The sequence below is a fragment of the Thunnus albacares genome, chromosome 4, assembly GCF_914725855.1.
Source record: "Thunnus albacares chromosome 4, fThuAlb1.1, whole genome shotgun sequence".
NCBI classification, from domain to species: Eukaryota; Metazoa; Chordata; class Actinopteri; order Scombriformes; family Scombridae; genus Thunnus; species Thunnus albacares.
Genome location: NC_058109.1, coordinates 33734588 through 33876803, shown reverse-complemented (window position 1 = coordinate 33876803; position 142216 = coordinate 33734588). Strand labels below are relative to the sequence as shown.

The 142216-nt window shown below is 39.7% G+C and overlaps 5 protein-coding genes and 2 long non-coding RNA genes across 11 annotated transcripts; 4 read left to right on the top strand and 3 right to left on the bottom strand.

The window, feature by feature from the left end:
• Nucleotides 1–23592: 23592 nt before the first annotated feature.
• On the bottom strand, nucleotides 23593–36021 carry znf831 (zinc finger protein 831). 2 transcript variants are annotated; one of them, XM_044349082.1, is made up of 4 exons: nucleotides 35538–36019; nucleotides 29486–33869; nucleotides 26602–26888; nucleotides 23593–25490 (listed from the first exon to the last, which is right to left on the bottom strand). In XM_044349082.1, exons 2-4 carry the CDS (start codon nucleotides 33819–33821, stop codon nucleotides 24603–24605), a joined length of 5511 nt encoding a protein of 1836 aa, XP_044205017.1. In that variant the 5' UTR covers nucleotides 33822–33869; nucleotides 35538–36019; the 3' UTR covers nucleotides 23593–24602. The 2 variants fall into 2 exon arrangements, with proteins under 2 accessions (XP_044205017.1, XP_044205018.1); XM_044349083.1 differs by lacking the exon at nucleotides 23593–25490 and having other exon boundaries at nucleotides 26688–26904; nucleotides 35538–36021.
• A 4914-nt stretch (nucleotides 36022–40935) lies between these two features.
• Nucleotides 40936–50219, top strand: cstf1 (cleavage stimulation factor, 3' pre-RNA, subunit 1). Its single transcript, XM_044349091.1, has 6 exons — nucleotides 40936–41000; nucleotides 41315–41535; nucleotides 41769–42046; nucleotides 42128–42325; nucleotides 42538–42928; nucleotides 49752–50219. The coding sequence occupies exons 2-6, from the start codon at nucleotides 41367–41369 to the stop codon at nucleotides 50009–50011; spliced, it is 1296 nt and encodes a 431-aa protein (XP_044205026.1). The 5' UTR covers nucleotides 40936–41000; nucleotides 41315–41366; the 3' UTR covers nucleotides 50012–50219.
• A 1182-nt stretch (nucleotides 50220–51401) lies between these two features.
• On the top strand, nucleotides 51402–64830 carry cass4 (Cas scaffold protein family member 4). Its single transcript, XM_044349090.1, has 7 exons — nucleotides 51402–51544; nucleotides 60541–60963; nucleotides 61630–61713; nucleotides 61846–61962; nucleotides 62629–63948; nucleotides 64084–64167; nucleotides 64386–64830. The coding sequence occupies exons 1-7, from the start codon at nucleotides 51542–51544 to the stop codon at nucleotides 64800–64802; spliced, it is 2448 nt and encodes an 815-aa protein (XP_044205025.1). The 5' UTR covers nucleotides 51402–51541; the 3' UTR covers nucleotides 64803–64830.
• On the bottom strand, nucleotides 60605–61623 carry LOC122980768. The gene is made up of 3 exons (XR_006403082.1): nucleotides 61354–61623; nucleotides 61018–61218; nucleotides 60605–60694 (listed from the first exon to the last, which is right to left on the bottom strand). It is a non-coding gene; the product is annotated as an uncharacterized LOC122980768 (long non-coding RNA).
• Nucleotides 64831–68727: 3897 nt separating the features above from the next.
• LOC122980764 (constitutive coactivator of PPAR-gamma-like protein 1) lies at nucleotides 68728–90906 on the top strand. Of its 3 annotated transcripts, none has more exons than XM_044349086.1 (17): nucleotides 68729–69492; nucleotides 71008–71254; nucleotides 71349–71431; nucleotides 74905–75033; nucleotides 76771–76861; nucleotides 77868–77965; nucleotides 78076–78323; nucleotides 78574–78664; nucleotides 78748–78969; nucleotides 79188–79359; nucleotides 80622–80871; nucleotides 81071–81185; nucleotides 81936–82145; nucleotides 86785–86986; nucleotides 87937–88075; nucleotides 88171–88267; nucleotides 89234–90906. In XM_044349086.1, the coding sequence occupies exons 1-17, from the start codon at nucleotides 69019–69021 to the stop codon at nucleotides 89546–89548; spliced, it is 3183 nt and encodes a 1060-aa protein (XP_044205021.1). In that variant the 5' UTR covers nucleotides 68729–69018; the 3' UTR covers nucleotides 89549–90906. The 3 variants fall into 3 exon arrangements, with proteins under 3 accessions (XP_044205023.1, XP_044205021.1, XP_044205022.1); XM_044349087.1 differs by lacking the exon at nucleotides 68729–69492 and adding an exon at nucleotides 69502–69685; XM_044349088.1 differs by lacking the exons at nucleotides 81071–81185; nucleotides 86785–86986; nucleotides 87937–88075; nucleotides 88171–88267; nucleotides 89234–90906 and having other exon boundaries at nucleotides 68728–69492; nucleotides 81936–82074.
• Nucleotides 88132–94840, bottom strand: LOC122980767. The gene is made up of 2 exons (XR_006403081.1): nucleotides 93345–94840; nucleotides 88132–88288 (listed from the first exon to the last, which is right to left on the bottom strand). It is a non-coding gene; the product is annotated as an uncharacterized LOC122980767 (long non-coding RNA).
• On the top strand, nucleotides 93042–136316 carry phf2 (PHD finger protein 2). 2 transcript variants are annotated; one of them, XM_044349085.1, is made up of 22 exons: nucleotides 93042–93405; nucleotides 109060–109145; nucleotides 109382–109496; nucleotides 109961–110121; nucleotides 112281–112422; nucleotides 112553–112739; nucleotides 112988–113150; nucleotides 114384–114471; nucleotides 114810–114916; nucleotides 120684–120775; nucleotides 120865–120954; nucleotides 121665–122018; nucleotides 122227–122343; nucleotides 125821–125936; nucleotides 126143–126321; nucleotides 127019–127086; nucleotides 129926–130092; nucleotides 131065–131357; nucleotides 132227–132322; nucleotides 132407–132516; nucleotides 132596–132911; nucleotides 133879–136316. In XM_044349085.1, the coding sequence occupies exons 1-22, from the start codon at nucleotides 93308–93310 to the stop codon at nucleotides 133965–133967; spliced, it is 3234 nt and encodes a 1077-aa protein (XP_044205020.1). In that variant the 5' UTR covers nucleotides 93042–93307; the 3' UTR covers nucleotides 133968–136316. The 2 variants fall into 2 exon arrangements, with proteins under 2 accessions (XP_044205020.1, XP_044205019.1); XM_044349084.1 differs by having other exon boundaries at nucleotides 93043–93405; nucleotides 131044–131357.
• The last annotated feature ends 5900 nt before the right edge of the window (nucleotides 136317–142216 follow it).

The following is a 142216-nucleotide window of genomic DNA, read 5'->3' as shown; positions in this document are numbered from 1 at the left end:
TAATATTCCACATTTCCAGCACTGCCTCGTGTGTTTTTTCTGTAAAGTTTAGAAAGGTCTACTGTTATTCAAATGAACCATGTCAGCATCAAATGTAGTAAAGTAAATCCAGAACTGTGTTTGTCTTTGTTTTAAGCCTCAAATCACAGAGGGGGAAACTCAGCTGCTTTATGTTCCAAGCCTGGAGTGAAAATCTGTCGGTGTGTGTGTCTGTCATGGACAATGATGTCCCAGAGAAACTGTGAGTAATAGGAACCAGAATTGCAATTTTTGTGATTTTTTTTTTTTCTGAAGAAGCCAGAAAAACATTTCCTCCTTTTGGCATTCATGTGGTGTTTTCTAACAATAAGAGTAATTATATTTTTCACCAGGGAGTGCTCAGCTATACTCTCTTTGCTGTGGATGCTTTGATTTCAGTCTTGGAGCCTGAATGTGTGTTCGAACTGGGAGAGTGTAAATATCATTGTATGAAGACAGGTCAAGAGATGTTCAATTCTAACCTCAACTGAATATGCAACACGTGACAGCTGCACTTCCAAGGTCAGTCATCAGTTAAGAGCTGCATTTTCACTAATGGAGGATTTGTAGATCTTATCTTAGGTGGTATTTTGATAGAAAACACATGGGCATATGGATGTCTTGAGTGCAGTGCTGGTTGGGTGGTAGAGGAATGCCTTTCACAAGTTACCTTGACAAGTATGGGAATGCGTGGATGGGAATGCATGGCCTGCAATTAAAGCCCTCATTCCACATAGATCCATAGGGAAAATAATCTTAACAAAACACTCAATATGGGGCCCACCAGACCACCAGACCTTCCCAGCACTTGTCCATTGTTTGACTCAGTGGTCAGTAGCTAGAAGCTGTGTGGTCTTGACCACAGTGATCATTCCTTGACTTGTTCAGACTATACTGTAAGGTCAGTTATAATAGATATAAGGGCAAATAGTATATTTAGAAATAATAAGTAGTCATACTAACATCCACACAGACACACTAATAGATTACTGAGTGTCAATATATTTATCACAAGAATGGTCTTGTTGATGCATGAGAAGCAACTAAAACGATGTCCTGAAATGTTTTGAAATGATGGCTGCTTAAAGCTGAGATCCATCAACTTTTCAAAATGAGTCATATTAGTCACCAGGGAATGAATCCTACCTTTATGAAGCTCACAATGCTCTGTGTCAAAGAATTGTCATTCAACTCTATAGAATTGTGATATGTAAGGTGTTAAGTGTGTTGATATACAATGTGAAATGACATTAACAGGTGGTACTAGAGCATAAAATATTCACCTGCAAAAACTCTGTTTCTGTAGCACATAGAGTAGATCAGCTATACTCAAGTCAGTACTGTTTGAGTCTAAATTTAGCTCTTGCTGTGTTCTTAACAGTGGATCAAATGACTGTGTGTAATGTGACATGGGTCGCTCTCGCTCATGCTGACGAGCCCACAGAGCATTTACCAACAACTTTATAGAAAGCCAAAGCCCTGACACCACTTCCTGTCTAGCTGCCGTTCCACTAGCTTCTGCAACTCAATGCAATCTCTCACTGAGGGTTTCTTTCATCTGCTTTTCTGAAAAAGTGAAATTTATTTATGGGGTTTAATTTCCATATTCAATAGATAGATTAGTATCTATAATGACACTTGCTATTTATTGGTGAAATCAAACTTAAATCACAAAACCCTTTAGAAAGCCAGTCAGGTAATATGTTTTGACTCGTATTCCAAAATTCAGCAATACTCCTGTTCTGTAACTAATAACTCATAGATCCAAAGAAGAGTGGAGATCTGGGACTGTATTTTTTTAAGCTTCTCAGGGTAGGAAATCACTCCTAATGCATTTTTGGTCCTACTTTTTAGGACTAGGAGTAAACACATTTTATCAACTTACTCAACTTAGGAAATCACTCCTATCTCTGCCAATACCTAGGAGCTGCAGAGGTGTCCTAACCTGTTGAGAGTTTCCAGGAGATGGCATTCAGGTAGAGATATTCCGTGAGAGGAATGAATTATGAAAGATAGATGAGATAAGCGTATTGAAAGATTGTTTTTACCAGAAAAGTTATAAAAAAAAGTGTTGTATTTCATATTTGTTGGTTTTGGACATCCATATCCAATCAAGTTTTTTTTAATTTTCATCTGCACAGTTAATCCCACCAATCTTTTCTCCAAAAAGGATCATTTGTATTTATATGTTATGATATAAGTTACACCTTTAAAAAGCTGTTTTCACATTTCATTTGTTAGCATACTCAAACCTACAGCTTGTAAGTTCCATATCCATGATATCCACCAGTGTTAAAGTAATTTTTTCAACTTGTAGCTGTAATATCTGCAATCTAAAATTTCTACACCATTCAACCCCCTGTGTCTGGCTGTTAAAGCCATGTCTGGACTAAACATGGCCATCCGACTCTTTTAAGTTAGTGGTATTGATGCTGTGAGGTCCAGCAAGACCACTTAAATGACCAGTAGGATTTAGTGGCATCTAGCAGTGGGTTTGCAGATTGCAACCAATTGAATACCCCTCCCCTCCCCTTTCCAACTGTAGAAACATGGCGGTTCAACATGGAAGTTCAGTGGAAGGAGACTCGCTCCCTATGTAGATATAAAGGGCTCATTCTAAGGTATTGAAAACACAATGATTGTTATTTTCAGATGATTGTACACTGATTCAAACCTACTTATGAATCTGCTAGATGCCACTTAATTCCACACACTGCACCTTTAAAACAGGAAAATTTACAAATCAACACTATTTTATTTTTTAAAAGATCACCAGTGCTGTCTAGACAAATGGAGTAAACTGCCCAATACGGTCTTGAGTAAGTTTATGTTGTAGGTCTGAATTTTTTTTGCAATCTGCATTGTTACAAATGTCAGTGTGATTTTGAAGGAGGTTTTCTTACTTGTGGTAAAGGACCTGGAAGTTCACTTTGGCTCTCTACAGGGACACATTATGTCAATGTGGTGTTTTCAGCTTGTTCCGTCCAAGAGACCCATGAAAAAAACAAACTCTGCAGCTTTACACTGTATTCTGCTTCCATCACCTCATTTTATATACTTTTGATGTACTTTAAAAAATAAATGATTTACTGTACCGAGAGGCCCTGAGCATGACTGCTTTTTCTAGCAACACCTCACATTCATATCTCACCTGTCCAATACACCCACTCATCAGGCATTATCATGGGGTCATCCCACCCAAATTTTTCCTACTGTTCCTGGGGTTAGAACCAGCAACATTCAATATACTGTAACCTGACTCTTCTCACACATGTGTCCTAATCTTTCCTCAAAGGAAATTTTGAAAATGAATGACTTTAAAAGTTCAAAAAGTCTGTGAATTTCCCATCTCAAGATGGTTAAACTTAGGTGAAACATTTGATTCTGTTGCTTGGAGTCTCAGATTTGGACTTCACATTTTTATCTTTATCTCATAATTTCAAGCTAAATTACAAGGTTGGATCTCATAATTACAAAATGTTTATCTTGTCCTTCTGAGATTTTCTTCATAATTACAAGATGCAAAGGTAAAATTACAAGATACAGAGGTAATTACTAGAAAATCTCTCAATTTTTTTCTGTGGTAAAGGAATGCCTTTCATGTGTCATTAGACAGTAACAAGCAAGCAGAAACTAAGTAATCTTCTTGAGTAAATAATGTCACTGATCCCATCTCAGTATGGCATCTACAGTATAGTAATAGGTTTTGGTATTTTATCCAGACTCTTGCACTGTGATTCTTCCTGAGTCAGATCCTGCCTACAGACACCTCACTGTGCGATGAATAACATAAGAGTTATTTTAACCTTTTTGACTTTGCTGAGCAGCAGTTAGTGCTTACTCACTATGAGGAATGAAGTGATTGCAGCAGAGGCATTCATCACACTCTGACCTCAAGCCACAGTCAACAACTATTCAACAAATGATCAGAACATGTATCACGTGGACTTTTATAGTGTTGTCTTTTTAGCGTGTTGTCTCTTGGCTTTTGTCACCTTGTGATCTTGTCAAGTTGTTTTGCACAAATAAAAAAAAAAAAAAAAAGGTGTGATTAAGTAACTAACTTTTATGGTAACACTACAATAATGTGCACACATTTGGGAGTGCTAAATCAGTAAGGTAGAAATCAGAAGCTATTCTCTGTCTCCTAGTTCCCAATGACTCATTTTGAGAGCTTGGGAACAGACTGCTAGACACTGTTCAGTATCTAATGAATATTTCCTGTGAATCAGCACACTGAACACTTATGAAACGTTCCTGATGGCACAAACCCAAAAAACAATCCTATTTTTGTGTCCCTTTAAGAGTTGCATCATACTGAGCTGTTATGTGACTTCTCATTTACCTCACCCAGTGGTTCTCAAACTGGGGGGTGGGCCCCTCGTGAAAACTGTAGGGACAGTGAAGGGGAGTTGCGCCCATGGGTTCAAGGTAGCAGGGTTAAAACTTGTAACATAAGTCAATGGAGAATATATCATAATCTCAATATAAACTGATTTGTTTTAAAGAGGTCCATCTATAGTTAAAGCTGGTGGCCATCTAGAAACGTGTGCCATTAGTAGAACATTATTTACGTGCCACCTGTGTCCCAAATTAAGAGTGATAGTAAGAGTAGTAAAAGTAGAATAGATGCAAAAAAATGGAAGCACACATGAAATTTCACATCGACTGCATTGCATTTTAAAGGTATGTAAATGAGAAATGTCATTAAAGATTAAAGTTGAGGGTGAATTTAAACTGTTGTGTACCTATACCATAAAAAATGTCTTTCTGTCTCTTCAAATGATAATCGTTTAATATTTAGGGCCTTCTATAAACAGCAGTGACCATTTGCTTCTATTTCTTTGGCTACCTGTGATGTGAAGATGCACACTGTTTTGATTTAACTACTGTGACTTTAAATAAGTATGTGAACAATTAAGTTTGTAGTCTAGGTCTGTTCAGACCACAGGAGGCTCATCCATAGAGGCAGAGGAGGTTGCACCTCCTCAATTTTTGAGAGGCAAGAAGGAGATGATCAAAATATAAAAAAGGGTAGTTGGTTGAAATAAACCATTACCAAGTCTTAGTATCATTTATAAAATAATTTTCTCTCTTCTTTGGAAAAAATCCATTGATGAAATTCTGAATAGAATGCTTCAACAGTGACACCCGCAGGTCAGGCAAGAGGGGAAAGAGCAGTCTGTGTGAAGGAGAGCAGAGGAGAGGCCTCAAAATCTGACCCTCCCCACTCCAACTTTGTTAGAGTGCATTCTGTAGTCACACTCACAGCTGAATGAAGTTCCCTTCATTAAGGTGTGGGGTATAAATACAGCTGCAAGCTTTGGGACAAACTTCCCTCTCTCCAGTGGAAACAGGAAATTACGTAACTTTCGTAACCAAGAGCGGCAACTGTTGCCATGATCCACCAGCTGTTGGAAGATGAGAGGAAGAGAGCATCCAGAAGGCGTAGATGTTTAAAGCGCCTTTTAGCGTTGATGCACCAGAGAAAGGTACTTGCGTCTTTTTTGTTGCTAATGCATTTTGTAACAGTTGTATATTCATACCTAATCTTTATGTATATTCTTATTCTTTAGTAAATTATATTATTTATTGTAGACTAATAATGAAATTGTGTAGATGTAGCCTGGTGCATTCTTTATTGTAATTTGACCATAACATGATAAAACAGTTTGTCCCCAATTAATGCAAAGACAAGGAGAATATTGTTGAAGAATGTCAGAGCAGCAACATGATTTCTAAAGGCCTATACATATGCTATCACCTAAGTGTCCAAAGGACAATGAATGTGTCAGAGGTATTAAAGTAACATTTTGTCTGTTATTCTTTTTTTCCCAGGACAGAGGGCTGTACAAACAGTTAAATGCTGCCACCCCTATCATGCTGTTGTTGAGGTGTGCCTCAAGAAGGACTTTCGTCTAACAAGAACAACTGTGGCATACTTGATGTGGTTAATTACCTCACCAAGAGGCCATGGTTGGGGCCAGGAGATGGAGGTTCTTGTTTTTTTGTATAGCTTGGCCCATGGACTTTCACTCTCTGTGGTCAGCTCTGCCTTTGGAATTCCAATAACCACAATATGAGGTGCACAGTATGATCCACAGAGTTAGCAGGGAGATAAAGGCCAAGCTCTCTACTGTAATTCCACTGCCATCGCCACAGGAGTTTCCTATGATTGTCCAAGGCTTCAATGAACTTGCACAGAGTCCTGCTTTGGCCCATGCTGCTGGTGCCATATGGATGGATGCCACATTCGGATTAGAGCTCCAGGGAACCTGCACCATGCTGAATACATCAACTCCAAGCTTTTTCCATCTATGCAAATGCAGGCCATCTGTGATGCAAGAGGCAGATTCCTAGATGTGTTTGTGGGGTATCCAGGCTCTGTACATGATGCCAGGGTTCTGCGCAACAGTCCTATCTTCTTCCAGGCCCTATACCCTCCAGCTGGCTATTATATCCTGGGGGATGGTGTCTATCCTTGCCTGGAAAAGCCAAGTGGCTTTTTTTCCGCTGTTGGCTCTTGAACCTTGAATCTTGAATCTCTCCCTCTTGAACACCATGCACCCTCTGCAAGGCTGGATCCAGTAGAGGTATGATGTGCATCACTGCAATGCTTGTTCTGTTGTTGAACAAGCTTTTGGAATGATGAAAACATGCTGGCGAGCCACGCTCTCAAAGGCCCTTGCGGTCCATCCAAATTTTGCACCGGGCATCATTGCTTGCTGTGCATTCTTACACAATCTTTGCATTAACATGAACGATGTTCTGGAAGAGATGGAGGCCTCACTGCCTCAGCTGTCTGGGCTGGACCCATGGTGGGTTAACCAGACTGGTTAACCAGCACAGACAAAGTTCTATTAACAGACAAGATGACCAACAGCAACGAATGCTTTGGGACGTTATGGCATGGATACTTCATCTCAAAGAAATAAAGAAGAAGACATAAGATAACATGAGTCAGATACAGCTCCTCTCTCTCTGTCTCTTTGGTCACTAATTTCTTCTCTGATGGTTAAATGTCTCTCTGTGTCTGTTTTATCTCCTTAACAAGAATGCAGTGATCATATAATGTGCTGTGAGTAGTTTGCCTGTTGAAAAGTTACAGTGAGCTGTCTGGACTCACATGGAAAGAACTTGATTCATTTGGAATTTATCCAGTTTTTAATTGAGTGGTTGTTCAGTCACCTGTTGATTTGTGATTTGTGAATGAGTGTGCAGGAGGTCTGGCTGCTTGCTTGTGACAATTTCTTCATTGTTCATTTATAAACTGAGCGGTATATTGTGTAATAAGCTTAAAGTAATTAGAATTAAGATTTTTTAAATACTAAAAGTAATTAGAATAACAACAGTGTTAACACTGTCAGCTTTGTAGGCCATTTTTTGTATGTTGTGCATACAGATAAGAGTGTGTAAGTCATGTATTTGATACATGCATTAATACTTTTTGATGTGTGGTATTTATATATATATATATATATATATATATATATATATATATATATATATATATATATATATATATATATATATATATATATATTTCTGTATACTAAGAAAATACATAGGAAACACATGTAAATCATGTGATATGTTGTTTGTTTTTGATGAGAGCATAAATCTGTTGTCACAAAAGAACAATACTATAAATTTGAAGTTAACTTTGTGCAACTTTGTTGGTAAAATGACACATCTGAATCACTCCATGGCTAAAATGAGCACTTCTTTGTTTAGAAACAATATGTATATGCTAAATGTCTTTAAATAAGCAGCCTTTGATGCAGTTTGTTGTAAGATTCCATGTTACATTCTGTTTGAATATGGGTTGCTATAATTCAACAGGTTATGCTATAAATTATGTTGGTGTATGGTGTTTAATTTTGAGCACCTGCCCCTCTAAAGGTCTCTGCACAGCCCTGCATTTGAACATAGGTAGAGATAAGTAGCCCAACTAGTATAAAATAACATGACACCATGGGTTGGTTTTCCTCCTGTCCTCCCCAATTTATTCAGTTACCAGCTGCCACTGGCTTAGACAGAACGTGAAACGAATTTTTCACATGACACGATTACATACAAAGTCAATGCAAAGACACAAGTAGGCACAAATTTGCCCCGGGCAACGTGAATAGATGTCAATACGTCTGCTTGAGCTTAGAATGTTTCAACTTGAGCAAAAAAATCATGCGAAAGCCTATCAGTATTGAGATTCTCCTGATGTTACTGGAAATCAGAAATGGAGGACAAACTCATTGGTGCCATCTGTGGGCACCTGGAGCTCTATGATTCAACACTGATCCATTACAGTGACAGAACAATAAAGGAGAGGGCTTAGAGAAAAGTGAGCGAGACCACAGGACTTGATATGTTACTAATGGTAAGTTCTGAAAATATGTATCTGTTATTTGATTCTAGCTATCAGTTGTAACTTTTCTATGAACAAAGTTAACACTAGCATTACCTGGCTTCCCCAGTTAGGTAACACACCCGTTTGCCCAGCTGGCTTTCCCGGCAGGCTTGTCTGGCTTACTATCGATCTAGATTCAACAGTTCATGTTTACCTGTGTTTCTTGTCAGAGGCTGCCCAATCTACTATGAATCCTCAATTCAATGGAAAGAAAAATAAATAAAAAAATATAAAATTATTAAAGCTAGTTAGCTTCTACCATAGGATAGCATGCACCATTAAAGGTGAACTTATCAATATTTTACATTAACACTAGTTTATATTACTTGTATAATGTGAAAGGGTCAAAATACCTCCAATCTTTGTAGTTGCCTCCAGTTTATAAGGGTCTTTCAGCTTCTTGTTTTGCTTTTACAGCCGCATACCGCATAGAGACTGGGGGACTGGTCAGGGTTGAAGGAAAGCTGAATGGGGAAAAGTACAGAGAGATCCTTAATGAAAACCTGGTCCAGAAAGGGTCTGACTGACCTCAGACTGGGCCAAAGGTTCACCTTCCAACAGGGCAATGACCCTATAAGCACACAGCCAAGACAACGCAGGAGTGGCTTAGGGGCAACTCTATGAATGTCCTTGACTGAACCCAGTCAAACGTCTCAGGAGAGACCTGAAAATGGCTGTTCACTGATGGTCCACATCCAACCTGATGGAGACTGAGAGGACCAGCAGAGAAAATTCCCAAATCCAGGTGTGCAAAGCTTGTCGCATAGTACCCAAGAAGACTCAAGGCTGTAATCGCTGCCAAAGGTGCTACAACTGAGTACTGAGTAAAGGGTCTTAATACTTATATCAGTGTGATATTTCAGTTTTTCCTTTTTAATACATTTGCAAAAATTTCTAAAATCCTGTTTTTGCTTTGTCATTATGGGGTATTGAGTGTAGATTGATCAGGGAAAAAATGAATTCAAACAATTTTGGCATAAAGCTGTAACATTACAAAATGTGAAAAAAGTGAAGGGCTCTGAATATTTTCTGAATGCAAGGTTTTGCAGAGGTTTTGACTTATAAATGATCCATTAGCAGGCTGGAGTATATCCCAGCATGCAGTGGGCAAGAGGCCTGCACAGGTTGTCTATCACAGGCTAACACATACAGGGCAACAAACAACTTCACACTCACACCTCTACAGGCAATGTTGAATTTCCAGTTCAAGTAACTTGCATGTCTTTAAGCTGTGGGAGAAAACTACAGCACCCACACATGGAACAAATCCCAGACTGTTCTTGCTGTAAGGCAACAGTGCTAACCACTGAGCCACCCATTTACAAATCAGATAGCTGTAGGTAGTTGTTGCAAAATTTCCCAATCTCACTGGCTTTATTGTACATTGATGACACACTAAAGGTTGAGTTATGACTGTTTTCCATGGCATTGATCATCAGTGTGCTGTCTAACTTGTTTGTCTCTCCTCTCATGTGCCACATGAAAAGTAAACACTTTTCAAAGGTGCAGTGACTATGGTAACATATCACTTTGAGAGTCTGCGAATATCATTAATGTTTGGTGTCACCATTAGTTTGCACACAAGCCGGTTCACCTCGCTTAATGGAATATATTTTATGATCCACCTGCTGCTGGAAAACAGGAAGCAAACACACCTGTAGTTGTAAAGAGTTTATATGAGATGATGAATGATCTTATAAATGCTGTTTGTCTGTTTTTGTTGAGAGATGATTCAGTTCAGTCTGCCTCTCATGTCTGGACATGAAACTGTTTTGCTTTTGTCCCAACATTTAGTGAACTTTTTTAAAGGATCCATACAAAGAAATGCAAAGGTCCATAAAAATGTCAGGACTGCAACTGTAATTTAAGAATCTAATGTTAATCTGTATAATCTATAAATTTACAATGTGCCCAAAGGTTGGATTACCTACCAGGAAAAGTGGGCAGCTGTCTAGAGCCTCAGTCTCCCTGGGGGCCCAAAACCTTCAGATTCCCTTTCTGTCAGCTGGTTTGTGGAAATTTCATTAACAGGAAATTTGTTTGGAAATATGCACTAATATCCACAACATGTTTACACAGCAAGCCTGAGGCCAGATATGGGTGACAGGATACACCCATGATTGTAATCAGGAACTTACACTCTTTTTTTCCAATTCATTTTTATTTATATAGCACCAAATCACAATAGAAGTCATCTCAGGTCACTGTTCACTTCCAGAGCAGGTCTAGACTGTACTCTTTATACACCCTCTGTGTATACTGCTTATAAAGGCCTCACAACTCGTTTTTGCCCTTAGGTCCCCTAGTGGGATAATGCGGCCATGATGTGCCTGTGTGAAAGTGCAAGTATTTCTGCAATACAATAATGGTAAGCTGAACCACATGTGCTGCTTAAGTATAGGAATTTACATAACCAATATATTATATATATATATATATATATATATATATATATATATATATATATATATATATATATATATATATATACACACACACACACACACACACACACATAACCACATAATGCACACTCTGTGTGCTTTAGAAATCAACTTATATGCTCTGAAGTAGTGCTGATATAAAGTCACATGTAGAGCTGGCAAGCTGGCCCTTTCAGCGGTTGCCGACACACAGAGACGTTTCTTTGTATTCTTTAAGAGGAAGTGTACAGAAAGACTGAGCTTTCCAGCTCAGTGGAGGACTGACAGGCAGAGACATATATGCATGTTTAGGTTGAAACAAATGCCATAATGGCGATTACATAACACTGCAACACATATTTTTCTGCCAACTTTTTAACTCTATATACTGCTTATAAATATTAAATAAACAGTTTATATAACACTATAATGTAGCTGTTAGCAGATATGAGTGTTTATTAATGTACACCAGCAACTTAAAAATTCCATATATCTGCTTATAACTACATTAGCATGTTATTAACCATGTATTAACTGTTATAATATATACAGCTTATAAATGATAAATAGGCGGACTTAAAGGAAGTTTTACTGTTTGTCTAGTTTTTGTCATGTTTCCTTAGTGTGAATGTACACATTATGGTACATGTTTGTAAGCCTTGTCTGTGTATTTCTGCGTATGCTATGTCTGTGTCTATGTACTGTCACTTTGCAGCAATACAAACTAAACAATATAGCACTAACATAAACATCAATTTTATAAAGTCATGAGGTTATATGGACTGACAACTCATTGATCAGCTTCACATGCAACCCTAGAGAAAACAAACCAAAACAAATTTTATTCTGGCGACTTCACTACGCCTTACATGTACGGCTTGGATTATCCTGTCTAGTGTCAGAAAAACAAATTATGAACATTAATAGTCAGAACTCCATCTGTAAACCAAAGCTTATTGTATAGTGATAACAACTACCCCCTTATGATGAGGTTTTACTCACTTTTTAAAGAGGAAATGCCAAACACAGAGGTCATTGGTGGTGAGGGTAGATGCTGCAAGTATAAAGTGCAGGACAGAGCAGGATTCACAGCCATATTTCCAGTGTGTGGTTAGGTTTAGGCAACTAAAACATTATGGTTAAGTTGAAGGAAAAATCATGGTTTGGTAAAATAATGAAAAAATGAACACGTCCTCTCTTGTGCTTCAAGTCAGCGATCACTTTTTCAGTATTCAACCAAGACCTGCGTCTCGCCCTACCATCACACCGTCGGCATTACTTTTCTTTCAAAATGTTTTCACTGTTCCAGATTAGTAGTATATAAACATCATTTTTAGGAGCCAGGGTTTGACCTGCAGCTGTCACAGAGGCTGCTGTGACTCCTAGTGAGCCAGGCTGAACGAGAACAAGTGGCAATTCAGCTGTCCAATTAAATGCTCATATCTGAAGCAGTTCAAGGGTGGTCTTTAAAGCAATTATCAACTTAGAGGGCAATGTGAGTGATGCAGCGTCCAAGAAAGAGACATTTTAAGGGGCTTGATTGTGTGCACTACCATGATTAAATGATGATGAAAAATGGTCTTTTAAGTTAAGCATGCACATATTTTAGAGCACATCAGATGCTACAACTGCTGTATGTGTTGCACCACATTTTCTTTAATACACTGGGATAACTTAATGTGGATAGATAGTGACTCCAGGTGAACTGCTTTTTAAAAGGAGGCCACATCTTGTGCACCTTGTGGCCATTATTCTTTATTTTGGTGTAGAAAGATGATTAGTCATATCACATCATTTCCATCAGTAGCTGGGTTTTGCCCAGTTGTGACCTTGTAGATGTTCAATTTTTCTGAACACTTAAAAAATTTTCATCCATGTAAGCTTAAAAGCTGAGGTTCATAGTTAATTCTTGACTTTGTAAACACTGTTGAAGCACTAAAGATTTTGTCTTTTTCTTGTGTTCCATCCATGTAGCAACACAAAGAGTCTACAGCCATGCTAGCAGCTCTGTGAAGTTGTACTTATAGGCACAGTGGTGCTTGGAGCAAAATGCTACTGTCAACATGCTAACATGCTCATAATGACAATGCTAACATTTTGATGCAGATATGTTTACTATGTTCACCATCTTTAGCATGTTAGCCAAGCAGCGACCTCCAGGGCTGAAAAATGAAACCAAGGCAGAAGTGCCAAAAACTGCAGTTCTTCAAATGGCCACTTGAGGCTGGCTCCAAAAGCGAGTCAATCCCCATAGACCCCCATGTTAAAATCCCTTACTTTATAGTAGAAATAAACATGTTTACAGCCTAGTACAAAAAATAGTTGTGGTCTCTATAGCTAATTTCCCCTTTCATGACAACTGTACGGGGGTGATTTTTTTTTTTAATAACTCACCCATTTAAATTTTATTCAGCTGTAGATTTATGCATAATTAAGGATGGCTGCCTTGAGTGACAGGTGCTAGCCACTAGATGGCTTGTTTCAGCAACCAGGCTTCATTCAGCCCGCCTCAGCTCACCTCTTTGCCATTTTGGATTAGCCAGGGGTGAGGCAGAGTCAGGCATTTCCAAGATGGCGACAGCCAGAGCTGCCCACTTTGAGCTTCAAAACGGCTCTTCAGAAAAAAAAACGCTTGGTATTGTCACGGCTACGTCCATATTTTTTAGTCTATGGTGTTAGCCTGCTAACATTTTCCATTAGCACTAAACACAGCTGAGGCTGATGGGACTGTCATTAGTTTTGCAGGTATTTGATCATAAACCAAAGTATTGAAAGAATTTTTTGACCTGATGATGGTGCTAGATGTAAAATAAACAATCACCAGAGCTATTACAATTCATCCTGATGGGAATATCAATAGTTGTTGAGATATTTAGTCTGTATTAAAGAAATGGACCTAAAGCCAAAACTCAATGCACTTGGTGTTTACAATATCCTCTGTCGTAACATTACCAAGGACCTTGGGCCAGTGATTGACTGATTGTTACTTGCCATTGTGAGCTGTCCAGAGATTCAAGATCAAATAACATAAGTACATTGCCCATTACATAAAGTCAAGAGAGAGTTTAAATGTCATCCAGCTCTACACTACATTGATCATATATAGAAGAAACAAGCAACAGTTTGTTGTATTTGGTTGTTCATGCAACAAGGTCTGAGTCATTTAAGATGAGAGTTTATGTGGCCACCCACTAGGGATACAGAGAACTCTACAGGAGTTTTCTGTCAAAACAACTGTTAATGAATGAGGCAGACACTACAGAAGTATACCTCTCTTTGTCCAGTATTCCATCGACGATATAAAGTGATTCACTCATGTAGAGTGGGCTGCATGTAGCTCCTCTGGGGCCCCGGTCAGATTTAAAAAAAAAAAAAAAAAAAACTCTTCTCAAAGTAACACAAAGGTTAAGAAAACAGCTGTAAGAAGTTACACTTTCCGTGTAGAGTACTATTATCATCTGTCAAATCTATGTAATACTTAACTACACAGGATCTGGATCTGGGACTTTGTTTTCAACCTATTCATAGATTCATGAAAGACAGAGGCAATAGTCATCTCTCATACAGCTCTCACACATTCTTACAATAATATGTTTCCTAGTGTATTACTGTAATACTATACATGTCCTTTTGGAAACATTCCAGCGGCGTCATGTGTAGACCTACAGCAGATGTCCTTACAAATGAACCATGCATCAGTTTAAGTAGGAGGTCTAACACACAATGTGCTGACCTCATAAGTGAAAGATGCTACAATTCCAACAGTGAGTCACAGCATCAGTTTCTGGCTGTGTTGTTTACAGTTTACAAGAGACCATGTATGGTCAATGTGTGAAGACTGGTCAATTTGTTACAGAGATAGTCAGTGGTAGTGTCTAGAATGAGAATTCCAGGATATTTAATGTTGTTCTGCAATTTTCTGGTGTGGTCCCAGCAATATTCGTTGTTAAAGTGTACTGAAGTAACATATCACATGACATGGCTAAGCTATGTTTGAGTCAAAAAAAATAAAGTTAGAAATGCTTTTGCAACAATACTTTCCACTAATATGTTTGGATGTTTGATTTGAAAGAGAACTTATTTTAATTCATATTATAACTATTCTAATTATCTATCTGTAAACTTCCCCTGCTCTTCCATCTGTTTCACTCTGCAGATGTCTCTCAATTTTCACTCTGCATTGAGTGTTTTGTCAGAGTGATGGTTATTTGGGGTGTTTTAACTGTAAGCTTTTCCTCATGCCTCTATGCACCTTTTTTATGCCTCAGTCCCTGTCCATGATCATGCAGGCTATGGTGGAAATTGTAAATGAAAGTTTTGACAGCATTTTTGGTGCAAATTCAGGAGGGAGTTATCACAGTTACAGTCAAATCAAGTGCACCTGCAGAGCAGCCGCCCCACACTAAACTAATATAACAGCCTACATGAGTAGGCTAGGTATAAATACACCAGAAAACTCGTTGGAACCAAAATACAATGTGTGTGATGTATGCATGACAATATCAAATGTGTGTCTGAGGTAGAGTAACTTATTACTCATCCTTTTGAAATAACCACACAGAACTCACATTTTTAGGTATGTGGAGTTTCCTCCATGTCAGACACAAAAGGTGCTGCACTTTCAGAGGAATGTAATATAAGCCAGTATTCAAAGTAGACTCGGTGGTGGAGGGCTTTATAACCCACTCAAACATAACACTAATTGGTTCAGAATGGCACTTATTGTGGCAGACCCTCCGCATGAATGCACAAATGGAGTCATGCGGGACCCATTGCAAATTTTTGCTGGAGCAGGCAGTTTTAACTTTGCTGCAGGTGGGAGCAGGCGGCCAAAAAATATATTGCGGAGCCCAGGATTTAGCCAGCACTGCAGGCTGACTCTCACAGAGCCGGGCTGAGTGCTCAGTCAGCGCTCCTCCTGATGCTCCCTGACACTGCTACCTGCTGCTGCTGCTCCTCCTCACACACACACACACACACACACACACACACTCATGAGTGCGCACCACCTCCTGCAGCAACCTGCCAACTTCACCTGAACGAGCAAAGAACAGAAACACCAAACAATGCGTAGATGTTGTCTTAACTTGTCTTACCACAAGTTATTACTACTGAGGAATTGTAAGCTTGCATCAAGTTGCATGCCATCATCATTAGGAGCGCTACCCCTGATCAGTGTGTTAAGAATCAGAGAAATGAAACAAAATAAAACAACCTCAGCAAAACAAACAACCACAGCCAACACCACATGTTCTAAAATAACAAGTAGGCTAAAATAAATAAATACAACGTAATTTGCCCCAGAACAGGTGTACTTATTGCACTAGAATAACTGTAGTTATTGCACTAGTATTAATGTATATGCATGAGAAAATAATTTTACTACGTTATTACCGTCTTCCCTGCAGAATGAGAGAAAACACAAAATCAATGCAGCTCTATCTAGAATGTTTGCGGGTGCGGGTGGGAGTGTAACACACACATTGCGGGAGCCGGTGGTAAAGGTCAGAAATCCATCAGGAGCAGAGGGGAATTAAGAAAACAGGGCTGTAGTAGGGGAAGGGTGTGTGTATGTGTGTGTTGGGCGGGGGGAAGGGGTGTCATGTTACTCACAGTTTGAGCACTTCTACGGCTCGGATTGGCACGAACCTCTCCTGGTTAAATCATCAGTACAAAGGATGAGCAACTGTGTTACAAAATATCTGTTCTTTGGTAAAAAAGTTGAGGGTACAAGAATGTGTACATATAAATTTTGGGGTAGAAGTTAACTACAACTCCCATGGGCCATTTCAGCAAGAAACAGCCAATCACCGAGTTTAAAATTCAGTCATGTGCATCACTAATGGCAGGCAGAAGCTAAAGATTATGGTGTTGAGAAAACTGATTTACAATCTTCAGCGACAAAGCATTTTGAGTTTGTCACGCTCTGATTCACACCCATTGCTTCTTCTCCACAGCAACAATGGCCGAGGCTCATGGGTTTTATAGTATGTAGTTTTTATAGTATTCTTAGCCATCTGCCATGCCAAAATCATGGATTGATTTCTGATTTCTCAGACATGAAGTTGAAAGATAACGTGAACCTATAGAATTGTTACATTATCAAAGTCCTGAGTTTCTATGTCCAGTAACATTGAGGAGGTCGTTTAAAGAACATTTTAAATGGGAATCCAGAAAGGGAAAAAACACTTCTGGAACCAGTGGCCCCTCCTGCTTCACAACTCAATATGGCAGTGCCACAACTGGCCACAAAAGTTTAATTAATACAGGTGAAAGAACTATGTAGTGCTCATCAAATAATTTTTAAAAATTTACATAAATTAATATAATCTTGTTGTTAAGGCAGGAAGCAGTGAATAAAGTAAAAGACATTTTATTGTAGGGCTGGTAATGTGAACTTGGGAGATGGACTGGGCTGGGGGAAGAAGGCTGGAGAGGAGCTAGTCTGGCAGCTGGGAAACTGGGGCTAGGGTTTGGCCAGGGAGTTGGACCAAGCAGAGCAGGGGGAATGCTGAGGAAAGCTGGGCAGAGCGGGTTCCAAGGAACGGAGAGCTAAACTGAGCCAATGTAGGAGACAGACAAGGTAGGAGGTCTGGAGACAGAGGCTGGAGTCAGGCTGAGGTTAATGCATGAACAGAGCGTATGATCTGGCAACATGGTGGTCTGAAGTGAATATTTATGGCAGGGCTAATCATGATGCATGGCAGCTGGTTGCTTGACACCCGCACACCTGTCTCCACTCCTGCAATTAGACACACACGCACTCACACAGGGTACCGTTGAAGTCTCTTAATTGCATCCACATTTCCATCACTTGTGTCTCTTCCTTGCATCTTCCACCAAGGATGCATGGAGACACGCAAGGAAACCATGTGAGGAGAGAGAAAATGAGGAAACATGTTTTTAGAGACATGAGACGTCCTTTCCTCTGAACCGTCATGTGAAGCGATGTCCGTTTCTGATGACAGCAGCCGCTGATGACAGCTGGATCAGCTGTTTGTATTATTTATTCAGTATTTGTGTCTGTATTTATTGATATTCTAATTGTGAATTCATTATTTAATAACCCAGGATATGATTAGGATGTCTTTTGAACACTGAAAATGATTTATTAGGCTAAATGTTTCAGGGAAAAAGGAAATTACGTAGTTCATAACAAATGCGACACTCAGGAATTTTCAGCTTCACAGGTGACTGAATGGAAATGGTGATGTGAAATGATGTGAAATATAAAGGTGTTTAAAATGTGTTTCTTGATGACAAACTCCCCCTGACTTTTTTACCCATAAGAAAAGTTACTGGAGGAAATAACAGATCATCTTTCTAATAAATGAAGTTGTTTATGGTCTTTTGTTGATCAGACCTACAGTTAACACAGGTTTTTAACTAGAGTTAATCAGAAAACAAATAAAAACTTGAGATGTATCAGATCAGCTGCAGCGTCCAATCAATAACTGCTTTCCAATCCAAGGAAGCATGTCAGCTGGTAAAAGACTTCTGTGAAGGCTGCTCTCATGTATCCTCACTCACGGGCACCTCAGAGATCCTCCTCGCTCCTCAGAGCAAAAACAAGAAACTTGAGACGGTATTCGTGATGGTGGACTTGAACAACTTCCGGTTCAAGTGAAGAGCGAGGAAATATCAAGTAAGAGACTGGAGATGTACCCACAGACACAGGAGGGGGAGAGGGAGAGAGTGGAGGCAGGCTAGGTGGAGGAGGAGGCGGAAGGGGAGGGTGTGACAGTTGTAAAATAGTTCATATAATCTGGAAGACTTCCTTCATTCAATTCCATCTTGTAAATAAATTATCATAAATTACAAGAAGTAAGAATAAGCGTTTGAATGAGTCATAATTGTAAAATGTTTTTGCTTTACGTAAATGTAAAGGTGTGGCTCATATACAGTATATGTTTTAATATTTTGTGGAAAACTACTGTTCAGTGGTACAGAAGCATAAACTATATCAGGCTTTCATGAGCAGTCGAGTTGAAAAACTCATGTTGACACAAAATGTTGATAACAAGATAAATTCAAAGCCAAATTATTGTTTTTTCTCTTCGGGGGAATTGTTGATGATAACAAAGAGATAAAACACAGCCAACTTTATCCTTTAACAGAGCAGTGACAAATCCATCAGTGCGGTGAGATTCCACAGATTATCCAAAGATTGAAACCAGACTCGTCGAGCAAACAGCAGCAGCAGGAAGCAGGAAATGGCCATGACAGAATAATATTGTGCTGCAGAGCAACCAATCTGAGCACCTCTCTGCTGACATATCTGCTCAACATTTCAACTCAGTCAACATTGGTAGCTTTGGCATGTCCACCTGTTTTTTTCCACTATGAACAATCTTAAAAGGCTCAAATAACTTTCAGGTGATACGTTGGGATTTGTTTGTGTAGCCTTCATGTGCTGGTTTTATCAGATTTAGAGATGGTAACAAGATTGGAGAAAAAGTTTCAAAAAACATAGTGACATAAATCACTGCCTGATTTGCAGTCTCTTTTCTTTCTTTCGTTGACATATGTCTTCAGTTAGGTTATTTGCTTTCCACAATTCACAGAAATCTCTGGACCTTCATCTGTCTTGCAGGACAGGGTTAGAGCCTAAACAGTGTAACCAAATTCAGATCATAGAGGGGTTGAAAACTTTCTAACTTAAGGCAAAGTCCTATTTTTGGTGTCCGTGATAGTGAAGTGTTGGTGACCTGGGGTTTAAAAAGTGATGGGTTTATCATGTAATTATGATTATATCTGATCAGTGTTTGCAGATACAAGTGTAGATGATGAATAAATCATGATGAAGTGTATGTCTTCATATGGAGGCTGTGTACAACTGGACTACAGAAAACTTTGTCTATAAAACTTAAAGCCCCACTAATCAATAGTTTTTATATTAAAAAGAAATCAAATGACTATGTAATGTGAAAACGAGTGACAAACTGAACTCTGCAGATCTATGAAGCTTTATAACCTTTTTTAGCTCAGTTTTGGTTTTACAGCACATTAGCTGTATGGTTCAGTCTTAGTGCTCTCATTAACCTTGTTTCCTTGTTTCTAGCTGCAGCTTTTTTAATCCAATACACTTCCAGTAAACCCACTGTACACTACCTGTCCAGCACCAAACAGCACAGAGATAGTTTAGTGCTCGGGTGGTGAGGAGAGTATAACTATTTGTTTTTGGAGTTGGATGAGATCAAAACTAAACTAAAAGGAGAATGGATATGGTTGCAAAGTGAGAAGAGCTTTTTCCAGTGTCCCACGCTCTGGAAGTAAAAATTCCATTAATTTTTCCAACAGATGTGACTCACACCTAAAAAATCCAATTACCAAGCTTAAAATTCAGTTACATGCACTGTTAATGTTGGGTTAAAGATTAATGTGTTGAGGAAACTGAAATTACAATCTGTAGTTTATATCAATTAACTTTTGAATTCTGGGTCAATGTTGGATTGTTGGAAGTACTGTAAGTAATATGGTTAGCTACCTCTCTATTTAGAGCTCTCTGCCATGCCATACTTTGGGAATAAACATGATTTCTCAGAAACAGTTGAAATACTTTTTTGGGATTTTATTTATTTATTGTCATGATGTCAGATATCTATATTAAACATCATCACAGTTCCAAAACTTGAGGTTATTGTGTGTAGAAATGCTCCCTGTAAGTCAAAAGCCAGGGCTTCAACCTGCCCTGAACGCTTTGTGACGGTTATTTCTGTCTTGCTGATGACTTGACACTGGTTCGTCAATTCTCATATTTTGGATCTGATTCTGACTCAAACAAACAAAAGTAGTGAAATCCTAATGTTTGTTTCATGGTTTGTTGACCAGCCTGAGGGGCAGCTTCCAAGAGACAAAGAGACACAAGCTAAAACAGCTGGTTTCAGACAAAGGCTGAATTGAGGGGCAGTGTAAAGGGTCAGTATGAGTTTAATAAGGAGTTTTTTGAACTGTAAATCATGCAAAGATATTCCAGTAGAGCCCCAGATTAAATATATAGCTCTGTAAATGTGCAGAATAAACTTGTGGTCATAACATAAATCTGTATGATAATTACATTATCCAAGAGAGTCCTATATTTCTATGTTAAAGGCCCAATATATAACTTTTCTGGATTAAAATGTCTAAAATTGAATAGACCCATGTTATGTATTTTTGTGAGTTGTGTACGTACATTATCCCAAATGTTTCCAACAATGTTCAAACCCAGAGAAATCCATAATTTTAATCAGGTAACAGTCCATGTCAGTGGTGTCATATCCTCTTTGTGCATGCATCAACGTTGTGGTTGTCCACCAGTCATAAATGGACTTTTATCTAGTTTTAAGCCACATGTTTACAATACACTTTTTATATCTTGGTCATTTTTGGCTATATCTTTTACTGGATGGAGGATTTTAGTCATCAGATGTCTGGATCTTAAGAGAAACAGAGAAACAAGCTGAGCAAACATTAGCGGCAGCTCGGTTCACAGCCCCTCTGGACGTCCTATGTCCACTGAACAGCGTCAGAGAAACACGGATTTTTAATGTGAAACTGCTTCATTCAGTGTTTTTCCCAGTTTTAATCACCAGGTCCGTTTGTTTTGGAGAGGAGACCTCTGTGGATATTTCTGCTTTAGTAAAAACCTCCTGAATGATGAACACTGAAGGAATCCTAACCAGGAGAAGCTGACTTCAATGACGGCAATGATGGTTGTTAAACAATGAAGACAGCGACTCCCATAATCCCATGGTACGTCACGATGTCATCAAACTCTGTCTTTTGTTATTGTTTTAATTGAGAGACCCCTAGCAGAGCAAAATGTATAGGTTTAACTGAATAGACCCACACAATCAGCAGGGGAAAACATTTTTGGTACAGTTTAATTTACTTCTTCTTTTGACAAAATGGCTGAAGACACAAAATGATGTGCATTAAATTTGTAACAAGAATATAAAATTAGAAAATGAAAACAAAACAAATATTAATATTTGTATCACAATAATAAATCTGCTTTTAACTTGACCAAGTAAACTCTGTTGCACATTTTTGCACACTTGCATTTCCTGTGTCTCAAACAGCTCTATAAACTCACCTAACACATCAAACCAAACAGGCCTGAACAGAGATAAAGCTGAGATTAAGCTCATTCAGCACTATTTTCACACATACAACTGTCAAGTCCAAAATGTTTTATGAAGACTAATAGGCTGAGGATTGGCAAGCAAGTCAGCATGAGCTATAGCTGTGGATTTATGTACAGAAATGTTCACATCCAACCATTTCCAGTTCCCCTGAGCTCCAGTGCTTTGTCATAGCTCCTGACTCATTGCAAAACCCAGACTGAGAAAAGGGTCATACCCCTCCAGCCAAAGCCTGCTTCACCAGGTTGATCTGATTTGCAGCAGTGATTGACTTAATGGTGATCTGGCAGCATATGAGTAACACACAGGTGTTGCCTATAAAGGTTACAGAGTGCAATTATGAGAGAGAGTGAGTGTGGGAAGGTAAACACAAATTATGAACAATTATGTGTGTGTGTAAGCGTGTGTAAGAGGATCGGAAGCTGCACATTTCTTTGAGGCAGAGGTAATCTCATTGCTTAGATTAAAAAAGCAGAAGTAGTAACAATTGTTCTGTCAACAGTCAACTGAAGCCAAAAAAGGCAAGGAGTGAGAGAGGATGGATACTGCACTGTTAATCTGCAAAAACTCTGTTTCTGTTAGCCTTATTTTGTTAGTGATTCAGAGTTGGGGGAACTACAGACCAATGGGTATTAGTTTCATTTCTGGTATTTACATGTATTATTATAAATTAATAGACAATGAGTACAGGAAACCTTGGTGAACAAGTTTTTTTTAAATCATATAAGTGTCAATAAAACATTAGCTAGGTTACCTACGTTAGCTAACCTAGCTAGCTGACGGTGGTCATAAATGAAAGAACACAACATGTCATTGCCTTTCTTCATTTATTTTAATATTCCTGAGCTTTAGGGCTTTTTGTGGGCATTACAGGAATGGGCATGTCCACACAGGCCCTACATGTCTCATACTGCATTCGTGCTACTTTAGTTCAATGGAAATGTCACATCCACATCATATTGTTCAGACAGCAATTAAGAGTTGTAATTCTGAGTCTGAGATATCAGGGATTTCTTACAGCTACAATATCCTCAACTTGGTGAAAATAACTACTATAGAACCGATTACTGGCAAAATGGCTGCAAAGCCACATTTGCTGGCAGTTAGATCAAAATAAAGTCCAATGTTACCACCATTACAATTTATATCATTTTAAATGAGTTTAAAATTGTATCTTATTTCACTGCTTTCACTTCTAATTAATAAACAACATTGCATTAACACAGCAAAAGTAGCTAATTTAGGCTATTTATCCAGTGTGACTACAAGGATAGCTGTGAGTGTGCCCCCTAAGTCTAATGGAAGGTTTTCCTAGTTTTCCCATTCAAATGACACTACATGAATGAAACAGAAGAATGTGAAAAATCACTCCAACTTGGGAGTTTTCACACATTAATCCAAGACACCCCCATGCCAGCTTTGTAGTCACACCATTGAAATGGAAATTAAGACTAAATTATCTAGCCAGATATAAACAAACAGTGTATGGCTCCCACTGTTATTACCTTTATGGATTTTATTAAGCTCTATTGGCACGGGATCTCATGGGATGGGGACTTCATGTGATTTAGACCCCCCCCCCACTCCCGGGACTGTTTCTGTTTCGATTTTATTTGGATTTACTGACATTATCTCCCAGATATGATTGAAAATGTCAAGGCTCTTAGCACTAAAGGCGTTTGTATGGAGCCTGTTGAAAGATAAAAAAAATATTCCTTACCGCATGCTGCCATGTATGTCATCCATCTCATCATCTTTTGAGATTTGACTCATCTGGATTCGAAGTTGCTCTTTCTGTGAATGGGTCTCCTTGCTGTGTAGCAAGATGATAAGCCTCCTGAATTTGCACCCCAAATGTTGTCAAATCTTTCATTTATAATTTCCACCACAGCTTCCATAATTCTCCATTGGGAAAGATGCAGATAAAAGGCACGGAGAAAACAAAAAATCTTACTAAAAAAAAAAAAAATGACCCCAAATCACAGAGATGCTGATTTGCACAGGACTAATATTATCACATGACCTCTGTGTTTGGTGAAATATGGTAGTTAATTTGTCGTGGAATTTTTACTTTACAAATTAAAGACATTGCAGATTTGCACGGGATTAAGATCACAGACAACCTCCGCAATTATTGCAAATTACTAGAGGAGAGGTCCCCAGTTAAAACTAGTCCCATGCCAATAGAGATTTAGTCTTCATTTTACCACAGGTCTGTTTGGTAGTTCTTTTTACCAATTGGAGATATTGTAGCTCTCATAAATTCACAATATCTCATACTTGCAATCACAACTAGGAGTTTCATCTGAACAGTTTTTCTACTTGGCTGCTGGTAATTACATTAGGCATATGATGTGAACATTAGCCCAAACATAACCTACATTATTCTTTAAGAGCTGCTTGTTGCCCTATCATAATGAAAAACATAAATAATTAAGTTTTTATTATTTTTTATTCATATTTTTGACTTATTTTGAGTTTCCAGCAAATGAATGCAGTTCATTCACTCTCCTCTCATTAACTCAGTCAATGATATTATTTCTGCCTCCGGATCAGCTTTGCCTCTGAAAAATACATATCTACAGCAGGTAAAGTTATAAGAAGAATGTAGGCATGTGCACTTCCCCCCTAAAGCTCAATGATAAGCTTTCCCTCATCATCACTACTGCTGGTGTCCTCTGTGTAGTCCTGACAGCTTTGCACAGGCCTCACTCCACTGGTCAGACAGTCAACTGGTTGATAGCTGTGAAGCTGACCAGCCAAGAAAAAAGCCTGGTATTTGTTGGTTATGTCACCTCTCTCAGAGTTACTGCTCTGACTTGTGTAGTCATGTGGTGCCTGGTCCTTGGTTTCGTGCTTATTATCAGGCTCTGTGTTCATAAAAGTCTGTGTTGGCCGCACAGTATTATTATCCAGCACCTTGCTCTTTGTTGCTTGGGTGTCTCCTGTCAAACCAGCAACTCTACTGACTTGAACAGGAAGAGAAACTTGGCTGGGGTGTGTGGAAGATGATATTTTGACATCAGATGAGAGACTTGGACTTTTATGGCTTCCTAATGTTGATTTATTACAACAGCATTCTGCAGCACTATTGTTTCCTGCAGTAGTATTTCCTTGCTGAGCAGACAGGGTCAGCTTTTGGTCTTGCTTTTGGTCCTGATGTGTAAATGTTTGAGTTTGTGAAAAAGTATTTTGTGTTTCCGCTAACAGGTCCTGAGCTGTATGTTGACTTGAATTTGGTTCAATCAAGATCTGTGTCTGTTTATTATGAGTGATGCTGCTGTTCCAGTGTTGCTGTTGTGAGAAATAAAAGTTCATTTCCAATGTGGGCTGTGGAGAATTGAAAAGGCCGGTCTGACTGCCGCTGGCAGGTAAATTAAGGTTATTTGATGTGCTTGGAGCTTGCTGAGGGCTCTGTGGAGGGTATTCAGACATTCCAGGATGCGTCTGGGAAAGATGCTGAAGATGTTGCTCAGATAGCCAAGACGAATCTGCCTTGACCCCTCTGTCTTCTCCCTGTTAATAACAGAACATGAGGAAAATTACCTTCATACCCCCATAATAATACAGCCATTGTCCTCCCTCCGTTAAACCTTCTCATTAGCTTTCCGCATTACTCAAATACCACAAAGCTTTTCATGCCCAGTGAATTATGATAAAATCATCTCAGCAAGCAAACATATCAAATTGATTCAGTTGTGGCAAACACTGCTGTTCAACTATTCATTATACATCTTTGTTTTTGTTCTTTTAATCTTTTTTGTTCTTTTAACCTTTTATCCTTTTTTAAAGCACATTGTAACCTAGGTTTTGAAAGGTGTTATATAAATAAAATTTTACTTATTTACATTTTCAAGTTTCAAACCATATGAAAGAAACTGGCATGAAAACAAACTTCCGCCAGTGTAACTGCTTTCAGCTGCTTAGTTCCAGTATTATTATGACGGATTTATGGTTTAAAAGGCTCATAAATCCTCATAATTTATATCTCACTTGCCGCTGTGTGTGGCTTTGTAGTATACATTTTGGTTTAGTATATTTGCCATGTTTTGTAAATCTTTTTTTTTTCGTCTCTGTTCAATTCATCATGGGGATCATATATTTATTGTGCTGTGAATATTTCACGAGAAAAGCACATATTTTGGCTTGCATGCTTCTCTTTTCTTGGTAAATGGCTTACAAAAGTGAAAAACAATTCTGGGATGTAACAACCCATTATGCCTGAAACCTGCTTCCACGCGATCCCCATATCAGGACAGTCTGAATATATTGGGCTGTGAGGGATTTGTGGAAAGCTTTAGCAGAGTTTAAGACTAATTAAAGCAATAAAAGGGATTCAGAAAGAATGCTGGATTGGAAAAAAACTCCTGTACATGGGTCAGGTAGATGAAAAGGTGTGTTGAATTATAATAAGGTTCCTAGTGTTTATTGTCTCATATTTCGTTCTTGATGTATTTAGTAGTAATGTCTGCAGGGGCTGTACAGTCATGTATTTGGACTTTGTTAACCATACCAATACATGCAAGGTAAACACTGAAACAGCAGAAAAAAAAGAAAGAGAATTTCTTGAAAACATTCACCCAATGAGCATTTGCTTTAGCCAGCAAATTCACTTCATTCAACTCACCTCTGGCGTTACCAGATCTGGTGAAACTGTGTATCTGCAATTAGACTCGACCTTCCCCCAATGTCCTGGCACCTCGTCTGCCTTGATACTACTCATTCCTCCGTTCGTATTCTCTTCCACCACTCCACTCCCCTGCTCCTCCATGCATTGTATCATTGTGTTTGTCTCCTCAGCCTCTTGGGTCTGCTTTGGCCTCCAGTCTGGCTGTCCAGGGGTCCCTCCATGTCCTTGTGTCTGCGGCTCCTTCTGGGCTGCACATCCTGCCAGGGAGGCTCCCTCCATAACCCCTAGGGGGAAGAAAAACTAATGAAAAGCAGTTGTTTTCTTTGAATCCACAATGTTAATGCTTATCAGTCAGTTTTCACTCACTGGAAAACTAAGGTGGAGATTATACAATTTATTGTGAGACCCTGAATGTAGAAACTAGTGCTGGTGGTTAAATTTACATTTGGATAATAGTATAATAAAAAATAAATGACCGTAACAATAACTTAAATTATGCACATCATATGAACAGTACACCACCAATCCATCAACTAAATTTAAGGAAATAATGTGACCATTTTTTCTGATGGGAATACTTATCCTTAGACAATACTTAGACAAATGTGGTCAGATATAATATACAGCAGAGGATATAACAGTGCTTCTTCATGAAAAGCAAATGGATTCATAGACTTTCTAGCATTAGAATTTCTTTGGTCTGGCAAACTCATTGTGCTCTGAGAAAACACACAGGGACCAGCACCACCTCTTCCTCCTCCAACCCCATCCACTCCCCAAGTTTTCCAGCTTTTCCATCAATGACCTCAACAATGCTACTGTGGTAAGAGAACGACCTCTATCCTTGACCTGGCATAGATAATAATAATCTTCAGGAAAATTACAATACATCAAACAAAACCACCATGCTCCTATATTCAGTTCCAAGTCTCTCCAGGACAACTAGAAACTTATTTTGCTAGGAGGCGGTGGATAGAGGTCAGAGAATGGCAGCTCTTTTGTTTATAATGTGCTCCCCTTTAGCTGGCCCTTTAACTTTGTTATTGTCTGTAACACTCAGCTCCTTTACCTAAAAGAGTGGGTGGATTTGTGTCTTGTGCTTTAATGGGGATTGAATGACACTTTCAAATACTGCAGGACCCTGCAGTTCTGTGGGAAATCCTCAAGGACAGCTCAAATGTCAGTTATAAGGACAACAATGGCCAAAATTAAAGCCACATGGACCTTGAGATAGGCTTTTTTATTTCATCATGGAGAGATTTTTAAGCAAACCGCCATTTGATTATATTTGCCTATAATTAAAATTCCTCATAGTGCAGTTAATTTCTTTGACAAAGACCAAAAAAGACCTCCACATCAATTATGATTTTATGTGATTTTGTAGTGAACAAAACCAGGTTCAGACATGGCCTCCATTCTGAAAGCCTGTGATCATTTACTGCCACCTTGTGGTAAAAATATGGTAACTATTAGTTTCTAACCTGAAAAATGCTCAGACTTAACTTGTCTGTAAAAGCAAATACAGTACAGTCTGCACATAATACTGTAGTACAGTGACAGTGATTGTTGTGTTGTTTCTGTACTCCAGCACACTGGACACTTGCTGACTTTCAAGTTTAATTTGACACCTGATGAACAGTAATTGTAGCTATTTTATACATTCATACTGTATACAAACATGTTGTACAAATGAAGATAAACTTTATTAAATCATATTTTAGCAAAGACTTTGATTTCAACAACTGCCTGAGGCCCTCAAACCACAGATATCAGAAAACACTTCTTCCCCAGTGATGCTCTGACGACCCTATACTATACTAACTAGCTTCATCTCTGGCCCCTGTCATCAAGGCTGGGTTAACCCGCGCCCGTGAGCTCCTGATGACACTCCCACCACCAACACCACCATCTCTCTGTGCATCCTGTATATATCTTTTCACTTTCAAGTAAATAAATGAAACAAATTTAATGCTCCATGATGTGAGTAGCTAACCCATAAATTTTCTGAAAACTTTAGAAATAGTTTTTGACACTGGACCCTTCCACATTACCAGGGTTGTGTACAAAATTACTCCCTCATTCACTCATTCACTATTTTCTTATATAACAGACACAGTTTATCCAATAGTGAGCAGAATATTGAGATTTTGGACACTTACAGTACTATTCACGACAGTAATTTTCACATATACTGTGAAAGTGGTCATATATGCCATGGATGCTACTTTTGTCCTTCTATTGTGGAAATTTTTGAGGGTATTTTATAGTAAATAAATGTACACCCTCAGAATTCAGACACTTAGATAAATTGTTGGGGGGTAAATATAGTGCACTATAAGGAGTGATCACAGAGACAGCCTTAAGATTAGGTAATAATGCAGCAACCTGTTTAAGGACCTTTGTCAATATATTGATTTCGGTAGATATGGCAATTTATGATGTCACAAACTAATAAATAAATAATAAATAATAATAAATGACTACAAATATGTAGTGAACCTGAGGATTTCAGGCCTCTGAGGTAGTAGTTCCGCCTTGTATTTCGGGGGCTTTTTGCCTTTGGTCTGGCCTTAAACAGTGATATACATAATCAGTTTGGGTGAAGTCAGGTTTAATAAGTCTAGGACATTTCACTGATTAGCCCTAAAACCATGTTTGTGCTATATGTTAAATCTACGATCCTGGACTGTTCACCCAATATGGATGTGAACTCCATTAAACACCCTAAAGTCAGCTATTTATCTTCATAGCCATGGTTTAATTTTAAATCCAGTGTGCTTGAGTACAGAGGTAAACAATGACAAATTTACACGCTGCACTGCTCAGCTTTCAGATCCTATACAACACATATAATCAATATTAACAAAAAAGTCATATGTACCTGCAGTAGGGCTCTGTATACTTGTAAGCACAGCTGGGATGTCTTTGGCTTTTTCCACCTGGATGTCAGAAGACATTGAAGTAAACGGACCCATGTGTTTATCTGAGTGGGCTGAACTGATTACACCCTGTGATTCACTGAGAGTCATTTCCTGTGAAGGAGCAGCATTGTCCGAAGATCCCACCCTGTCGCATCCCATGTTTGCATGTTTAGATGAATTTAGAGTCTCTGATGATGTAGATTCCACATTTCTGCAGCAGATGGATACTTGTGGATTTGATTGTCTTGGGGATTTGCATTTATCCATGGAAAATGTAGAAACTGTCCCAGAGAGTTCATCAGCACACAGTGTACTGGAGGCCCGACCTAGCCCGACCTGCAGGGGAGGGCAGGTCTCTCCACTTTCTAACCTGCTACTTTCATATGTAAAGTCTTCACCCTTGGCTTGAATTACGCCTACATTACATGAGCCTCCTATGTTTTTAAGTTTGTGTTGGCTTTCTTTGCCCAGTAATTCACTCCTTGTGCAATTCTGATTTACTGCACCAGGAGAAGGAGCAGTCATATTGAGCTTGTGTTGGCCAGAGAGTGTTTGAGAGACCAGTCCACCTTGGCTGACCCGCCTGTCTGGCAAATGTTGTTCTTCAGCACAATGGTTCAGAGAAAGTGCATGTTCCTCGTCTGAAGTTTGGTTCCTTCCTGATTTTACACCTTTGAGTGAAGCAGCAGTTAACATAACATCGCCCATACAGCTCTGAGTCTCTGTGACCGTGTTTATATGACCTTGTTTGTGTGGGCGTTGCAGCAAGCCTAGAGCTTCAGGAGGCTTAAATTCAGCTGATACTGTAGCCTGAGTAGAATCACTATGTTCAGTCATGTGGAGATTCGGCTGTGCCTTCCCAAACTGGACAGACAGGGGAGGTTTTATGCTCTCCATGTTAAGGGAAGGTAAAGACTTACTTTGGTCCAACTCCTTTTGATTTCCAAACTGCTCATGATCACTTTTCTCATGACTATTTTCCATGAGGACAGAGTTTTGAGCTTTAGTCTGAGTCATTTCCAGGGCCACCGCGTCCATGTCACGTCTCTGTGAGAGGCTGCTAACTGCCTGCCGCTCAATCTGGGGTTCAATGAGAGCCAGTTGCTCATCGGATATAATCTGCAAGCAGATCTGGAGGTCCGCTGTATGAACATGAAAGACGTTCTGTCCTGCTGGCTGCACTGAGTCAAATGGTGCAATGTGACACGGTACAATTGGAGTATTTGAAGCAGCGTTTGCTCCGTTTGCAGGATTCAACTGGCCTGATGCTGACGAGGCATGTGTGTGTGACAAAGGTGGGGGTTGTCCTTGTGAGAAAGCTGTAATGGTAGCAGCAGATGGCTGATTGTTTTCTGTGGTTATGATATGTGTAGCAGGGATGTTCTCAACCACAGCTGCAACAGGTCTGGGTAGATGCATAGATGCTGAACTCACACATGGTTTTGGAGGCAAGCTCTCAATTGAAGTGCTGCATAATCCTGCCTGATAAGATTGTAGGCAGGTTGTGGTTATCGTGGTTCCTGCAAATGGCCTGTGCACTATGGCAAGATTAGATGTCACGTTTTGATTGAGTCTTAAAGATTCAGGCGAGAGTAGCTGGCCTTGAAAGGAGCTAAAACCATTTGTCTTTTTGATATCACATGTCTGCACCAATGGCGAGGTGACAGGATCACAACATTTATTTTCAGAAGTTGTGACTGAGCTTGAGGTTTGCTCAGTGTGAGAAGATGACAGAGCAGAGGAGAAAGTGCGGCCATCAGTTCCTGTCGGTTTATCCACAACAGGCAGCGTAGGATTTGAATCATGTTCAGCAGTGTTCGGTAACTTTAGCTGGTACTTGGGCAAGAAGCTTGTCTTGGCAGAGGAGGGGATGGAAGTGGCTGGTGAGGTGCTAATAGACGGTGCATTTGCATTGATTATGCAAGGAGGAAAGAGAGCTCCTTTGAGCTGAGAATGTTTTTGATTTGTTTGAAGGTTGACATAATTGAGATTTGTATCCTGCTGAGGCACACAGCCAGTGACAGAGGGAGGGGGATGAGTCAGTGTGTTTGGGTCAGTCTCCATCTCCACAGGGCAAATTATTTTGTCATCAGTTCTCTGCTTTTTCCTGTCGGAGGGAATATGGGCCCTGCAGAACTGGGAGGTGGAGTCGGTATGTTTTTCTTCATTAATCAATTTCCCTGCATCTGCTCTGCTCATGCTGTCTGTTTTGTGAGTAACTAGTGATCCAATAGAAGGTAATGGCAATGTAGACAAAGACAGGTTTCTCCCGAGTGGAGTCTTAAGAGAGCTGCATGATGAATGAAGCTGGCCAGTTTTTAGATTCAAATCTACACCAGAGAGCTTTGCAGGAGGGCAACCTGGATGGCACACTGTTGAACTGCTGCTTATGAAGTTTATAGTTGAGCTTGTTGTCTTTACTGTCTCTTTACAAACCGCTGACAACCTTTTTTGCAGGCCCTGAACAACCTCATGCTCTGGGTTTGTAGAAGATTTCCTGCCTTTGATAACACTATTATCACCAACTTTCTCAGCATTGTAGAGCTTCTTAAATGTCCCTCCCCCATACATGTACCACTTGTTGTAAGCAAACTTCTGTGCTTTCTTCCTCCGGAACTTTCTGTTGCTTGGCTCTCCACAAATGTCACCGCCATCCCCATCACAGCTGAAACTGCCGGCGCACACCTCCTCCACAGATGAATTCATGAAGAGAGCATCTGTTGCGTGGTTGCAGTCTACGGCTGTCTGCCGGACTAGTGGGCGGTGGGTGGATGACTGCTGGTTCAGAGGCTTGATTGCGAAACCTGTTGGATTGATCTGGCCAGAGCTTCCCCTCCGAATGAGTGTTACATAATCGTTCTGATAGGAGGCAGTTGGGCTGCTCCCCTCGGGCTGCAGAAGGGTAACACTAAAGGGGAGGGAGTTGCTGCGGGTTAAGGGTGCATGATCCATGGTGGAGGAGCGCTGAGTTGGCACTGAGCTGTACAATCCGGGATTCCTGTTTCTTTGTATCCCAACATTCGGAGTTTTACTGATTCTCATGTCAAAGTGAAAGGAGTCCTTGTATGTGTATGGCATTGGGAGGTCAATGCTACCCTGTTTAGAAAGAACTGTCTTCCGTGGCCTTACATTCTCCAGCTGTTTGTCCTCCACAACAGCTGTATTCTCCGAAATCAGTTTAGATATGCGCTCCTCCAGTGTCCTCTGCTCCTGCTCCCTTGCAGTGTCTTTGGTCTCCTGTCCTCCTTGGCCTGGTTCAGAAGGCACACATGTGCTGGTGGATTCTTCAAGATGCTCCTTGGTGGATTTGGCGAGGGAATCCATACTGTGGTCCGGTATAATGCTGCTGGGGCTTAGGTAATGATCACTGCTCTCACTGTAGCCTGAGTCAGTGCTCTCATGGCTCTGTGACTTCCCTCTGGATACAGAGCTCTCCCACTGCTTGGAGAACAGAGTGGCCTCTTGTCTTTGAAGGGGAAGATGTCGACTAACGGTCAGAGGAAGCTTTTCGCTTTCCATCCTCTGTTTCTCCTCTTCTTTTGTTACCTCTGCACATTCATTTGGCTCTGTCTTATGACCTGTAGGGGTCAGCTCGTTCTTTTCACCGACAGGCGCTTGCATCTTTACAGAGTAGACCTTTGATGTACTGGCTGGACAGGTGATCTCAGCAGTGGGTATTGTGGTATCCTTCTCCAGGCTTCCCGACTCCTCACTGCGCTCATCTAGAGACAAACTGGAGGTACAAGTCTCCCTAGAGCTGGACATGCTGTCCACGCTACCCAGGCTGCTCTGCTCTGATTCAGATGAGAGGCGGGCATGAGCCTGAGTACGCTTATGTTTGTAGAGGTTGCTCTGAGTCTTAAAAGAAACTCCACAAGTGTTGCAGGGGTAAGGCCGTTCCCCAGTGTGGCAGCGGAGATGCTTCTCCAGCACGCTGGGCTTCATGCAGTCCCGTCCACAGTGAGGACACACATGCTTTCCTGCTGACTTGGGTCTGGCTGCAGGAGCAGCAGCCACCAGACTCAATCCTGGCTGAGACTGCAGCCCACCAGCAATATGGAGTGTCAGAAAGGGAAGCGTCTCCTTGGAGTAGAGCGGTGGCATGGCCAGATGGAGTGCGGCAGGCTCCCGGGCCGCTGCAGGAGGCTGGGGGTAAGGCTGTGCTGGTAGAGCAGGCACTGTGTGGATGTAAACAGCTGTCAGTGGGGCCTGTATGTCCATCCTTTTCTCTGTCTGTGCTGCAACGGAGCTGATGTGCACTGGAGCACTCGCCAATCCTGGCTTGCCAGTCTCCATGGTAACACTGCTGCTGTCGTGATGTACCAGTGCCAGGTCTCTAATTACCTGTAAGATAAGAACAGTTTGCATTAGACCTCTGTTTTGCCTCAGATCAAAAGGGCAGATTTGCCTATTTGAGCAGGGATGTTTCTAAGTCTAGCTCTTAAAGAGGAAAATGAGGCTTCATTCCTGGAGAATATTTTATTATTGCACCAGGGGAAGAGAGAAAATAAGCGTGGCAATGAAGAAGTACACTGAAGCAGCTAATGATGACAGATACGCTGTACCCTTTAGGACAGATGGCTAAAAAAAGCAATTAATCCAGTCTGGATTTTGCATGTTGATAAAATCCAGGAAGATGTGTTTTGCAATGATGTCAACAATTATACCGCTCCAACATAAAGGCACATCTACAGTTTATCTGAGTAATATCGTTGTTGTGATGAGCAATAATACTCATGGTTACAGAGAAAAGTAGAGGCGTTTCAAATTCTGCTGTTTAATTTTACCTCAAGAGCTGGTGATGCAAAAATATGTGTTGTATGCAGGCAATGGGAATATATGGAAAAAAAACAGAGAAATGTTTATATACAGTTGAGAGAAGCAGGGAATGATGTAGGAGAGTGACTCACATCAGCATAGGGACTGAGGGAGTGAGATCAGATACTCATACAGTACAAAAGGCTTTTATCTCTCCAAATGAAATGTGTCTGCTGACATTATCTGTTGCTTCTGTCACCAGTCATCACCAATTAAATGGCATACCCTTGATCACAGTAGCATGTGGTGGCTTTGTCTCATGACAGACTGTCATATTTGTGCAGTAATCTAATCACAGCACAAAGCCACCTTCATGAAAAGATTAATAGCCTCGCATTAGGGCAAGCAAATTGCATTTCCTGTTGCCGTGGTGCTGTTTCTACATGTATCGGGATTTTGCATATGGGTGACTTCACCCACAGAGGTACAGTTGGCATGGAGCACATCTTTGTTAGTTGTACAGCATAAGCACACCCACGTCAAATACTTTTTGTGGTGCTGTTAACTGACGAAAGTTTGTTTGTGTTCCTGTTCGAGTGAGTTCTCCACAAAAACAAGAAACGTTGTTAGTTTGTTTTAATATTAACATTATTAACTTGGGAACTTACATCCAACCTCTTACTGGTCTGCGTTTCACTTCCTTACAGCTATGTAAATATGTGATATTGTTATATATGCCGCAACTCCATGCAAAAATATAACTGCAGTGTGGGCCTTTGAATTATTAACTGGAATGTTTTGTTCAACATGCGTTTTCAAATTAGACTTCCATGTAGGCAGTTTAATAGTTACAAGTGTGCTCAGGATGGAATGAGTTTAAAAATTTGGTCAAACTGTACTGAAAAATATCTTCTGCTTGTTGTAAAAACAAACATCAGCAAAAATGAGGCACATCAAAATGTAAACAAGAAGGAAGTCTTTCTAGATTTTTCTTAGATTGCTCTTGTCATTATAGGAAATGAAATTTTCTTGCTTAATCTTGTCTACTCTGCTAATCTCATTTCCAACCACTGTTATGGCTTTATAAAGGGAACATTTGAAAAGAGGAAATATCTGATGGTGTTGCCATCACACAGTGTAGGTAAGAATAACACTACAAGAAACCAGAACATACTGTAACTAGGCCAAAAGTCTGTTTAACAGTCAAGAAAAAACTGAAACTGTAAAAAAAAAAATCAAGCTGGAGTCACTTACCGTCTTGCTTTACACTCCAATCAGTAACAATTATCCAGCCTGGTAAATCTTCTACACTCAACAGCCCCATCCTCAGTGTACCTGCTCATTTAAATCTGTTCTGTCATCCGGGCCATGTGTTCTCCCATTCGATTTTCTCTGGCAGCTCTTTGACATGTACTGTTTCTTGTCACGAGGAAGCGGAACAAATGCAAATGAGAGAGAAGATGCACTATGAAAGTGGTGAGGCAGAGAGGAGGAGAGTGAGAAAAGGAGAAGGGCTGGCTGGGTGGCTGAGTGGGTGTGTGGCTGTCAAACAAAGACTTCCGGAGAACAAGTTGAAAACATAGATTATAGAGCGTGATCAGCAGGAGTGAAAGAGACGAGAGGCCCTGAGCACAGATGAACGAATATAAGGCTAATATATAGTGTTGTGAAGAAGTGAAAGCAACTGCCTGGTAGAGGAAGTGCATCGGCAGAAGAGAGCTTACCTTCAACAGTCACGTTGGTTGACTGACTGACTTTAGCATCAGTTTGAGGCAGTACCTGACTTCTGGCTCACTTATGTATTCGCTCCCCCACCTACCTACTTCCTCCCACACACAGTATTTCATACACCCACACAGACAAGGGTGCAGGAAAGCGAATGTTGATGTGGCTGCTTGGCTGCACGTGCTTTGCTCTCACTCTCTCAGGCAGAGGACAAATGGATGAGTTCAGTGAATTACCCATCTCCAAACACAGCCCCCATTACAGTATGTATCATTTTGCAATTGTACACCAGGTTACACATGCTTATACAATAGTCAGTGCTCTGCTGGCCTCTTTTTGAAATCACAATATCTCATTTTTACTCATGTTCATTTGCTGTATTTACTGTTGCTGATTTTGACAATTTTGACAATTGTGGATTTAGGTAACAAAATTCACATGTATTGTATTGATCTGTTTCAAGCCAAGGAAGCTGTAGAATCCTGAAAAAATGTTTTGTTACTTTTGGCAGCCATTTTCTTCAACTTGTGCAACAGTAAGCCAGTGAACAGAACACATAAACTGTGTGCTGATTAGCTCACATAGCTATTTGGTTCATCATTATGTACCTTTCTTGACAGAGTCCAGACAGAGTTGTCTGAATGGAACTTAATACATTTCAGATGTATGACGTGTTGCAAGATAATAAGTAAAAATTATGATGTGGGCATAACTACACAATGACTGTAATCTGCAACTTGTAAACACATCACTGACATATTATTGTTATCATAGCTAACATATTAGCAAACAGTTGCCATTTTTAAACATATTTACACATTGAGCAGATATGGAGAGCATTAGCATTCATTTGAAGTTGTGTTTCGGTCCAGATAATGAATGTAAGTCCGATATTCACTCTCTTTTCTAGCTCAGTTTTGGTCTCCTCCAACTCCTGCGGGAAATATCTGGCTTTTTAGCTGCTAAAGGCTAGTCTCTAACTTTTCCTGTCTGCCATTTGGTATTGGGCAAGTAGTGTACAGTGGGTTTATCTGAGCTTTTTCTCTGAAAACAGCTGCCTGCGTCTGGAGATTGGACTGATGAGAGCCTCGAGACTGAACCAAAACAGTAAAGTTACAAGCTGTAAAACCAAAACAATGAGCTAAAAGACCCTAAAACAGAATCAGGTGATAATTCTCTGTGGGTTTGTCATTACGAATGACACATTACACTTAGTCATTTGATCCATTGTTAGTACAAAAAATACTGATTATAGCAACTTTAAGTTTATTCTGTTTTATTTTTAAATGTGATTAAATGAAAAACTTTCTACTCTCAATCCCTCCGATGTAAGTATGTCATTGTGTGGGATCAACCATGCAATTATCAGATGGCATCTGCTGAAAGAAAATAAAGTTTTTATATCATTTCTCTGCAACAGACTCTTGCTGGTCTCCAAGGCAACTGCAGGCTGGTCCACTGAGAGCATGCTTTGTGTTGACATGGTAACAAGACATCTCCTGACACGCATGTTTTCTACTGTCTTTACACAGATCCCAGTCCTGCAGGATGGAAGCATGGTTTCAGGCATATTTGCATGTATTTAAAGACCGAGTCAGATGAAATGCTTTTAAATCACAGTGTGTGGATAGTCTGTTTGTACTGATTTGTACTGATGTCTTCTCTAAAACAGTCAGCAGGCGTTAAGTGCAGTTGATGGATAATATTTTGGCAATGTTACTTAGGTTACTAGGATACAAGGTTGAGTCAAGGTTTTCAGCTGACGGTCAGCAGTGACAAGAGACCAACAAAATGTGTTTCTGTCACTACACCAGGTCTCACAGCTGCTGAACCTCTGCATTGTTTCAGGGACTTTGTTTTGTTGCTGTTTTTTTACATATTATTCCACATGGATGCAGCTGATCATCTGTTATCAGCAAAAGCTAAGAAGTAGGACACATGTTAAAGAGTAATACCACTGAAGTTTACCTACAGTATGATCCTAATAGTTACAAATAGATCTTAATACAATGCTCAAAAAGCTGTAATGCAAGAGCTACAACTGAAGTACACCCCCAATCACTTGAGGTATAAAATTGTTTCTCACCCTTCACTGTCAAATGTTATCTAATTTTGTGAGTCTGCCTCTGCACACTGCAACAGATACGCTCTACTGAAGTTATGGCTCTACTGAAGGTACCCAGGGGAAATATCCAACTTACTTCATTAGTGTCTGAGTGGGTCCCTTCTTGCTGAATTTTTGCACAGCATGAGATATGTATCATTTGAATTGGTCTATCTCTCCAATAGGCTAAGCTACTGTCATCTATCTGCACATATATTACACTACATTTCTGTCTTTCTTGGCGAGCATTTGAACAGATGAGCCACATTACAGGAAGTGGCAAGTGATAGACCGTGTGTTGATGGGTGCTGAAATGCTGGAGGCCTACATCCACTTACATTCATCCCTTTTCAGTGGCTAAAGACAAGCTGTCTCATGCCCCGGTTTTATCTTCACCACCACGACCACAACCACTAGCACAAGCCGCCAAACACAATGTGTGTACCTGACAGTGTGAAAGTGTAAACCATCATTATCATCTGTTTTACTCTATAACAGTCTAAACAGCTGTTCAGCATGAAGCTCAGTAAAAGGCATTTTCATTCTTGCAAATACAAAACCAAGATTGCTATTACATCAACAAAACAAAGATCAAAACCAGCAGCTGTCAGCTTTTCTTTCCATCCTTGAGGTGCTGTACTTGTGCACCCTCTGCTGGGTCATGAGTGCAGTAACTTTCACTCACATGCATAAAAAGTATTTGCGTGCAATTGGGTTAGTGAAATACAACATATCAATGTATCTAGAATGTTCATCATTTATTGTTCTGTCAATTGCCTTTTTTTCAATATTTGTTTACTTGTTTAGTCCATAAAATCTAAGGTAGAAGAGAGACATTCACATTACATTTATCCAAGTTTTTTGGGGCATTCTTGCTGATTAATTGTCTTTTTATTGACCACTTGATTGGCTAATAATTGTATGGCTATTAATTTTGTATGGACAATTAAATAATTAAACTAGAACAGTGCACTCAGTAGTGCAGATCTCCACCACGTGTATACAATCAAGATGGCGGCAAAAACCGGGATATGTTGATTGATTGATTGATTGATTAATTGATTTTATTTGACAATTTAATTTTAAAAACACCAGCTCTGCCATGGCATTGAGTGCTTATATAAAAGGAAAAGTCAGGATAACACAATAAAGCCCTGCAGCTTATCTCAATTGTGGTCCCTTTGGAGATGGGGAGTGTCCAGGGAAGGGGTCAAGACGGCAGATCTGACAAGACAAGAATGATAAAGCACATTAATCAAAACAATGATACAATACACTCAGCAAATTTTTCACAATATTAACAACATCAATCACTACCTCAGTGTTTCTTTGGACCATGCCACACCCTACTCGCCACTCAATTAATAAATTTAATTAAAAACTCGGTACATCTGAGATAAATACATCAATATATCAACATTACTTCACAGCCCCTTTAGCACATTATACACAGTCTATATCTGTCCATAATAATTAAAATAAATAAGCTACATCAAAAACTAACCCAGAAAATAAAATATGAATAACCCTGGAGCCAATTCTTAAGTACCAGCTTGAAACGTCCTAAACTGCTTATGACTTTAAGATTTCCTGGCAATCTATTCCACAGATTTACTGCCATGTACAAAAAGTTTCCTTCCCCAGGGTACTCTTAAACCTGGGAGGAACAATGTCAGTGGAACTGCCCCTAGAGGAATAGCTGTGAACATACCTCACCTGGATGAAATAATTTTTTAGGTATTGTGGGACATCACCATGCATCTGATGCACTATACACAACTCGATCTGAGAGACTCTTTCCTGCACTTTCAATCACCCAAGGCTCTCAAAATGAGAAGGGTCAACATGAGTTTTCATGGGGAGTTTCAGAATAACCCTAACTACCTTGTTTTGAGAAGTCTGAAGCCCGTTTTTAAGGTATGAAGTTCAGCCATTGCACCCATTTGTAACCAAGTGGGTGTGTCATGTGGTAAAGTGGGTGTGTCGTGTAGATACTGCCAGTCCGCAAATAGACCTACTTGTATGCGCCAGTCGAGCTATTCTTAATGAACTGAATAGGCGCCATTTTTGGTCCGGTATCCAGCTCTTACAGCCATGCTACCGACAGGTTAAGAGGAGTAAAGGGTCAGCAGTCAGTGGCGGTATAAAATAACTTTTTCAAAAATTGTGAATCATTGCAATCATGAGAGGTCCTTGTGCATACAGTCATAAATGTGCACAAAAAATATTAGGCTGATGGGTAGGTAGTAGTATGCGGATTAGCTGCGGACAGATACACACACAATCAAACGCACAATGCCCTCCACACTTACGCCTGTCTGAGATAATACAACATTCGAAATATTTATGCCTACGTGAATATTTTGGCCTCCAAAATAGCCTGTGGATACAAACGTGTTGCATTCACGTGCCGTGTGTGTTCTAAATATTGAGATAGACAATTGCTTTTACTTTGTTTTAGATTACAAGAAGCACATCGCTACTTTGTGTCACATAGTAAAACAAAGAAGACAAGAAGTAGCGCTCTATATTGGATTTTATATATATAAATATATATATATTTGATTGTTTAAATACACATTTTGCGGCTACCTTGTGCCCCCCCTAAACGTCACATTTTGGAGCTTGGGTGTTACAGCAAAATACCAGCTTCCTACTCCCATTAAGAATGAAGGTATAACCGTAGTCTATATAAAGATTATGTGGTCTATATTTATAACACTGCAGCTTATGTATTTACCGTATGATGAATTCTAATGTTGAAAAATCTGTTTACCATGAAGGCAACTTCACTCTTTACGCTCTTTCAGTGTTGTGACGTAGGACGCACAGTACGTATAGCGTAACGCACGTTTAGGTCCAGAAGCGCCATCGGAACTTTGGAGAGGGTTAGATATTTGTATATTTTTAAACTAAAAACGAAAAACAACATTCAGCCCCTGTCGTTAAGTAGCACATAATGCGGTTGAGGCAGAGAGCACATGCTCAACCAGTTGTTTAGTTTATTGTTGCTAAAACGTACTGTTTTTGTACTGTCTGAACTGTAGCAACAAAGCTAACGTTGTTAGCAGCTCTGCTAAGCACAAGTTCCATTCATTCGTAGCTGGCGGTGACATTAGTACAGACATAGCTCAAGGTGTGTGTTGTGAAATTTGCAGCCCAGAAGACTAGTTAACTGTTGACATTGTGTGTTTTGTTACAGTCAGATAAGTTGTCGCTTTTGACGGCCCAGTTTTGGTCACACTGACCCCAACATGTATCGTCCAAAACCAACTCTGAAGGACCGGCAGCATCTGTACAAGCTCATCATCAGCCAGCTGCTCTATGATGGATATACCAACATCGCAAACAGTCTCATCAGTGAGGTTAAACCACAGACTGTTGTTTCGCCCTCTGAGCAGCTGATGCAGCTGGCAAAGATTGGTAAGAGCTGTTTTCACCATGTCTGCATTGTTGTGCTGTGTGTATATAGAGCACCAATCAAAAGTTTGGACACACCTACTCATTCAAGGGTTTTTCTTTCTTTATGTATTTATTGTATTTATTTGACCAATTTACTGAAATACTGAAAATACAATACTGAAAACATTGAAACTATGAAATAAGACATATGGAATCAAGTTTCACTAATTGAACAATTTTACAATCTCTGTCAGGGATGGAGAATGATGACAGTGCAGTTCAGTATGCCATTGGACGCTCAGATACAGTGGCACCTGGTGTTGGTATCGATCTGGAATTCGATGCCGATGTCCAGACCATGTCTCCGGAGGCATCAGAGTACGAGACCTGCTACGTCACATCCCATAAAGGTCCATGCCGCGTCGCCACTTACAGTCGTGATGGCCAGCTGATCGCTACCGGGTCTGCTGACGCTTCCATCAAGATCCTGGATACTGAGCGTATGCTGGCCAAGAGCGCCATGCCCATTGAGGTGAGGCAGGTTTGAGAACCTGAATAGTTTTTTGGCCAGTAGGTCCATGTATACTATTTCTTCTGTTTCTTTGTTTTTCAGGTAATGATGAACGAGACAGCACAGCAAAACATGGAGAATCACCCTGTGATTCGGACACTGTACGACCACGTTGATGAAGTCACCTGCCTGGCCTTCCACCCGACTGAACAGATCCTAGCCTCTGGCTCCAGAGATTACACCCTCAAACTGTTTGACTACTCAAAGCCCTCTGCAAAAAGAGCTTTTAAATATATACAGGTCAGAATTAGTCGAATTTTCTACACAAATTTTCCATTTTTCATGTGTTTAGTCAAAGTGCTGTATTGAAAAATGTAGGTGCCCCTTTACGAAGACACGGCCAATGTAAACAAGGTGGAAATCTAAAACTTTGCTGACAAAAAAAAAAAACATTTCTCAGCTTTTATTTGAATTCTGTTGTAATCCAATCTTCATCTTTTTTTTTCTTACAGGAAGCAGAAATGTTGCGTTCCATCTCCTTCCACCCATCAGGCGACTTCCTGCTGGTTGGAACTCAGCACCCCACCTTGCGTCTCTACGACGTCAACACCTTCCAGTGCTTCGTGTCCTGCAACCCGCTGGACCAACACACCGATACCATCAGCGGCGTCAGCTACAACCCCAGCGCCAACAGCTACGTCACCTGCAGCAAGGATGGCAGCATCAAACTGTGGGATGGCGTCTCCAACCGCTGTGTTACCACCTTCGAGAAGGCCCATGACGGAGCTGAGGTGTGCTCTGCCATCTTCTCAAAGAACTCCAAGTACATCCTGTCCAGTGGCAAAGACTCCGTGGTCAAACTGTGGGAAATCTCAACAGGCCGGACGCTGGTCAAATACACAGGTGAAGATGATGTTTATTTTACTAGAGCTGGAGACATGCTGGTAGACTAGATCTATCATTTTCAATTACTATGATTAGGCACAAGGGGGCATCGTTTGACCTGCCAAACAGAGGCAGATGGACCAAAGCAGGCCAGTAAACTAGGCTCCTTATCTGTTAAGCTCTAGCTACTGTGGTCATGACTTGCTATGCTGACATTAGCTAGTCAACCTAATGAAACACCGCTAGTTTATGGATGCTGAGTTGTTGCGTTCAGCGAGAGAGAGAGCATACATTTATGAGACAGACAAAGAGGGAATTCGCTACCTCAAAATTGTACGCATCACTTTCTTTCTCATGGTTCAGCTTTAAATCTGGATGAGGTATTTATCAGCAGTAATGTGGAGATGGTGTGTAGACAGGTAATAGGTGTTAGTGGCTTGTAAGAGCCCAGTACAACTGTGCTGCAGTTCTTTGCCATTATGTCTTGCACACTTCTGCAAAACGTTCCGGCTTTTTAAAATGAATTTATCTGTGAAGACCCAGCAGGTAACACTTACTACAAAGTCCTGGCACTGACTTTCATCAGGAAAAATTCCTGAACGTTGAAAACACAAAGAGGTGTATAGAATTTAAGAGAAACAGACACTGTGTTGTTGCAGGTAAAATAATTTCCTGTCAACTGTCTTAAACTTTTAACAACCAACCTGCTTTTGTTTAAGTATATTTGACGTTTGTTGGATGCAGAGTCCAACAAGGCTGCAATGCACCATGGTGTGAAGTCATTTCATTACATTTTGCACTAATAGTAGTTTTTCAGGAAAGTTTGATAAACATTTTGATACTTTTTACAGTGATATATACGGGTCATATGTTATGAAGTGACAGACTTTAAAAGGGGGGCCTATCTATTAAGGATGTCCCAATCAAGTTTTTTCTGGCCCCAATCCTGATCTTTAATATTAGGTATCTGCTGTTACCAATTCATTTACATTTACATAGCAGCAGAAGACATGCAATATTGATGTAATGTGTATGTAACACATTAAACCGACAGGTGTGGCCTTCTGACTTTGGCACACAGTTTCACAAGCTAATCCAAAAATACCAAAGCTCCTGATACAAAACTATGAAACTGATCATCTTACATTATTGCTGTGATACGAATGAAAGTTGGAGAAAGTGACTCCTGATGTTGACGTGACACAATCTGCTAGAGAGAGGATGTATCACTCTGTTGAAACACTCAGTCCACTCACAGTTGAACAGCGGAGTGGAGGTTCTTCACTCATAAATGATCTTTGGCAACAGCAACATTTAATTTTCATCTGCCATCAAGTTTTTCACAGAATTAACTTTTAAGTAGTGACATCTGATAAGATCTGTCACTATTGATGTTTGTCACTTTAACAGCTGAAAGTGATGGTCAGTGCTAAAAGTGAGAAGCTGCTCTTTGCCAATGAGAAAGAACTGGAGGCTGAGTTTGATCAAATCTGTGTATTTTGCCAACCAGGACATTCTTATTAAGAGTCACTCGTCCCAGTTAGCCACTATAACTTTCACACACATATGCAAGTGAAATGCTGCTTCATAGGCTGTTGTAAAGAAGAGCAGCACTGCATTGCTAGTGGTGGTAGTAGTAGTAGCAGTGGAGTAATGATCGGCATTAGATCTGCTTCTTTTTATAGATACTGACTGTTTAAAATATGCCCAGACAGATGTCAATCCTTTGAATCATCTTGACACATCTCCTAATACCTGTATAATTCAATATGTCAATATGTTTCTGATACATGATCCACGATCAATATACAATTATAGAGATGCATTTTAAAGATCTGATACACTGTGATTTAAAGATTTTAATACATATTATTCACTCAGATCTAGTAACAATGTCATCCACCAATCCATGTCCTTGTAACAACTTACAGCTTCAGATATGATAAGAAAGAAGATGCTCAGTATCAAAAACATGTTGTTGTTTTAAAACAGAACGTCAGATAAGAAACTTTACTGAACCCTCTCAGGGAAATGTAAGTGTCACAACAGCAGAATGAAGTACAAGAACAAATGCGTAATATAAATAAGTCATCAATACAAACCATAGTAATATACAGTATGAGTATCTACTATATACAAATGACATAAAAATAAAATACGGCATAAATAATAAGATGGGTAGTTCTGTATACTCCATACATGAATAGTAACCACAGTAGTAGTTCATTGAAACCCAAATATTCACAAATGAAGTGAAGAGGTAAGAATGTTGCAAAAACAACTAGATACAAAACTTTCACTTGAGGAAATGAAATCAGGTTGTGAAATCAGGTTGTGTGTAAAGCAGAGTTTTCCTGGATTTTTTTGAGACAAAAGAGGCTCAGGCTGGAGAATGAACTCCAGTGCAGCGTACAGTCTACGTGTGCAGTTGTGCACCTTTAGAGTGTCGTGCACTTAAGTGAAAAAAAATCAGGATTTGACAGAAGTGTCCAGCAGTGGAGAGCAGCCTCTCTGCTGCACTGTCAGCTCTGGGGAAAGACGTCGCTGTGTAAGACGCTGAGCGGCTGCAGGGTTACTGAAGTGAAACAGACTGAGCACACAGTTATTTTCTTCACCTCAGAGTTGGGTTAAGTTGTTTAATGCTGCCATGTGTGATGGTCAGCAGGTCTTGTTTCTTACTGCTGGAGTTCGCTGCTCCGTTCCGCAAACATTAGTCTCTGAGTGACGGTGTGAAAAAAATATATATTTCATGTTCGTCTCGCAAACGTAATTATTTACTCATTAAATCAAAACATGCTTGCAACTGCTGCATTTTTTGAAGATGAACTATGAGATAACTAGCGTGTCTGCGCCGTAGACTGTCCAGGTGTTGTACTGGCTGTTGAGTTCTGCCTTTTTCGTTCCGTCAACATCACATGCCGGAATTTTCAACAAAGGCGGCGGCCAGTAATACAAAGGCGGCTCACCTTTGAGCAGTCTGATGTGCAGTTATTGCACCTCACAGCAGCTAAATTAAAGTAACTGAAAGTCTCACAATGCAGTGAAATGTCATTAATGACAGTACCAGTCAAAGGTTTGGACACACCTTCCCGATCTCTTTTGACTGCTACTGTATGACATATAATTGGCCTGTGAAGATTAAATTAGACAGCAGTGGCTCCTAGCAAAGCAGTTAATAAGTGCTTTTATTTGAAGATAATGATGGAAATAGAGTTATGCTTGAAGTAGAAATGCTGTGTTATTATTCAGTATAACAACTGGCTCATTGTCTTGTCACATATATTTGTTTTCAGTAATAGATCATCAGCCAATATTTACATCCATTGTAATAAACCCCAATCTGAACAGTAATAACATTTATGGAGCAGAAAAAGTGTCAAAATATTCAAATGAACAACAGGTTTCAATGTAGCTAGGATATGTACAGGATGATATCCGACAAGTTGTATGTTCATGATTGTAACGGATGATGCGGGGGCTAAGTGGGTGGTTAGCCTCTGCTGAATCCATTACAGTAATGGAATGTACAGTCTTGTTGGGTATTATCCAACTAAACTAAAGCTAAAGTAAGAATATCAGTTGTTGACTTACACATATAAAACATTTTGATCTTGCTTCTCTGTTTTAAACATCATGAAATATAGTTCCTGAGCCTCAGAAGGTCTGTGATTTGCATTGCTAGGCAACATCTAGCGGCGCACAAGGCTGAGTTTTGAAACTGTGAGAGAAAGAGAGGTTTACTGACTGCTTTTAATCTCATGTATATAGAATAACGATGTGTTCTGATACACGACATCATTCAAACTCTCTCTCTCACTCCCTCAATCTAGTGACTTCTCCACACCTCTTTATTTTCTGTGCAGTATCAGTTGCATTTTCTCTCCAATCGTCTCTTCTTTCCTCTACAGCTGCCCCTCACACTCAGGCTACCAGCTTCACCATGGCTAATGTTATTTAGGTCTCTATTTCAGTCCTCTTCCCGCCGTTAGTTGATTTGGACTTATCTATCATCATCATCTTCAGTGTTTCTGGCAGTGACACTTCTTAACTTCTATATGTGTGAAGGAACACAGTGTATGTTTTTCTTTGGCTATATTTGGGTAAGAAGACAGTGATGCCATCATGTGTTGAACCCTGTAGGTTGCCCTGTAATAATAGTTAAGAGGTGGTCGGAATGATGTGGCTGTGACCTTGTAATGTGTTATCAGACTGGTAGTCATTTCCTTCATTGTAGAATTTTTTAAGAACTAGCGATTGATTGCAGACTACGGAAACGCTTACTTCTGATTTCATCATTGCAACATCACAATGATGTGGCATACATCTCAATCAGGCCATTAGTTTTTAACTGAATGAGAAATTTTACACATTGTGCATGAACACATTTTGAAAGTTTAGAGTGTATAAGAGCTTAGAACATCATGATGGAAGTATATGATGACCATTCTCACGCTCAATTATGTCTCATAAGTAGTTGCAGCAATTTTTGGGTTGATACCATTTGTTACACAGGTTTGATGCAAAAATTAACCATTTTTGACCACTCAGGAATTTATATAAATGGTCAAAAATCCCCCCAATTCATGTTGCGAGTTGGCATCAAAACCCTTTGACATTTCGAGCACTTCTGTTCTGGAAATAGCTCAGAAACCCCCCTGTTGTCATTATACGTAGAAAAGCCATACATCCTCTGAACGCCCTCGGTCTCTAGTTTGTGGTTAAGTTTCATGAGGTGGTGATTATCCTCACAGAGATCATGATAATTCATTTTATACAGTGAGGTTAAGTTTTAAATAATGGTCTTACTACAATGAAATGGCTACTATGGGGATGAACATCATCAGACATGAATGTAGTTGGGCTCATTTAATCCACAACAGTCTCAGCTTTCCAGTCATATCAAATTTATTCAATTTTAAGACTGTTTATGGACCCCAGTATGCAGAAATATTCAATACACCGTTTTTAGAAAAGGTGAAATAACACATTTATACTGCATGCAAAAAAACTGCACAGATTAGCATAAAATGGGCATATATGTAAAGAGCAGACTCGTAGGTAACCATAGAACACATTTTCATCCAGATATCTTGAGGTGAGAGGTCAAGGGACTCCTTGGAAAATGGCCATGCCAGTTTTCCCTTCGCCAAAATTTAGCCTAAATTGGAATGTTATTTAGCCCATTTCCCAACAAGTTACCATGACATGTTTGGTATCAACGGATCCCTTAAGTTGCCTAGTTTCATACGATGAATGAATGAATCTTCTCTGTAGCTTTAAAACTGAGCCCACTGCAGCCTCTGAAAGACTGTAATCGTTGCGGAGGACGCCATGTCCTTGTGGAGTTTAAGAGGTTAAAGATGTCGTTTTAGGCTTTCCTAAATTCACATGAGAATGTCATTAGTATTTCATCAGCTGAAAACATGTGAAATCATCTATTCCGATAAAGACTGGCCCTGCACTTGTCATGTAGTTTGACATGATTACGTTTCAGGCGATGGAACAAATCTCTTGTGTTTCCCCTTTTTTTTTAAATTCTGTTGTAGTTTCACTGTTGTCAAAGTGTGCACTCAAGCCCCTCGCTGACATTTCTCTGACATTTGAGACGTTTTCTCTATTTGACGTAGACTGAGAACCGGGAACGGCTAGACATCATTTATAACTCCTCTGACCTTCACAGCACGCTGACCGACAGTGATTGATTATTACTTTGTATAAGAGTTTGGCCATGTCAGTATTATATAGATTATATTAGATTATTGTAGATATTGTATCAGTCAGCTGATAAATAAACACAATTGCATTGTTTGTCCACCAGAGGGCACTGAGAAGTTTATTTTTACACTGTAAAACGTTTGCTCAGTACATATCAGAGCATCTGCAGGTCTTCAGACGTCTTATAAAGCATTGACTTCAGTTCCCTTATAGAAAAGTCTTATTTAAATTTTTATTGGAGTTTCAGTCGCTGTCACTGCTGCAGCTACAGGAGCGCAGAACTTCGTCCACTCACTGTGGCTTTAAGAAAACTTAAATGAATTCATCATTTTGTAATTAGTTAATCCATCTATCAGTTTTCTGCCACTTATGTGGGTCCAGGTCACCTTAATTGATTTATTACATTACTAGGAATGATTGTTGAGAAGCTGAGAAGTACAGACACAATATGATATAAATATCAATAAATTCATGTATTTAATAAATAATCGTTGGCCTTATTGTATCAACTGGTTTTTCATCATTCTTTGAGCAGTACGACAGTGAAACCAGTATGAAATTATGTGTGGTATTAACCCTCCTGTCGTCTTCCCGTCGACCATGCAACTTTGTTCCTGCCGGGTCAATTTTGTCCACAGATGCTATAAATTTCAATAAAACACCCAAAATTCAAATGAAAGTAGTGATCATTACTTTTACATGCAAAGTGTGTGGTATGGAACTATCCATGTGATTTTCATGGAATTAGATGAAAGAAATCCATATTTGTTGATATAAAAACATTTGAAAACGGGTCAAATTTGACCCGAGGACAACAGGAGGGTTAAAAATGTCTTTAAAAGCCTTCAATTAAATTAGACTGTGGAAAACATGCAGATTTGAGTCACAAGTTTTTAATGAACAAATTTAAGTGATTCTTATAAAAAAATGTTTGTACATATTTATGAGACTGATATTGATGTTTGCCTCAACAATCTGATAATGTCAGTTTTGATACATTTTTCACTTATCGCTCATGCTTTAATTACTTAAATGAAAACTGAAATAAAACGAATATAAAATGAACATTGTGACATTGAGGTGAAGTGAAGCCACCCAGTGACATGCTGACTGTCTGCTGTTGTAGGCGCGGGTCTGAGCGGCCGTCAGATGCATCGCACACAGGGCGTGTTCAACCACACGGAGGACTACGTGCTGCTGCCAGACGAGCGCACCATCAGCCTGTGCTGCTGGGACTCGCGCACGGCCGAGAGGAAAAACCTGCTGTCTCTGGGTCACAACAACATCGTCCGCTGCATCGTCCACTCACCCACCAACCCGGGCTTCATGACCTGCAGCGACGACTTCAGGGCCCGCTTCTGGTACCGCCGCACCACCACAGACTGAGACACGTCCCGCCTCGACATCTCTCTCTCTCTCTCTCTCATCCTTCCCACCCCCACCTGAACTGCTGGACAGCCTTCCATGACCTCACCGAACTCGTCACTGTCTGATCTGTGGCGGTCTTCGTTTCTGCTTAATTTGAAATCGTGCGGTGGAGTTTGTGGGACTTTCCATTGCACCATTTTAAGAGTAAAGGTGTGTGAGGACAGTGTTTCTCTAGATGTCCTCTCTTTCTAAGAACACTCTGTGAATGATATGCTGAATTTTTTGTCTGTTTAAACTAAAAGTCTGATCCTTAAAATTCTTGGAAACTTGAGTTATAACACACACATTTCCCATATGTTGTAATTGACCGCAGTCGGTTTGTTGTGTTTTCCACTTTTATATTTTGTGTGTCATTTGTTGTAATTCAGATTTTTATTAAACAAAGAAAAGGAACAATCATTTTTATGAATTTGAAGATGAAAATCCCCCTCACAGCTCATAACCCACAGCTCTGCTTATATCCTGTAGATATTTTAAGTTAGTGTTGCTGCAAAGAATCAGCAGCCCGCTCACTCTTTGCAGCAACACTATCAGCACACAAATGGTATGATAAACCACAACACACACTCACACACGCACACACATGCACTCCTGTGGTCACGCATGTCAACTTATTGTGATTTGTTTTTCTGTTTGTGGCTCTTCTTTAAGGTCAAATTCACAAACCAGATCCACAAAAGACCTCCAAACTTTAAATGTGGGATTAGTTTTCTGTTAAACATTCTAATCTTTTCTTGTATTCAGTGACCTTCTCAAAAAAAAAAGTAAAACATGAAAGAAAAAGAGAACAGAAAAAGCTCCTGATTTTTCTTCTCGACTCCGGCCCGCACCCTCAGACTGGAAGGTCACTGCGCCCCATCACCCCTCTGCATTCCCCAACCCCCACCCCGACTCTCCCAGACGCTGCTGTGTGTGTGTCGTCCAGACAACAACGAGCAGAGCCACAAGAATTTCTGCTTCAAACAAACTTACCCCCCACCACTACCCCACCACCCCAAACCTGCCTTATAAATCTGTCACACGTACGGAGGAATTAGTCAAATTTATAAGAAGGAGGAAGCAAAATAAAACACACACAAAAAAAATCCCTCACTTAGTCAGAAAAGTACACTAGCGAATGATGTACTTCTGCTTTATCAGGAAGATGAAGGGGGGAACGACGGTACAAAATTCTGTGAGGTGGGGAAAAAAAAATAGAATGGTGGGGTGGGGCAGCTGCAGAGAGAGAGGGGGGGGGGGGGGTCTCTTCTGGCCAATGGGGCTGCAGGATGGCAGCTCTGTCAATGACATGGAGCTGGATTACCCCGCCCAGAGTGTAAAACTCTCTGCCTCTCAGTGACAGCTCAGACAATATGCCTGTGAGACACACAGGAGGACTAAATCCCCTTTTCACACACACTCACAGTTGAGATGGTTCACTGAAAACCGACCCTCTGTGGACGAACTCTACGTGGACACTGAAGACAACTTAAAAAAAAAAACCCAAACATGGTGAGTAATCCAGCTGCTCTGACTTCAATATTCCACATTTACTTTTGTTATAACTCAGTTAATTTTTCTTTTAAAATAGTCTATAACTCAGTTTTGTACATATGCAGTGATGTCTTTTGTATCTTCTGTTGTCTCCTGTTGCTCATGCAGAGGAATTTCTCTGTAGACCACCTGCTTGGATTTCACTTTAACTTGCGGTGTCAGCTACCACCTATTTCTACACACAGCCCCTCTGACCTGCTCTACTGTAGGCTGTAACCTGAGAGGGCTGATCCTCACACTGAGCAGAGAGGGGAAACTTTATGAGCCTCATTAACACACAAACTTGAGCAGTCAGATTATCAAGTCAGCTTTCTCAGAAACAGATCAGTTGGAGATAAAGCAGATGTTTCATGTTCTAAATGTTGCACATGAGGTTGTGGGTCTTTAATATCTTTGCTTCTGTGTTGTTGTTTTTTTTTACATGCACCAAACATGTCACTCACACATCTTAATCGGCTCTTAACATTTAAACACAGCTGATCTGTGTGGTTTTTTTTTTTTCTTTGAGGGAGCTGCTGACAGAACATTTTGTGGCTGGTTCGGTTCCCGTACTCGCCTCGCGTTCTTTGTCCAGCTCGATGTCTCTTTAACTTCAGCTCGCTAACGGGACTGGATGTTGTGTTAATAACCACTGATGCATTTTGTTTCTTAATCTGTGTGCAACATGACTAAGAAATGATCAGTGGATGTGTTTGCACCATTTTCTCTTTAAAAGTCAGACTTTGGGTATACATGTTGGACCCCCGGAGTGACTAAATGGAAATGCAAGGTAGACAAGAGCAGATGGAGAAAAGATGAAAGTGTGCACAATAAGAACGTCTGGACACAGTTGCTCTAAACTTTTGTTAAGTCAAGTCAGACTTTAGTGAATTTTCTGTGAGATTAGAAGCCAACATTTGGTTTGAGGGAAGTGTCCAGAAGAGTCGGGAGGAGGAGGAGGAGAGGGGGGGGGGTGTTTTATGGAAAATGTTTTAAAAGCCTCAACATGATTAATGTAATAGAAAAGCATAATCTTCACAGGTCCTATCTGCAGCACACAGCTGAGGGAAAGGATATGCATCATCCTGACATTTTCCAATGCAAAGCAGTTATGAGACCGGTCTCATCTTATTCATCACGTCTTCAAAAAAAATGACTGGTTTAGTCGATGACTAACTGGCAGTTTAAGCAATCTCATTTCCCTTCTATAAGTTTGTTTCGCACTGGAATTTATTTCTTTTTTAGTTCGTCGTGTGCTATTTCGGGATGCCTCGTGTGCTGCGTTGCTGTTGTGTCTGCTTTTATCATCAGTAGACAGTCATGAGAGCGCACGCAGCAGGAGGCTGGCATGGAAAAGTGGCAGCATCCTCCTCACATCCCACTTGAGGGAACTGAAATGTTGTTTTTTTTTTTGTTTAATTCATCATTTGTCCTTTATGTTATCCTGTCGCTGTTCATATGTTTAACTGCTGAGGATTATTAATCTACCTCAGATGTGAGAGGCCTTCATCACTCATCCTGTCAGCCAAATATTTTCAGGATATATTCCAAGTGGGCAATAGGCTCCTGAATAAACTCTTTTACAGAGTATGAAAACAAAATCAATTCAGTCAACAGAGCTGCCACATGGAGCAAGCAGTTTGTAAAGTAAAAATAAATTAATGAATAAATATTACATAATAATAGCGTGCAACAGCAGTGGGGGCTTTCCACAACCACTTCTCTGAAAAACCATTCAGACATTGAGTGCATGAGGTTTGGTTTTAGTGGGAGGTTCACTAACAGTCTGCTTTTTAAAGCTGTTCTACTTCATATTTTAAATTAAGAGTGGATCAAATAATTATGTATAATGTGTGTCACTTGTGGTGAGAATGATCACTTGACTCTGCAGTTCCCTTCAGCTCTACTGAGCTTTTTACTGTCTTTCAGCTCATTGTTTTGGTTTTACAGCCTTACATATATATTGGACTTCCATTCATCAGGTGGCCAAAAACATGACTCCAGATGTGTCTGCTGGATGTGTAAATAAGCGGCTGTTAGCTAACACATTCTAGGAAATAATATGTCAGTGTTGTAATTACAGTGCAGCCCCCAAATGGTCAAAAAAAGACAATGTTGCTGCTTTAAATGTGATGTTTTGTGCTATAAAGCAAACACCATTACGTCCATGTGAGCTCGCTAGCAGTCTTCTTCACTTAAGCATGAAAACTGATTCTTAAACTTGAAGAGAGAAGTTTGTAATAAAAAAAAAAAACTTAACTCAAGGTCAGGGTCCACTTACTAACTTTCACTAGTCTACTTCTCAGGATCTTGTGCAGTCTTCATCGTCATGCGTCTTCACTGACTGCTCTCACTTCACTAAGTTTCTTTGTGGATTACTGCAATCAGCGTAATGACGTGAAACTGCAGGAAAGTGTGTTGTTGCACCAGCATGCTTGTGCGTGTACATGTGTGGCCCTGTGATCATGCTAGTAGAGCACACAACATACCAACAAAACAGGGATCCATTGATCAAAACATTGCTAGCAGACAGAAATTCCACAGGATACCATTAAATAATCCATCTGGTTTCCTCTCCTATTTGTTTAACATATCGTCTCAGAAATCTTCATATGTTTAATGTAGCACTTCACACTCTCCATGTGTATGTGCAGGACACTGATCTGCACTGAAACAAACCAGTGGCCACACTGACTACAAGTCAAAATGAATTCATAAACAATCTCAAGCACGCAATATGCTGTTTAACACTGTAACTGTTAAAAGCTACAAGTAAAGTAACACAGTGACCACATAATGAATATGTGCACTGTAGGCAGAAGATGAGACTGAGGAAGTGTGAGTATAAATAAATCAAGAGTGTGAGCAGAAAGATAAGTTCCTGCCACTGAGCAGTGAACCCGCAGCCCACTTGTTATCTGCTGTTCCTCACATTGTCTTCTCCGTCATCCACTGTTACTGTCACACCTCTGTGAACAACTCACTACTCACTAAAGTGCATCTTCAAGTATTTCTGCCGGTTCAGTTAATAGCTGGCTGAACCAGCACACACTGTCTGTTTAAAACCTGCTGCCAAGTTACATTTTTGTTCTAAATTGCATTATTAGTCAATACAAGTGAACCCTGAAGCCTAAATTGTACTATGTGACACATTTAGGAGTATAATATAGCTGAAGTTGAAATGAAAACACCATTTAGCCCCATCTCGCTCTTAAGTACAATAAATGACTTATTGCACTCACACAATTTTTTCATATTTAAAAAAATAATCCAACCTTAAAGGTCCACTTGATCTTGAGCTCTTCAGGTGATGTGTGCAGTCTTTACATTTAGTTTTACTGATAAAACAATGGAAGTGTTTATATTATGTTTCCCGTGTTAAATGTAGTGTAACAATATCCCTACTATAGTGAAACGTTCAGTAAAATGACTCTTCTAAATATTAGCTAACATTAGCCACCATAAACTAGTGGTCTGAGTGTATTGAGCAAGGCTGCGTTCTATTTCTTATGAATCCAACTTTTTATTTGTAACAGGATGATTTTGTTATTTCTTCTTGCAAAAGTTGGATATTTTTTGCTTTAAGGCTCACTGACTAACTGATTAAAAACAGATCATAGCAGTTTCCTTGAAAAACTCATGCTGTCCCTTGTACTATAAAAAGTCCTGGACCTCATCTCCTTCGTGCCATATATTCACTTCCTCTCAAGGCAAACGGACTTGTCAAAAATGCAAAGCAGATCTTGAGAACTGCACCTCTAGAGAGCACAAATAATCTTTTGAATATTTTATCAGTGTGCTCATCATTAACAGGCTATTTTTGTTTAGTTTTGACACATATGAAGTGTATTTACTGTTTCTTTTGTGTTACGTTATAAGTTATCTATCTATGTGGAATGTTGATTGTGCAATCCTAGGAAGTTTTCGTCAGTTGTTTGCGTTTGTGTATGAGATTTTGACATAGTTCTCACCAGTTCCCATACAGGAAATACCAGGGCAGCTGTAGCGAGTCAATGTCACTGCCACAGAGCCTGAATTAGTCTCCACAGCCTCCTCTTGGATTTGTTTGGGTTGGAAAGAGGATTGACAAAGGTGATTTTCCATGGAGCACATCTGAGGATCATTTAAGATGATAAAATTGATCGACCAGCAACGAATTCCCAACGTGTCAAAAGATGATTTACCAGGATATCAAATCTCTCTCTCAATCCAGCTCTCTCTGTCTGTCTGTCTGTGTGTCCCTGTCTCTCCTCCTCGTCTCCCCCCGCTCCCATTTTTGTTAGAAAGATGCTGTGGGAAAGTCTAATATGTCATATTTACAGGCTGACTTCCTGTCCAAATTTAAGAAACGACATTATCTCAGCTATGCGCTCTGCCTCATCTCGATCACCCTGCTCCCGCCACTCTGTCTGGGAAAATTAACATTCTTCTAAATTTTAGTGAACTCTCAGTCCTGTGTGACAGATTTGTTCAGCACCACCATGGGTGTTGTACAGGGCCTGGCTTGTGTCTGAACGTATAATGGATGAGGTGCTGACCTGACCTGGGGGTCGTGCCCAGGCTGTCAAGGGGCAAAAGGTCAGAATGAACCAAGAGGGTGTCATTCCCACACTGGGAATCACTTCCTGGACTGGTTCAGAGTTAAATGCTAAAACATCTTAGTTTAAAATGCCCTAATTTGCTAATTAGTAATAAACATAAACTACAGCTGGTGATCATGGGAATGTGATTACTTTTGCAAGTATTTGGTCATAAACCAAAGTGTTTAATTTAATGTTTGACCTGATGATGGCACCACATGAAGTCAGGAGATCACCGAAGTCATTAGAATTCATCCTCTGGGGACTTTGAATGTCAGTACCTAGTTTTATGGTAAACCGTCCAATAGTTGTCTCAAAAACATGTCAAAAACCAAAAATATCAACCACATGGTGATACTAAAGGAAAAGTCAGGGGATCACCAAAGGTAGTTGGATTCATTCTCTGGGGGCCATGAATGTCAGTACAACGTTTCATCTTAATACATCCAGTATTTTGTGGGTTTGGACTAATTTGGAGATGTCACCTTGGGCTCTGGGAAGCTATAAAAGCACCTTTTTCACAATTTTCTGATAATTTATAGAGTAAACAATCAGTTCTTTAAAACAATAATTAAATAATTTAATCAGTAATGTAAACAAAAAATGATATATATATGTATATATATGTGTGTGTGTATGTGTATATATATATATATATATATATATACATACATATGCAGGTTAAAAATAGAATTGTCTTCTTTCTGCTTTTAACACAAACAATGAAAGATCTGATCCACTCCACATGCTGCTTTGTCTTGATTTGAAATCGCTCAGATGTTTTTGAAATATCTTAGTTTGCTTTGACGTGTTTTACTGCCTAAACAGAAGCTTCTATCCCAAGAGTTTTAAAAGCTTTTCTTGCGTTGCGTCTGAAGGGGCCGATGTTAATTTGTGAACAGGATGGAGCGGAGAGACGGGAGAGGCAAGAGAGAGAGGCAGAGACAGCTGTGCAGTTAAAGTGCTGAAGCCAGCTGTCAGTGGGGCTGATCTGCACAAGCAGGCGTGTGCAGGAATCCAAGAGTCACAGCTGAATCTGACTTTGTTACTGTACTTATCAGACACAGAAACAGGGACACGAGCAAACACAGCACGAGGTGAGGCGGGGGCTTCTGCTCAGGACAAGTGACCTTGATTCTAACTAACTGTGGTTTGAAAATAATGAGTGTATGAAGTCTGAAATAAGTTCAGTGCCTCCGATAATCAGGTCACTTAAAAGGTTGTGGCTTTAATGGCATTATGGTCACAGAAGAAACAGGACTGAAACTCTGCAATACTTTATATACATATAGTATATATACATATAATCATCCAGGTGTTATCATGACCCATGATTGAGATACATCGTGAGTGTGACACAGAGCAGAGTGTGTATTGATGGGGATAGTATACGCTGATGATTCCAGGGAGAAAGTACAACAATGTAATTCTTGGTGGTATGGTCGCTGACTGTCATCTGACCCTACGTATTTTACTTGCATGTCTGTTGCATGACCCAGAGGATTAGGCAGGGAGTTTGCTGAGGCTTGGTGTGTGTGTGTGTGTGTGTGTGTTGGGGGGGGGGGGGGGGGGGCATGGTCTGCTGTGGTCAGTGTGCTCCACAGGGCTGACAGGCCTGCATCCCAACAGGTGCTGAGCGTGTTGGGCTCTGATGGTGAAAGGGCTCTTTGTTGCAGAAGATTCACCGTCAGAGAGAGGCAGAGCCAACAGAGCCCCCCCCCTACCCCCAACATACACACTCTTATCAGCTGAGGGTGGTGTGTGTGTGTGTGTGGGTGGGAGGGTGTATGGGGGGGTGGTGTATTTGTTTTGTTGAGGGTCTATACCATACTCAGTCTATACCATACTCCTTATAGTTTGTTGCACTTTTATTTATGAATGTAACCAAGTATGTTTACTCAGGAACTTTACTTAAGTGCAATTAGAGGTACTTGTACTATACTTGATGACTTCCATTTTATACTTCTATATATTTATAATCCACTACGTTTAAGAGGGAAATGTCTTTACCACTACTACACTACACTACATTACTAGTTACTTTGTAGATTAAGATTTTACATACATTTTGCTGATAATGCTATAAAATGCAGGACTTTTACTTCTAATAGTTTTTCTACATCATTGGTATTGCTAATTTTAGAGGCTAAAAGTGAAAGATACTTTTTCCACCACTGATATGTATCAGCATTATAGATACCACAAGAGGTAGATCATTATATCAAGGCAAGGTATTGTGTAACAGTGTTAATTGCTAATTAGCACTTAACACAATGTAGAGCTGAGGCTGATGGGAATGTCATTAGTTCTGTAGGTATTTGGTCAACAACAAAAGTATTTGATAAATTGAAATCGCAGGATCACCAAAGTTATTACAATTAAACCTGTGGAAAACAAAGCTGTCTGTGCAGTCATGAAGTCATGAAGATTTATCATCTAGGAGGAATGAATGTAGCTAGTTTTGTGCCATGCAATCTTGCAGATCTCCAGATATTTCAGTGTGGACCAAAGTGATGGACAGACCAACCAGAGGACACTTTTTTTTCCATTTTATTAGTTTATTTAACAGGGACCATACAGGTAAACACTGTTACATACAGATAAGCACTGCAGCAGATGGAATGGGGCATCTAGCTGAAGCTAATGCTGTTTACAGCTCCTGTCCCTGGTTAAGCTTTTAAAACTAGATTCAAACTATCAAACAAATTTACTGATAAAACAGAATCAGGATAAAAACAACAGGACAGATAAATTGCCAACAGACAAGTTAAATTAAAATCTAATGAACTATCATTATGAGCTTTTGTTGATAAAAGTGATATTGTCAAGAAGGCATTTTATGTAGATAACATAAACATTGTAAAATAGATTTTTTTGTTTGTTTGTTTGAAATTTTCATACAACAGAAAATGTTTAATGTTGAAATGTTTAATCCATTAACATCCTGTTTTCCCTTAAGGTTGAAAAAGTCATAGTATTCCACTCCGATGATGATGTTCAGTTAAACATACAAACTTGAGACTGTGTTTCTGATGTCTGTATCATTCCATCGAATTGAAATATTCTACATGTCTTATGCATCATTGTATACACATTTCCTCCAAAATCCAGCCTAACAATGTTCTGTGGGCTTGAACAATGTTTGGCTGCACAGCATGAGTTTACAATGACTTAACTAGAGGCAGGCCAGTGAGCTGTAAGAGCCTAAATTCTTCAATGAAAACATTTTTGTACATTTGTAAGGAGGAAATTCATAAATAAAAATTCTCTAGTCAAAGTTTGTTTGCATTAAAGGGTAAACCCTGTTTTTATCACACTTAATTGTAAGCTGACTGTAAGATTGTGCCAATACTGACAAAGTCAACATAACTGGCGTCATAACACACTAATAGCATAGTTATGTTTAATTGGTGTGAACATGTTTCTCAGAGGAGCTGAAGCGATATGGTGACATATGTGTGTGAACTCCTTTTTTTTCTCTGTAGCTGCACAGTGAGTCAAACCACAGGCTGCTGCTTCTTGTGTACTCACCTCTGCCAAGTGGTTTTGGTTTAGTGGCATGTTTCATTATTCACAGCTTGTTTCGCGAAATGACAGCCTGCACAACAAGAGCCACCACACCAAATCTTTCACATGTCAGTGGTCATTGTATGTTGCTCAATATTACTAAGATTTGGTACAAACAGAGAAGTGCAGGGCAGCTGGGTTACATGATCACTGACAGTGAAGAACATCTCAACACATGGCACATGTACTCATGCATAAAAAGCAACAATCATTCTTAAATGGCAGAGTTCAAATGGGATTTAAAATATGTTGAGTGAAATGAGGTTTCATTTGCACATTTCAAAGTATTTTTGGAGTGGTGAGATAGGGTGCTCTCGAGTCTGCAAAAGGGAAGTTTTGAAGAAACTTGTTTTCCATTTATCTCTCTGTAGGGCACACAAATAGGAAGTGAAAATACAGAGCAGAGAAGATGTCATTCAAAACATGAAATAGCTCTACTTATTTTTTGTTTCACAATCTATCTAACAATAATGATATAATATAACAAAAATGACTTTGCCACAGTCAGCTGTGCTCATTCCGATTTATAAAAAGACACTATGACATATGGCATAATGAATCTGATGACAACTGCATCTTGCAACTTGAAGTAACATTTTGCAAGAGGAAATGTCATCAGGCCTACAGCAGCAAAAAAGAGACATTGCCATATTCAGAAAAGTATGATTCTCAGGGCATGTGGAATAGATGGTATCTCATATTTTAAAAAATCAATTCAAAACATTCATCTTAATCTAAATCTGTACACGCAAATGACAACATAGAAACTTACCAGGTAACTTTTTTACCTGCTAATCTTTATTTTCATTGTCTCTGTTCTTATTTCAGAACAAACTTGCAAAGGCTCTGTATGACAACACTGCAGAGTGTGCAGATGAGCTGGCCTTCAGGAGGGGAGATATCGTCACGGTGATGGATCAAAACGTGGCTGGCACCAGTGGATGGTGGATGTGCTCTTTGTATGGGCGGCAAGGCCTGGCCCCTGCAAACAGACTGCAGCTCTTACCACAAACTGTAACCACTGCAGGCTCCTTAAGCCATGTCATGGAAAAACACAAATTAACTGATGCTAAAACCGATGACAGTGTGCAGAATATCTACCAGATCCCCAGTGTACCCCGACCCTCCAGCAACCCTGCTTATGAACGTATGGACATGATCTACAAGGTCCCGTCTACTCCCTCATCAGCTTCAAAAAGTCCAATCCCCTTAGCACTTAAGCATAGCACAGAAGGACCTGAAGGAAACAAGGTACAAATTATTTTTTCTACATGTATGATTCTGTGTTCATGTAAGAACAAAAACCTGAATGTAGATGTCAGTCTGGCTGGTGCTCCAAGGTCAAAGTTGGTCCTCTTCCTTGGGAAGTGTTAACTCTCATGATTAGAGAGGTAGGCTGTTGCAGAAATGCAACGCTGGGAAACCCCTGCTGGCAAAAGAGCTTACAGATGGGGACCAGGGGCCTCTCCATGGGGACAGGCATGCAGCACTGGGGTCTTTATGGGCCTGTAAAAGACAAACAGACACAGACTTCAGACAGTTTTAACTGCAAACAGCAGCTCATGCCGCCAGGGACCCCAGAAAGACAGAAGTGTCTGTACGGGTGCTTGTGCGGCAGAAGGTGGGGAGAAATATACCCACATGTTCACCATTTCCTCTCCTGCTCCAGGGGAGTCCTGTTCCACTCTGCAGTAGCCACCTAATATTCAATGAGCAGCATGGTTTCTATTATAGAGTTGTGTTAATTGGCAAAGTGCATGCATAATGGGGTTCTCCGGAGCGCTCAACAGCTTCTGAGCAAACACCGTCCCCATAAATGTGTTGATGCAGAGGTCATTGGGGTAGATGCAGCTTTGATCAAAGCAGTGCAAGTGTTGCCAGTCGAAACCAATATTATAGCCTGTCTGTTGTTTGCAGCCTTCACTGCTCAGCCCGGCATCCAGTCCTAAAGGAGATGTTTACGATGTCCCGAGCCAAGCGAGACGAGCCTCTCTTTTTAATGTGAGCTTCTGCAAATATTCACTACAAAATATACACCAAAAGTAGATATTATTTGTAGATATACTTCCACTTCAGAGGGTTTTGGTCTGTGTCAAAGATATCTTCACTGTTATTGTAATATTCCCATTGCAGGCATCAACAACTCCAAAATATACAGCCCGAAAACACTCACTGATTCCAATTTCAGAGCTGGAGAAGAGATTTGACTCTCCGGGGAGTTTAAGGTGTAGCAGTCCAGGAGACTCTTATGTAAGTATCAGATTTTGGGGGGATAAATGAAGCAAGGAGACTGTGATGTGCTCACTTTAAAATGCAGTCTTTCTTTCAACATTTTTTTAATCCAATCCTTCACTTTAGTTTAGTGTTTAGTGTATGCCTGAAATGAACTAGTTCATATGATGTGTTGCCCAACCACATATAATGATAAAAAATGTTTATACCTGTTCCAAATGGCCACACTCAAAAGTGGGGTGAAGCCTGCCGTCATAGTCTCCTCCTGGCTGCATTACATTGCCTCCCTGATCCATCTCCAAGAACTTGCAGTCTTTGTAGCCTTAACACAATGAATCATGCAAATAATCGTGGAGATAATGGTGCTCACTTTGGGACAGTCTCTTCTCAAAAGCATTCATGGTGTTGCACTAGGTTGTAGACATGAAAAATGATGGTAGTTGTTTTGTTAAAGAATGAAAAAAGAACTCGAAGAGAAACTCAAATATTGAATTGCTTTAACACCTCTGTAGACACCAATTCTCGGGAAAGACAAAACCCCCCAAATTCTGACTTCAGACAGGTGTGGAGGAGGGTGTTTCAGACAGTGTAAAACAATCTAACAAGCACATCATTTGAAGCAAACTGAGACACTTACTTTCCACTAAGTATAAATTATATTGACAACTTTTGTCTTTTGCACAGACATATGCAGTTCCGCCACCTCTGCTTCAGGACCCAAACTATGACATCCCTATTCCTTCGGCCACAGAGGCCCAACAGAAAATAGTCAGTGGTTACAGCACCCTTCCCAACCCCTGCAAGCCTGAATGGATCTATGATGTTCCAATGAGTTCTGAGAAACAAAAAAGTAAACCCCAAGGCACCTACGACACCATGCCCTCCAACGCCATCTGCAGGCAGCTCTATGACACTCTTCCGTCACGTGCACGGCCAATTCAAAGAAGCAGTCCAACTCCCTCACTTTATGATATACCAAAACCAAGTTCTCTTGACATCTCAAGTCCGCCCAAAGTGCTGCCAAGGGTCCCAATTTATGACAAGCCCCCAACTCAAAAGCTTACAGAGGAGTCAGTATACGCTGTCCCACCCAAGGAGGAACCCCTCACCCAAGTTCTCAGTGATCCCCCTGGTGATCATATACCTCTAGAGTGCAGGGGTGACTCAATCAGTGCTCATGAACTCACAAGAGTGCGTCTGCATCGGATGAGGAACTTCCTGTCCTGTACATCTTTCCGTGACCTTCCAGGGAGTGGGGAGTCACTGGTGCAGGAGGATGATGAACGAGGCAGGACCCAGCGTCTCTCTGCAGTAGACAGTCAAAGAATCAGCACAGCCTCCAGCTCCTCCACCAGCTCCTGTGACTCTCTGGCTCTGAGCTCGTCTTCTCCGGAGCCTCTGCGAGAAGTGACACTTAGCCAGGATGAGGCTTGCCGCAGACTTCTAGACCTACAGGAGTCCATTTGCAGGACCGTACCCCAGCTCATGGAATTCGTAAGCAGTCGCTGGAGGAGCAAAGAACATCTGGAGAAACACCTGGAGGAGATCAAAGAAGCAGCAGAGGGGATTGCATGTTCTGTGACATGCTTTCTAAACTTTGCCCTGGACATTAAGGGCAATGCCCGACGTTTGACTGATGCCAACCTTCAGACCAGACTCTATAAACAGCTGTCCATTGTGGAGGACTCAGGTGTGATCCTACAACAAACTGTGAGTGCTCTGAACATGGCCGGCTGGCCCCTCAACACGCTTTGTCAGGACCCTGGGCAAGTGCAGACGCCTGACCAACTGGAGCGCTTTGTTATGGTTGCCCGCACTGTGCCAGAGGACGTCAAGCGCCTGGTGTCCATCATTAATGCCAATGGCAAGCTTCTGTTCAGAGCTCCTCAGAAGGATCCAGAACCCCTTAACACCACAGGTCAGCCAGAAGCAAAGAAAATTCCAGACAGGAGTCAACAAGGAGGGGACATAGTGGAGGATGACAACGACTATGTAGAGCTACAGGTGAAAGCTTTTAATGATCTTCATCATCATAAATCATATATAGTATGTATTGTGGTAAACGAATGATTAGCTATTAACTAAGGAAAATCAAACTGTACTGGTGATGTAACGTTTTTGCCTTTGACTTTTCCTCAGACAAAGAATGATTTTGAAAAGCAGGAAAAGGAAGTGCAGAAGGAACCAAGAGAAAATGTGACACCAGTCTCTAACAAGGCACAGGTGAGTATCTCCTGTTAAAACAGAGGACTTGTTCCTACTTAAAGGAACAAATCCTAAAATCAATTTTTGCCTCTTTGAATACGAGATTTTTATAGTCTCTTCTACAGTTTAGCTATCCAGACTTTCCTTGTAGTCCGAATAGACAGGAGAAACTGTTGACCAGAAGGCATGATATGTGGCCTTCTTCACTTTCTTTATTCTTTTTATCCACTGCTCAGGCTGATAACAAGCAGCATTCCTCTGAGTCTTCTGGTGGCCCAGAAGAACATCGACCACCTTCCCTGTCAGAGCACTGCCGGCTTTACTTTGGCGCTCTCCATAAGGCCATTGGGGGATTTGTTGGCAGCCTTCAGGATGGCCAGCCACCGGAAAAATTCATCTCACAAAGTAAGCTGGTGATCATGGTGGGCCAGAGACTGGTGGACACCCTGTGCAGGGAGGCCCAACGTGTAAAGTCCAGCCAGAGCCTTCTGTGTAAGAGCAACCACCTGTGTGCTCTCCTGAAGCAGCTGGCTGTGGCCACCAAGAAGGCCGCACTGCACTTCCCAGATAAGCAAGCTCTGCATGAAGCTCAAGAGTTTGCAAAGGAACTGGCCCATAGAGCACAGCACTTTCGGATATCGCTTGATATTTGAGAGCACAAATATCAAGCATACTGATTTGTTTGTACAGCAAAAGACATTGGTTTATTCATCAGTTCATCTGTTTCCTTGTTAATTAATTTCATATTCAACAACTTTCAAGCTTCACTTGCCAAAAAGGTCATTGCATTACTGAATGTTGTTATAATGAATCACCTTGCTGGTTAAAATGTTAATAATGTTAGAAATAGCTGCTGGGACAAGCAGAACAATTAAAATATGGAGTTGTATTTGTACTAAAATAAAAGACTTCAACTCAGCGGAGTTCCAAAATAAATTGCACATTCAGGATACTGTACTCAAGCCAATTTTTAAAATGCAATTTAAGTATAAACTATAAAATAAATATGTATTATATAATTTACAACAATTTTATATTTTCTGAATATTGTTTGTTATGTGAATGTTTTATGTATTTTATCACTTTATTGTGTAAGAGGTATATTCTCCAGGGTAGCAGTTTGACACAGACTACTTTTTGTGAATATCTATGTAAATATTCTAAAAAATGTGTTATGCATTCCCACACTTTCCTCGACAAAAGACTGAATACAACACATGTTGGATTTTCATTTCTATTAAAATAAAAAAAACTTAAAACCCTTTATGTTGTTTTGTTAATGTCTGTTTGAAGCATCTACATATAAACTGTAGTGATCTCTGTAGAAACAGTCTTTATTTAACCTTCTCTCTATTCAAAGTAATGAAAAATAAAGTTAAGTTTATACATATCGGTCAGTTTACGAGTCATTGACTGTGGAAACATTTTTATAATGTCTCTTAACCCTGATGATGTCATCAGGGTTAGGAGACATTAGAAGACGAGCCTACAGATGTATGACAGAAAGGTCTGTGGTCCCAACTGGGGCCGTGAAGTTGGAAGTACATGCAAAAAAAATGTGTATTTACCAGGAAGGGAAAGCTATTGTGGATTGCATTATGGGAAATGTAGGATTTTATGTTTTGGGTGCGTGATTCATACTGGGGACAAAAGGTCAGGATATCTCGGCCTCTGTTGTTTCGATTTTTACCATTCTTTTTCAAATCTGTGTCTTGTGACTTCCCCAACTTTATGGAAGTGCAATACTATATCGCTGGAGTACCACTTTTACTACATGATAGGTCATTGCTCATTGAATGGAAATGATCAGAGGTTAGTGTCATTACACAAGAGGAACACTGTAGTTGGTAGTGCTTCAGTGTCTTGCTTAACCCTATACACAAAAATTTAGTTAAAGTTAACTTCTTACCCCACTGTTGCACCCTCAGTTACTGTACAGAACATATGTGATATGTAGCAAGAGATTAGACTCTCATCTTTTTGGTTATTGTGGGCATTTAAAAAAGAACACCCTGTCATGGGTGGGGGGTTTTTTGTTTTTGTTTTTATTTTCATCATTCAAAAGGTTTCAGTTTCTCTGATAATATTTTCATCATTAAACATTTCAATCTGTATCCTCTAATTAAGGTTTGTTTATTGGTAACCTTAGGCAACATTGTGTAATATAGAATTTTTTCCCTAGGTGATTTATCTAATAAATTGTAATTTTATAAAACACAGAATTAGTATTGGGGCTTTATATTATTATCGACAGTCACATCATTATAATATTTGTACAATGTGCCAGGAGAATTATAAAAAGCAAGATTCAATCACTCTATAAATTCATCTTGCCCTTTGCTGTGGGCTTGCACTCACATGGCTCTGCTTCATTTAAGAATGAAATACTATAATGGGAAGGCAGGGGCCTTCCCATTAGTATTAGTACCTCATTTCAAAGTCACAGACATGTGATTGTGCATTTTGAAAGTGTAGGGATGGAAAAAAATATGTTATGGGTCTGAGAGTAAAAAAAGGTTGCTATAGTAGCAGTGTTGTGCAGTATGTACACTTCAGCAGGTTGGACACTTGAATCTGATTCATTGGTTGAAGGACGGTCGATCCACGGCCTGTGTCTCAACTAAACCATCTTACTGGCTGACAAATTCAGATAACAAAGTTTAGTAAAAGTAAAGGACAACTTGACAACTGAATGACTGCTGCACACACACAGTTTATTCATGCTGCCCTCTAGCAGTACTGAAGGGATATGACTCCATTTGTCTTTTCAGGTTGAAGGATACTCTGATTCTCTACATGAGACATTTAGAATTTACATCATGACTGGTTGGTCATTTAGTGAAGTTTACTTTTTTTTTCTTATTTTAACATCAAAGTAACATATTTATCAGCATGAAATTTAGCTATTTACTTCTCTTAACTTTAAATTTTTTATTAAATTGTAGTTATAAAACCAAAATGTAAATATTCTGGGCTGACATCATTAGGAGAAAATTCTGGACTTTTATTAACATGTCGATGGCAAACGCTGTTGTTTATAATTACAGTCTCCAGTGACAAAAGACACATTACTTTATTTACTCATAAAAACAGTATATCCTCATAGTCTGCTGAGAAGGCTTATACTGAAAATCTATTGAACCATACTGCAATGCTATTTGCTGCAATGGTTGGGTAGAACTTACTATTCTTCCTAGCATACAGTAAGTATGGTGAGCTTTTGAATAGACAGTCGTTTTTAGGTCTGTTGTTAGGTGACATCCAATTCACTTTAAACTCTTTGCTACAACAGTTGGGAAACGACCAGCTTGCTGATTGGTTGGTTTGCACTGGTCTGGAGATAAAACTGTGTATCCACTTTGACCCCACCACAAATCAGGAAACAAAACCTAAAGATTCAAACCTCTCAAGATAGTTCACATCCAGCCTTTGGGTCTTAGTTGTGCTAGCATACATCAGCCTATCAAATGTAATGTGTGAAAGAGTTACAACTTATGAACTGCATATCATATGCCAAGGGCAAGACACTTGCTATGACATTAGTGAATGTAAACTCCTGAACTTAAGAGGTATTAAGGTCTGCGAGTTTAGTTTTTTTTTTACTATTTTGCTTCAGTCTCATTGCTCTAATGATACTTGTTTTCTGCGGCAGCTGTTTTCAGCAAAAAACTTGGATAAACCCACTGTGCACTAACTGCTCAGCACCAAGCATCACACAGACAAAATTAGAGACTATCTGGTGAACATAGTGAAGCATTTAGCAGCTACAGTACCAGTCGAAAGTTTGGACAAACTGTCCCATTTCCTGGAGTGAGAAAGTATGTCCAATCTTTTGACTGGTAGTGCAGATGTCCCACAGGAGATGATGGAGACCAAAACAGAGCTAAAAGCAGAGCGATTATTGAACTTAAATTAATTGGGTGCCCAGAAACATGACTTGAAATGAATGTTGCTGTATATGTAACGCCATTGTTTGCTGACTGTAACAACTTTAGGGGATAATATGTTTACAGCTTGTTGCACTGTCCCCAAGTGATAAAAAAAATCAATTAATGCAGGTTTAAGTTTTCCAAAACATGTATGTCTATAAAAACAGAGTTTTAATTCACAACTTTTGTTGTAAATCTGTTAATCCAGCTATGTTTATTATGCTGCTTTTGCTCTGTATTGTGTTGGTTTAGGGTGTTGTGCTTATCTCTTCTGCATGATTGTCCCTTTTGCTAAGATGTATAGTACTATACAATGTGCTTGATAAAAAAATGAAAAGAAAATGAATTAAACTCCATCAAGGTGCTGTTGTTTGGATTGCAGACAGACAAATATAACACAATGACCTCTTTGACAAATCAACTGAAATGAATCACAGAATTTCTCTTAGTGCAGAAACGTAATATTGTAGAGCTACTGTCTATCAGTTGACAGAGTGGTGGTATGTTAAGGGAAGGTTTGGGCTTTATCGCTTTTGAAATAAAGCAAACGCGGAAGTAAGTATCAGTGAACCCTCTCAGTTCCTTCGTGTGCCTTTGAACGTGCCTGTGCGTCATGTCGTCATGTGCCCACCCGCTCCCCCGCCTCTCTCCTTCTCCCCGCGGACAGACTCAACCTCAGACATGGCTCCGTGACCCGACACATGGCAGCTAACAGCCATGAACCAAAAACAACTCACCAAAATCTGACGATGTCTAAATAGCAGCCTTATTCCGGTTTCTTTCGAAATTATTCCACCTCCTGCAGTATCCACGGCTACCAGCCGGCTGTCAGTCTCTGTCAGCGGGAGAGGCGGACTGCTCCCCCCGGTTTACTTTCCTCTAATATTCGCTTTTTTAACAGTCAACATTAAGTTTCCGTCTCTTCTGACATAAGCTCAGCATGGGTGTTCAGGGTTTCCTAGAGTACATTGAGAAGCATTGCGCCAGCGCCGTGGTGCCAGTGGAGCTCCAGAAGCTGGCCCGGGGGAGTATGGTTGGAGGTGGCCGGCAAAGACCCCCTCAGAGCCCCCTGCGGCTGCTGGTGGACGCGGAGAACTGCCTCCACCGGCTCTACGGAGGCTTCTACACCGACTGGGTCAGCGGGGGCCAGTGGAACCACATGCTCGGCTACCTGGCCGCCCTCTCCAAGGCCTGCTTCAGCGGCAACATTGAGCTCCTGGTATGCTTCAATGGCGCCCTGGAGAAAGGCCGTCTTCACGAGTGGGTCAAGCGGCAGGTGAACGACAGGCAGACCGCCCAGCAGATCATGAGCCACGTCCAGAACAAGGGCACCCCACCGCCCAAAGTCTGGTTCCTGCCTCCCGTGTGCATGGCCCACTGTATCCGACTGGCGCTCCTCAGGTTCCGCGTCGGGGTGAGTGAAACCTCGGCCTGGCAGTGCCTGTTGAGCGGAGCCTCTTTGGACTACAGCCCGCAGACATGAGCAGGCTCTGTGGTTAGCCTGCTAGCTGCCCACCATGTCATCACTGCCAACTTCACCCATCAGAAAAGCTGTTTCCACACTGGGCCAAGTTAACCAGGCGGCCTTTATGAGTGTTAGCAGTGGGGTCAGTGGCCTGCTTTGCAAAGCTTAACTCATTCTGTTTCTTGTGAAATGACCTCACAGTATGAATACATGTACTCAACATTATAATTATAATAGTTTGATCATTAATTAAAGGCCAGGTGTTGGCATAGTAGTAACAGACTCATTTAACTGGAGAACTAGAAAGAGAAAGTAGATGTCAGTCACTCTGGAGTCCATCAATAGAAAAAAGATTGGAAACTATTCAGATAATCAGTTCATCGTTTAGATTTTTTTTTTTTAACCGAAAATGCCAAAACAATCACTGCTTCCAGCCTGTCAGATGTGAATATTTGCTGTCTTTCTTAGTCTTCTGTGATAGTAAACTGTATATCTTTGGGTTTGTACTGTTGGCTGGGCAAAACCAGATATAGAAGACGTCAAAATGATAAGACAATTGGCTCTTGAAAATGTAAATAACTGCTAGTTGCAGACCTATATATTACTTCTGTACGTATTCTTCGAAGCACAGACATTCATACATAGGTAACAATTTATTATTACAGCTGTGTTTTACTATATTGTCATTCATTGTCTGTTTATACAGCAGCTCACAGGAGGAGTTGTAGTCGTGTTCTGCTTATAGATGCTAAGTGGACGAGGACAGCAGTAAAGTGTTGTTTTGTTTTTTTTTACCCGAGTATGTACAGTAGTCAAGGATGAAATCACAGTTTGGTGAAATCTCATTCTGCATGCAGTTTAGTTTCTTGACTTGCAGCATTGCAGCTCTATTACCAAACATTGTTGAATGTAAAATCTATGGATGCATGGATCCTCTGTATTGGTATCAGATACCTGATCCACAAACGGGCATCGACTGATTCACATTAAATACAGCTTATTTGTCGATATCTTTAATGAAATAGAGTTTTTGTGCTGTCGGTTACATTCTTTAAATCAGGGTGGTATACAGATTTTAGATCTGGGGAAAAAGAGACCACTGGTGTTGGATGGAGAATCAGGATTGGCAGATGCCCTCAGCTGAAGTATCAGGGAAGTGGAATTGGTGCATCCCTGCAAAAGAATCTATCATTTAGCTCACAGTTACAAGGTATTATCGTCTTGACCATGCAGTGACATGTAACGTGGTAAATTCTGCATATGGTGTCAGTAATAAATGTATATCTTGCAGTATATAGCCTATTATTTGTGTCTCTGTCTCTGAGTATCTAATCAGCTGTGTGAAGTTTACTCAAGCAGAGCAGCTTTATAATCCTGTTTCTGTAGTCTTTGCTGGAGTGTCGATATAAGAGGTTTATTATGAGGCTTTAGCATAAAGTCTTAATTCACGTCTTCTCTTCTCAGGTTGTCCAGAGCATCGAGGACCACCACCTGGAAGTGATAGCCTTATGCAGGGAGAACGGCTTCCACGGCCTGGTGGCCTACGACTCGGACTACGCTCTGTGCAACATCCCGTACTACTTCAGCGCCCACGCACTCAAGCTGAGCCGCAACGGCAAAAGCCTCACCACCAGCCAGTACCTGATGCACGAAGTAGCTCGGCAGCTTGATCTCAACCCAAATCGTTTTGTCATTTTTGCGTCACTTTTAGGTGGGTGCGGCTCTGTGGACACGATGTAAATAGTACTGAGAGTTCAGAGGAGGCTGATCTGACCCAACTGTGTTTTCATGTATGTGCTTTACAGGAAATCACATACTGCCTGATGAAGACTTGGCTGCCTTTCACTGGAGCTTACTCGGTCCAGAGCATCCATTAGCATCTTTGAAGGTAAAAAGTTTCTATGTTGATTTCTTTAAAATCACAGGACTGTTAATTAAAAGTAACAAAAGTACCGTCAGTGAACATCGTTGGTGCATTAGAACATGTCTCCACATGCGTCTTGAGTGACCACCTGTGATGGGATCTCACTTCCCTGCTCTGTATGCAAATAAACACTTACATCATTTGCGTTTGCAAAGACCAAATGTGTTGTTTTTAACTGGTGGGAGGCAGCAATGCACTTCCTGTGCGTAGTCGGCCAGAAATTAAAAGACCTTTTACGTGTGGGCAAAATCAAAACTGTTTTGTTTGGTTGTTGTGGCTTCTTGTTGTTTCGCATTGTAATATGACGCTGTCGGTGCTAGAATGAGTAGTCGGGCTTTTGCAGAAGATGTCACTTGAGTAGGCGGTCCTTCAGTGTGGCCCAGGACACGTTCACGTACACACTGCTAAAAAGAATGTGGCCACATGAAGCCCAGACCACCTCCGAATGTGGTCTGAGCGATCGGATCTCAGTGCGTCTCGGGTGCGTTCACACTTGTGTTCAGAGCCGTCCACAGAACCGCAGGTCAGCGCGTTGTTCGTCAAGTGTATCTCCTGCTAGTGTTTTTATAGGTGAACTACACTGATTTTACACATGAAGGTCAGTTTTCTTATCATGAGCAGTACTACTCAGCCCCTGAAAACAGCTGTGCACTGTCTGTTGTTGCTCTGGAGAGGTTTTGTCAACCAAATTGCCCCTGAGTGATGATGCTTTTGAGTTGCATTATGGGAAATGTAGAATACAGGGTTTTGGCCAGTACAGTACTAAATCATCGAGTATCCTTTTAATAAACACTTGACTGCAGGAACACATCCATGCAACAGGAAATCCATAGATCAGACTATAATCTCTAATCTGTAGTGACGTGTACCGCTTTAAAGCCCCTGAAAACTAAAGTTTAGGGAAAAAAACGTAATTATTATTTATACAGATTTAACTTTCAAAAACTAGTTAATCTGCTTCCTCATGCCTGTGTGTGTGTGTGTGTGTGTGTGTGTGTGTGTGTGTGTGTGTGTGTGTGTGTGTGTGTGTGTGTGTGTGTGTGTGTGTGATCAGATTTGATTGACAGTGCTGGCAACATAAACATACAACACCCCAACTATCAACAGATTCTGATTCAAATATAATTACTAAATCCTGATTGGTGCATGGAAGTATGTGACATCATCTTTTAACCAACTGAGCCCGCCCACTTCAAATGAGTGACAAGTGCACAGAGGAAAAACAAAAATACAGAAATGTGAAATAACCTAAACATACTGAACCTTGGCAGAAATGTGTGTTTCCATGTAGGACAGCTGACTAACAAAATATCTTTTCAGGACCTTTTTTTTTTTAAAAGCTGATTTCATCCCTTCCAGTCTTTACACCAACAGAGGAGGCTTGTTTTGGCATAAAACTTGTCATCACTTTCATTATTAGTCTGTGTTGGTTATTACCGAGCTTCAGTCACACAGTTGACATCAGTTAAGACCGCAGTAGTAGACAGTTTGAGGAAACAGTGTGTAAACTGTTCAGCTGTTAGTTTTCAAATGACTAGCTGTGATTAAACAGAAAGCCTGACTGAAGCTGAACTACCCACCACACTGACACATTACATTCCACTGCTGAATGACTCACACACACACACACACACAAACTACTCACTACTCTTCACCGGTTTCTACTGGTCTTTTTTGCTCACATCAGTGCCACCCGATCAGCCTTTAAACAAATGAAAACAACCAGTAAAATTATGCTCATCATTCTGCCAAATTATCAGGTTTTTATACATTCATTTTAACTGATGGATGTGATGGAATTTAAGAACTGAGTAGCCAGAGGACTGTGGCAATCTAAATAAAGCTATAAAAGCTCAAATTTCAAGGCGCTCTGCTCTGCAGAAACGGTCTCATTCTGCAGCTGCTGTCCCGTGTTGTTTACTTATTAATCTCTCTCAGTGGGTAAGAACTAAAGCAATTAATTTATTCATCCAACCACACCTGCTAAGCCTGGTGTAGCTTTGGTCAGGATGCTCAGTAATATCTGGAAAGCAACAACAGGGCCTGAAAGTAATGAGAGGGCCGCAGAGATTATTTATCCTTGAGGTCCAATAAATGTATTGAATTCTTTTCCCTTCTCAGAGCAAAAGCAATTTTTAAAAATATGTAGAATGTGCATTGTTCACATCCTTGTGTATTGGCTAGCAGTTTCTTCTACTTTTGTCGGTGTCTTTACCGCCACTGACTGAATAGCATGAAACCAATAGCAGGATGTAAATCACGCTGTCGTGTGTGTGATAGAACCAAAACAGAGACCTATAACATAAAAATATTGCTTTATAGCATTAGTAGTGTTCAAAAACTCCACAAGGTACCTTTGAGGATCTGTTGTAGCAGGTGGAAGATAAATCCAAGGTGTGCCAATCACAGGAGGGCATGACAAATAAAGTACTGACCATTTCTCCTAGGAGATTTTTTTATTGTTGGCTGTTACGTGTCCGGATATCTGTCCTGACCTTCAGCTGTAGGGGGGAAGCTCTCATACGGTGATAAAGTAATAAAAGCAGATGACAGATCCTAATAAGAATCTTCAATTCATTACAGAGGCTTTCCTGATGTTTTAGTAGTAAAATTCAAATTGTGTTTCTGATGACGGGACAAAATCAAAAAGCCAGTTTTCACTAGAATACCAGGCTTGCTTTGTACTGTGTTGTCAGCTTCAAAGTGGGAAAGAAAATGAAAATATATTTAATAATCTGGAAATTAGAAGAGAAAACCATAGAATCCTGCACATAGTCCATCACTTTAATAAAACAATGTTTGTTTGTCAAAGGTTTGTCTGTATGAAGCGTGCAGGATATGTTTGGTTTTCTTTTCAAGTCAAGAGTTGTTGATCCTTCACACCTGTCACTCAGACCTTCTGGTGTGTAGAAACTTCGAGAAGAAAGAAATTTCGACAGTGAATAATCTGGAAATTACCAACACATTAACTCTCCTTGTACTGCAATTAAAAACCTCTCTCGTCTCCTCAGCTCATTGATTTTTCTCTGATTTTGACGTGTGGGATACACCCATAGATCAGTCTTAATTGGCTGATAGATTTTCATTATAAACGGGTCATCGGTGATTGGCCGTGCTCTCAGAAGCTGAGGGATGTGTGATGGGGATGTAGAGATAAGTTTTCAGGAAGATAAAACGGTCTAATGCATGTTTCATGGTTCAAACATCCTCAAGGAAAACATGATAAATATATTGATCCAATCTGTGACATATTGGCACCTGGTTGGAGCAGCACTGACATGTGACTTTCTGCTAAAAACAGAACCGCGCTGGAGATTTATGTTGCAAACGCAGCGTTGTAAACAGCAGCAGGACCTTTCTGTTCACACTATTTATACTATTTGAAATCATCCCAATAAACTCGACAGCTGTGACCTCAGGGTATTATCATTCCTCAGGTGCGTGCCCACCAGCTTGTGCTCCCACCATGTGATGTTGTAATCAAGGCCGTGGCTGACTACGTCCGCAACATCCAAGACATCACTGACCTGGAGGCCATCGCTAAAGACATCTTCAAGCATTCACAGGTATGAGGAGCAACAGCTGGACTGATGTGTCAGGGTGACTTTGGCTCTTTATTAAAACGTGGGACAGTCACTGTTGTTGTTGTCTTGGAGAGATGATGGATATTACGCAGGATGTTTTGATCACATATTTTTTTGTTGAAATAATCAGTAACAGGCTGCTAGTGTGCAGCTGATTTTCACACTTTTACCAGCTGACCTATTTTCAGGTTGTTAAACATTTCAGTGAATTGAATGAATGTGTGACAGTGGTGCAGCAGTAAAACAACTTGAAGGGATTAAAACATAATTATTATTTACAATGATCTTTGTTGAAAAGCAGGAATTACATTTGTAGCAGCTCTTTTACTGGACTGTAGTCAATATTTGACCACATTTTCATGATACAATCACAAGTAGCTTTTAAACACTGACAAACCAGTTCTATCAGCTAATACACATCAATGATAAGTGAAGAATGGTTTTGCATGGATATTGAATCATTTTCATGCTATATTTTGTTGAACCAACTATTGATCCATTGAACAATTATTGGATGGATTGCCATGAACTGATGCAAAGACTTTGCCATGAAATTTTGGTTCACACATTCATGTTCCCCACAGGATGAATTGTAATAACTTCCATAATTCCTTAACTTTTTATCTAGTGTCATGTTTTGGTCAAAATTTCAATTTGTCCAATTTGTGTTCATGACTAAACACCTGCAAAACTAATGATATTCCCATCAGCCTCAGATGATAGCATGCTAACATGCTAAACTAAATGGTAAACATTAGAATCAGCGTGTTAGCATTGTCAGTGTGAGCATGTTAGCATAATGAATGCGGTTAGCAACCACCAGTTCTAAAAACCAAAAATACCTGTGATAGACCAGTGGTTGGAAACCAAAGGGATTTACTTTTATTCACAGAACTTTCTGGAAAAGGACATTTTATAAATGTAGTGCTTTAAAAGTGTCGTTAGCTTCATTTCTAGCTAACATCAAGCTTTTAGGCAATCGCAGCATTTTGCAGAAAATGCAAAACACTGAGCAGAATCCAACTGAAATCTTTGATTCTACAATGTGAATGAACACAATCATATCATGAAGCGGTTATGACATTAGTGGAGAACACAAAATATACAAATGAACATGTACAGCAGTGTAGGATCAATGTAAACAGTGAAAAAGTGAACAAGATGAAAGAAATAATACCAATATACAAAGTTTTTACTTGCCGTTTATTTGAAGCTGCATTTTTGCTCCTTTGGCCGTTTTGTTGACGTCACCAAATATACAGTCAAAAGACATCATGGAAGTGAAGACTGTGGCCTCAGACTCAACAGAGGATCATGAGTCATGAAGGTGTTGCTCTGAATTGGAGAAAAGCTGATAACGTGGCCTCAACACACTGTTCAGTGTATATTCATGAATTATACTGTGTCAGAGTCAACATTTCCTCTTCTCATTTCTAATTTGACTGTATATTGTTTTATCAGTCAAAGAATAGCATCCTAAAAATAGTTTGAAGAAGAAAACAGTGTGTACTGGAACAGAATAATACTGGCGGAAAAGTTCATTACCAGCATAAAGCCCATAAAGTGAGGATGGAAAGGTTATATTTGAGTATGTACACTACTGAGTCATTATCTAGTTATTCATTATCTAACCACCATATTTACCTGAAGTGTTCTTTTCTATTGTGGACAAATAGTGAACCTATTCTCTGACTGTGCTGTTGTTATTTCTTCTCTCAGTCTTGCACTGATGACAAAGTCATTCGCTTCAAGAAGGCAGTGGAGTTCTACTCAGCCGCCAGCAGACCCCTTCACTTCCCTCCACACTTAGGTGGGTGTGTCTCGAATGACGCTGCACGGTAGGTGTGGTGTTGAATACTGTTGGTTAGAGTTTATCTGCAGCAGGTGGAACAGTTGGTATGTAAAACATGCAAAAAAAAAAGGTTAAGAGGAACAGATGATATGAAAAAAGGACCAGTCCAGCTAGGGAACCATGTCGCATGTCCCTCTTTATACCTTTGGCACCAAAAACGCCACATGGTATGAATGGATCAGAGGAGAACACTCATTCTAAACCCACATACATGTTTTCACTTATTTTACCTGATTAGACCTTTTCTGTGACTGTGTGGGCTCTTCACATCTTTATCTGTCTTAAGCTCCTTTGGGACAGGATTACTATCACAAGGTGAGGCGGGGAAAGAAATATACACCATACTCCTCAGTAATTTACCACATTTCTGGACGATATCTTAACCTTGAGGGCATGACAGGACATTCAGCAAGACAAAAGCCTCCCCGGGGGGGGGGGGGGACACAGGAGAGTTGATGGTTAAACAAAGATACTGTGTGAGGTCGAAAATCATGCTCCTTCTCTGAGTCATACCTCAGTCAAACCCGAACACACAGATATGAAACACATAGATATCATTCAGTGTGACTTACACTTACCGAGGATATCAGTATCTCCCATGTCCATCACCAGTAAACCTTCATGAATCCACTTAGAGAAGAAAGGAGGCTGAGAATCATCATATTTGTACATTTTCTTCAGTATCAAAGTCATCAGTGATACTTGTCTGTACATGGACAGCTACACCGCAAACAGGAACTGTTAAAAGGTAACTCGGCAGACTTTTAATAGCATCAATATGCTAACATTTAAACAAATATTAGCTAAAAATGGGAGTCAAACAAGAGTAGTGGTATCTACCTGTAGCTGACATTACAACAGCACATTTAATGAGTTTTTATGGGGTTTTGCTCTCCTGAGGTTTTTTTTCACACAAAAAATAACGAACTCTATCTGTTTTTGTTCCTTTTTATGTGTGTCACAGTCAGACCAAAACACATGCGAGTGCCTGCTGCAGTGCCACAACACGCATCCCCAAAAACGCTCAACATTCCACAGGTGCCGTCGCCTGGAAAACCCGGGGTAAGACCGCGATATATACGCTCCGTCCAACCGCGATCTACCATAGGCGCTTCAGTAGAACTTCACACGTTTGCGTTTTTTTTTCCCCCCCTTCCCTCTCTCTCTCTCAGGTCCAGCACTCGTACCCGGAGCCACTGGCGGAGCGCAGTCTGGCTCTGGACTCAGCAGCGAAAAGCGTCCCAGAACAGAACAGCTTCAGCAACATTCCTCACGAAGGGAAGCACACACCGCTCTACGAGAGGTCCTCTCCTATCAACCCGGGCCAGGCCGGCAGCCCCGACCATACAGAGGCCGCTTTCTTCGCCTCCTCCACATCCTCCTCCTCAGAGAACGAGGAGAGCTCAGCCACGACTGCCAAGTGAGTACAGCACAGCCTATTCTCTCTGTTACTGTCTCCATTCATGGAGAAGCTCCGTATCTGGGAGATCAGTCTGTCATTTCCTTTTCTCTCAGCCTGCACTCTCTCTTACTGGTTGTATTTTGTCTCAAGATATAACCACGTGTGAGGGGACTTGTTGCAATAAACATGTAGCTAGTCGGTCACACAGATGATGATCAGTGAGGCATGTTGACCCTGCCAAAAGTGATTGATATGTATGTTGTTCTAGTCATGTTAGTGACTGTAAGGGAGGATGGGAACAAAACGGAAACACCGCTCATTCTGAAAACACACCAGAGGACCTGGAGGACCAAACAAAAGTGAGTCCCATCATCAGGAACAGCACACATCAGACCTGATGATCAGAAACCGAGCAGGTCACTAAACCTCTCTCTGTCCTCAGGCTGACCTCTGCGTGACATCTGCTGTGAGCCCAGCATCACAAGCTGGAGGTCTCCACAGCCTGAATACCCACATCCCCTCCCTGCTCTCCATGCCCACCAGGAACCACATGGACATCACCATCCCACCTTTGCCTGACGTGGCCCCAGAGGTCCTGCGGGTGGCAGAGCACAGACACAAGAAGGGCCTTATGTACCCGTACATCTACCACGTTCTCACCAAGGTCAGGCAGTCGCTTTCACACATAGTTCGGTGTCCTTCTGCTCATACGTTAACATTTGTACCAATGTCACTATCATTAAAAATTCATTCCAAGAAAGCACAAACATTCACATGTGTAGGTAAAGGTGATGCAGGGCGTACACAGTCACCATACGTGTGTGTGTGGAATCTGTGGTGAGTTGTTTGTGGCGTTGTTTAGGTAACAGTGTGTCTTTGCAGGGAGAGATTAAGCTTTCTGTCACCATTGAAGATGAAGCTAACAAAGACCTGCCTTCAGCAGTGCAGCTGTTTCGGCCTATCCGTCAATATGTTTACGGAGTTCTCTTCAGCTTGGCCGAGGCCAGGAAGAAGGCTGAGAGACTCGCCATGAGGAAGAACTGCCTCCCTGAATGTGAGTCATGTGGTCAGAAAGCTCCTTTTACGTCTCTGTGTCACCTGTAGGAAATCACAAGTAGGAAATCACAAGTAGGAAATCACAAGCCCAAAAGTCTCATTGGTGCATCTTTTTGGTCCTACTTTTAGACCTAGAGGTAAAGGCATTTTACCAATTTTCTTAACTTAGAAAATGACTAACTATGTAAGATGAATCCATCATAATTAACACTAAACGATGGTCACACACAGACACTAAACACTGAACAATCACAGATATTTTGAAAAATATCTCTAAGTCTTTAAAGTCCGTCAGAGGACTGAGGGTCTCTAACTTTATCACAGCTTCATTTTTCCACATATGGTCTTTTTTTTTTTTTTTGACTGACCTTTTTTGGGATGCAAAAGAAAGCACATGCTCTCTGCAAAAACTGCAGATCACACAGCGAGAGGGAAAATGCAGCTGATGCATCCGTCACAAGCAGCTACTTTCTGCAGTAATAAATCAAACTTTCCTCGCACAGAAAATGTGGAGATTAATTTATTTTCATACCAAAAAATATTTTTTTATGGACTGAAGAATCTCCACAGCAACTTAAGATCATCTCTTTCACAATACATATGTGATCGTAGAAGGCGGAAGAAGACGCACACACTTAATCTCTCTGCATGTTTAACTGATGGTGCTGCAGCTAACATCATTCAGATCAGCGCTGCGCCGTGTTGAAGGTGATACTGGAACGTTACAGGTCCGACTTAGTTAGATTGCTGTCGTGACTAAATGACTCGGACACTTATTCAGAAACGAAACCTCAAATGTTAAAGAAGAACTCCACAGATTTTACACATCAGCGTGTGTTTCCAGGCGTTGGGGAGTAATACTGCATATGTGAAAAAAGTGTGTGATATCAGATAAATTGCCTCAAGTGATGTCACTTGAGTCAGCACCGGTTGGGTCTGAAGACTACTACTACTTTTATTTTACTGTCCATCATGAGTCTGACATTGTTATATCAGTGCAATGCTAAATCAGTGGACTAGTCCTTTAAATTACCATCACATTTACTTAATGCATGCCTGAAACAGGCTCTAGATGATTGACTATACACATAAAACCTACACATACAAAATAATGCTATATTATGCATTTCAAATGTTATTACTGTTTAATATTCCAATAGGCAAATATCAGAAAAACTGCAATACATCATCATTAAATTTATTTTTAGTCTTATATAAATACTAACATCGACGTGTTTGAATCCTTTATTCCTCCCTCAGACACACATGTCATGGTCAAAGAGTGGGCCGCCTACAAAGGCAAGTCTCCCCACACTCCAGAGCTGGTGGAGGCTCTGCCCTTCAGGGAGTGGACCTGCCCCAACCTGAAGAAGCTGTGGTTGGGGAAGGCCGTGGAGGACAAGAACCGCAGGATGAGGGCTTTTCTGGCCTGCATGCGCTCCGACACTCCGGCTATGCTGAACCCTGCCAACGTCCCCACGCCCCTCCTGGTGCTGTGCTGCGTGCTGCGGTGAGTAAAGAACTGCCTGAACTACACAGACACAGACTGTAACCTGACACGCAGATGATGTAGATTCCACTGTTTCATGAAGTGAGTCCAGTGTGAAAAAAGTGTGAACTAGAAAGGGAGTGAGGATTTCTTTTTAAAGACAGTGTCGATCAGTCTCTTGATATCTGTAACACTGTTAACCTTCTGTGTTTTGCTTCAGGTTTATGTTACATTGGCCAGGACTAAGAATATTGCGTCGTAACGAACTTGACGCTTTCCTAGCCCAAGCACTTTCTCCTAAACTTTATGAGCCTGACCAGCTGCAGGAACTGAAGGTGACTTTGTAGTGATTTTTTGTATGAGGAGTGTCCAAGAAACGCACACAAGTCATGAATGTCCCGACCAGAATCCTCAACCCTGTCATTGAACTGCTCCTAATGAGAGAATTGGCTGAGCGTCGCTAGATTCCATGCTGTCATGTTTCTGTGGACACTCGTCATATCCTGAAGACAAAAAACAACCTGCTTGACAAAACAACAAGTTTTGTACGAGCATGTTGTTACTGAAGCCGTAGCTTTGCTACTTAAAAGATGGATTTATTTTTTTTTGTAGAGCTTTGGAGTGACTTTGAGGGGTTCTCGTGTCCACGTGTGGATGGTTTATCAACTCCATGTCTCGCACCGAGTTGTAAAGACACTGGAGATCTTGTTTAGACTCAGTGGAAGGTGAAGAGGAGGAGAGAGAGAGAGAGAGAGAGTGTAAACCATCCACACGAGCTGTGCGCTTTGGTCCTCGTGTTGTGTCTGTGTGTAGCTCTGTCAGCCTGTCTTGCTCTCCGCTGTGCCAGAACATCCAGGTTGTGTCTGCTGGCTTTCTGTGTTGGCTGGATTAGGATGTGTACTGCTGTATTTGGGCAGCCGGGAGTGAATGGGGCTGCTTACGCTTGCTCTGTGCTTAGCTTTGCACTTCATTAATCTGAATGCTCAGTGGGGCTGTTAGAGGAACACGGTGTTGTTTTTTTTTTTTGTTTTTTTTCTTTCTTTTAATGAGATCATTTTCTAAATCTGGATATTTTTCTCCGACAGATCGACAACCTGGACTCTCGAGGAGTCCAGCTCGCCGCTCTGTTCATGAGCGGAGTGGACATGGCTCTGTTTGCCAACGACGCGTGCGGACAGCCGATTCCCTGGGAGCACTGCTGCCCGTGGATGTTCTTCGACGGCAAGCTGCTTCAGAGTAAACTCATCAGGGCCAACAGGGAGAAGGCCCAGCTCATTGACCTCTGTGATGGTCAGGTAGCCTCATCGTCAACACCCACCAGTCTGAAAAGCACAACCCTCAGTATGCTTCAAACAAACCATGTCGTCCAACAGCATCAGAAGGCCAAAGTCTTAATAGTTTTTCTTGAACGGCCTCAGGTCAAGGCTGGGGGCGGGGGGAAGCTTTCTTTCCTCAAAGACTTTAATGTCGTTGCACACAGAAAGTGACAGAAGAAGCTGAGAAAAGAATGAAAAAAAGAGGCCAAGAGAGAAGAAGTTGTTAGACAATCTGACAAGCACTTAGTTTGAAGCATACTGAGGCCTTCTCATCTGATTTCACATGAATCATATTGAACAGATGGTTATTCACCACTTCAACAGTCCAACTATCTGCACGTCTTGAAAAGTCGTAAAACACACAGAGTTCAGATCTTTCAAAAAAAGGCGGTAGAAGGTTAAAAAGTCTTTAAGTTTCATTGACAGAGGTCTTGACTGGTATTATTAGTTTGTCAGTGAGGCTGCAGGAAGCTGCTTTTAACCGTTTTTAGCGAAGTTGCAGTCAGACAGTCACTGCTGCTGCTACAGGTAGCTCACACCACTCATCAGGCTCCAGGTCACAGTAATTAATGAAATGACTAGGTGACTGATATAAATTCATGCACTTGATAATAATTGTAGGCCTTATCGTCATACGTTGGCCTGTATGGTGTTAGATAGCATTCAGAGTGGTAAAAAGTCTAACGTTTAATGAGTTGAACACTCACATATTTTTCATTGATCGACATTGTTGCTGAAAAACTTAATGGATTCATTGAGTAGTCATCAACAAAAAATTAATGGATAAATATTTTGATTATTAGCTGTTTAAGTAATTTATTAAGCATAAAAGGCAAACAGTAATTGACTCATTTCAGACTTCTCATGAGCATTTTTACTATTTCTTATACTTTAGATTAGATTGAACAATCAATCCATTAATTATATCGTAAGCTTTACAATAATAAATAAATAAAAATAATCACTAGTACACATTAATTACAGTTTCTTCATTAGTGCTATTAAAAAAAAAAAAGAAAAAAAGATTCCAGCTTCTCAAATGTGAATATTTTTTGCTTTCTTTAGTCTCTATGACAGTAAACTTAATGTGTCTTTGGGTTTTGGACAAAACAAGACATTTGAGGACATCATCTTGGGCTTTGGGAAACAGTGGTCGACACGTTTCACCATTTTCTGACATGTTATAGACTAAACAAATAATTGATTAATCAACAAAATATTCAACAGATGAACCGATAATTAAAATAATGGTTAGTTGCAGCCCTAAAATTCATTAATTAAGTCAGGGCGGCAGCTGGCTCAGTTTTTGGCGCCACAGTTATGCCTAGCCCTCCATAGAGATGACTCCTTTTTTTAAAAATTTAAATTAAATTAATTAAATTAGTTTTTATCATTTACCACAGGTGGATAACAGAAGTATGCCAGAAGTATTTGCTGAATAACAACACAAACAGCACAATAAATAAATAAGAGTGTGTGTGTGTGTGTGTAGGGGGGGAGGGGAAGGATACCAGTCATGATAGGCAGTGTTGAGCAAGCACATTGTGGGTTATTTTGAGTTGTCATACTGGGGCTGAGAAGATCTGAGTGAGTGAGGAGAGAGAGAGAGAGAGAGAGAGAGAGAGAGAGCTCTGGATGAACTGCAGGAAAGGAGAGCAGGTGTTATGGGATCAGATTGTCCTTTGGTGTTGATGTGAGCTTTTCTAGGTTTGAGTGGTCTAATAACAGATTGAGCTAATAGTTGATTAATAATTTCATTGTCTGTCCAATTGAGTGATATGGTTTTCTTGGCCACGGTTAATGCTATTAAAATGAAAGTTTGGAGATGTTGTGGTAATCTAAGTGAGGAGAGATGGAAGGGAAGAGGGGGGGATGCTGAGGTTGAGGATCTCAGACAGCTCTCCCATGACCTCTGACCAAAACCGCCTAACTGGTATGCAGAGCCACCATGCGTGGAAGTGGTTGTCTAATGCAGTTAAACAGTGTGTGCAGGTGTTGCTGTCTGTGAAGCCCATCAGGTACATTTTGCGAGTGGTGATGTGTACTCTCTGCAGGACCTTGTATTGTATTAGCTGCAACAATAATAGAAATATGACTAATAATAATAATAGCAGGCATGAGCGTCAAGCAGGACCACAGTAACACAGGATCCTCAACCACGACCCATAGAAGCTCGCAATCCATAAAAAGGGGGGTCCAGGACCATGATCCATCGGGACTGTCCGTCACTGAAAAGGTGCCCCAGGCTGGTTTCTCCTCTCTGTTTGGGTGCAGGGAAGTTTATGGGTTCCTTATTGATTTTAAACACAGGGTTATTCCAGATAACGGTGAGAGCAGAAGGAGATGGTTTAAAGTTAAGTATGTCATTTGCTTTCCACCGGGCACTGAAAGTGATATTTATGGTGTTAAATTTGAAGCAGTTGTGGGTTTGACTGGTTTCTCTATGAATGCAATATGCTGAATGGGGAGATTCTTACAGATGGTCTGTTCAGTATCAAGCCAGGCAGAATTAGAGTTGTTTGTCCAGTGTTGGATATACTGAAGCTGGTGGCAGAGGAAGTAGTGGTAAAAATTTGGTGCATCAAGCCCCGCCATATTGTTTGGGTTTTTTGAGTACGGTTATTTTGATCCTGGGCCTTTTGCCTTTCCAGTAAAATGCACTGACTATTGAATTTAGGGAGGAGAACCAGCCCAGGGGTGGATGAACAAGGGTCATGGCAAGTAGTTTATTTTGGAAGTGGTGTTGGAAATGTGGCCAATTAAAGAGGGTGGGAGTTTATTCCATCTATCTATCCAAGTCTTTTTTGATGCCCTGTAGTAACGGGGTAAAACTGAGTTTGAATATATCATTTGGGTTTGTTGAGACATGTATCCCAAGGTATTTAATGGGTTGAGTTGTGTGGTTACAGGGTAGGTCGCCAACCTCCGCACCCTAGTCTAAATGGTTTAGAGGCAGAATCTCGGACTTAGACCAGTTCATGGAGTAGCCAGAAACCCTGTCAGAGCTGTTCATCAGACTGTGGATTGACGGGAGGGTGGTTGAGGGCTTTGTTAGATAGACAAGATGTCATTGGCATATAGACAGATTTTACGAAGGTGTGAATGGGTTTTAATGTATGAAATGCTGTTATTCCAAGTGGCGAGTGGTTCTATGAAAAGTGCAAAAAGTATTGGTGATAATGGTGATACATCTACTAGTATCTCTGTTTAGGTTGAACGATCTAGATAATTGTCAATTGGTGATTACAGATGCTGAAGGTCTTTATATAAAATCTTAATCCAGTTGATGAAGTAGGAGCCAAAGTCAAAATGGTTTAAGGAGGTGGAGAGAAAAGGCCAGCCTACCCTGTCAAACACCTTTTTCAGCATCTAGAGTTCAAGTAATGGCAGGATGTTTAATCTCTGTATCAGTTTTGGTTTTATCTAGATAAATTATGTTGAATAGTCTTCTCATATTTTCTGAGGAATGTCTCCCTTTGATGAAACCAGTCTGATCCAGGTGCACAAGTGATGAAATTCCAGTCTTAATGCCAAAACTTTGCTTATAATTTTAACATCAGTGTTTATTAAAGATATAGAGCTGTAGTTGGAGCACTGTGTAATCAGGGCAGTATTCATATGGTGGGGAATTTTAAAACTATGGAGGATATCGGAGATCATTTTGAAAAATAAGGCTGAGATAAGGGACCAGAGATGTTTATAAAATTCCATAGAGATGATTCCACTGAGGCATGCTGAGTTCAGGTATCAAAGAGTAACAGTCTGATTGGTGCAGACCTAAGCAGGAGCGCGCAGCCTGGATGATACTGATCTATATCCACAGCCGCTGTAAAATGTGACAGGAATATGTAAGTGAATAGAACAGGCTGACCCGAAGATTACATTTACACCCGGCCGAGAACGATCACAATCCAGATGTGGTCTGGATGATCCAATGACATTCTGATTAAAATGCGTTTGTCTGCATTTACACCTGCATCACCAGGCATTATTATCCAGATAAGACATCCTGATGCACATATTAAAACCTACCGTAAATGAGGTCTTTATCAGACAAATACATTAACCGATGAAGCACACTGGGTTATACCTCATTTAAAAGCTCTTCCTGCATTTTCTGTTAATCTTTTGTATCTCAGCTAATGAATCATGTTTCCACCAGTATTTAGCTTTCAAATGTCAACAAGTAGAACTAAGGCAAGGTGAATAATGGTTTAATTCCATAAAAATATGATCAAACAACTCTTATTATTATTATTATGCTGGAACATTTCCTTGTCTACCAGGGCCTTGCCCACAGCTGAGCAAATGCACCAGTCTGTTCAATAAATAAGAGACACTTAAACGCTGCCGATAGTCTGATATTGATCAGACGTCTTCTAACTGCTGATTTTAGATTGATAACAGCACTGACTTAACTTGAGTTTTTTGTGTTGAGCCACAATTGTAAAGATCCAATACAGTGATGTTTCCTCTCACACTGAGACAGATAAACATTAGAGATAGGCAGAATTAAAAGATCGCACCTGTTCCATCTGAAAAATAGCAGAAATGTCCAGTCTTACAGTAGCGTTAGCTGTTAACCTGCAGTGGTTTTGATCAGTTTCTCTCTGTTTAGGCTGAGCTGGTCGCCAAGGTGGAGAAGATGCGTCAGAGCATCCTGGAAGGTCTCAACTTTGTTCGTCCACCTCATCCTCCTCCATTCCCACCACCACCGCCTCCACCCCCTCACGGGATGCCTTTCTACCCCCCTACGAGCTCCTTTTACCCGCCCCCGCCCCCTATGATGCCACCTCAGGGGAGAACCAGGGTGATGCCGGGTGAGTACAGCTGTAAATGGTACTAGACCATTTAATTTTATATGTGATCTTAAAATAATTTGTCTTAAAATCATTTCATACATTCCACTAGTTTAAAATTTGACATTTCTAACCAAACCCTGCATAAATTGGTGGGAAAGGTTTTGTATTTGTGTCTTAAATCAGGTACCAAGATGTGAACATGGGGTGTTCTCAAACTTGTTAAGTCTGGTTCAATCAGGTTTGTTTTAGGCAGATCTGAACACAGCCATTGTACTCAGTGCAGACCAAAACAAGCTCATAGGCACCCTTTAGATGGAGTGATCTTGGTCCGCTCACAGATGAATTCTAGAGTAATTAATTTTTGGTGGGAACATGATCCGACCTTCATCTGCCCTGACCACAAACCTGCCAGTTTAAGCTCAACTTCTCCAGTAGCCAAGTGCACTTTGCATGCTGGGATGCAGATGAAAGAACTAAACAGTTCAGTTCCCTTAATGAAAGTCCTTTAATAGGTATAAAAAAAGTCTTCAATGTAATTTACAAATGTCTTGAATGCCTTTTCTTGCCTGCTATAGACAGTCACATTAGTTCAGGTTTTTTGTACGTGGTTGTCAGGAGACCGGTGCTGCAGGAAGCTGTTTAATTGTTTTTTGTGGAGTTTCAGTCAGCACCATTAGGAATTATTGGTACAGCTGAGTGATCTAAATTCATGTACTTAATATATAACTGAAGGCCAGTTGTCCCTACAGTTTGTTATTCTGTGACCAGTATGACTGTGAATCAGGTATTAAATAGTACTCTATGTGGTACTAAAAAGGTCTTAAAAAGCAAACCGAATATAGGTTTGAAAACACCTTATATCACCTTGTATTATGTATGATTATATATGATAAGAGAGTGGTGTAATACCATAGATGCACAGTCACTGATTATCATTTGTAACTGTTTGCTCTTCCTCTTTTTATGAGGTCTCCAAGGAATCCCATCACAGGGCGGAAAGCTGGAGATCGCTGGCACTGTGGTGGGTCAGTGGGCCGGTACCCGACGCAGCCGAGGAAGAGGAGGCTTCCCTGTCCAGGTGGTGTCTGTCGGTGGACCAAATAGAGGGTGAGTACAGAAAGAAGATATGATGTACTTTATCTGTTATATCTATTACTGTTTAGTTGTACTTGTAACGTGGACTTGTTTCCGTTTTCCCGCAGTCGTCCGAGAGGAGTGATCTCCACGCCCGTCATTCGAACGTTTGGTCGGGGAGGCAGGTACCATGCACGGGTCTTCAAGAGTCAGGGAGTGTACCTGGTAAGTTTGCGATGAATCATTCTTTACATGAGGGGAAAAAAAGTAGGACTTCACAATACAGATATAATGATTCATACTTTCAGTTCATTACACACAGATTGTGTGTGCAAATTTGACCTGATTTTCATGTTACTAAATCTGCCAACGTCTATATTTAAAAGCTACAGAAACAGAAATCTGAAGGGGAAAATGTGTGTACATTTGCCTTTTTAAATCTGTTTGAAATTGTGTGCATGTTGAATACTCCTACACATGTACTCCGTCAGTGAACTATTTTTGAACCCCTCCTCTGAGTATCGGTACGTGAGGAAATGTTATGTGTCATGTGTGTGAGTACAAATGTCAAATGCTGCAGTTATGACCGGGCTGCGGTGTTTGTCACCTGATCAGTAAATTTCTAGATTTTTCCCTGAAGGTGGTGCTCATAGAAAGATAACAGGGTCACCCAAAACATAAGGATTCATGTATTAGGAACCAGGAATATCCACAAGTGATGTCATGTCAGTGTTGTGATGTGCAGATGAAGGAGGAGGAAGTGCACATATAGTAGCGCTGAAGCCTTCTTGTATTTCTTTCAACAATACAGAATAATCATATCAGTTGTTGTTATGCTTCAACATAGACTGAATGTCCTTTACAAAGATCAAAATACATCTGTTGCTCTTTTCACTGTGTAATTACAGCGCAACAACAGTATACACAACCATTGTTTGAACTTTCAGCATGGGATGAGACGGAGCTAAACAGCCTCTCAGCAGGTCTTTGTGCTGGTTAAAAACCCCCGCTAATTAACTTCTACATTGCCCTTCGGTATTTCTGTTTGTCACCAGGACTTTCAGCCCACATCTGTCTTTTGTCCGTGTTGCGCATGATTTTTTTTAAGAAGAATCCACACAGTCACTGTTGCAGTGTAATTGTGTTATTTGGCAACACTTTCAAATCCTTTTTTGTCTCCTTTTGTACCAGAATAAGCCTGCTTATAAACCTGCTCATACATCTGGACACGATGCAGTGAAGGAGAGAAAGAAGCCCAAGCCGGAAGAGAAGAAATCCTCCCCCGCGCCGTGCGACGGCTCAGCCGCCGAGAACGGCGTAGAGGACAAAGAGCCAGACCAGCTGAACGGAGATAAAGAGGAACACACGGCTCTCATCCAACCTGAAAGTGCCTTTAGCTGTGACTCCAAGACGTGCAATACTAATCCTCACTTAAATGCACTAAATGTAGACAGCGGCTGCCATAGAGATGAAGGTCTGGAGGCCGCTGTCTCAAAAGAAGAGTAAGCCTATTTTTCTAGAGAGGGTGAAGGATGAAAGATGGAACAGGATTAGGAATATCTGGAAATTTGGAAAGCCTACAGTAAATGTACATTTTTCCTCTCAGACAGAGAAAGGAGATGAAATTCGGATCCCTCTCAGCAAACACAAGCGTATGAGATATATGACACATGCTAGTTTAAGGAGTCGCTCGCTCCCTCGTCACCGAGATTTCTACATGTTTATGAAATGGTACTTTTCCTTCCATCAGAATATTAAAGCTTCATGAAATATTTTAGTTGTTATAGGTTGATACTCTTCAAGTAGTTGGCATCATGTATTAGCCATAGTACGGTTATCAGTTTTGTGTTGTCACGGTAACTGCTTGACGAAAACCAAACTTTATAAAGAGAATAAGTCAAAACGCAAATTTTCCACCTCAAGTCATCGATCTCTGTTTGGTTCGTACTCAAGCAGCTATTTCATTAGTTCAGCCACATTAGTTCAGACGAGCTCCAGACAATTTCAGTCATTTAGCTGTAAGTAACATTTCAAGAAAATCAGACTCGAAAAAACATCTCGTCAAATCCCGATACTCCTGGGTTTCTTGATTCAAACGGAGAGGCTGTAGTATTACCGCTTCAACAAAAACCTTCTGCATGGTTCGCAGTTGAACAGGTGTGTAATTATTATGCATGTTGTCCTTTTTCTTTCATCCTTTACGAGTACTGTGCCCATTTGCAAATTTTAAGAAATTGCTAATATCAGTGATAGCCCATAAAAGGTGTTAACTGTTAGTAACAGATTTGTTCTGACCTTGAAATTTTTTGTGATATTGACCTCTGTTGCATTTAATTAAAAAAAAAAAACATGTTATCTAGCCACTTTGAAATAGTGTATTCATACTATATTGTTCTCTGTTGCTGTTTTCTGCATTAGTCAAATATCCGAAGAAGAAAAAAAAAAAAACATAAAAAGCTTTAATCAGATTCACCCCCTTTTTTTTTTCGTGCTCCACCTTCCGATTAAGACTTTAGCCGTCACACAGTGATCAGTTTTGAGATTTTACTTCTGTGTTGTTTTTACACTCATTCTACTTCTACACCATCATTTAACATTTCCACATAATTCTCCTGAAGCTTTTCATCTTTCATTAGTGATCAGAAAAATGGTGTATTCCCCCCCCAGTCCCCCCCCCCCCCCCTGCAAAAGCTAAATAGGTTACTTTCTATGTAAGTTGATCAGAGTTTTCTTCCTAACTCGTGGATTGTAAAAGAATGAACTGCTGTTGGGTTTGGTTGAATGTTGACGGATTGTGGTGTGGTGTATTTGAAGGCAACTTGGCTACAATGCTTAATAAAACTATATTCTTTTAGTACAAGTTATTGGTTGTTTGTTTATTTATCCCGTCATTCAGTAACAGCATGTAGGCATTAATATTTCACATTTTTCCCGCTCACTGACATATTGCATATTTAAATCCCTGCATGCATTTTTAAAGGCAGCAGAGTGATTAAATCTGCTCTAAATGCAAACAGGCAAAATTAGGAAATTATGACTTTTAAGGTTTCAATTCAATTGAGTTTGCTCTGTTGTCATGGAGATGGATCTGCTGGGGGAAAAAAAGGTGCTATGGATTAAATAATGGTTACTAAAATTGCATGTGACCATCCATCAGCATCATAATTGGTAAAACTGATGAAGACTGATATGGTTGAAAGCTAGTAAGTGGACCTTGAGTTGGGATTGTATTGTCAACCAGCTACCAGCTATAAATCTTTACACACGTTAATTGACACAGTGGTCTGTAATATTAAACTAATACAAATTAAATGACATTTTATTAAAGGAAAAATCATTTCTGAAAAGTTAATGTCATTTTTAGGTAAAGGTCATTTTTATTTTTAATTTACAGGACTCAACAATGCAGTATAATATGTATGATATGGACAAAGCATAAAGTAATAGTTTGTTTACATGGCGATTAATCTCAAAATGATGATCCAGGTCATAGTTTACCCGCCTCTAAATTACCATTACATCACTGCATATGTGAATAAAAGATACTTGATGTTATAAACTGATGGGTGTAAGTAAACTTTGACCTGCAGACCTATTATCAACACAAACACAGTTAATTCCATTTTCTTCAAAGCCGTCTTTCCACATTTCTCCAGATGAGCCACAAGTTTTCTTCAACTAATTCATTAGCTGATTGAAAAATCTGTCAAATTCTTTCTGCTGTACTATTGTGTCTCTGCGAATGAACGCAGTCACGCAGAAGGATCTTTTGAAATCTAGAGCTCTTTAAAGACCAAAGCGTGTTTGTGAATATCATTGTGAAGCTACAGGTGTGAGAGATCAGTTTTCAGTAATGAATAATACTCAATCCTCTATACAGGGCTGTAGCCAGGATTTTAGAAACAGTGAGGTGATGAGTGCACCGGCAGCACCCCTCCCACCTAAGACATTTTTGACCAGACTTTAAAAAAAAAAAAAAACAAGACAACACAAAACACAAAAGTCTTGTGTTTTATTCATTAAAGTAACTGCAGAATTATATTTTATGTATATATTATCTCCCTGTATCATGGTCTAAAAGGTGTTTTAGAGACTTCCCAGCACTGCCAGGTGTCTTATGCCATCCTATCTGATTTACATTTATTAAGTTGTTTCCTTTTTTTGTCAGACACAAACAGTAAACATTTAATTAATCAGAATCTTAAAAAACCCAACATGTGTATAATTGTATAATAAGCCCCTAAATGTTCATGAACTGTTCCCGGTGTCACCCTGCCCCTATAAAAAGATTATTAAAAAACGACAAAGACTGTCTCATAATATTTGACAAAAATGAATTGCTTCTGTAATTACATATTGTAAGTAATTGTTTCTTAATGTAATAAATAATGCTATGCCTGGTTATATAATATATTATTGTATTGTATTATTATGTTGCACTTTTTTTAAAATCTCAATTTGGTTATATATTATGAATTGTAACAAGTAAGAATTATATAATAGCTAAAGAATTACGTACATCTGCACTTAGCTGATGGTAAGTTGTTTTTTTTTCATTTTATTTTTCATCAGCTAATAATAGAAAGCTTGTGTTTGGTGACATTACGTGTTGGATGGAGTCTGCTGCATTCAAATGTGCAGTGAGAAAAAACACAATCCTGATAGCTGTAAATATTGATCCGGACACTCATTCATCTGATTGAGCTTGGCTCATTTAAACCTTGCTCCCTGACGTAACTTTCATCTTTATTTATTTAATGTATTTATTTACGTATTTATAAATTTTTTATTATCTATTTTTTTTATTATTTATTTATTTGATGTATTATATTATTTGTTTATGTATTTATTTATTTGATGTATTATATGATTATTTATTTATTTTTATTATTTATTTATCTATTTTTTATTTATTTATTTATTTGTTTATTTATTTATTTCGCAGTGACATCGAGGCTACATCTTCTCGTGGCTGCTAACATGAGCGCCTCGGTGCCGTACAGTCACCAGGGGGCATGCACATAGTAATAATAATAATAATGCATTTCAGGAAAGCCTGCTACGACGAGCCTCCATCGTTTCCACCGCTCCGTATGAACGCCAGCACGGCCGTGGTGTGATGGAGATGTGCGTTTAGGTTCATGTGTCCGGCGGGACTGCCCCTGGCTTTTTTTCTGGGGAAGATCATATTGGAGCATATTGTTTGCAGGACGTTGTTCCTCCTGCAGCCCCCCCAGTCTATCCCGACGTAGTTGTGAATTGAACATGGCGACTGTACCAGTATATTGCATCTGCAGATTACCTTACGACGTGACCCAGTTTATGATCGAGTGCGATGCTTGCAAGGACTGGTTCCACGGCAGGTAAGGCCAGATTGTTCACCGAGGTGTTTTTTGTGGCGGTTTGCATTTGTGGAAAACAAACAAAAATGGCGAGGTCTCGGTGCGTTTGACAGCTTTGTGGCTCTCCGTCGCCCGTCTACATCTGAAGAGAGGCCGCTTGGAGAAGAAGAAGAAGGCGGAGTTAAATATAGCCGACCGGGGTTGTGACATTTTTTCGCGAATAACACAAAACAGATTCCCCTTTTAAACATGTTTATAGAGTGATTTCGGTGCGGGCTTCGTCTATTAATTGTAATGAACGGGCATTTAACATCCCGCATAGCCCCAAACTAACCCCTTACCGCTTAACGAGCGGCGGCAGCGGGGGAAGCCTCGGCACACTCGCTGCTCATTTGTCTCTCATTCCCCCTCTTCCTAGCCGCGGTCTGGCTGATATTTCGCGTATATTGTCAGTAAATGTCTTCACATCGTAACCGTTCTCGTGGCTTTCACCGGGTGTTTTTTTACACAGCACGGTTGAAAATCACGACCCGAGTCTGAGCTCAGCCCCGCTCAGCCTTCCTGCCAGGCAGCAGCTATGGCTGACAATAGCCCGTGTTGGATGTCCTTAAGCTGTAGCGGGGAAAGAATACAATTATTAACATTCAGTGAGCTGGTTTGTGTTGTACTTTCAGCTATAGCTAATGGCTGTTTTGTTTAACCGGGATTAAACGTAGACGTTATCGTCCACCGGCGCTCATCACTTTCCCCGCCGTACATAAGCTGTAATGATCTCCGCCAAATCCCCGTTATCATCATGTTACATTTCCCTCCTGTTATCATCATGTTACATTTCCCTCCTGTTGTTATCATCATGTTATATTTCCTGTTATCATCATGTTATATTTCCCTCCTGTAGTTATCATCATGTTATATTTCCTGTTATCATCGTATTTCCCTCCTGTTGTTGGAGTTGTCCCTGCACTCGTCTTTGTTTTTGGCATGTTTCACGCTGTTCGGCTGCACTCTGGATGTCTTCTTGGGGACAGATCATTTTGTTAATCGTGTTTGGTTTGGTGAACAAGCCCTTCAGAGCAACCAACAGTATTTACGCGCCTGAACGTTAACCCTTTAATGCTCCCCCCCCTGGTTGCCTGGGCTGTATGGAGCCTCATCACATTATGTAGTGCTGAATTAAATGCTGGGGATAAGCCATGACCTCCAGTCACGCATCAGCCTAAACCAAACAACCGACAATATGTAAAAAAAGAACCGTCATATATTCTCTTCTTCTCTAACATCAGCTTGCTGCTCCTTACTGTGTCGTACAATAGGAAATTCTATGAATTTAAATCTTAAAGGTTTGCCCCCTTTTAAAAATTGAGAAACTATTTTGTAAAGAGAAAGTATGTTAAAGTGGATTTGCTCATAAGTTCCTGCTTACAACAAAATACAATGATTCAGGCTCCTGAGCTGGACCACCGTAAAGGGACTAATAGTGTGGATTAAATCAAATTGCAAATTTTAACTAATTACAGGAGCAAGTTAAGTGAGACTCGGTGTGAAATTTGACATCAGAATGAGCTGATAAAGAAATAACAGATAAATAACAGCATTATTAAAGCTGTGTGTAATATTTGAATGCACCAACATTATATTATGTTATCGCGGGAACAATATCTACCATACTCGATACAGAGATGTAGCCAGCTCACAGTATGTTATGGTACTATTGGTCCTATATGTCATTAGCTTACTTATGATAACTTACATTGTGTCATCAGATGATGTTGTGTAGTGGCAACATGAAAAGAAAGGACTGAACTCTGGGTAATCCTTCATACAGTATGATGTACATGAGATCAGCTATCCTCTGCTGTCATGAGCTGGAGATATTTGTCTTGAAAGTGGCAAAGGGTTGCACTTTATGGTACACTGTTATCTGTAATACACATCCATTTGGCAAGAGGAAGTAATTACTGGAAATTATATTGCCAAGCTGTAAACTACCAGGTGGATAATCTTGTGTGTTGTATGGAACCAGAGCGGGTATGTTGATGATTAGATTAGCTACTTATAATGAGGTGTAATAACACTAGTGGTAACACCACATGTGCGTTGCATGGTTAGTGAGTGTGTAGCACTCGTGTTAAGTCAATTCATAGTTAAAGTAAAAGATATTTTGGGAAATACGATTATTTGCTGTCATAGAGAGCCAGATGAGAACACTGGTATCACTTTCTGTGTGCGTCCAGTGTAAACATAGTTAGACGTGTTCACAAAAATGGGGAAACACCTAACCCAGCTCCATCATAACTGAAAAACTACACTTTTTTACTTACACCTCACAACATGATAGCTAGCAGGCTACTCGCCAATACAGCCAAGAGTCACCTTGGCCTTGTTCGAGTGTTCAGGAGAGGGCTTCTGAGACGCTGCCTGCAGTTATTGCGCCCAGCTGTTGTTGATCAGGAAATAGTTCAAACACTAACTTCTCCTAAAACCACAATATCTTGTTTTTACTGTACATTTCTGTTTCCCATGTTGAATGAATAAGGCCCAACATGGATGTAAGTCAGTGGTAGGCAAACAGTGGCCCGTAGGCCAAATCTGGCCCTCCAACTAAAGCTGAAGTTTTCCCTTTTATAGATGACATCAAATCTTTTACATGACTCTTCATAAATCTACAGACTATAATGATGTAAACACAAGGCTCATGTTAATCCCAATGAATATGACCTTGTAACATCTTATAAACTTACTAGATGAATAATAATAACAGGTAAATAACATAATTTGACCGATCGGAGCCGAACAGATTTGTGTCAGTAACAGCACTTTGAAGTGATGAAGTGGCCCACTGTTTATTGTGTGTGGATAAGTTATCAATTATATTTCTATTCTCATAGTGTAACACAGAGGATATGTTTATGAGTCATTTTTTGCCAGATGAGTATTAAATTAACATAAGCTGCTGTCACTCTATTAGCCCTCACTTACAGTTGCTCTCAGATACAACCAACGACAAACTGTTTTATAGACCAGTTCTATTCTTGAAATGACATAAAGAGATAAAGAAACAAAATATAATAACCACTTGTCTCTGTTTGACCCTTTTTGATAGAAGCCAGCAGCTGTTTTCAGCAAACATGCTATATGTACTGTATGCTAACTGCACAGCACAACATGCAGTTAGGGGCTAAGCTAGCTGGTGAAGGCAGTCAAACATATAGCAGCTAAAGACAGATAATTGTTTCCTCAGGGGTTGGTGGAGACCAAACCAGAGCTAAAAGGAGAACAAATATTGGACTTAAAATAATATTTAAAACTTATAATAATAATAATGATAATAATGCAGCTAGCAGTTTCCTGCTGCTTTTTGGTATTAAGCTAGGCTAAAATAATTACCTGGCAATTAGCTGACATGATTATCTTCTACATAGCAAGTATTTACTGTACTGAAAGATAAAAACCTTAGCTTCAGCTGAACCCGCTGCTTCTCATCTTGATCATTTGCCATCAGTGTCACACTTCACTCTTGACAGATCACCAGTTCCTTTCAAATCAGTCTTTCCGTCTTGAGTTTTGTCAACGACATTCATTAACCAGTTCCAGGGGTGAAAGCAGGTCTTACCACTGAATTTTGTCTTTGCCTAAATATCTTGCGTGCCCTACAGCGGTCTGCTCTCTGTTAGACAGCATTCACTGTCACTTATTGTTAAAAGCAAGAAGGAAGAATTTGCCCTGCCCACCAGGTAATGTCATATCATGTCTAAGTACACTTTCAGACATATTCAAATGTCTGAAAGTGTACTTAGTACTTTACATTTATGCATTCAGAAATAGTGGACTGTAACTGTGTCTACTAATATTTGATTGACTCCAAACCTTTTGTTCTGCTCTACCTGCTGTGCTATGTATACTGAATGAACTATAAATAAACGTATGACAGCAGAAATTGCAGTTAAAAATTTGGAAAGATGACATTAGAAAAGAGCGTGGGTGGATACCATGGAAAAGGGAGAAACAGCAATGATGACATACAGTATAATATGCATGCTGGAAAAACCTTATGGGAGCTGCAGTTGCTTGCAAATTAATTGCGGACTAACTTTGTCATAATCAAAAAAAGTTTCAACTTCTAATACCAAATGCTGTTGTAGATGATGATCACTTAGATTGTGGGTAATAAACCCCAGGAACATGTCCCATGCTTTTAGAAAGACAGATGAAAGAAACCCTTAAAGAGAGATTATGTTGAGTTACAGAAGCCAGTAGACCAACAGCTAGCATAGAAGTGACCTCAGCACTTCAGCTCTCTATGTTTTCACCTTTTAAAGTTGTAGTGGCCAATGTGTTAGCAAAGAGTTGTTTACTTACACCTCCAGCAGCAAAGCAAGATTACCATCCTATTAAAGTTGTGTCTCTGACCATCAGACTAGTGGAATTTCATTATTCACAAGTCTTTTATGTGTGCTTTGGTCTCTAGTAGCGATCCAGGGATTGTCTCATCTACTGTGTAAGAGACAGTATCAGATGTATGCCATTGTCCAAGTTTATTTTGTAGTGCAGCATCTGCTTCAGCGGATTGGACTCATTACTGCCCCCAATGGCTGATTTAGGAACACACATACTGCAACTACTGTTGGCTCTGGTAATTGAGCAATTGCAATGGGCAATGGTAATTTCCATACAAGTGTGGTCAAAATAGTGTACAGTGGGTTTATTAGAGCTTGCTTGCTGAAAACAGCTGCCTTCTTTTGGTGAGGGCAATTACGCTGAACCAAAATCGTAAATGTACTGTTAAACCAAAACAATGAGCTAAAAAGCCTAAAAAGCTCTGTAGAGTTGGATGACTATTGTCTGTGGTTTTGTCACTATTAAATGGCAATATGGCGTTGCGGATTTGGCTTATCTACCTTATTGCCAGCAATGAGAGAAAAGAGCGATTGGAAATATTAAACATGTCCTCCACTTTTACCAGTGTTTTGATGCTTTCTCCCATCTAAACTGCCAAGTGTATTAAATTCTTTCATCACCGAAAGACAAAACTCCATTTCTTCATCGCTCCAGAAGTGAGACGCTCTCGTTGTGGCCATTGTTTGTGTTTCTGTTTCATCACTTGACTGAAGCTGCACCTGGCAGGTAGTCAGCAGCAGTCAGAAACCGATATAAGATACACATGCAACAGTATCCCGGTTTCTGTCGGAGTACTCCAGCTAGCATAATCAGGTTTCTTAAAACCGGGATAAGGGCTTATCCAGGTTTCTGAAATTGGGATATGATGTTTACATGTGTAAACACAAAAATGGGATACTTCAAAAACTTGATAATAACCGGGATGCTCAAGTCCATGTAAAAGCAGTCAATGAATCCATCAAGACATCAACACAGCTTTTTTTAGAGCAAGTACCCTGGCCTTGGTTGGCTACCAGTGAGGGTGCCTGTAAAATAAAATTCTGTCATATACTTCCAACTACTTATTCAGAAATATCAACATTTTATTAAAACCCCAACAGTCTTCTCATGTTGGCCCACTAGCTTTTTGTGAAATCCTATTTCCTTTGCAATTCTATTCTAAAAGAAAACAGTAACTTCCAGGGACAGACCAAAATAAAACTTGAAAGATGACCAAAGAGCTGTAACAGACACATTGAATAGGCTCAAATGGAAGAGTGATTGGTTCACACCTGGCATTAACATGCGTCTTGGGTGATCTAATCACAATTGGACAGTTCTAAGTACAGGTGTGAACGCACCCAAGACGCACTGAGGATGCATTGAGATCCGATCCTTCAGACCACATTCGGAGGTGGTCTGGGCTGCATGTGGCTACATTCTTTTAGCAGTGTGAACGCAGTGTGTCCTGGGCCACATTGAAGGACCGCCTTCTCAATTGACGTCCTCTATTCTCTGGCAGACTAGGCACAGGAAGGGTATTGCTGACTCCCTCCATCCAAAGCTTCAACTTGTTTAATAGCAGAATAAATACATCATTTTGTTTTTCTGTTTTTCATGTGAATTAAAAAAACAAAACAATATCCACTTCCCATTTTTCGGACCCGTTTTCGTCTTCAAATCAGCAATTGGAATAGAAATTAAACTAAAACCAGAAAAGAACTTGTTTTTCGCTCTGTCTAAAAAAAATATTTCCAAGGCTAAACGTTAAGTTTTGTTTCCCCTGGATAGTTTCCTCTATCCTGTCAAGTTAACTACAGTTTTTAGTTTTGCAGTGCTGCTCGACATAATGGGCTCAGGATTTATCAGGAGGATGGCTGCTTTACTCCAAACAATTTCACAGTATGAACCTGGACTGTGTGTGTGTAACAGCTGACCTTTTGGATGTGTAGAAGAACACAGAACATTAATTAATATTAGATCCTGAAATAAATGTATGAAGAATCAGTGAAGTTCTGCTGCTGTGTCTGGTGCGTAAATGCAGTGTCTCTCTCACAGTATGGAGAGGCAGTAGCGGGGGTATCGCTGCATGTAACTCTATATTTGTTATATATATATGTTCAGATGTGGCGCTAGAGCAAATCAATAAGAGGAGCATTTGATTTTCGTGAGGGGGCACAATGCATTGTATATTCGTTTATCCTGTTAGCAAACAAGTTGAACACAGCTTTGGACTTAGGTTACACAGACGCCTGGTCCTCTCACCAGTTAAAAACAACAATGAATTTGGCTTTTGCAAATGGAAATGATGCAAGAGTTTATTTGCATATTTATTAGCGGGTAAGTGAGATCAGATCACAAGTGGTCACCCAAGACACATGTGGAGACGAATGCATCAGGTACAGGGCCATTGTTTACAGTGTTTTACTGATTTTTACTAGAGAATACCCAAATATTTTACAATAAGCAGACTGATTTATTCAAATGGATTTGGAGCCAAACATTCCTGCTGTAAGATGTTAAATTAAAAAAATCAAATTTCATTCATCTTTAATAAAAAAAAAACAACCCCCCATAAATTCCCTGGTTTTTTTGAAGTAAACTGAAACTAAAACAATGAACCCTAATTACATCACCATCACTTATGTAATACTAGGCACAAGTCAATATGAATATGACACAGTACAAATCATGAGGAACTGTTGATATAAACATGGCCCGCTATAAATGTCGATGTGTGTCAAGGATAGAAAATATGATGTTTTTCACTTTTCACTTCTGACAGTCAGTGGAGACACTGTTCTTGTTGGCCTTGAACTATCACACTCACTGGACACAGCATCAATTTCTAAATATAGAAAACACCATAAATGGAGGTGCACATTTATTTTATCTCAATTTTAATTTGGTTGATCATATCCAAGATTATCGTGGTACAATGTTGGACCCTTCCTGTTGCAGAAAGCTTCATACTATATGGCAGTACTTGATTCCAGAAGTAATATGCTTATACAGCCATTTCCTTCCATTTTCTGTTTCTCTGCAGTCTACGATTCACCTCTATGGACTATCCTGGTGACAGATAGATATATAGCCACTTTAGTTACACAGATACATATTTGCACAATACACACAGCACATATAAGGCAACATTTGGCACGGACACTGAACGGGGTATAAAATATAATTAACATGTAAATTGTTTGCACAACTTCATGTAATCAAGAGATTTATAGCACGGAATATTACAAATAACATGCAGGTTGTTCCTGTTTGTCAAAAGTACTTATGAATCTGTCTTGACTTGAAGTCCATAAAGCAGTGGACTTCAAGTGGATTAGCTGTAGACAGACTGTGTGTGTGTTTGGGGGGGACGTGGCACATACTGTGCAATAATCAAATAAATTATAGCCTTACACTATAAATTATAAATTACAGCCTTACACTATAAAAATGAAATTGCTTATATGTTGTTAACTTTCTTCAAACTTGCTGTTATTAATTAATTATGTCTTTATCACATTTCGCTATCATAAGGTTGTTTCTAATTTCTAATTAATTATTATGCTATTGAGAGACAAAGGCAAAATTGTACTTCAAGGTATTTCCTTTTTATTGAAATAAATTGAAATAAATAAATCAAAGTGAAATTGGTTGCTCATGAAAAGAAAAAAGAAATAAGGCCTTTGTCATTGTCGACCTTTACATGAAGTCTTAAGTAATTAACTGCATTGCTTGTGTTGCCTTAGGATTAACATGAACAAAAAGAATTTAGGCCTAGCAATAAAGAAAATCAAACCTTCACTTTCAGTGTGCATGATCAAACTAAATAAAGAACCATATCCGGTCAAAGCAAAAGCATTAATTAGAACCTAACAAAAATAGCATCTGTGGTCTAACCTTTAACACAAACTAGCATACCTGGAGGTTTGACTGATATGAGCATATTAGTGCTGAACCCACTTTAGGTTGTGTGACAGAAAGACCAACGTGTCCAAATTCTTTGGCAACAAGGAATTTCTTGATTTGCTTACAATAAATCCAGCTTTCAAAAAAATGCGCTCCAAACGGGTTGAAGTGGCAGGGATGCAAAGGAAACAGTTGCCAGCTGTGGATAATGGTCCGTATATCGTCTCCACCGCTCAAGAGGGCTGGAATCTGTCTCTGACCTGTCTTTTAAAAAGTCCTCCAGTTCCTTCTTTGCAGTGACAGTCGCTTCTCTGTCAGATGCTTCTCCATTGTCATCCATGGACAGGAGAAACTATATTTCTCGCTCTTTGTAAGTTTTAGCCCTCTTTTTTGGTGCAGCTGATGCAATACCTCCTTCATCCTCATCAAATTGATGCTCCCTCTTGCTCATATATGACCAAGTGTTCAGTCAATGTGGTCACCTCCATGTACACCAGTTCCTTTCCCTCGTCGGATAGCCAATTTAATTCCTTGAAGCAGGGGTGAATGGCTGCGCTGAGGATACTAGCTTCATTCATGTCTGACACTCGCCACGTCCTTTCAATTTCCTCTGCCAGTTTACTTTTCAGAGCTTTGGTGGTGCTGCTGTCATCCTCTTGCGCTCTAAGATTCCTTCTTTTGACATTTGTTAGCACTGACTGCTGCAAGGACACATTTTCTTCTTGTGACAAGAGTTCAGTCAGGGTGATAAAAGGCTTAAGGATGGCAACAGTTTCCTCTGCTATGGCCCACTGGGCTGTTGTCAGGTCCAGTGTAAGATCAGCTCCTCTGGTGACATTTGGGTCAGACGGGACAGCTGAAATGGGCCACCTTTGCTTACAAAGACACTAAACACAGCATAAAGCAGTTCCAATGTGTTGGGACATCTTGAATGAGTTTGTGCTCTGAGACTTGCTGTATTTTCTGCTTTTCTTTTAATGCAGCAGTTGCTTTGGCACTTTTTCACAGCAAGGCATACAGGATTGTGTTTTAAGTGTCGCTTTGATGCAAAGCTGGAGTGTGTGTCCAGCACAGTGCATGACTGTTCCCCACGACTCCTCTTGCTGCAGCATCTCGGCGCACAGGACCATGTTCGCTGCATTGCCGTGCAGAATATGTCCCAGCCACCTCTCTGGGTCTTTATGCAATATTCTCTGCTGTGTGAGTCTTCTCCATGGACTTGGTGTCCAACACATAGCTCTTAATTTCTCAGTTGCTGTTTATCCAATGAGCTGTCACTGTCATGTACTCTTTCATTTGTTGACCGGTCCACATGTCTGTTAAACGGAGTGTGGAACACTTCTTGATGTCGCTACATATTTTGTCCTGCATGTCATTATGCCAAGCTGTCAGCGCACAGGTGATAATCTCTAAGGCAAAGTGTACCCTGGCTCCAGCGTATTCATAAACTGTCCTTCCCCTTCCACAATATTGATAGGCCTCATGTCTTTGGTTATATGTAATGGGCTTCTTCATCATTGAATCAAGTGTCTTTTGTGAGGTGCCAGTGGTTGATGTGGATGAAACATCCATTTTCAGTCGATGCACCTACAATAACAGATAACAATTAGCCATGGGTGGTAACATTAAGCTAGGCTGTTAGCAAGTCGTGCCAACATTAGCCATAATTGGAAAACAAATAATACGTGGCGTGTACAACTGAGAAGCTACTTGAGTTATTCAGGTGATTTGACAAACTCATAGATTTGTGATATGCCAGTTTCTTTTGGCATATCTGGCACTCAGCTATTTAGGGGTCATCTTCATAAATTTTGAAATTATTCCAGATGCTTGACTTTTTGGACATCTTGCCAAACTAGTTGTAAGTCACATGCTATGATGTTGCATTGGGCACTCAAGTTTTCACAGGTTTCACAAGAGCTAGTATTAAATTGGAAGATACATCTGAAAGTTTTAAATATCTTTGTTTGAGAAGAACTGATGAATAGTTATTCATAATGATTAATGTTGGGTTATTTCAATAAGCTAATTCTTATTCACTGGGCTAATTCTTATTTTTCAAGGGGTTAAAAGGGGGGAAAAAAAGTATTCGAATACTGATTTTGCTGTCTATTACCATGGCAACGATCAACACATTGAAGCGTTTTGGTCAGCCCCACCTGGCAGCAATGACTGAGAAACAACCTTGTAATCGGTTAGTATAGACATGTGTAATGTATCTGCTGTTTCTGACTAGCAACTAGGGCTGGGTACCAAACTTCAATACTGTTATGGCACCAATAAAACTGCTTCAATACTATCGAATATCAAAAACGCCTTGAAGGTTCGGTACCAAATTTTGATACCTAGTGGGTGCGGAGTTATCCGTAACATCTGGCTGTTGCCTCCCAACATAAATGGCAATGGCGGAGGCAGCAGTGGAGGCAGTAGCCTAGTGTCTACAGCAGCTACATTAGTAACAGGAGGTTGGACCAAAACATGTAACCTGTAGGTAAGCAAGATGAAGCTGTATTAAAATATTGAAGATGATGATTGTTTGACATCAGAACAGTGGTGGTTCGGCGACTGACGAATGGCTGACAACAGCGTCTTGTGAGTCTCAGCTAACGTTAGCTAACATTAGCTGTGTTACATTAAGCATTGGTCACACAGAGACTGCTTTGCTACGTTAGCAGCTGTTCGCAAGCCGCTGAACCACCACTGTTTTCATGTCAAACGATAGGCAATATCATCATCTTCGATATTTTAATATATTTTCGCTTTGTCTTAATGGATTTTATAAAATTGGTATCAAAAAAAGTATTGTTCAGGAACCGGTATCGAAGTCAAGGTATCAGTACCAGTACTGGTATAAAAAATTTTTGAATGATACCTAGCCCTACTAGCAACAAACAATTTCCCTGACACACCTGATAGATTTTATTTCCAGGCAGTAGCTTGTTCTTTTCCACACCACTATTGTGTGCACAATAGTTGACATTACCTGGTGTGTACCAGGTAACAAATTGTTACATATCACTCCTAACTGTCTTTGCGTGCTAGCTAGTTGTATTAGCTATTTGCTAGCACTACTACAGCTTACTCTTCTCAAATTACTATACAGTGGCTGAAGGGCTTAAGAGTATCCTTATTTTGAAATCTCCTTTATTCATCATTCCTCATTCACTTTTAACTAAATCATTACTACACAGATTCATCCCCCAAGATATGAGTTGTTGATTTTTTGTTTTATTTTCTTTTTAATTTGTCTCTGCTTTTATAGACCAATCAGCTAATATTAGCCCACTTTCCAAAACGGCACAGAGGAAGTTTAGGCTCCACTTTGGCTTGCGAGGCAAGGGTCAAGTGATTGATATACACACAAACATCACTTTAATTAGTTGGAATTTGTCTCCACCTCTGGTTGTATTTTATATTTAATTTTTACTCATTTGGAAATGCTGTAAAACCAAGAGGAAATGTTGCCCCCAATTTAATATATATTGCATTTAGCCAAACATATAGCTGTGATGATGGAGGTTGCTGTGCTAGCACTACCACTTGTGGTAGGCTACACTGTGCTAACTGTTTGGCTGTTTGAGCTATTTCACACTGTTTATTTTTATCACCACTGGCTGTGAGTTTAGCTGAACTTACTGAAAGTGTTGTCTTTTTACTGATTGTCATTGTGAACACAGTTGGGTGGAGGCTTTGTTGGGCCAGTAGCAAAGATAAAACTGTGAAAAGTTTCTAACACCCAAAACTATATTGTAGTAATGAGAACCGCATATGCAGAGGTTATGTTTGCATTTTGGAGAGAGGTAGCTACCAGTCTTTACTGAGCCCTGTGGACCACATTTAAATTAAAGTTATAGTATGGCTTTGTGTAAAATCTTAAATCTGCAATTATCAGTCTTTCTGTTTGGGGGACAGAATTCCATAATAAGATAAAAATCACACACGTTTGACCTTGTATAGTTGATATGGTTAATGTGTTAGCAAAGCTTTTAACCAAAACTCGAAAGTTGCAATACGTCAAACTAAAACAATGAGTTAAAAGACACTAATGCACTCTGTAGAGCTGAATGTAACTGAACTGGTAATGATTTTGTTACTACAAGTGAGCACTTTCATGTTACATCTTGTTAACAGGAAACTATTGACATTGCAGTATCATTGGAGGTGAAAGAACACAAAAGTTTCAGGGTATTTAACAGACTAGTTTTACCTTTGTTGTAAAAAGTAGTTAATGTTTTACTAAATAATAAATTTTCAACGACACTTGTGTTGTCCACTTCACCACTTCTCTAGCCAAGTTTTACCTTGTGAGGCACCTGGATCTGTGAGATCACGACATCATGAAATCACACAAGAATCCATCTTGTCAGGCTTCAGGTTTCGCACTTGTGTCCAAACCACCGATGGTTCGGACCAATCAGTGTCATGAATCTATGCAATCCTTGCATGGTAAGATGGTCACAGACTGTGATAGACAGATGGCTCATCCAGTCACATGCCAAGTATTTTTTGAAAGAGCCTGCCCTCTTGCAAACATTTTCCAAGGACGACCTCTCTGATGGTTCTGGCACGTGAGATTAAGCCAAGTTAGGAAGTCTATCAAAAACTCTCACCCTGACCCTGACCTCTTGCATCGTAGCAGTCCTTCTATTGTCTTCCAAAAAGTTCCATTGTTTGTTGTTGTTTGTCCTTCTGTGTTATTTTTAGTGTTATAATGTGTTATAATGACCATGCTGGTCCACAGATACTGTATGTGGTTGCACACAAACCACCTGAATCCAGAAAACTATTTGTTTACAGAGTTGGTATCAATACAGACTTGAATATTTGTTTTATGATGTTTATAGCCTGTTCATATTTCATTGCATTTATTATTTATCAGTATTAATTCTTAACTCCTTGCTTAGCTTGACCAGAAGGCAAAAATCTGGGACTGAGTCAAATCAAGTGCTTTAATCTAGGAATTATGTGAGATGCTCAGGAGTGTAATTTTATCCTTTATTTTTATTAGAAATTCATTGGATAGTTGATTGTAGACAAGCAGGAATTACAGTACAGCAAGGTGCAGGATTGTGCTTGCGTATTTGAAAATAGAATCAACTGTACATGAATATATACTATATGTGTTGCTGGTAGAGGTATGTTATGTAACAACCCAGAGATATGAGATAACACCATAGTGACATAGATGCATGCACAATAGATAGCAGAAAAGCAGAAGAGCTTGAGATATCCTCAGTAATGGTCACGTTCCAAACCTGCTGGATCCTACACTTCCTATAATGCAAGTCACTTGTGTCTTGTGCCGCAAGTGTTGCAACCTTAACCTGAGACGACCCTGATGACATCACTATGTTACATATGTGGAAGGAAAAAAATGTAATTATCAGTTTGAACTCAAAATTCCAAGTATGTTGAACATGCTGTTGTCCTCTCAGCTAACACAAAATGGAGAAAATTAGTGAGCTAGTTTGAATCGCTTATCATGACACCTAATCATTTATAAATTCAACTGCTTTGTGTTAACGTTAGCTAAGTTGAGAATATGTTGGCTATGTGGGTGCATTACATGATAGTACAAATTTGTTTGAATGAGATTTTCTAAAAATGTAGTAGTGACAGTCTTAATGTACACGTTTCCAAACTGTGTTACAGAGTGTATGACAAAGCCTATACATTTAGATCTTTAATAATATAATAGTGATGGACATACATTTCTATGTATTATGTCATAAAATGTTGAAAAGTTATTGTATGATATTTTATCAATCTCTGTAGAGGAGTAGTCAGTTTCACAACCGCTCGAGGAAGACGTTGCACTGCAGCTCATAACAAGATGAAAGAAGTCAGATGTGTTCAGGGTTTAGACCTGGCTCAGGTTTTCAAAAAAAATGCTGATAAAATCAGTTCTGAAGCCAACAAGACAGTGTCGAGAAGATAATGTCAGTAATCTGATCCTGTGTTGTTTGTTAAGTCTCAGACAGAAATTTGTTAGCAGGATTAGCGTGGAGTTGTGTCACAGCTTCACTGTACTCAAGATGAAATGTTTGTATAATTCTCAGTATTCCTGAAAAAGAACTAACTCCTACGTAAAAACCCGTCTCAAGCATGTACGTACATCTACTGTGACATTTAACGGCAGAACACCCGGAGAACACAATTTATCTCAACTTTAACACTTCTCATCTGAAATGTTCTGCTACCTTAAAATTCTTCTTTTGTACAACAAAAATCTTTCAGTAAGAATGTCTTCACTGTCCTCACATAACATATTTAGTACGAATTTAGTTCTCCTCCAAGCCACCAAGTCAAGGATGTCATCAACAGGCATTTTCACTATGTCCGCACACACCCACCCGCTCTTGTGTTTGCCTCCAGTGAAAGCGAGTAGGTTGTGTAGTAAAGCTGTGGAGTTCCCTGGGGAAAAAAATAAAACATTCTGGGAAACTCCCAGTTCATTGAGTTTGGGAGCAGCGGCTCCAAATGGGAGGAATTTGCTTGTGCAAGAGACCATGACAGCTGCTGTTTGAAACAGTGGAACGAGCTGCACGTTCACTGTCATCATGTCGAACAAGGCAAACGCATTGTTTTCACATCAGTCAGCTTGATTGTTTTTGTGTTATCACTTGTCCACAATGCTGCTGCTTTGTTTTTTGCTTTTTTAAAAAAAAAAATTATGTTTCTTTTGTCACTACAAATAGTCAAATGTTGAAATCATTACACCATGAAAGGCCCAAACTGAGTCAAACTGCCTCGTGTTAATTCAACCAGCACTTCCTTTCTCAGCAGCAGCACTGTAAACCTCAGTGTGTAGAGTGGTATTTATAGTCTACTGTCTGTTGTACTTCTTGTGCTGTCCTCCTCTGTCCCTTTGTCCTGTACTCTATGCCCTTTAGCTGTCTTTTAGTATGGACCGTGAATCACTTTTAAAGGACTATTTCAGTGTTTTTTTGCGCACTTACTACAATTAACAAACTGTTAAATTGCTCCAGTCTATGCTTGGTTGTAGATTTTTTAACGTGTTTTATCTTCTAGACAGCCACTGTTTTTTAATCTTGTCACCCTGGTACAAAAAAAATCAATTGATAGAGATATTTGATGTTTTTTTGGAGTAATTACAAATGTATGACCTTCCCATGATCGTTTTTGCAACTGCGACAAAAACGAAAGCAGACATGATGTCACTGTGATTACAGATTAAGAAACTCAGTCAAGTTTCGAGTCTCTTTCGGGAAAGTTGACTTTTGCACTGCAGTTAAACACACCAAAGGCTGGCTGGAAGAAAGAAAAATACACATTCAAAAATCTAACCTGCTATTGTGCATGCTTTGGAAAATAGGTTGTTTAAGGTGTCATTCCTGTACATTAAACGGTGTTGTTGTGTTGTTTCAGCTGTGTTGAAGTGGATGAAGATGACGCTCCAGATATTGATATATATCACTGTCCAAACTGCGAGAAGACCCACGGCAAATCCACATGTACGTAGTAGCCTTGCACTTGCACTGACCTTTGTGCTATCACTTGTCTTAACAAACAAAAGATCGGAAGTGAAACACCCTCTCAACTTCTGTGACCTGATATTAAGTTTTCAAAACAGATGAAACTGTCAAGGAAATCAACATTTAAGTCTTGAATATGGGTTAAAATTGTTTGTTTAAGTACTTTCTTGCAGTGTGAGGAAATGTTGACTCCCTTTTTTTTTTTTGCTCTTCAGTGAAAAAGAAAAAGAACTGGAGCAAACATGATATGGGACAAAGCACAGATATCAAAGCTGTTCAGAATGGCAGTCAGGTTTTCATAAAGGAGCTTCGCAGTAGGACATTTCCAAGGTAAACACGCATTTTACTATCTTTGAAGAACTCATTATTGAACTGCACAACTGTCTACACCACAAATTGGGTAATAATATGAGATAAAATGAGAGTACAATCTTCTGTATAATTAAAATAGTTACTTGACACACTCTAATATGAATCACATCTATTAAATTAAGTTTTTAATAAATTATAATTATAATACAAAATAAGTTATAATAAAAATTATTCATATTGATTTTGTCACATGGAATTTCATTAAGGACTCTTGAATATTGCCCTTTTGTCAGTATTACTCCACATTTAAATAATCCCACTAGGGGGCACTGTCTAATAACTTTTCAAGATTTGATCACAGTTTCAAAAGTCATGTAATTTCCTCATTTTATGTAAAGCCAGTTAATTGCTTTTCATTTATCACAGAGCCCTGTCATTCACTGTTGTGTGTGTGTGTGTGTGTGTGTGTGTGTGTGTTCCAGTGCGGATGATGTTGTGGTGAAACTAAGCGGCAGTCAGCTGTCCATGGATTACCTGGAGGAGAACGGCTTCAACGAGCCCATCCTGGTGCAGAAGAAAGACGGTTTGGGCATGTCCATGCCGGCTCCCACCTTCTACATCAGTGATGTGGAGAACTACGTTGGTAAGAGCTGTAATGATCTCACTATTACTGCAATATCTAGTACTACTGCTACTGCACTACTGCTATGACTTATACGACAGTTACTACTACTACTACTGGTACTACATCCATTACTGCTATAAAGTTATAAAATCACTGCTACTGTTACTTCTACTGTAACTACTACCAAAAACAAAAGTTACTACTTAAGTTACTACAATTACTGCAACTACTTCTACAACCGCTACTATTACTTTCACTAATGTGACTACTACTGCTATTACTGCTGCAACTACTCACATAACCACTATCCCTAATACTACTCTGAATACTCCTAGTTTTGTTAGTATTACTGCTATATGTATTACTCCTGCTGCCAGTGGAGTACTGCAATGTTTGCTTCTACCACCTGTACTACTATCACAACCACTATTACTGCTGGTACTATTAGTATTACTGGAATTAGCGGGATGTATAAAACTATGGCTACTAATACTAGTGACAGTACTACTAACACTTACCTCTATAACAGCTACTACTACTGTTTCTAATACTACTACTACTGCCACTTTAATTATTACTACTGCAACTGTTTCCATAACTACAGCCACTACTGCTGGTACTACCACTATTAGTCCTGTAATAACTAGTACTGCCACTTCTCCTATAACTACCACCCAGATACTACTTTAAATACTATTTGTACTTTTAGTATTACAACCACACCTAATTCTTCTGCTGCTGTTAGTGCACTACTGCAACTCCTCTACCACTACTATTACTACTGTTACTAAAACTATTACTGCAATTATCATCACTAATACTACTGCTACTGCTACTATTGTACTACAGTACTAGTGTTACCACTGTCTTACTACTTTCACTTATACTATCACCACCTCTACTGCAATTACTGCTATAACTACTACTATCAAGTGGAAGTTTATGGCTGCAACTAATGATTATTTTCATTATCAATTAATCTGCTGTTTATTTCCCTGATCAATCAATTAATAGTTTGGTCTATATGATGAGAGAAATTAGTGACACCTGACCGTCACAATTTCCCAGATGTCTTGTTATGTCCAACAGTCCAAATCCCGAAGATAATCAGTTTACAATCATGCTTGACAAAGAAAAGCATGAAGACATCACATTTGAGAAGTTGAAAACAGCAAGCTTTTTGCATTTTTGCTTAAAAAATGACTAAAACAAATTCATTAGTAGTTGCCTGTCAATTGACTAATCAACTAATCGGTGCAGCTCTCTAAAACTATCACTACTTCAGCTAATGCTGCTGATACAACCACTAAAAATACTACTAGTACTGTTTCTAGAACTCTAGTACTCCTGTGTTATTACAGTAAATCTTTGCAACTTTTACCATTGAGTTCCAGCAGTGGTGAAATGTAGCCAAGTACATTTACTCAAGCACTGTTGATACTTTATTTGAGGATTTCCATGCCACTTTATTTCACTTTGCACTCTGCTATATTTGTTTCACAGCTATAATTACTATTTACTTTTCAAAATGAGATCTTCTACATGTCATGGAGTATTTTTAGTGTGGTATTTTCTAATTTTCCTTCCGTAATGGATCTGAATGCTTGTAGCACCACTGTACTCAAGTGCATCTATCACTGCTATAAATACACAACTACTAATTCTAATGCTGCTACTATACTAATGCTATTCATAACAAAGTGAATATATCTTTAACTACAAAGCACATCATAGGTAGATTGGGCAGTGTTTAAATAATAAGAGCATGAGCAATGCGAGGGGGGACAACAAATCAAGATGAAATAATACAATAACTTTGAGTAAATGCAAACAAGTCAATGCTAGTACTTTGTATGCAGTGTGTATGCACATCCTTAGTGTACACTGTATTTGATGTATGTGTTTTAGTTGGTGGCCAGCAATACACTTTCATTTCTGTCCTTCAAAGAATCTCAGGGATATTATATGGTAGTGTATGAATTTCAATAGGGGGCGCATCTGTTCTATATTTCCCCTGTGACCTGGTGCTCTGTGATGAGATCAGCTGTATACTGCAACAGACATATTTTGTCTGTTGTTTAACAGTTTCCTGTCGAAACAAAATGTTTTGCTTGTAGGTGGTTATTTTTTCCTCCGCTGGTTTTATCATATCTTCTATGTCCTCTGTTATATCTCAGGTCCTGATGTTGGCGTGGACGTCGTTGATGTCACCAAACAGACTGACAGCAAGATGAAACTCAAAGAGTTTGTCGATTATTACTACAGCACGAACAGAAAGAAAGTGTTAAACGTCATCAACCTGGAATTCTCTGATGCAAGGTACGCGCTCTGCATCTGACGGCGAAGTTTGAAATGCAGTTTTCGAAAAAAGAAAAAGAGATCTGGCTTATAAAGCTGCCAGTCTGGAAAATCCATGGTACTCATTTCTTTTTCTGTTTTTCTGGGACAGGATGAACAGTATTGTGGAGAGTCCCCAGATTGTGCGGCGGTTGTCTTGGGTAGAAAACTACTGGCCTGATGACGCTCTGCTGGGGAAGCCAAAAGTCACCAAATACTGTCTCATCTGTGTCAAAGACAGCTACACAGACTTCCACATCGAGTGCGGTGGCGCCTCCGTCTGGTACCACGTCCTAAAGGTCTGTCACAGTTCTGGTTAGAACAGTATGTTGGGCCAGAAGTGTCTTCGTAATAAAAATATGTATCAGCCAGTCAGTGTGATCTACCTCTGATAGGATGAGAATTCAGTTTATTCTGTACTCATTTTCTTTGGGAAGATTTTATTCTGAATTTTTAAGGGGTCTTCAAGAGGAAATGTGGAATACATTACACTTCCATCTCTCATGTGATGATGGTGCCAGAAAATCTGATTGCCTTGTATTTGCAGGGAGAAAAGATCTTCTTCCTCATCAAGCCCACCTCTGCCAACCTGTCTCTATACGAGCGCTGGAGGTCATCGTCCAATCACAGCGAAATGTTCTTTGCGGACCAGGTGGACAAGTGTTACAAATGCACTCTGAAGCAAGGCCAGACTCTGTTCATCCCATCAGGTCAGAACTGCACTCATGTCATCATGAAGATACCTCAATGTGATCTAAGAGAAAAGACGGGTCCATTATGTCAAACACATGTTTAATTTCTAGTGGAGATCCGAGAGTTTCCAAAGATACCAAATGTGTATAAAATGATCGAAAAAACACATTTCAATTGGAACCGATGTAACGTTCAGTGCTGAAAAGATGAGTCAATGATTCAATTAGCTAAATATCAGAAAATTAATTGAAAAAAAAAGATTCATAGTTGAACATTTAACATTTTCTGGTTCTAGCCTCTCAAATGTAAAGATTTGCTGCTTTTTGCTTTTTTATATCATTGGAAATAAAACATATTTAAGTTTTGGACTGTTATTTAGGCTAAAAAAGGTATTTGAAGATTATTTTTTAAGAAACACTGATGTGTATCACCCCTTTTTTCTGACATGCTATTCTAAAGTATTAATCAATTATTTTCAAAAGATTGACAGATATTTTTTTTTCTAAAGAGAATGATCAGGGTTCAATCAATTGAAACATTTCACAACTGCAGCTTTTTGTGATGTTCCTTCGTATTTTTTCTAGTTTCTAGTTTGATAGTGTGATTTTCTTATTTCCATGGATAATTAACAAAATGTGGGTCGCATGAAGTCAGCAGTTATAATAATGTCTGATGGTAGAACATTAGAGGGAGCATAATTATGTACTCTACGTGTACAGTGAAAGGCTATTTGAAAATAGCACATTGACTACAAATCACAACCTTATTGGGATCATACAATGTTTAATACTACATTCAGGTGAAAATCACTGAAGCTAGAAAATTCCTGATAACTGGGACATCTGTGTTATGTAAATAGGGTATTTAGAATTTGTTTTGCTTTTTGTATTTGTGGAATTGTCCATCAGTGTTAGGTGATCGTCTTGGTTGTTGTGGTTATCTACAGGCTTGTAAGCCCATACAGACTGAGCAACATCTAGTTAAGAACATCTACATCAGTCAATCAACAAACAAAATAAAACCGTTTCAGAATTGTACAGAATGGTAATAATGGTACAAAGGGTAAATAAGTAAACAAAGACATAAAATAATGTAAATGATTAGGGAAGGAGGGTTACAATTAACAAATAAATTGCAACAATTAATAATGATTTTTTTCCCTCATAGAATATATTGAATTAATGAACATCATCTTAGTTATTAGTAATGATATAGTTTTGTCCTTGGCTGACATGTGATCGTCTCCTCAGGTTGGATCAATGCAATACTGACTCCAGTCGACTGCCTGGCGTTCTCTGGACACTTCGTCCACAACCTGAGTGTGGAGATGCAGATGAGGTTTGGACACCTGTCTTATTACACACACATTCATCCTTTATGCTGCCTTGTTATCGTTGTGTTTGGTAATTAGCTTTTTTTTTTTGGTTTTAATCGCTGTGAGCCACTATGGCTCCTGCAGACGTTCATTTTTAATTCGGGGGGATTTAGTGAGGCTGTTCTTACATAGTAGTTTCCACTACGTCCTCATTTAGGCCTTGTTTTTTACTCCCAAATTCCATCTGTTTATGAATTCTTGACGTTTGGAAATACCTTGTGAATTGCATAGTTTGTTGCAATAAACCTGTTGGCAACGCATGACAATGTTTAGCTGAAGCAGCTTGGTTTATTCTCCACAGAGCGTATGAAATCGAGAAGCGGCTAAAGGTCAAATCTCTCACCCCCTTCCCCAACTTCGAGACAGCGTGCTGGTATGTGGGACGACATCTCCTCGAGCGATTCAAAGGTGAACCATTAAATTAGTCTTAAGTATTTATAGATTGAATTTTTCGCTGTAGTATGTGGTATTTTTATGTAAACTTACATCCTCATTTAACTCGCCATTTTTCCAGAAGAACGCATGGAAGCAGAGAAAACACAAACAGCGTCAGAACTGCCTCGTGCACATTCACTGCAGTGTATGTCTGCTGCACAGATGAGGAGCTGGATGCCCTTATATTATTTCAGTCATTAAATCAGTGAATCGCAGAGTTCACAGATGATTAGCTTCAAAAGGTTTGGCCGAGCTAGAATCACTTGCTCCATTACGAGCCTGTGTTTAAACTCCCCTCAGCTGGCTTGGGCCAATTGTTTATGTTTCCACCATTTTCTCTATGTGTGTGTGTGCGTGTGTTACAGCCAGATAGCTATTGTGTGTGGTGTGCGCACTACTTCCAATCCACAAGTCCTTTCCATTAATATACCATTATTCTTTTTAACTTCAAGGTCAGCATTTTGAGTGCAGGAAAAAGACTCACTTCACTGCTGCTGCTATTTTGCCTTCATCTTATTAATTCTTTCCTGTTTTGGTGTGTATCTACTTCAGTGTAATCAGTATTGAGACAAACACTCAACCCCCTGAAAGAACTTTGGCTTAAAGGAAATGTCTCAGGAGGACAGAACTACTTAGACATTGTTTTCTGCTGTTAAACTGAAATTAAAGAGGAAATCCACATTTATGCTGCCTTTGAATAATTTCACATAAATCAGGGTTTAACAGTTCAATCTAGACCGGTGAGTCTTTGCCAAAAGTAGAGCTAAAATAGTCAAACTGCAAAAAAAGTCATTGAGAGATGTAATTTGGAGTTGTCACTGACTAAATCCAGTGTTGTGTTTGGTTTACACTAACAGTATAGAGCATGTAAATGTATTTGTAAGTTTTAGCTTTTAAACTATGAATCATGCATAGTTGTTTTTTGGGGGGGGGTTATTTGGATGCAGTTTGATGTATTTTTCATTTCCCTCCAGACAACCTAACAGTAAATTTCCTTTCATTCATAGATGGCATGAACAGAAAATGCAGACTCTTGAAAGTTGCTTCAGTAGTGTGATCTGTCACAGCTAACATCAAGTCTGCATTGATTTTATTCAGAGTCGCATTATTGCATTAAAAAATGCATAACTCACATCTGAACACAGACGTCACACACATCCTGCTGGAATCAGCACACAGTCATTATGTTAGGAGGTTTTCTTCAGTATCAAAATCCAGTCATAGTTGTCTGTAAATCTATGGTCACAGTGCAGACAGGAACTGCTATCAACTAATGCAGCTGGACTCTTCATGATGCAGATGTAACTAATTATAGATATATAGACTAAACAAAAGCTTACTGTGCCCGCTGTCTGCACAACAACGTTATACTTCCTGCTTACATCACACAAAGTGACATTTTTAAATATCTTAGTTCTGTATGAGAGGAAGAGTTCGGAATTTAGAGTTCAAAATAGGGCAAGGTGGACTATTTAATTAACATGCTGTGTAGTGACAATATCATGAGCCTCTAAATAATGGGAGTAACCGAACAAAAAGGCCAAAGGTTCAGAGGTTTAAAAAGTTTACTCAACACTGCTTTACTTGAAGATAATGAATCTTTGAGAGACAAGACTTTGGTTCAGACTTTTTGTAGGGAATTGAACTGAACTGAAACCATTAAATACCTGGAACAGATAGGGATGGGTTAGGGATGGGTTTCACTTTGGATCTGGCTACCAATCAGTAAAATACCCAGATTCATTAAGTTCAGATGCTAACAAATGTCTCATCAAACCTTTTCTCTGTCCTCATTAGCAAAGCAATAGAAAACATACAGTATAGTTAACAGCTTCTTGTTTTTAGTTAACTGCTGCTGTATCTGGTTAAAATGACAGACACAGGCATCAGATTAGATCTGAAATAAAATAATAAAAAATAGTCTGTTCCCTGGTTAATGTGCTCATTAAAGCATCTGTCTGTATTCACATAAAGTGTTAGTTAGTGAAAAGACACATCACTCTATAACATCAATGTACGAGTGCCACACACGCTACACTTGCTACACTCGAGGCTTCAAAACACGAGTCCACAAACCAATGGGTGATGTCACAGTGACTACGTCCATATTTTTTACAGTCTATGATTGGACCCCAAAGAACAGTAGAAAAAAAACATGAAAATTTCTAAAAGAGACTGGGGGGTGCTTGCAAGCAGGCAATGGAGTAGGCTGTGTTCATGACAAGCTCTGCTGAAATTTGATTTAAAAGTTTTGTTTAGGCACTTTACATCCACAAAAGGCTTCGAAAACACTGCTCTAAGTTCGTTATTTTCAATTTTCATTTGTTAAGTTTTGGTTTTACCGCACCAATGGCCAACAATTTGCGAAAGTATACTTTTTCTGAAGGAACCTCCACTGCTGGGCCTAAAGCCGCAAGCTTGAGTGTTTTATCAGCAGTGACTCCCCCAACCAGATAACCAAAAGGAGGCGGCGGACCTGAAACTCGAAATCCTCACCTCGTTGAAAAAAGACATTGTTATACTGCTTTGGTTGAAGACTGTGCTGGCTGAGGAATTTGAGGCTGTCAAATCCAAAATACAAGCAGTAAAAACAGAAGTGGCGAATGATACTGCAACGATTTGGAGACAATGAAAACAACCAGCACCCCAGTGGCACTGTTGGGGTCAATAGTCTCTAAACTACTGAAAGAAGTTTCGAACATTGACAAAGATGTTCTGATCAATAGATCACACAGGAGTCTCCAGGCAAAGAAACCAGATGGTAAGCCTTGTGTCACTGTGGCGAAAGTACATTATTATCAAGACTGTGTCGAAGTCCTTTGCCATGCGAGGGTGTCTGGTCCTCTCCAGTTCAAAGGAACCACCATATTCCTTGTGATTACCCCGCAAGTGTTGTACAAACCAGATCTGCATTCAGTGAAGTCAAGTGACTGCTGCGTGGATGAGATGGCGATATGGCCTTTCTTATCCAGCACAACTCTGCATCACACATAATGGAACTGAGAGACAGTTTCAAAGCCCAGAGGATAGAGGACAAAGTTTATGTGAAAATGAAAATCATAAAAGATGTACCAAAGGACAAACCATGACTTAAGTAAGAGTGATTTAATCTCACATCAGTTATGTTGATACTGTCCTCTCTTGTGAGTAAACAATGTACACTGTGACTACAAAAGTTGTAAATGCCGCCCATTCAATTAATTCATTATGTTAAAGGAAGTAAGATTAAGTTGGACGACTGGCTGCTTTGCAATTTTTTATTTTTTTTGTGTTCTCATTATGTTTACAACTGTTTAAACGCATTACTTTGGCTGACATACACTATGGCTACAAAGCTATGAATACTGCACATCTATGCCAGAGGAAGGAAGATAAATGTGGAGAGCACTTATTAGGCTACTGGTTGCTCTTTATTTATTTGTATTTTTTTTCTTCTCCTTCTTTTTCCTATGTTTATACATGTATGTTGTTCAGACATATCACTATGGTTGGTCAGAGTATGTCACCTTACCCTTTTTTATGAATAGCAAATGGTGTAATTGGGTGTTTTATTTTTTAACCATTTTTTCTTATTTGACCTTCAAATGAATGCGAACACTGCCTTTCTATGATTTGACCCTAATATTAAGGAGATGGCAAACTGCTGATTTATGCTTGACATGCTTATCCATGATCAAGTGTTCAGTAAATTGATACTGGTATTGGGGTGTTATCACTGGACTGATTCCAATATATATAAAGACAAAAAAATTAGTTTTGGTTTGAGATTTATCTCTTGGATAATCTATCCAAATGAACAGCCATCTCTCCTCCTATTTCCACTTCCACCAGGCAGGGCTGCCCCTTGTGGCCCCTTTTATTTGCTATTGCAGTCAAACTGTTAGCGATCATGCTGTATGGTGAAGCTGGCATTAAGGGAATACAGAGAAAGGGTTCAGAGCATGAAGTATCCCTTTATGCTGATGACATGCTTTTATATCTATCTGAACTCTTAATTAGTTTACCAGAAACACAAACACTTAGTCTACTAGAAGACCTCTGCAAAATATTGGGCTATAAAGATCATTTACAAAAGAGTGAGATCATGCTGGTGAATACTGCAACCAAGTAGACTGCATTTAATCCATTCCCCCTTAACGAAAGCACACAAATTTAAGCACTTAGGAAATTGGGGGTACACATTACATTAAAGACCTCTTTAAAGCTAATTACCCCCACTGCTACTTTTTCTGAAACCAGATTTTGAACGTTGGAGCTTACTACCTTTATCATTAGGAGGAAGAATCAATACAAACAAAATGAACGTGCCGCCCAAATTTTTATATGTATATCAATGTATCCCTGTCTTTTTATCAAAATCATTTTTTGTCCATAGACAAGTTGATATCTGGATTTATTTGGAATAAGAAAAACCCTTGAATACTTAAGGGCATGTTACAGTGGCACTGTCAACACAGCACTGCTGGGCTGTTAACATAAAGATTATGTTATATTGGAGTTTCCATCCCATGGCACTGCCCCCAAATGGTTACAATTGGAGAATTTATCCTTTGGCCGCACTTCCTCATATGCCCTGCTCTGCTCAAAACTCCTTATCTGAACCTATATCCATGAACACTTCAAATCCGTGACGCATTCTTTTAAGATCTCGTCACAGTTCAGACAATCCTTTACACTCAATTTGCTATTCTGCAAGAGGGTGTGCAAAATCGATGCTATATGGCAACCATTTTTAACCTTTATAGAAAAAACGGACACCACTGATATAGCAGTTTTGTAGTATTGACTCCTTATTGTATGTAGTTTACTTATTTATTATTTCCAAATTTTATTTTATTTTTTGTATGTTTTCCTTATCACTCATTATTTACTATTATTTATTTTTATCGTTTATTGTATCTTTTACTTTAATTTATTTTATTTTTTGTTTCTCACCTACGATTTTTGTCACATTGAATTTATTTATGTACGTGCAATTGTTTATGAAAGCTATTCTGTGTGATTACTAAATTATACAGTAATACTATAATAGGGATGGGGCTTTGTTTGAGCAGAAAAGAGGGGGAGGGGGTATATTGTGTTTATTTATTGCATTTTGTATGACTTTAAATACCAATAAAAAGACCTTGAGCAAAATTTAAAAAAAAAAAAAAACATTTCTAAAAGACTATCACATGGTTTGCACAAATATTTGCTGTGATGTAAAGTATACATGTAAAATCCTTTCAGAAGGCTGTATTTCATTGTACTATTAACATCTGAGACAGAAGATCAAGCTTTTCATCAAAATCACAGTGGGATCCAGCTACATGTTGTACATACAGTAGTTATGTTTGACATTTTAGTGATTTACAGATGCACAGTGATCCAGAGTGAGTAAGCAGGGAGGTATTGATTGTCTTCCTTGAGAATGTTAACGCATCACTTGGCTATCTTATTCTCAGGTCTGGTAAATTGAAGTAACAGGGACAGTTTGTCCAAACACACAGTCACCCTGCTGACAGAGTCGCTCTCCTGTGCACTTCTCATGGTGTCTCTCTATAACAACACAGACTGGAGTGTCAGTTCATTTGTTCTGATGTTTGTGAGAGGCTTACTCTCTCACATCCTCTAAATCTCTGCTAAGCTGGACATGTACTCTGTATTTTGACTTATTTTTCTCAAGTTAATGGCCTTGACTTTTTAAACTTTAAAAGTCAGGATTCATTCAGTAATAACATTTGCATTTCTTCTTCTGCAGGTTTACATAAAGCAAATAAGCAACCAGCTCCATACCTGATACACGGTGCCAAAATCATCAATGGAGCCTTCAGAGCTTGGACTAAAAAGCAGGTATGGACACATCAGAATGTATGTTAACAGTGAGATGGCCATCTACAATGATATAAAAGTAATGAGAGTTTGGTTTGTTTCCTTGACAGGCCCTCTTGGAACATGAAGATGAGCTTCCAGAGAACATGAAACCCTCGCAGCTCATTAAGGATCTTGCCAGAGAGATTAGACTGTCAGAGGTGCGTCTCTATTCTTTGGGTATAAACATCATATGATGAAGACCTAATTGATCATATTATGTGTACTAGATCCTGTCCAAACATATTTTACCATGAAGCTGTTACTGATATTCATGGTCATCTAAGGATGATTCCTAATGACTTTTGTGACTTTTGATCTGGCACCAGTGTCAAGTCAAAATCTTGACCATGGAAAGGTGTCTCGAAAACTGATGTCCAGATTTCCATGAGATTTGCTACAGATGGAGATTATTGTCAGAGCATGAGCTTTCTCTGTTTAAACACTAAACCTTGTTGTCAAAATGTCAGTTTTGCACAAAATACTCTTTTGTGAGAACATTCCTGCTCTCCAAGAGATGAACTCATTTCATTTTAATGACCCAACAGCGTTTCCTCCAGTGCCACAAACTCTCTATTATAGCAAGATTGTATGGCCTTCCTACCATCTAACATTGTCATTGGGGCCTAAAGTGATGTCTTAACTGTTAATGTTGTTTGACAAGCAGCCCTCAAATCTAAAGATATTCAATTTAAAATGAGGTGAAATGAAGAGTTGTCTTTTGTTTTATGTTAGAGAGGCTGAGACAAGCAAGTACTTGGTCATTGACTTGTACAATCAACATTTATCAAAATAGTTTATTCAGCCCAGTGTCAGTACGGTTTTAATCAAAGGTTGCTAAATTACAGAAATTCCTGTCTTTCATCTCTAGAATGCAACAAAAGCCATTAAGAGTGAGCCCAACATCAAGGTGCCAGTGGAGGAGCCACCATCCACCCACTCCGAGCCTGAAGAGCCCATTTCCCCAGCCCATGTCCCCTCACCCAGCAGAGAGAAAGCCAAAAAGAAAGCCTCCAAACCCCCCAAACCTCCGAAGCCTCCCAAACCCCCAAAGATGCCCAAGGCCCCAAAGCCTCCGAAGGTGCCGAAGGTCAAGGAGGGAGGGAAGAAGAAAGCGAAGAAGGCAAAAGAGTCTTCGCCGCCTCCTAAACCCTCCAGCTTCGCAGCTTTGGAGTCCCATGCAAAGGACATCTTGAGTAAGATGGACCAGTCGAAGAAGACCAAGGTAAGCAGATGGGACATTGCTGAAACAATGAAGTTAGTATCAACAGAAATGATGCTTATTTTGTGGAATAATTATTTGTACCGGTTACTTTATGTGAGCCATTTTGCATCCCTTCCAACAGAAAGATAGCAAGCTATAATGACTAGAAATATTGTGGATGAATGTTTATGTAAATGTTGTGTCTTTCTTCATATATTTCCGTTTTCAGGCTGTTAAGAATGTCCTCAGCATGTCAGAGAAGGAAATATCAAAGCAGAACAACGTAGAGAAGTTTGAAATGAGAGAGCAGAATAAAAACAAGACTGAAGCAAAATGGAAGTATAAGGTAAGATCATTTCAGTTGTCATGAATGTAAAACTAATGGCTGCTTGTTACAGGCCAAAATAAACAGTATCACAGTCCTTCCAACATTCAAATAAACTGAAGGCTCAGTGTCCTTTAGAAAAGAAGACTCTAGCAGTTGTGAAGGTTACAAGCTGAGCAGCTGAGCAAAAAAAAAAAAAAAAAAAACTCAGGATCATCCAAAAGTGATTTGCACACTTCACTTCAAAGCAATCAGCAAAAATAATGATGTGGCCCAAGTCGCACATTTGAGGCCTGCAGCTCATCAGAGCTGCTCCAGAAACATCCACCCTCCCAGAGTTTACCTAATGGAATTACGCCACGTTCATATCCACCGCGTTCCATCTAAGTATTTACATATGCCCTCATCTTTAAAAAAAAAGTTTTTTGTATCGTTTTTGCTGAACAACAGGGGGAGGCTTTTTCAGAGCAAAAGTGTAATTTTGTTGAACGGAAGACATTAGAGGGCTTTAGTTTCATGGAAAATTCAATGCCAAACTGCTGTGGAATGTTTGCAGTCCCTCCAAGGATCTCCATCCAACTGCTCCTCCATATCAGGCCAAACATTTGCAGATGGAGTGGAGACCCTGTCAGATGTTCACCAAGGTCACTGGAGACCGCATCTTCACTCGTGATTACTGTTAAATCATGTAAAAGTTCACAGCTCCTCTGTGTACAGCGTGCAGGGCGATTAGGCCTGTATGTTAGTATTAAAAAGATCCACGAGACAATGAGAAATTTCAGTTTCAAGTTACACCATGTTGTCACATGCCTTTAATTTGGTAGAGAAAATTGTTGAGGAGTGAATATTTGAAAATGTATATTCTTGGATTTCAGTTAATTACACAGTCTGCTTGGTGGTGATGTTTATGGCAGCCACTTTGCATTCCTCTTTAGTTTAAATTGGGTCAGAAAAGGTCTTAAGTGAACATGATCCATGGAGATTGCCATCAAGATGAGTTCAGTCATTCAACAGTACTTTTTCTATTTAAATCGAATCATTCCCTTATGCTGTTAAACAGAATAGTGATTTTGTTTAAAACAAGTGTTGATTAGACAAATATTAATAGTACTTTTATTGCTTTGGTAGTTTAATTTTAGAGTCACAAAACAGGCTTGTAAATCCAAACAAAATAACTGTGTGCTTGGATTAAATTTAATTGCAGTAGTCATTTGATGACAGATATTTAACCTTATTTCTCGTTAGAGTTTTTATTGTTCAATTAGGTCTGCTAATATGATATAAGTGGAAGAGATGCATAGCATTGAAGAGATGAGAGACTGTAGTTTACTTAAAGTACATTTTGGGAGTCAAGATTCTCAAACAGGAAGGAAATGCACTGAAATTTATTGTGCTGATTCATCCTTATGTAATCCAAACAGATTCTAACTGTTGGTTAAATTTATATGGTTGGAAAAAAAACATAAATATTCAAAAATACAGAGGGGTGAATTCACTAACAACAACTTTTGTGGCAGCTAAACTGTGCAAATGAGACAAAAAGAAACCGTGTAATCCACAAAGCACCAGCATAGGGTGAAATGCACCCCAAACTGCGCTCCCAAGCAAACAGCATCCCGGGGGTCCTTTGCTATTTGCACGTATGTAAATTAGATAAGATGCATACATTTGGCCAAAATTAGCCCCTTTCTATGCAAATGAGCCTCATTGCAAAAACAGTCTAATTCATAAAGACCAGGTCCAGCTCTAATGGCCACACGCAATTAAAGTGAAATTATTAGCTTCTTCAGAGAGTTAATGGTAACTATCAAGTGGGTATGGGGTGGTAGGTTTATCTTGCACTTTCAGCTACTTTTAAATAAAATTGTCTTGACATCGCTGATGGAGCTTCAATCATACAGTAAGGGGCTGCTTTATTACAAACAATTCCACTGCATAAAGCTGGAATCTGTGTGTAACAGCTGACCTGTAGATGTGTAGCAGAACATTAATTACCATTAGTTCCTGACCGATCCGATGTTAATGAAGTTACTGCTGCTGTGCCACGTGTGTAAATGCGCACAGCCAGTTTCAAAGGTTTGGAGAGGCACTTATCGTGTCAGCTGCTGTGTCATGCTGCAGCCAGCTGTGACACACAGCCAGCTGTGGACAACAAACAGAACATCAATACTGATGTTTCTGTGAAATCCCGGATACATTCAGTGACACCTAAACAACATTATTGTAAGATTCAGACATTAATCTAACATGTTTCAGACCTGTCACATTAATAGCTTTGTTTGGTAGATCATGTTATAGAAGTGAAATACTAGAGAAGTAAAAGATGCAAAACACATAAAAGTTGGTTTGTGATTGTGGAGAGCTCTGTGTGTGCACAGCTCTGCTAATTAAAGACACACAATTTGAGGCTTTTGTGCTCTCTGCAGTTTTCATTATGAACCAATCTGTGTAGTGAAATATGGAGAAAAGCCTTAAACACTGGAAACAGCTCTGCTTACTCAATCAAATGCAAAACAAGGGCAAATTGCACTCAGCTGCAAAACTTTATGGGTGTGTTTGCACCATCATATCATTAGCACAATATCTTTTGTGAATTGGACCTTGAGACGGGGTAGTTAGCAATTCATGGTGCTATCAGAGGCCCCAATCCATTCTTTGTGAGTTTGCCCAGAGACTTAAAGGAAAAGGAGACCAAATTTTATTATTCATTTGGTGAAAAATATTGATTGTTACGAAAGAGAAAGAAAGCACATAAAGTTGATACAAGGTTGTAATATTTACAGTTAAACCTGCACAGATGAAAGGTCAAAGGTTGAAGCCACATTGTGAAACATTGTGTTATCCTTGCTAACATTAATATCAATATTTGAGAGTGTAAAAAGATTCAATATAACATTAATATAACATAACTTAAACACATGCACTAACACTTTTAATAAGGATCCCTTAAATGTGGTCATTAAATTGTTTAGACCCAGATATGTACGAAACACAACACAGGAGAACAAGCTTTAAACACAACACATATGACATATCATCACCTTATAAAGTTGTTATGGTTAGCATGTTAGCTAACACCTGCCCATGTAAACATTCAGCGGATATAGAGCGACATTAGTATTCATTAGAAGTTGTGTTTCTATAGTGTCTGCTAAACACTCCACTGTGTTCACCAGCTACTCGCTGACTTTGTTGCTGGGTAGGCAGGTAGTAGGCAGGTAGTGTACGGCTGGATGGTTGGTTGGTGGTTAATCACCACAAATGACTCTTTTTACATTACACTTAGTCATTTGAGACATGTTAAATATAAAAAATATTGAATAGTGCAGCTTTAATTGAATTTTTAAACTTTCATCTTTCATTACTTTTGCTAAAAACCAATATATCTGTGATAAGATAAAATTGGTTGATAATGTTATTGTGTCTGTCATTTAACACCCATGGTGATTTTATTTTCTTATGTGCTTATTTGACATTATTTCCTTTTTAACCTTACAGAATAGTAAACCAGATTCCCTGCTGAAAATGGAGGAGGAGTGCAAATTTGACAGAACACCGCCGTCAGGCAATAAAGACAAATTCAGCTTTACTACGTCTCACAAGAAAATGCTCGGGTATGTATGGAATGGCTGTGATTGCCATATAAACGTTTCATGAAAGGTCTCTAGAGAGGAGAGCGTATTAACCTTCTCATGTGGTGTATTATGGTGATTATAGAGCTATGTGGCTATCAGCACCATATCCATTAGAGCTAATTCAAGGACTTCTGCCTGGCTGAGCCTCGTATCGCTCCCTTATTGTCCTGCGGTTTCCTCTCCAGCTCCAAGATGCTGAAACCTCAGACCAACTCAAGTGTTTTTGGATCATTACAAAACCTAAAAGAGGACAAAAGCAAGCCAGTGAGAGACGAGTATGAGTATGTCTCAGATGAGGGGGAGCTGAAGATTGACGAATTCCCCATAAGGAGGAAAAAGAACACCGTTAAGAGAGATCTTTCCTGTGAGTATTGTGTTGTAAAGTCTTGTTTCTTTTTTTTTTTCAGTCTACTCAAACTGTCAACTAGGGCTGGGTATTAAACCTCAACATTTAATGAACATAGACTTCAATGTGTTGAGTATCGAAAACCGAAATCGCATTAAATGCTTGGTGAGATTCTGAGGTTTACTTATTCTTTGATCAGATATCTCTAAACTTTTTAACTTTAGAGTTTATTTAACATTTGCAAAGCTCTTTAGTTGATACTGTTGCAGCAAGAAGTCAGTCAACCAGAAAAAGGTTTAAAATAGTCTGATTTAAGACCTTTGACTCACCGCTCACCACAGATCTGAATCACAGCTTTGATTTGTTTAGTGATTCAGATAGGTCTGGTGTTGTTCTGATCGATGGCAGTTTGCCCAGGTTGGAGAAACAATCAACCAATCACTGCTTTGTAGGCAGAATTTAGAGTTGGGACGAAAATAGCCACAGAAAAAAGGCCACAAAAATGGGTAAAATGGGTAGGCTAGAAAAACGCTTGTCTTCTAAACTAAGGTATTGAAAACTATTATTTTGGTAATGGCACCAAAACATACCTATGTATCCTGATACTGATACCAATTTTCAGAAGATACCCAGTCCTGCTATCAACAATGAAAAAACATTTAGTGAAAAACTTTTGTGTGAACTGTTACTCAATGACAACTTCATTTTTGTGCAGTTTTGTCAGACATCAGAGAACCCATTCACCCAGCCAAAAAACCAAAGTTCCAACCCTTGGTGACCAAGGTAAGTATCTACATCTACATTATCTCTGACTAGTGAACTTGACAAACATTATCATATATTGTGACTCCTCTACTAAGCAACTAATAATTGAACAATCTGACCTGATTGCACTGTACTGTATTGATTGATGAAACATTGGATCCAACAAACCGCTACATTCTTGGCTGGACAAACCAGCCCTAAAACCCTGAACGTCTGTCCGTCACTGACTGACTGATGAAGTTACACCTTTGGTCGGCTGGCCCAGTGTTGGAGTTTCCCTATCGGCCATTGCGCTTTCAAAAATAATCGGCGCAAACAGTTTTCTCTTACGTCCTCAGGGGGCGTATACAGCAGTCCCACTCATTGACTTGCAGCTCATTCCAAATTTATCAGCCGAGCCAGCAGATGCCCTACCTCAGTCTGCACCTGGACTCCCAGGAGCGGGTGGAGGTGTTATTGTGGCCGACCCAGTCCGTGGCCTTGTTGTCGGCGGGGAGCGTCGTGTCGCTCCTCGTGATGATGTCAGCAGTCCAGCCGGTGGTGTGCCTGGGGCTGCGCTGCTGCACAAGAGAAACCTCCAACATTGGTTTGCGCAGCTTTGGCTGCATCCAAGCTGGAACAAACAGCGCAAGCTTGCAGAGTAGGAGAGAAAACAGCTCTCCATGCGTCGAAAGGCATGAGGGAGAGCAAACAGTTAAAGCACCCCAAATAACAATCACTCTGACAGAACACTCAATATAGAGTGAGTCATAGAAAAACCAGACATCTGCAGATAGAAACAGATGAAAGAGAAGCCGAGTTAACAGATAATTAGAATAGTTATTGTTAGATTTAAAATAAGTTCTCTATCAAATCGAACCACCTAAGATATGAGTGGAAAGTATGTTTGTGCATTTATAACTTTTTTTTTTGACTCTAGCTTAACTATGTCATGTGATATGTTACTTCAGTACACTTCAACAACAAATATTATTGCGACCACTACAGAAAATTGCAGATATATCCAGGTATTCACATTATAGAATCTACCACCGACTATCCCTGTAAGACATTGGCCACAATGGCGCACATTGACCACACATGGTCCAGCCATATACTGGGTTTTGACCTAATCTTGTTTATTGACATTTAATACTTTTCATCTGATTGGATTTCAAAAAACGATCCTGTACCACGAGATTTCACATGAGCCAGAACATTCTGCAATGAACTTTAAAGCTTGGAATTTTTTAAAAAAAAACCCGATGCATTCTGGATGAATGAAACACTCTCTGAGCTGTGGACCACCACAGGCTGATGAGGGAAATAGCTGTGGTGTGAAGAGAGGAAGAGGAAGAAACAGACTAATACCAGATGCTCTCCTGTTTACTAATGAGAGGTCACTGGAAACCATATCATAACCTTGATCTGCTGTTTCACTGGCTATTCTCACTCAGCTTTAACTCCACTTCCAAGCTACAGTCACTTAACTCCAGTCAGATCCAAGGCTGGATCACTGCCCCGAAGGCCTGTCTGTTGGTTTATGGTCATTTATCAGAAATATGTTTGGAAATGCACAAAAGTATAATATAAATTGATGATATGGTTCATATTCCCAAATTAACATGTTTAACCAAATTACTGCAAAGAGGGGGTCAGTAGGTGCCCACAGCTCATTCTACTTCTACTGGGATCATTCAGCTATGCTCATTATCAATGAAACAGCAGCAAAAAGTCATTAGAATTTTTTTTTTTTTTTTTTTAAAAAGCTAAAATGATATTAAAAACAATTATCTGGATGTGTCACAATTTTGAAGCAGTGGCATACTCCACTGCAGAATCCAACATTTTTCCCCACTGGCCCACTTGGCCAGTAGATGAGATTTTTACTGGTTTACTGGTATTTTCACTGGCCCTGCGGCCAAAAAATGAAAATAACTTTTTTCCATAATTTTGGTGATGTATTAATTTTGGACATAATATGTAAAACAGTGAAGTTACCTTTAGATTTGGCTGTTTTTCTTTAGTTATGGATATGTAATGTTGATATATTACACAAATATGCACACAAATATAAAATGAGGTAGATATTGGATCAGTAAATGAATGGTGTATAAATGTAGGTTTCTTCATTCTTTCTGTAAAGCCAGAGAGTATGGCGTCTATATGAAGAAGAAAAGAGAATTTATGATAATAACATTTCAGTGAGTGTGGATGACCTTCATAATAAAGAGAGATAAAGAGATAAAGTGTCAAGAAGTGAGACAATGCTGAGAGACCTGCAGGATGTTCTCGTTGAGATAGAACAGTGAGAGAAAGAACATGATGACATTTGTTTGTGTGCGTGTGTTCACTCCAAGCTCCTTCTGTCTGTTTCTGCCACCTGTCTGCTACAGACATGGAGTTGAACTGTAATGAATGAATGAAAAGGAGAAATGCAGAGGAGGAAAACCAAACACAAACTAAGAGCATCTCCACAGTAAATCATCTGTTGAGTGTTTGATGGTTATTTATTTGTTCTATTGAACATAACTGCTGTGAAACAATCAGAAAATAACATTTTATTTCTCTCATTCACTGCTTTGTTCTCTCTACCGCCACTTCCTCCACTCACTCGAGCACCCCTCTCTCTCTCTCTCTCTCTCGCTCTCTTTTCTCTCGTCTTTTTTAAAATGAGTCAGGAAGCCGACAGCAAAGCCTAACTTTACTTTTAACATTATCAAACAAAGAGAAATGTCCTCCCTTCGTCCTAAACTGTACACATGATTCTGATTGACCAACCAACTTGCCCTGCACAAACTTCTACTGGCCCCCGGGTCATCGGTTATGTCAAACCTTGCTCTGTAACTGACACTTTGTTCACTTTCTCCACAATCAGAGTGTGGACTCCTCAGATGAAGAGACTCTGCACATAGACACAGAGGCCAAGCCCGAGGTCAAAAGTCGCAACTCTAAGGTCAAGAAAAAGGGCGGCAGCGCTGCGGGGATCCTGGACCTGCTGCAGGCGAGCAAGCAAGTGGGTGGGATTGACTACAGCACCAACAGGTAGAATGACCTCCCCTGACGTCATTACTTTCTGCTTCTTCACTCAGTTTCTTTCAACAGCAGTGGAACTTTCACATCTAACCACACTTGGATTACAGCACATGCACAGCATTACTCCCTAAATGGCTCCCACCGGACCCTTTTTTCCCCCCTCTCAGTAAATGAATTTTAGGTCTTACACTCCTTAATGGGGCGACCCACTGACAAACAAACGACCCACTCAATGACTGATATAATTGGATGAAAAAGCTGAATTTTATAACTTCGCTTAGAGCTGAAAAATCCACCAGCGACTAAAGCAAAAATTTACGCAGATCCTGTCAGCAGTTTGTGTTAAGTCAATGTTTGTTTCATCCTGCGTTAATTCATCAAATGCTTGCATGGCTCGAGGCTCTTCCCTTTGCCTTTTGCTGTTTGCTGTTTAGTTCAGCTCTTGATGGTCTATTTCCACCACATTGAAAGCTACAAATGAGCAACGAAAGAAAGAAAGAAAACATCGGCTGAAATATGTTAATTTCTCAAATTGTTTTGGTCCTTTGAAAGGGAGCTCGGTGAGAGCGGGGAATGAAGCGACCACGGGTCATTATAGTAGAGTTTGATCATCACTCTGCTTGTTGTTGCAGCTCAGCGGCTAATAGTTTAATAGGTGGTAACGTTGACAGTGTGAATTTATTTTTGTAGCTGCTTCTTAAAGTAATCACAAGTCCGTGGAGGATATTTAGATTTGACAGTGTTTTGCTTTGCTCTTCCAGATTTTGGTACAATTTTTTTTTTTTTTTTCAACATTTCGCAGGTGTCAAATGATTCTTAATAGCACAACTGGTGACGTTTACATCCACTTCAAAAACCTTTTTTTCAAATATTTCTCTCAGTCACTCTTCACCCCTGCCAGCGTGTTGACTGCTGTGTAATGGCTGTGTTGTTGTGTATTTCTTATTGACGTACTTACAGTCAGCCACCTGCATCTCCCAGCACACAGGAGGCCATTCAGGGCATGCTGTCCATGGCCAACCTGTCGTCTTCAGACAGCTTGCAGCAGCCGTGGAGCAACAACCAGTCCAAAAACAATAGCCAGTCGAAGAGCAACTCGCACAGCTCACAGGCCAGCAAGAAGGCCGGAGGCGGAGGAGTCGGAGGCAGCAACAACGGCAAGCGGCCCACCAAACGCCTCCCGAAGAAGCCCCGGAAAAGCAGCAGTATTGAGAGTTTGGATTACGATGACGACCAGGATCACATGGACGCATGCTTCAAGGACTCAGATTATGGTAAACACCGAAAGCCAACTCATTCCTGTTTGATTGAAATTTCATTGTAAAAACACGTACTGGAGCTCACAGAGGTCATTACAGTGTCACGAGGTTATTTTTCGAGTAAACAAATGAGAAAATAATTATCTGCCATGCCTGATTCGCACTGCTGCTAACAGGTGCTGTTAAAAACGGATTGACCCCTGATGGATCAACATGTGGGTCTTTAATTCTAAATTGGTTGTGGAATTTTTCATTAGAAATAGATGATAGGGTTTATGTTTATTTTTCGTGCCTCCTTTCCAAATCCGCCCTTTCGTGTTGCTCCAATTTGTGATCTTTTTCCTCGGAAACTTTCTCTTTGTGAACTCTGTCCAAACACAGCTGTTTGGACCCTCCCAGCTTGTTAATAAGCCATTAACACAAGTTCTGAATTGCTATTTTACATGCTTTTCGAACTTCTAATTAGTGTCTAATTAGTTGTTCATAGCACGAACATTCTCGCTCTGAAATCCTCAGGCCAGCGTGAGGCTTTTCTCTCAGGCTGGCACTCTTTGTCTTCTCTTGTAAACAGGCCATTTTTTATCTTGATCATCCAATTATCAGATATTAAAAGGACTAGATTGGAATGGTTGTGCTGCAAGCAGGCGGAGAGGAGAGGGCAGTCAACAGCTGTCTCACAGCTGTCCTCTGCATGCTGTCACTGGAAACTTCCACCATTTTAGATGCAAGGAAAGCAGAAAAGAAATAAGTGCACCTAATTCACATTTCATGCTTTACACATGTGACAATAATTGGCAGTTAATGTTTAGTTTTGTACATCCTCTCTTTGAAAACCTTACACGCATGATTTGGAAGTAATATGTTTCATTTTTTTTTGACGATAGTTTACCCCTCGTTGGAGTCGGAAGAGGATAATCCTGTTTTCAAATCCAGATCGAAAAAACGGAAAAGCAGTGACGACACTCCATACAGCCCAACAGGTAAATACTGTAGGATGATAAATTACAAATTAATGTTCTGTACTTGAAAGTTTTATGATTTAAACTCAATCAATCTCATCGTAGCCCGTGTAGGACCCTCGGTTCCTCGACAGGAAAGGCCTGCGAGAGAAGGAGCCCGAGTGGCCTCCATAGAAACAGGCCTCGCTGCTGCTGCAGCAAAACTTTCTCATCAGGTAAGTCAGTTAACAATAGTTTTTAATTATTAATAGTTAGTATTCCGATGCTCAACTAAAGAGAATAATGTGTCAATAGGAGGAGCAGCAGAAAACCAAGAAGAAGAAGAAAAGCACCAAAAAGAAGGCAATAATGATTGAAGAACCCCCGAAAATCTCTCAGGACAGTAGCTCGCCGGAGCATAATCTGGACTCCCAAGACGGCAGCCTGACAGACCATGAGTTCAACACTGGAACAGTCAAGTCGCCGGGGGGTCCACAGCCCATGGCGCCGGGGGTTTTCCTCAGCCAGAGGCGACCGTCCATGTCCTCTCCCAACAACAGCACCAACTCCACGAGCACCAACAGCAGCAGCCTGGCGAAGGGAGAACGTGGCGGTTCAGCAGACGCCAAAGGTGAGTGGTACTGACAACACGGGCAGGCCAAACTGGCTTCAAACTACTAAACTCAGTGCCCATTCAAACCAGGAAGTGATACAACAACATTTTCTCGCAAAAAAGCTGGTGCTATAAAACATAGTGACTGATTGTTGGGCTCATTGGTGAGCCACTATAGCTGGTGAGCTAGCTTGCTAGCTAGTAGGTCACATGCTAACGGTAACAAACTCAGGAGAGCAGGAAAGCTAACTGTTAACCTCACAAAATTTCACTGTTAGAAATGTTGGTTTAACAGAAAGATTTTTAAATTTTTTTTACTTGATTTAACCTTTATTAACCTTGATTTGTCCCATTTATATCTTGTTAAGATATAGAAAATGCAGTAGCACTCTGATGTGTCTTCAGATTATTACGAAACAGTTCAGTCGCTCCGTTTTTCACACATATACTTTTCACCAAAACGTGTAGATAGAACTGTAGACTTATGTTGTCATGCTTTGATAAAAAAAAGCATCATCACAGTGTTTTAAAGGTTTTTGAAGTACTCTGAAGCCTCTGTGTGTTAGCGAACATGTTGGGTTCATTGTAGTTAAAGATTTGCTATGCGCTTTGATGCAGTAAGTACATGAATTCATGTTATATGTCATTATCAGTTCTTATAATGGGAAATCATTTTCATCACATTATCATTTATTTTTTGTAGCAACAGCCAGGAGTTACAACATAACCCATTGTTGGTTTTAGTCTTGCTTGAAAAAACATTTTCAAGCAAGACTAAAAACAATCATGTCCTCCATTTTTTTAAGCAGCTCAAAATACCACTATATGTTTGTAAAAGGTAGGAATGTTATAGTTGTTTTGTTTTACAGGGGAGTAAAAAATCTTGTCTATCGAACTGATATTGAAACAAATTCATCTGAAGTTGTTACAGCAGCAGGAACACACTAGCTGACTTATCTCCTGTCTCTTCTTGTTCTTTTCACAGCTAAGCGGCTAAAGAAAGGCATGGCAACAGCCAAACAGAGACTTGGAAAGATTTTAAAGATCCATCGAAACGGAAAGCTCCTCCTGTAGCATGCAGCAGACTATTGTAGGACTGGGAATTCATGAGCTGGGTCCCATCCCAACCTCACCCCCTGTTCACTGATTAAAGCCAACAATGGAAAGGAAAAAAAAAAAAAAACTGAAACAAGATGGGAGACGAAGAAAATCATGCATTTTTCAATTTCTAAGAAGAACATCACGCAAATAGGTTTTTGCCTCTACTTATACTTTATAACTTTCAGATATTAAAGTGTACAGAACCTACTATAAATATTTTTTAAGAGAACATGTCTCATTTTACTACAGCTGTCAGTTTATCAGGGGTTGCTAAAACATGAAGTAGAAGTACATTGCAGTCATTCCAAGATTTCTGAAAGTATCCCTTGCATGTATTCAGTTGCATGTGCGCTTGGGTCAGGGTTTGGGGATTTTACAGATTAATTCCTATATATGGATGTAGCTTATCATTGCCACACTGATGATTGACGAGTTGAAATGGAAAAAAAAAAAATCTTTTCCTTCCTTCCTTCCCAGCCAAGATTCTCTGTTTATCATACAGCACAGTTTTTGATTGGAGTCAACTCAAGCATTTACCTCTTTATGTTAACACTTAAGTTTTGCAAAGCACTATCAGCGATGATATTTATTTATTCATGTTGAGTCATAGATAGGAAGTGGGACGTCACGGAACGACTGTAAAGCACAAAGTGATTCACGAGTTAACGCTGTGTGTTAAACAGCAGCGGTGTCTGAGCGTTCCTCGCAATTAAACATAGGATAACATAGGACGGAGGGTTTTGGTATGTTACGACGTGAAAAGGCGTAGGATCTGTGACACTACGTGGAAACTTGTAGCTAATGATAAGCCTCATCCATGTCAGGTCTGCAGTTACATGGAGATACTTTCTCTCTTCTTTTGCTTTCACAGGCAGCACCGACAAACCGGCTTCACACAGTACAGTATATAGAATGTAGCTTGTACATAGCCTTTTAAATTACTACTTTTTGTATCCTTTCCCCTTAAGGCTTAATTCTACATTTTTACTGGTTTTGCTAATTATGAATAAATGAATAAAATATATATATGGATATACAGTATAGTCCTAATTTTTAAACCTTTATTTTATTTTGGGTTTTTTTTTATAGCAGAGGTTCATTTTTAACATTTTTTTTTCGTTACATTTTAAGGTGTTGCCTGGAAAACAACTGAAGAAATAATACATTTTATTGTCATATGGCCTTACATACACAAAGCTAATTGTATTGTGATTCTGTTTGAATAAGAGACGAAGCTTTGAGGAAAAATGATATCAATGGAGAAAAAAAAACAACCACCCATCACTTAAAGTTTCTATGACCAGCCTCTTGTTCGAGTTCTAGTATCCTGAAGGTTTCGGAATTATTTTACTAGCACCTTGTGAAGTGTTTATGTGTCAGTGATGTAATTTATTAATGTTTGTAGCTTTTTTATACTTGTACAATTCTTAAGAGTTTTTTGTTTTTGAATATTTCATCAACTTGTGAAATTTACCCTTAGCAGACAATTTTTGTTTCTTCTTCTTTTTTTTTTCTTTTTTTTTTTGGTTTTTTTTGTTTTTTTGGGATGTGTGTGTGTTTTTTGGGGGGGGCATCACGAAAATTTTACACACTAGAAATTACGTTAGCAAACTTTTTTTTTTTTAATTTTATTTTTTTTTTAATCTCCATCCTGTCTTCACTCAATGTCAACGTCATCATGGTGTCATGGTAAACATTTCCAATTTGACATTATTATTATTATTATTGTTAATATTCTAGTTATAAGCAGCTGCGTCAGCGCCTCCATCACGCCGTTTTCTTTTGGTCAGGACATTTTTAACACGGTTTCAAGTGCTATACTGTATAGCAGCAGTGTTTTAGTCACAGATGTACACTATGCGTCCACTTCTCGGAAAGAGAGAAACGCGCTCCGATCAAACTCTGTCAGTGGGACATATTTTCAGGTTTTTATTTGTACAATATGTGTGTTGCTTTGTTGTGGGTTATTTTTGTATGTCCGACCTATTAAATGCATCCACTGTGCCAGGACAGTGAATGATACCTGTTGTAGCTGTCTTCCCTTACTGTTATTTACAGTACTAGTAAGTATTTACAATCCTTTTTGACCTGAATCTATATTTTTCTGTATTTAGACGATTCTGTTTGAGATCATGGCTCACTTTTTTAAGACGTCGAGAAATGGCAAATTCCGAGGAACAAACATATTGTTGAATGATATGATTGTCCGCCTTGTTTACTTTTGCAATACAGTTACTGTGGAAAACCTACTTTGTAATGTGTTCCTCTCCCACTTGCAATGTTACGGCTTCTGTGGTGACGACTAAAAAATGTTTTTCCTGCTTCACATTGTCATGCTTTTGCAGTTGCGTCAAACTCAGCACCACACTGATCACAAACTGATCTGGCACTGCTTGTTTTAATGGAGAATCAGCCCCGAGTTTTCAGCTTCTGGACTCAGTTTGAGATCTCGCCTCCCGGAGCTTTAGCAGCTGCTTTAGCTGAGCCATTAATTAAAACTCAGCCAAAGTCAACACCATTAAAACTGTATTAACGTAAAAGTAGTCAGACTCTTTTTACTTGAGGACGCCCTTTCACCGTCCTGAGCAGGTGTTGCAATGTTTGAATATAATGTAGACAGAAATTTATACAGGATCTGCTCAGTTAAGGAAAAACATTTCCTCATATTTACTTTGACTGCTTCACAAGATTTGAGTTGGTTCTCAAATCTGTGGTCAAAACAGGCAGTATTAGAATGTAAAACTCTTGAGCAACAGCCAGTCTGCACCACTAGATGGAGTCAAAAATTATATGAACATAACAACTGATGCATGTTTTTAAATCAGCTTAATGTAATAATGTTCAAGCAGACCACAGATGCAGGATTCAGCTTCTCTAGAGCTGTTGTGATTTAAATGATCTGCATATTTAGCCTATTTTACCGAGCAGTTTGACCACTCAGTAAGCTTTAAATATGCATTTAGATTCTGTCCAAGACTTTTTCATGTCAATAACATCCTGATTTTATCAGCGTAACGACAGAAATGAAAGGAAAACTAGTTTTGAAGATGAAGGGGATGTGAACGCTGCTGAGGAGATTATAAGAAAATTAGTTACAGCACATTTAAATCAGTGGCTCCAACAAAAATAAGTCAATTAACTCTCACCTCATGTAATGAATGACTGATTACTTAAATAGGGAAGTTATGTGAGGCCTTTATACTGTACATTATGTGGCTGGTTTCCCATTGTTATAATCTTGGCCTAATAACACATCTGGACACAATTGATTTCCCCGAAAATGAAGCTGGTGCAGTGATCTTCATGGGAATCTGACTTTTCCCTACGTTGATGTTTTATTTCATTTTTTGATCAGATCTGTGTGTATGCGTGTGTGTGTGCGTATGTGTGCGTATGTGTGTGTATGCGTGTGTGCGTATGTGTGCGTATGTGTGTGTGTGTGTGTGTGTGTGTGTGTGTGAGATCTATGGGTGGAGTGAAGCCGTGCGGCTGTTAAAGGTCACGACCCCGTTTCCACCCTGGTTAGCAACAAAGTGAGTTGTTATTGTTAGCTAATTGTTAACACAAGAACCTGAAGTGCTCCGACATCAGCGAATGAAACAATCACATAATTTGTCCTCTCAGGATCATTTTCTCACACTGACATGAAAGCAAATTCACGCAACCAGGAAAGTGGACACTGAACACCCAGTTAGATGGATTTACTATCTTAAGTTCAAAACTGAATATAAAGTTGTCAAGAAGCTAAACTACAGAAAGATGTACGTCAAGAACAACAAATCATTTTCACTTTATATATATGTTTGCAGGCTGTAACAAATTTGAAGAGTAATTGATGTTTTTAATTTAGATTTTTCACCATCATTACTGATCCTCATCTACGATTTTGTGTATATTTCATGGCTTATATAAGCCTTTACTAATATTGTTTGAACAAAATGTGAATAGAATATAAAAATGAAAACTCAAAAGTTAATTTACAGAGAAAAGAAATGATGTCTTTTCCAGTAAGTTCTGTTTATAACTTATTAAAAAAAAAAAACAACAAGTGAATAAATCTGAGTGCAGGAAGAATATTTACATTTAAGTTTCATACAATTCAACTTCAAGAATTTTCTAGAAATGAGTCCATCTTTAAAATAAAAAAAATAATAATAATTGAAAGTTGATTATTAGAAAATACCTGATTCAAGTTGATTTACACTGGGAATTAGGCTGAAGATTTTTTTCACTTGTTAAAAAGTAAGATTTCTTTCGCAGTGTAGCTGCCTCAAAGTGGAAAATATTTAGCAGCTGAAAAGCAGGAAAAAGTAGAAAAATGCGGTTCATGTCTTGTTAGCTTATCAAAGTGTTGGTCCCTGAACATTTTCTACCCTCCTCTCTTGTTTCTTTGTCAGTTCCACCAGTGCAGTTGGTCCCCTCGAAAGGGCAAGTGGGATCACAATTTAAATGTCAGTGTATTAAAAACAATGCCTGCAGAGTGTTACAGTCTAACTGCATTCATGGCCATGCTGCACTCGCTTAGTGATCACAGATGTGAATGGGCTGCCCTCGTTGCTTTGAAAAACCCTCCGGTCCTGTATGGGAGTCCCAAGTGGTCAAGAGAAACGTGCCATGTGAGAGATGTCTTAATTACACAGGAATGTCAGGTTAAGCTTTGCATTTGTGTGGCCGTGCAAAGATGCAAGTTGCTAAAATAGCTTTTTTTTCCCCCCCTCCTCCCCTGGTTGCTCTACCTTTTATTCATCCCATTCTTCCAAGTTCAGAGCTGTCATTAGTAATAATGTGCTGTGATTCCTCTGCCAACAGATTGGTAAAGCTATAGAGAGCTGCAACTGTATAGTGGCCCGGAGCGATCTCCTCACAAAGAGTCTTAGGTTGACTGTTTTTGTGGCAGTGATGAAAAGTGACAGACTTCAAGCTTGTGTTTCTCTGCAGTTGTTTGGAAGTGCTTCCCTCCGCGTGGATTAACTGCTCTGTCAGCCAACAGGAACTCCTCTGCTGGTGTTTCACTGGTGCAGAGAGACGTTTGGCTTCTGCCGACACACACACACACACACACACACACACACACACACACACACACTTTTTCCTGTGTGTGTTGGTTTGCATCCTAAAAAGTATCAATGAAATGACTCTTAAAAGGATTTCTAATACTTTTTGACAGGTGATTATCAGGGTGCGTATCTGCATTTGAGTGAGCAGGTAGAATTTAAACGTCTTGCTCAAGGACACTTCTGATTGGACACATGACCTCTGCTGGGATCAATCCTGAGACGTTTCTGAAAATGTTTTCTATTTGAGAGCTTCGGTAATGGCACGAGAGGAAGCTTAAACTTAAAAACCGTTGTCAAACAAAACACGGTGTCGTCTCAGCATAAAAACGAACGTCCGACAGCTTGAGAAGCGCAAGTAAACGCTGCCCCGTTTCAAGACAAACACAGAGCCTCTGTTTTATGGTGGCGTGTTTCCTTAACCTTTGGCAGGCCTGAAGTTTTGGAACTGGAAAACAACACTTCATCGTTAACTTTTGACGCCCATCAAGGAAACGACTGTCACGAGTGAAGTGAGCGCCCACCCAAATGAGAGTATTATTAATGTGAGCGTGATCAAGGCCTTAGTGGAAAGCTTGTTTTATTCACTGACTGCTCGCACAGACAGCTGCAGTCACAGTGCAGGGCAGACATTCAAGTATTTGATTTACTTTCGTTTAATTTTTGATTTATTTATCAGTAGCACAACAGAGTTTTGTTATGTATTTATACTGTATATCATTAGACATTCACCATAATAAGGAATAAAAACTATTCTGCTCTATAAAGCCAAAATACAGCAACTACACGTTTGTTCAAAAACAACCAGAATCAAACTTTTTGATATTAACATATTTATATATAAGACAAAATACATTTTCAGTAACTACAAAATAGAGCTAAAACAAAAGTCTAAACAGTATTTACTCTGGCTTGTTAACCTCCAGGTTCCAATTCTGTATTTAAGCGATGTTAGCTGTTCCCATTTGGAAGTGTTCATGAATTATTGCGAGATGGTTAATGGCTAATTGTTCATTAACAAGTGAAACCAGCTACAAATAAATAGAGTTTAGCTCCTTTTTAATTAGCTGAGACGTCTGAATGAGAGTTCATTTTGGATTTTAAATGTAACTGCCAGTGATGGAGGCTTTGCGGCTATTTTGCCACAAGTTTACTGACACTTCTGTAGTTCTTTGCATCAAATGGGAAAATAATGTTTCTTAGCTGTCAGAAATTCTTGATACTTCTGACTTGGCATTGCAATTAGGAGGCTGACATGCACAGTTTTTCCATTTGGCTGCTCCTAAGTACGGTCTGGATGACATGACATGAACGAGGCATAGACCCGGTGGAAAGGCGGCCAACTAGTCAGCTGAAACGCCATCAAGGTTGTGAGATAGCCACCACTAGCCTTAGCTAAAGCTAAAGGTATTTAATGGTTTTTTTTTCTCCCCAGTTGCTTCCTGTAATTGAAAAATATGAATTTTATGAACTAACACCATAATAATAGTGATAATTCAGTTTGGTATTCCACATAAATATGGCAGTAATACCAATCATCATGATGGAGAATAACCGCAATGACCTATAGAATTCATGCAATTTGGTGTGGTTAACCTTTAAATTGCATGTTTCAATGTATTAACTTGTAGATTAAATTATTATTTGAATATATATATATTACCATGATAAATGGGAGATGGACAGACATCAATATACTGAAACAAATTAATTCAAAGGAAAAGCGAGCACAAAGAACACATTTAGAGCATTGCATTCTCATTTTTCTAGCTTTCCGCATGTGTTTTGTTAGTCATATTTTCATAGCTGCAGCACATTAACATCTTTCCACAGAACCTTGAATGTAAATGACTCTTTTTCAGTTCCTTTCCTTTACTAATTAACAGACCTCCTGCATCTTTTTCATTTCATGTTATTTGTATTTTAGTGTCCAACTCCAACCGCTGGCTCAACCTCAGGACACATGTAGCCGCACACGGTAAGTCATGTGATCACTGCAGAGCTGAACACAGTTTCTGAGAGAGAGAGAGAGAGAGAGAGTGTATTACTTGGGGGGGGGAAAGAGAAAATGAGTGAGTGTTTTACACTGTCATTGCATCAAGGCCCCCTGACATAAACATCTATGATCTGCACTTTGTGATAGATTTCTGTAAACAGAGAAGCCAAACAACAGATGCAACATATTTAACTCTGCAACACACAAATGCAAACATCTGTTAGAATAGCTGAGCAGTTATTTTTAGAGGATTTGTGTTTATAAGAACCAGCTCCAGCAGAATACAGTAGATTAGTAACAGTGGATCTGTTAGTACTGACATTATTATTATTATCCTTATAGTAATAGTTTGACTTGTATCAGTAGTAACAATAGGTAGATAGTTATAATAGTGTTATGGTGACATGAGAGTTTGGACTTGTTATTATTAAGAAATAGTCGTGGTTAATCGTTGCAGTATTGTTGTGTGTGCTGACTGATGAGTGATGGAAAATGTTTGGGGGGTTTTTTGTGTTGGAGTTCAATATGTTGACATGAGTTATGAGCTTCATTTCATGTTTTAATAGTTCACTACAGTTTACTACAGTTCAACTTTCTCAAGTGGTTTTTTTTTTTTTAATTTTTGCTTTAATATATTTTTGTATCCAGTGAACTTTACTACTCAGTATCTTGGTCATCACTAATAACTGAATTTCATGGATCCTTATCAAAATGTTAGTTGATGTGATGTGTTTATGAGTAATATATTAAAAGAATATCTATATAAATCCAGCATGGGCGGGTGCTCTTGATGATAGCACTGGCTGTAGCAGTGATAATAGTGAGTTATTATTATTGTTGGAGAATGTTACAAGCATTGCTGTCATAACAGTTATCACTGTGGCTCTGATTTCATTGTGGATGACTTGGAAATAAATTACACTCAGCTGGCAATGGGAGTCTCCCAAGTACAATTACTCTGTTTACATGCAGTAGTAAGGGAGGGAAATTGCTTTTGAAAGCACCCTTTAAGGTCATGGGTTTGTTGCTGTGCATAAGCCCAATGTTTACCCGAGTATTTTAAGGAAACTCAAAGCCATGCCACGCATCAACAAGTGTCTTAAACGGCTGCACGAAGGGCCCTGTTTGTAGCCTAACTGAAGCAAATGCTCACCTAATCCTCTGGAGAGGCT

Coding starts and splice junctions, on each gene's coding strand:
- cass4 (XM_044349090.1), top strand. Junction 60,964..61,629: donor AAGGACCTGAAGGAAACAAG/GTACAAATTATT, acceptor TGTTGTTTGCAG/CCTTCACTGCTCAGCCCGGC. Junction 63,949..64,083: donor ACGACTATGTAGAGCTACAG/GTGAAAGCTTTT, acceptor ACTTTTCCTCAG/ACAAAGAATGATTTTGAAAA.
- phf2 (XM_044349084.1), top strand. CDS start 93,308: ATGGCGACTGTACCAGTATATTGCATCTGCAGATTACCTTACGACGTG. Junction 93,406..109,059: donor AAGGACTGGTTCCACGGCAG/GTAAGGCCAGAT, acceptor GTGTTGTTTCAG/CTGTGTTGAAGTGGATGAAG. Junction 125,937..126,142: donor TCTCACAAGAAAATGCTCGG/GTATGTATGGAA, acceptor TTTCCTCTCCAG/CTCCAAGATGCTGAAACCTC.
- cstf1 (XM_044349091.1), top strand. CDS start 41,367: ATGTATCGTCCAAAACCAACTCTGAAGGACCGGCAGCATCTGTACAAG. Junction 41,536..41,768: donor GATGCAGCTGGCAAAGATTG/GTAAGAGCTGTT, acceptor AATCTCTGTCAG/GGATGGAGAATGATGACAGT. Junction 42,047..42,127: donor AGAGCGCCATGCCCATTGAG/GTGAGGCAGGTT, acceptor TTTGTTTTTCAG/GTAATGATGAACGAGACAGC.
- LOC122980764 (XM_044349086.1), top strand. CDS start 69,019: ATGGGTGTTCAGGGTTTCCTAGAGTACATTGAGAAGCATTGCGCCAGC. Junction 71,432..74,904: donor ATCCATTAGCATCTTTGAAG/GTAAAAAGTTTC, acceptor ATCATTCCTCAG/GTGCGTGCCCACCAGCTTGT. Junction 79,360..80,621: donor GAAGAACTGCCTCCCTGAAT/GTGAGTCATGTG, acceptor TTCCTCCCTCAG/ACACACATGTCATGGTCAAA.
- znf831 (XM_044349082.1), bottom strand. CDS start 33,821: ATGGAGACTGGCAAGCCAGGATTGGCGAGTGCTCCAGTGCACATCAGC. Junction 26,889..29,485: donor TATACAGAGCCCTACTGCAG/GTACATATGACT, acceptor TCTTCCCCCTAG/GGGTTATGGAGGGAGCCTCC. Junction 25,491..26,601: donor CAGATCTGGTAACGCCAGAG/GTGAGTTGAATG, acceptor TGTTATTAACAG/GGAGAAGACAGAGGGGTCAA.